The sequence below is a fragment of the Adelges cooleyi genome, unplaced genomic scaffold (assembly GCF_023614345.1).
Source record: "Adelges cooleyi isolate 19-005CV unplaced genomic scaffold, UGA_ACOO_1.1 ACOO_flye_CR_arks_rails_tigmint_CR_PRNA_2, whole genome shotgun sequence".
Taxonomy (NCBI): domain Eukaryota; kingdom Metazoa; phylum Arthropoda; class Insecta; order Hemiptera; family Adelgidae; genus Adelges; species Adelges cooleyi.
In genome coordinates this window covers 2,116,544-2,260,722 of record NW_026095860.1, presented here as the reverse complement: position 1 = coordinate 2,260,722, position 144,179 = coordinate 2,116,544, and the positions used below count along the sequence as shown (strand labels likewise).

The 144,179-nt window shown below is 31.6% G+C and overlaps 16 protein-coding genes and 1 long non-coding RNA gene across 21 annotated transcripts; 9 read left to right on the top strand and 8 right to left on the bottom strand.

Annotated features, from left to right (window-relative positions):
• Window positions 1-25,448: 25,448 nt before the first annotated feature.
• On the bottom strand, window positions 25,449-28,124 carry LOC126833647 (uncharacterized). The gene is made up of 6 exons (XM_050565093.1): window positions 27,958-28,124; window positions 27,783-27,833; window positions 26,846-26,875; window positions 26,757-26,786; window positions 26,385-26,409; window positions 25,449-25,919 (listed from the first exon to the last, which is right to left on the bottom strand). The coding sequence occupies exons 1-6, from the start codon at window positions 28,019-28,021 to the stop codon at window positions 25,772-25,774; spliced, it is 348 nt and encodes a 115-aa protein (XP_050421050.1). The 5' UTR covers window positions 28,022-28,124; the 3' UTR covers window positions 25,449-25,771.
• Window positions 28,125-30,282: 2,158 nt separating this feature from the next.
• Window positions 30,283-33,929, top strand: LOC126833763 (cathepsin B-like cysteine proteinase 3). The gene is made up of 6 exons (XM_050565282.1): window positions 30,283-30,498; window positions 30,584-30,760; window positions 31,908-32,102; window positions 32,981-33,122; window positions 33,203-33,325; window positions 33,428-33,929. Exons 1-6 carry the CDS (start codon window positions 30,385-30,387, stop codon window positions 33,622-33,624), a joined length of 948 nt encoding a protein of 315 aa, XP_050421239.1. The 5' UTR covers window positions 30,283-30,384; the 3' UTR covers window positions 33,625-33,929.
• Window positions 33,930-34,180: 251 nt separating this feature from the next.
• LOC126833762 (X-ray repair cross-complementing protein 5-like) lies at window positions 34,181-37,116 on the top strand. The gene is made up of 3 exons (XM_050565281.1): window positions 34,181-34,665; window positions 34,773-34,818; window positions 34,943-37,116. Exon 3 carries the CDS (start codon window positions 34,969-34,971, stop codon window positions 36,760-36,762), a length of 1,794 nt encoding a protein of 597 aa, XP_050421238.1. The 5' UTR covers window positions 34,181-34,665; window positions 34,773-34,818; window positions 34,943-34,968; the 3' UTR covers window positions 36,763-37,116.
• A 2,290-nt stretch (window positions 37,117-39,406) lies between these two features.
• On the bottom strand, window positions 39,407-44,333 carry LOC126833651 (mitogen-activated protein kinase 1-like). The gene is made up of 8 exons (XM_050565096.1): window positions 43,982-44,333; window positions 41,829-41,955; window positions 41,611-41,721; window positions 41,349-41,483; window positions 40,869-40,985; window positions 40,609-40,776; window positions 40,346-40,534; window positions 39,407-40,224 (listed from the first exon to the last, which is right to left on the bottom strand). The coding sequence occupies exons 1-8, from the start codon at window positions 44,062-44,064 to the stop codon at window positions 40,114-40,116; spliced, it is 1,041 nt and encodes a 346-aa protein (XP_050421053.1). The 5' UTR covers window positions 44,065-44,333; the 3' UTR covers window positions 39,407-40,113.
• An 886-nt stretch (window positions 44,334-45,219) lies between these two features.
• On the top strand, window positions 45,220-47,309 carry LOC126833988 (uncharacterized). The gene is made up of 6 exons (XM_050565622.1): window positions 45,220-45,536; window positions 45,634-45,759; window positions 46,180-46,215; window positions 46,798-46,851; window positions 46,927-47,050; window positions 47,142-47,309. Exons 1-6 carry the CDS (start codon window positions 45,495-45,497, stop codon window positions 47,180-47,182), a joined length of 423 nt encoding a protein of 140 aa, XP_050421579.1. The 5' UTR covers window positions 45,220-45,494; the 3' UTR covers window positions 47,183-47,309.
• Window positions 46,944-53,104, bottom strand: LOC126833989 (uncharacterized). Its single transcript, XR_007685025.1, has 3 exons — window positions 52,964-53,104; window positions 47,294-47,434; window positions 46,944-47,102 (listed from the first exon to the last, which is right to left on the bottom strand). It is a non-coding gene; the product is annotated as an uncharacterized LOC126833989 (long non-coding RNA).
• On the top strand, window positions 47,224-52,863 carry LOC126833985 (NCK-interacting protein with SH3 domain). Of its 3 annotated transcripts, none has more exons than XM_050565620.1 (11): window positions 47,224-47,293; window positions 48,588-48,882; window positions 49,553-49,737; window positions 49,810-50,001; window positions 50,147-50,245; window positions 50,742-51,056; window positions 51,140-51,342; window positions 51,406-51,509; window positions 51,602-51,826; window positions 51,892-52,064; window positions 52,149-52,863. In XM_050565620.1, exons 2-11 carry the CDS (start codon window positions 48,861-48,863, stop codon window positions 52,338-52,340), a joined length of 1,710 nt encoding a protein of 569 aa, XP_050421577.1. In that variant the 5' UTR covers window positions 47,224-47,293; window positions 48,588-48,860; the 3' UTR covers window positions 52,341-52,863. The 3 variants fall into 3 exon arrangements, with proteins under 3 accessions (XP_050421577.1, XP_050421575.1, XP_050421576.1); XM_050565618.1 differs by lacking the exon at window positions 47,224-47,293 and adding an exon at window positions 47,601-47,712; XM_050565619.1 differs by lacking the exon at window positions 47,224-47,293 and adding an exon at window positions 48,322-48,444.
• Window positions 53,105-58,612: 5,508 nt separating the features above from the next.
• Window positions 58,613-66,274, top strand: LOC126833986 (troponin C, isoallergen Bla g 6.0301). The gene is made up of 5 exons (XM_050565621.1): window positions 58,613-58,740; window positions 59,178-59,205; window positions 64,053-64,196; window positions 64,967-65,218; window positions 65,899-66,274. Exons 1-5 carry the CDS (start codon window positions 58,738-58,740, stop codon window positions 65,925-65,927), a joined length of 456 nt encoding a protein of 151 aa, XP_050421578.1. The 5' UTR covers window positions 58,613-58,737; the 3' UTR covers window positions 65,928-66,274.
• Window positions 66,275-78,249: 11,975 nt separating this feature from the next.
• On the bottom strand, window positions 78,250-81,489 carry LOC126833814 (uncharacterized). Its single transcript, XM_050565369.1, has 2 exons — window positions 81,131-81,489; window positions 78,250-78,915 (listed from the first exon to the last, which is right to left on the bottom strand). Exons 1-2 carry the CDS (start codon window positions 81,487-81,489, stop codon window positions 78,819-78,821), a joined length of 456 nt encoding a protein of 151 aa, XP_050421326.1. The 3' UTR covers window positions 78,250-78,818.
• Window positions 81,490-85,806: 4,317 nt separating this feature from the next.
• On the bottom strand, window positions 85,807-87,660 carry LOC126833774 (eukaryotic translation initiation factor 2 subunit 1-like). Of its 2 annotated transcripts, none has more exons than XM_050565302.1 (6): window positions 87,520-87,660; window positions 87,077-87,320; window positions 86,780-87,008; window positions 86,429-86,661; window positions 86,146-86,261; window positions 85,807-86,066 (listed from the first exon to the last, which is right to left on the bottom strand). In XM_050565302.1, the coding sequence occupies exons 2-6, from the start codon at window positions 87,312-87,314 to the stop codon at window positions 85,902-85,904; spliced, it is 981 nt and encodes a 326-aa protein (XP_050421259.1). In that variant the 5' UTR covers window positions 87,315-87,320; window positions 87,520-87,660; the 3' UTR covers window positions 85,807-85,901. The 2 variants fall into 2 exon arrangements, with proteins under 2 accessions (XP_050421259.1, XP_050421258.1); XM_050565301.1 differs by having other exon boundaries at window positions 87,429-87,635.
• A 1,211-nt stretch (window positions 87,661-88,871) lies between these two features.
• On the top strand, window positions 88,872-90,813 carry LOC126833775 (microsomal glutathione S-transferase 1-like). Its single transcript, XM_050565303.1, has 3 exons — window positions 88,872-89,317; window positions 90,325-90,404; window positions 90,474-90,813. Exons 1-3 carry the CDS (start codon window positions 89,195-89,197, stop codon window positions 90,715-90,717), a joined length of 447 nt encoding a protein of 148 aa, XP_050421260.1. The 5' UTR covers window positions 88,872-89,194; the 3' UTR covers window positions 90,718-90,813.
• A 325-nt stretch (window positions 90,814-91,138) lies between these two features.
• LOC126833776 (microsomal glutathione S-transferase 1-like) lies at window positions 91,139-93,185 on the top strand. Its single transcript, XM_050565304.1, has 3 exons — window positions 91,139-91,415; window positions 92,326-92,405; window positions 92,472-93,185. Exons 1-3 carry the CDS (start codon window positions 91,293-91,295, stop codon window positions 92,713-92,715), a joined length of 447 nt encoding a protein of 148 aa, XP_050421261.1. The 5' UTR covers window positions 91,139-91,292; the 3' UTR covers window positions 92,716-93,185.
• LOC126833773 (enoyl-[acyl-carrier-protein] reductase, mitochondrial-like) lies at window positions 93,072-94,808 on the bottom strand. The gene is made up of 4 exons (XM_050565300.1): window positions 94,438-94,808; window positions 94,098-94,331; window positions 93,737-94,017; window positions 93,072-93,662 (listed from the first exon to the last, which is right to left on the bottom strand). Exons 1-4 carry the CDS (start codon window positions 94,612-94,614, stop codon window positions 93,254-93,256), a joined length of 1,101 nt encoding a protein of 366 aa, XP_050421257.1. The 5' UTR covers window positions 94,615-94,808; the 3' UTR covers window positions 93,072-93,253.
• Window positions 94,809-95,476: 668 nt separating this feature from the next.
• Window positions 95,477-98,517, top strand: LOC126833772 (ethanolamine-phosphate cytidylyltransferase-like). Its single transcript, XM_050565299.1, has 9 exons — window positions 95,477-95,682; window positions 95,744-95,902; window positions 95,997-96,134; window positions 96,706-96,818; window positions 96,890-96,956; window positions 97,044-97,269; window positions 97,350-97,550; window positions 97,615-97,835; window positions 98,244-98,517. Exons 2-9 carry the CDS (start codon window positions 95,850-95,852, stop codon window positions 98,338-98,340), a joined length of 1,116 nt encoding a protein of 371 aa, XP_050421256.1. The 5' UTR covers window positions 95,477-95,682; window positions 95,744-95,849; the 3' UTR covers window positions 98,341-98,517.
• Window positions 98,518-106,088: 7,571 nt separating this feature from the next.
• LOC126833761 (tubulin beta chain-like) lies at window positions 106,089-133,278 on the top strand. The gene is made up of 6 exons (XM_050565280.1): window positions 106,089-106,368; window positions 127,000-127,108; window positions 129,329-129,573; window positions 130,259-130,818; window positions 132,084-132,408; window positions 133,126-133,278. The coding sequence occupies exons 1-6, from the start codon at window positions 106,312-106,314 to the stop codon at window positions 133,189-133,191; spliced, it is 1,362 nt and encodes a 453-aa protein (XP_050421237.1). The 5' UTR covers window positions 106,089-106,311; the 3' UTR covers window positions 133,192-133,278.
• Window positions 133,253-136,757, bottom strand: LOC126833760 (uncharacterized). 2 transcript variants are annotated; one of them, XM_050565278.1, is made up of 6 exons: window positions 136,141-136,757; window positions 135,771-136,062; window positions 135,445-135,699; window positions 134,707-134,982; window positions 134,101-134,642; window positions 133,253-134,028 (listed from the first exon to the last, which is right to left on the bottom strand). In XM_050565278.1, the coding sequence occupies exons 1-6, from the start codon at window positions 136,440-136,442 to the stop codon at window positions 133,701-133,703; spliced, it is 1,995 nt and encodes a 664-aa protein (XP_050421235.1). In that variant the 5' UTR covers window positions 136,443-136,757; the 3' UTR covers window positions 133,253-133,700. The 2 variants fall into 2 exon arrangements, with proteins under 2 accessions (XP_050421235.1, XP_050421236.1); XM_050565279.1 differs by having other exon boundaries at window positions 134,107-134,642; window positions 136,141-136,756.
• A 5,113-nt stretch (window positions 136,758-141,870) lies between these two features.
• Window positions 141,871-143,148, bottom strand: LOC126833813 (uncharacterized). The gene has a single exon (XM_050565368.1). The coding sequence runs from the start codon at window positions 143,146-143,148 to the stop codon at window positions 142,117-142,119; it is 1,032 nt and encodes a 343-aa protein (XP_050421325.1). The 3' UTR covers window positions 141,871-142,116.
• Window positions 143,149-144,179: the final 1,031 nt, after the last annotated feature.

Below are 144,179 nucleotides of genomic sequence, written 5' to 3'. Positions count from 1 at the left end.
CAGTTCTCGATTTTAATCAGCCAGAAAAAACTTAAGTAAAAAAAAAAAAAATTGAATTTGTGTAAACTTAAAGTCAAAAGTGGTACTTGAGCACAAAAGGAATTGCACGTGGTCTGATTTTAAGGAGTTTTGTGAGGCAATATTTAAGAAAAAAGAGGTTAAAATAAATTTCGACCATTCCAATACTTTTACCGGTTAATTTGTATACGATTCAAGGTATTGTTTTTAAAATAATTTTTTTCATGAGTAAAGGCCATTTGGGTTTTATTTAGACCAAAAATGCAGACAAAATGTCGACTAGGTACATAGAATGGTCCAACTTCAATTCTGTAAAGAGATTCGAGTTCTTCGGCTAGTTTATTATGTTATACAGGAAGCCCGATTTCATTAAAACAAATGTCAGTTTCTTGTAATTAAACAAATAAAATTTGCAATTTGTTCAATATTAAAAACAAAAATAATTGTGAAAAATTGAGATCACATTGTATAAAAACAATATGAAAAAATAAATTTGAATTTCTTATTAAACCCTATGAGATACTGAGTGGTTCATGATAAAAGAATCACCCTGTATATGCTGTGTAAAAAAAATACACTGTTTTATTTTTCAAAACAATTTTCTATATAATATTTTCTGTCGTTACGATTTTGGGTGGCTCGGTGGCAAACATCCGAACGCAAAAACAGCTCATCGCAAAACCAAATGGCATGGGCCTACGTTAGATTAATAGGTAAAAAATACAATATTGCCATTTACTCTGCGCCGATGAAAAAAGCCAGAATAACAAGTCATTGTACGGGTAAAAAATACTTTTTATTCATACACATGCGTGTTACGTGCGCAAGGGACATGAAAAATAAAAAGTGTTGTGCTAAAAGTTTTCTATGGAATCAACTACACAGTCATGTCATGCTAAACAAATAGTCTACTCTTTGGTAGAATTTTTTTGCGTTCGTGCAGTGAACTGTAGTGTGAATTTCTTTGACGTATATTAATATTAAAAAAAAAAAATTGTTTGATCCAAAACTCTTTACTATACAACTGCCTGTTATTGAGCATAAGAATCATTGTGTAGTAGATTTCAGATAAAGTCGGTAGCCTTATTCAAAGCGAAAACATAATAGTACAATGATGAATATAAAATATTTTATTTTATTATGTCTGACAATTTATTCTCCATCGGTTTACAGCGATATCATAGATGACGTAAATATAGTTTTTTTCCAACAATTACTAATAGTAATAATATTCGTATGGCTTATTCGACCGGGAGGGCTATAGCTACAATTATTATTACTTATACATATTTTGCAAATCATTTGTATTACATTGCGTACAGTAAACTAAACGTTTAACGTGTACCTACGGTATTCCACTATTGTTAAATCTGTTAAATATAATTGTACCTTAAAAGTAACTAATTATTTTTAAAGTTTGTCAAAAAATAAAAAATAGTATGTACCGGGTGATTGGTTAACTATGGACCAGTCTATAACTTTTTTTCGTGAATTTATTTAACTATACATTTATTGGAATTATTCAATTTTCTGTCAAGTTTATCACGTCAATGATTGTTCGATTTATGTTGATCTCTAGTTTAAACGAATTTAAATTGTATCATCAGTTTTTCATGTGTAACGACGTGTAATGATATTATGTGTAATTATATTTCAGGCCATAGATCGCACTTTTGGAAGGATTTTAGAAGATATCAATAAACGCCAAACTAATGTAGTTCAACGAAATGGCATTACTTTGGCACAGTTTGTGAATTATGTGAGCAATGTTACAAATAGCAGAGTTGAAGTGCTGAGTGTGGTGCATAAACAATTTGGTGACAATGTGTCATTTTCAAGTAAACATTAATTTTACTTCATTTATCATTAAACATTATAATTTTTAAGAAACTATTTATTAGTGATGGGAATCGGAAAATCCGGATTTTCACAAAAAAAACGCTATTTAAGCTACTTAAAAATCATATAAGTGTTAAATAATTTTACAATATAAAGCTCTATATCTAAGTAACATTTTTTTGATAAATATGTGAAAATAAAACATAACACCAAAGAGATAAACTGCTTTTGAATTTCGGATTTGTTGAAATCCGGAATCCGAAAGCATTTTATAGACAAAGTTAAGAGTTTTTTTTAAAAATTTTTATCAACAGATTTTACTTAGATACACATCTTTATATTGTAATAGTATTTAACAATTATATGATTTTCAAATGACTTAAAAAGCGTTTTTTTGAAAAATCCGGATTTTCGGATTCCCATGACTACTATTTATATTATGGAGTTAACGTAAAATAGAAATGGTATTGTAGTTGTGAAAAATTCCTCGCATTTTTAAACTTTTTAGTCAGTTGTGCGGTGTTTAACTGCTGTTTGTATTATAACAATTTAAATAAATTGATCTTTCGTTTTTAAGTTAAAGAAAGTTTTTGTTGTTTCAGATGTGATAAATCAAAACGAGTTTAAATTATTAATGAAAGATAGCTGCGATAAAGTCGGGACATCAGTAACAAGCTACACAAGCCTTATAGACAATGCAATATTCCATGGAACAATAAATGATTATTTAAATCTTTGATAAATTGACAAATGTTAATTTTCAACCTAATTAAATGTTTTTAAAACGTACAATTATTTTAATGTATTTATTTATTTAATGTTTATTTAAAATTTCTTTTAAATAAAGTCTTCGGTGTTAACATTAGTGATGAAAATATGTAAACTAATTAAGAATAGCTTGTGGGAAGCAATTAATAAAGTTTTAAAATCAAATTAAATGACGTTGTTTCGGTTTTTAGATGCATATTTTTTTACATGTAATTGCGTATACAATAGGTGACTATTTGAACAAGTACACTAAACGTCACAATATTATCAAAGTACATTTTTTCTCTTATTTCAATAGATAGTTTTAATAGCACAAGACAAATAGAAAATAAATATACAATTACTGAACACAATAGTAAAGATATTACAATATTGGACAGAAATATCCAAAAGGTTTTATGGGAATTTAAAAAAACCAATACAGTGAGTTTGGAGCATAAGTCCAAAAACTATACTTATAAAAGCATAAGTATAATAAAATAGTCAATAACCGCGTTAGAGGGATTCAAAGTAAGTGTCATGCGACCAATTTTTCGTTTCTATGTCACAGTTATTAATTTTCCTAATGCTTTGACACACTAGGGTGAGTTAATTTAATGATTCAATGAGAATTCATTTTTTTTTTTCAACGAAAAAAACGAGTCACTTTTTATTGATATTTTATTATTTGTTTGGACCGTGAACAAGTACATATAGGTAAAGTTAAGTTAAAGAACAACACTGGACGTTGGATACAAGAAACCAGAACAGTGGGTCACATCAACAATTAATGTATTTATACTACTATATTCAAAAAGGATTCGACAACGCACTTATAGCAGTATTCTTTACAACATTGTTAGTAAAATCTAATATATTATAGTGTTAATAAATTACTAGGTACGTCTGTGAGTAAAAATCCCTCGCAGATCTTCATCAAAGGTAGTGGATTGTATAGATATTATGCTACTGACGATAATAATATCAGGAACTCAGGCTATTAAATCTATATTAATAAACACAACTACCTATGTAACGGAAACCACAAAAAATTCCAAAATAATAATAACGATATAATCTGATGGTGGATATTGATATTAATTGCTAATTGGGTACCGATTATTCCTGTCTCTGTCAAACTCATGATCGACATAGCAGTTTAAACGTAACTGTCGTCCGCACTAACGATCGATCAACTAATGCTATAAGGAATCCTAAATCAGATTTGAACTCAAATACAAATAAATTATTAACAACAAATTGTGTAAGACTGAATTACTGTAAGACAGTAATTTAATTAATTAAAATTTAAGTCATTTAATATGTTTAACTCTAAATTGAGTACACAAAATGGTATAACACAAAAACATAGTATTATAGGTGAATACCATAACAATAATTCAGTGTAACATTATTAAAAGTAATGATAGGTTGATATATTGAGTATAATAAGTTTTCTGATGTGTCAACCAATAGCCATTGATTTTTTTCTCTGTCATATCTTTCACAATGAACTTCTCCTCCATTATTCACGAACACGTATAAGTCGTTTTTCACGATACCAACACCTGCGTTTTATAATATTTATTAATAAAAAAAATGTAATCTATACTCAATTCAATAAATACATACTTGCGCAACCCAATTTACAATCCATGGTCATGTTAGGCATTTCATCAAATTTGAAATTTTGTAAATCGAACTTAATAACTCGTTGTACACATGATTCATCAGCACTACCACCAATGAGATAAATGACGTTTTCTATTCTTGATAAACTCATACCCAAATTACACTTCGGCATTGGTTTGAGTTGTTCCCCAGCCACCAAAATGCTCCGTTACCTCCTTTTTGTACTGGCTTTTCTAGTTTTTCTTTTGTTTAAAAACTTTTTCAACACGCATTTTGCTATCAAGTGAATAAAATATTACCTTTGGGGTCGATCACAAATGATTTAAATTTTAACACGGACATATTATAGTAATAAAACAAATATCAAACCAAAAGACGACGTGTACAAATTATATATATATTACAAGGTATACATAATCGTTGTCTGTGATTTTACACGTAATTCTAATTAAAATAAAAAGCATTTTTTTTGGAAAAATATTCAAAAACCACCTATAGTAGTTTCAAAAGAATATATCGAATCATGTGTAAAAAAATAATTAGCTTGTGAACTATGTTTATTACGTTTTGTAAATTCAAAAAAGACATTTATTTCAAATAATTCAGTCAGTTTTTTTTAAGTTAGCTTTAACTACTATGAAATCAATATGATTATTCTAAAAAAAGTTTGATGGTTAAGTAATCGTATGTCGCTAAAGAAAAATCAGTTATTGGCCAATAAATGAGAACATAAATAAAAAAAATATTTCTTTTTCCATTTTTCCCCATAAATGAAAAAAAATCCTTCTACTACTATGACACCTATGTTATTATGCCAAATAATCTCTAGGGCATATTATAATATGTTTGGTAGGTTAATTGAAAATTAAATGCCAAGAGATTTTTTTAACGCCTTACACTAGTTTATTTTTAAAATAATAGACCATATTTTACTATGGTGAGGGCTTTTTTAATACTGGTCCAATTTCTTCGAGTAGCATCTCTATAAACCACAAATTTTATTTAGGTGGTACTATGGGGGGGGGGGATAAAGTTGAAAAAGTTTAATTCTTTACATTTAAAATTTTTTAAAAACAAAAAAAATACCATACCACGAGTTTTTAATTTTTTATCAAATCATTACAATATTTTTTTGTAGCTCTATGCAGAATGATACTATTCAGTTTTGATACTCAAGTACCGTTTTTTATTTTTTATTTTATTTTTAAAAATGTAATTAATAAAATCACTTTTAAATGAACGCTTTGGCCTTTGATGTTGTTTTATAAATACAGCACTTCAATTGAATCGGTCATTTCAAAAATGACACGAGTCACAAAATTGAAATTTTTCAAAACTAGTTGAAATGTTCATAAACTGATTCTTAACAAAAACGAAAAATATAATTACATAATATATGTGTGCTCCACCGTTAAGGATTCAAAAGTTGATAGAGCTTTGGATAATCGTAAACAAGTTAAATAATAATAATAATAATATAGGAATCGACTATAATAACTTTATTGCGACAATAAAATACAAAATAAACGTATTATTAGTAATTAATTACAATATGACAGCACCCCCTAAAAGCAAAGCTTGTGCTGAAGGAGCGAGTTCTTGATGACAATTCAGCAAACGTTTATTAATATTTTGTTTTTACCTAATATTATGTTGATGATCTGATACAGTTATTATATGCTTATGTTTAAGCCATTCTACTAATACAGATGACTTATAAATAATATTGCAGTTCTTTACATTAAGTTTCTCGTAAATTAAAATAAAGCTAGTTTGCACAGAAACATTTATGAATACAATGTATTATAACACTTAGCTTAGATATACGATTATTAAAAGCCTCTCCTCAAAAATGGATACGCCGTAAGAACAAATTGATTGTACTAAAGCTAAAAAAATAACTCCATTATAAGATATAACAAATGTATATACCTAACTTCATTAATTATGTAGACAAATTTCTATAAAATACTATTGATGTAATCGATATGACTACCTATCCTATTTAAGTCTATAGCCTACAATTAGGCCACGATATTATTTTTCATTAACATTTTCAAGTTTAATTCATTTTGGCCGACATTTAGTATTTTCATTACGAGTACACATTAAAGAATGGACTGTTAAATTATTTCTATGTAATTCATTAGCAACATGTAGTGTATTATTATGTGTATTAAATAGGTTATTTTATTTTATAACATGAACAACATTTTTTTTTTTTTAAAAACTACATAATCGAAATTTGTCCGAGAAAATAGTAAGTGTCCTGCGTTAAGTGTATCACCCTGTACATATGAAAATGGCGTTACGCCGTTTAGCTGCTACGACAAACGATTGATTCCACCTGTAAGCACGTAAAGCGGTTTTTTTGTGACCCAAAAAAATATGTTTTTGGGAAACTTGTGTTTGACGGAGAGTAGCGCACACTAAGACTCAATATGTGTGTTCGTGCCTAAAAACCTGACATCGAGCGCTGACTTATAAAGTGTAAAGTGAACACTACTGTAAACAACTAGAAAAAAAAAATATTATGACACAGAAAAAAAAACGATGAATTTCGGGAGGAATCTTAAGAATACTGAAAAGGGATTAAATAACTATCAAATAAACGCATTGACCTTTGACATAGCACCTATATCCCAAACCGTTGAACAGCTGAAATGTACTTTATTGGGCTTAAAATGTTAAAAGTTCCCACCTTCCCCTCCAAAACGCTGACAAAGCAAACAAAATGTTTAACCTTTTTTACCCAAAAAAGGGGTGGAAGCGTTTTCTTTATTTCACTTTTTCAGGTGTAGTTTTAAGGTTTAAGGTCTGAAAATTAGACTGGACGTGGATCATAAGTGGAGTATTATAACATGGAATAGGATTTTCTCAAAACTCTGTAGTCAAACTTTATTTTATTAAAGAAAACAACCCAAACAAACAAGTCATCGGGTACCAAAAAAAAAACAATATTGATTTATTGTTCATAATTGACCAACCCTAATCGCGTCCATCCTAATACTAAAAATGTACTATCTAAGCAGTACGGTTGAAATACATTCGGTTGTTTTGTTTTGAAAGGGTCTACAAATTATGTACAAGTTTTTACGAATCTTGAATTTTATATGTCGGCACGCGTGCAGAGGGCAATAATTGTTTTCTTAGGTGTGATTCTACGTTGGATTTTTTTCATACAGGCAAAAAAACCAAAACACATGTGGTTGTTGTGCTCTTGACGATTCGTCATGATACAAAGACAAACAATTTTTGTTCGATAAAAATATATGCCTACATGTTTTTCTCAATTATCAAAAATTGTGCGAAAACATAAAAATTGTACCCAACAAATACATATTTCATAATATAATGATTTCTGATTAGCAGAATGAGATTCTACCCGAGTGTAAGCCATTTCGACAAAATACCAAATAAATGAACGTTTACAAACATGAGAAAAATACATCATTGTCAAAAGTAAAACTTTTTCTCTGCCCACAAAAATTGCAATAAATTAAAAACTAATATTATGTCAGTTTTCGTATACGTACCTATAAATTAAAACTAATAGAAACCGCCGGAGATCGTTTTTTAATTACCAAAATATGAACGTTGAAATATCACTTTCAATTTGATTTGAGTTTTTATTGTCAAGTAGATTTGGAGATTTATATCTTGTCCATAACAAATAAATAAAATTACACTAATCTGCCAAAATAGAGAACAAAAAAAAAAGAATAAAATTATTTGGTCGAAAAAACGAGTGGAGAACAAATTCTTTTATTTTCTCAGTCTAGCTGTTTGGTTTTAATATTATTTTGTCAGTTTGTCTTTTTGTTAGACAGCCCCTTTTTTTTCTCAATGCTTTAATTGGGTATTTTATCAGTTTATTACTCGAATGATTTCAATATTATTTTGTTCATTACTGGTTTTTTTATGTTAAAACCTAATGTTGATTGAGAAAAAAAATTGGCAAAAAACCAGCATAATCTTTAGAAATTAAAATGTTACAACTAAAAGTGATAAAATTAGTTAAAAAAAATAATTTTATACATAAAACGATTAAAAAACAAAAATTATGTTTGCCATAGTGTTTTATTTAATTTTGTTTAATACGTATCGTTGTGGAATTAAATGACAAAGTTTTAATTTTTAAAATTTGTGTCAATACTTTTTGTAATAACGCTTACAAAAATTATCAAATAATTTTAATAATCGGTAAATTAGCCTTTTAACCCAATATAATTTTATTTTTATTTCTACTGTGCCGGCTTACACTGTACTGGTTTAGACAGTACTTAGTTTAAGCTGTGCTTGGCGTTTGGACTATGCTGGGGTTAAACTATGGGTTGGTTTGTTTGTTTTTTTTTTTTTTTAATGATATAATTATTTTAAATAGACCTTATCAAAAACTGAAAACAACCGAGGATGGTCTTAAACGTCTAAAGTTGTAGTAAATACTTAAGTAGAAAAATAATGTAAACGCGTATTGTTCAGCTAATAAAGCGAAATATATGTTCTTATACTTTGTGCGAAAAATATACAGATTACATAGTGTATAATTGAAATATATTATATGAAAATTCAAATTCGGCATGGATGAAATTCGTTTGGGGTAAATTTAGTTTGAAAACTTCAAAGGGACAGAGGCCTCTCTGTCCAAGTACAAAATTTAAGTTATCTAACCAATACATAAGCGTACGTGTATTGTTCAAACAATAATGTGCTTTCGTGTAAAAAAAATATGAAGGTTGCCTGTGTACGAATTTACAAAAAGTTGTTGTCAATAGAAAATACACAGGTGAGGAGAGGCCTCTTAGTTATGTCCAGGTGGATTTCAAAAATTGTCAAGTACAAAATAAAAGAATTAGTAGCCCCATCTTTCTCTTGGAGAAAAACATTGTGGCCCGTACAGAAATAGTAAAATATATCTAAAACCGTGGACAACTTATATTAGGAATAACTTAACATTTTTAACCGAAAACAGTATAAATCAAGAAACTAAAACTCAAAGCGAAATTCTAACCGTATTGTCATGTTTTATTGATATTATTTCGGCGTGATGCCATTTAAGTGGCACCAAGAAACCAATAGACTTTTCCAAAATCTTTTTGGCGTTACATTAAAAGTTTAAAAGTCGATAATGATATACCCGACACTATGGTGTTGTTAAATAATGAATATTCGACTGGTGGGTCTGAGGTAGCTGATCTATTTGGGGGTTTTTCCAGTTCAGTCTATTGTAGTGAAAATTTAAATATAAACGAATGTCTTGAAAAATCAAAATATTATACTGCCCCAACGAAAAGGGTCGTATCTCGTTTTTTGCAACTTTTCAGGATGAATTAAACAAACATTCATATTTAAATTCTTATTCTGTTTTTACCATATCAGTTTGAAAATTTGGATACATCTTATAGCATGTATCCAAGGACTTGCTTCCACAAGGAGTTGAACAAATGTAAAAAAGAAAGCAGAGTTTATCATTATAAATTAGTCACAAATATAAAATAGGTTTATTTATTATCCACAAATTACAAAGCCTTAAACATTTACAATGTGCATTATTTTTTTTCGCAAACTTTAGAGGAACTATACTCATCGATTAATATGTCATCATGGTCATACTGTTTATTTAATGCACTAAATGATCGCCCTGGAGAGCAGCTTGATACGGTACAACACAGATACATTCTCAGAGCAATATTTTCATAAGGGTTTGAAGGGCCTTCAAATCCTTAATTTTTAAGTGTTAGACACATCTCCATAATTAATTCACTAACAGAAGACATGGCTATGTACAAATCTGATGGCGCCTCTAAAAAATTGCCACCCAGAGCAAACGCCCCCCCCCCTCTAAATACTTCACTGCCGTCTCTCTATATAAATTTATTGCTATAATAACCCATATATCGTTGTTAACAATACCTATAATGAAATATTTTCATTGCCTATTCACTCACTGACACATAGCAACCTGGAAATTGACTACGGTCAAAGTGTAATTTTTCCCTTTTTTGGGGGGCGTTTTTCTAGCTTTTCTATTGGAAACGGTTTAAGTTCCACGCAAATTCGGAATTAGTTTGACTCGGTAGTTGTTAAATCTTGAAATTGCGCCAACCAAATTTTTTAAAACTTTCAGCCTTTTTCCCAGGAGGAGAAGGGAGGTTGTTGAAATTTCCTTGTGCGATTTTGTTCATGAAACTTTTTACACAGAAAATGCTAAGGTTGTAAGAAATCAAAAATATTTTCGAAAAACATACACTTGTGCACACATAAGACAGTTTTTGTCATTATTTTTGCCATCGATAAATTTTAAGAAGAAATATACGTCGATCGAACGACAAAAACATAATATAAAATTGACTCGAGTTGGGCCGAGCTGATTGAATGTGATAAATTCACTTTTCAAAAAATTAATTAAAACCTTGAACTGGTACTCGTGCACTCAAAACTTACTGGGGCCACTCTAAGGAGTATCCCTGAAAATATTGGAATGATTTGATAATTTTTTTTTTTAAGATTTAACATGTTATGTGTACATAAGAGTTTTAACTCCAGACAAATGTACAACTAAAAAGTCCTAAAAACCCAAAAAACAACTTGCATCCCGCCGCAAGGAGGTGGGAAGTGGGTCTAACTTAAATTTTAATCTCAAGTAAATATTCCTAAAAGAAGCGGAATTTTTCTATTTTTACTCCCTTAAAGTTGTCAACTAGACAACATTTGCGATTTATAGAGTTGCTACTCGAAGGAATTGATCCAGTATTAAAAAAGTTACAATGCATACACAGATACAAAAAAAACAAATATATTTCAGATACCAGCTGTTGACCCTTACTCGTGGTAATCTACAAACTTACAACCATAAAGACGAAATTCCCCCTTAAATTCCAAAGAAAGACAACTTTTTTTTTTAATTAGTCAAAACTTGACTATAGCTATAATCTCGAAAGTCTTTTCATATGCTTCTAATCGCCAGTAGTTAAGCCACGTGTCTTAAAAATGTACTAAGTAATGTTTAATTAAAAAAAAATAGTCCATCTTGTAGTGTTATACAAATAGATAATGAAGTATACAATTGCGACTAGCCAATAAATACTTGTTTTCACCGAGATGTACCCACTTTTCTTGTGCAGGCAAAAAAAACAAATTTTTTGAACCTGTCTAAAAATTATATTCATATTTATCAGACAATAACTGGATATTTATCACTGTGATTGTTTTCTGCGAGTTTCTGGAGAAACGGGAAAAATTGTGAAAATATAAAAAAAACTATAATTAGTATTACTTTGTTCTAAATTTTGTTTTTTGCGGTTTCATAATCAAACAAAACAAATACCGTTACTTTTAAAATGCCCGTAGTGTTTAAAAAATGTACTTAAATAGCAACAATTGTGATAAAAATTAATTAGGATTAGAGGAAAGAAACCCGGAAGAATTTAAAACAATAGCATTATTCCAGTCACTAAAGATCATTCACAGTGCAAACTAATCACAAAAACAATTCCTGGTTGATAAAATCACTTTGGGGAAAAACGCATAAAATTGTTAATGTGATATTATAGTAAGGTATTGATAAAAGCACTGTAACGACAATGCACTTAAAATTAACCTATAACCCTTTTTTTTTTCATCTACCTATTAAATTATGATAAAGACATTTTTCATCTGATATACCATTACATAAAAAAATGAAATGTAGATAATAAATTTTACAATTTGCACGCCAGGAACTAAGAGAACTTTTTACACCCTTAGGAAAAATGTTATGCCTTTCCGGTCGTTATTTTGCTAAATTCGTTTCTTATAACTACATTTTGCACGTCGATAAAGAAAACAAAATGATAAATCTTTGTAAAGCAAACACCCAATAATAATACACGTGTATTACAAAAACATGTTATTCCACTATTTTCGATAAATCAAAATACACTAGGAAATTGATTGATTCGTTAAAGGCAGGACACTAGTTTTATCTTAAAATAATAGCATTTTTGTAGTTTTTATAGTAATTGGAGACACTTAAGTTGGTGTTTATTTTACAATATTATAAAACTATTACTAAACGTTTACCTTTTCCAATTTTTTTTTTTCACAGCTCAGTATTTTTACAGAAGCGTAGTGCCAGCAGAAAAAATAATATTTCACTCCACCCTTCCTAGTTTTTAATGTTTAATAACTCTGAAAGTAATTAACCAAAACTGGTTATCGACCCGGTATACTATTCGGAAAATAATTCTCAGTTTAAATAGTAAATTAAATATGTACACAAGTCACTATTTAAGTTTTTAAAAGTTGATAGGCTTATGGAAAATAATAAATGTTTAGTGTTTTTTATAGTATTGTAAAATATGATAATCAAAAATGTTTTCATAAAAGAAATACTACAAAATTGCAATTATTCTAAAGCGTGCTCGTTCCATCTTTAAACCACGACGAAAACATTCGGCTTGAGTTCAATAAAATTGGTTTTATCAATTTTAAAAATACTCATTGCTGCTTCGTGTTCAGCTCAATTTGAAAATATTTAAAACGGCAGGGACTATAAAAGATGGTGGACAATTTTCAACAAATTAGTGGTTCCGTTTTAGGCCAATAAGTCATTATAATGATAAGACCATTGCATAGGTGTACAAATTATTTTAACAATGGTTAGAGAGTGAGGATTTTGTATAATTTCGCACATTGGCGCATGTGTTTCATAAGTTACACCGAGTTCACCAAGTAAATAAAGATTTATATGTACGATTTTTTATGGAAGTATTATTTATGGAATTCTCGCCTAAGCATTAACTCGAACACCCATTTTTTTTTTTTTTTTACTATAAAAAAACACTTGGCTTGTTCGGTATCGCGGGACCAGCAGTAATGTACTTAAAATGTAATATTTAGTCTTGTGCAGGGTGGATACGATAAGGGATGATCGTCTGTCTATAAAAATGTACTGTCATATAGTTACCCATAATATATCGTAATTAACAAAATAATGAAAATATTAACCTAACCTAGAAACAGACCACGGCCAAAGTGTAAATTTACCCTATTTTTGGGGTTTTCCTTGATAAAAAAAAAATTTTACTTCAGATTTTTGAGAAAATTGTATATGTTATAGTTCAATTTTAGATCTACCTTCGGTATAATTTTCAGATCTAAATCTCTAAAACTTTGCTTGAAAAAGTGAAATAAAGAAACAAATTCTATCCCTTCTAAGGGGAAGGGTTTATGATATTTTTTTTGTTTTGTTAATGTTTATCGATAGTACTATGTTTGAAAAATAATTCATATAAATTTGGAACATTTTCAACAATTATTTTTAAAAAAGTTATAGAGCATCGTAATTTTAAGTTGAAAAATTTGTACATTTTTTGGGTGTTTTTCTCGATTTTGATGAGGAAGGAGTGACTTTTTTAAATTTTTGGCCAATTAAAGTATCTTTCAGGTATGATTTATGATCCATAGAGTTGCTACACGAAGAAATCGGTTCAACGGAGTTATCGTGGGTCCAGACACAAAAATAGAATTTGATCGGACCGTGAAGTTTATAATATAATTTTAAAGAGCCGCAGTCTTTTAATAAGTTAGATTATTATTATTTTTATTTTTATAATACATAAACAGTCGCGTTTGCATTAGTCGAAATAATCGTTCAGACTTAATCGCCAAAACAGTTCACTAAACTGCCATAATCTACTATGCAAGGTTCCACTCTAAACCCAACGGTCATCCGAACAACCTCCCTACTGGTAAACACAATATTGTTATGATACCGACCGTTGGGTGGTCCTGACCCACATCAGAGTAAATCCAATACCTTCGCCGCTCTGCATCCTAAGGAAAATATCTTTTTTAAAGAAATTTTAATACCTATGTAAAAATGTCTTTATTACATCGGATTTGGTAAAGTATACACTCAGCAATTTGTTATTAGAATATTAGTTTTTGAATAATTATTTTCGTTTTTTTGATTGCGATAAAATTACTTCATAGTCGTTAAAGACACATTTGTACAAAGTTCTCGTTTACGTTCAGTTTAATATGATTGTTATCGGGCTATTCTCTATATTTTATTCTCTATGAATACATTATACCAAGTATTGCCTAATTTCCAGAAAACGTACACGTCCTTATTAAGTATGATTCGATAATTAGAAAACATTAAAAATATAATAAAATTGTTAAATACACAAGACCGAGCTACATATAATGTCAAGTATTTTGCATGGGTATTATTTTGCTAAGCCGGACAAGTACTTTGAAAGTTACAGCTACCTATTATTATTTGTCTGTCTAAGAATATTTGTTGTCACCCATATAATATTGAACAGGGTTCAAAGTAAGAGACACATTTTATTTTTACCTTAAAATTTTAAGGGTAGGTAATAAGTTTTTTAGAGAGCGCTTCTTTTGTTTTTTTTACTTGATTTTTTTTTTTTTTTTGTACGCTGCAGTATGAATATTAAAAACACATTTTATTTTATTTTTTAGCACGCGAGCCTAATTCAAGATGTAATACGATTCACAATTATTTATTGTTTTTTTCGAAAAAACTGCGTTACCATAATAATTTTATGTTACACGTGCGAACAACTTTTCACTTTTTATTGTGTGTATAGAAAATGTTTTTCTCGAATTCGACAATAACACCAGATGTTCACTTCTTACTCATCGGTGGTTTTTTTGTAAATTCGCAATTGTATTGATAACAGAATATTATAGAATTGGATTGATGTGCCAGATTTGGCCACTGTACCAACTATACAAAACATTGTTATAATAATGTGTAATGTGAATACACTATTATAAACAGGACAGTTCGAAAATATTGAAAATTTTACTTTTCAGTACCTATTTTTTTTTTATGAATTACCTGGGTTAATTTTTTAAACGATGATCCCCCCCATACTGTATATTCCACGTATGCTTCGTGATCTATAGACTCGGTAAATGAAGAAATCGTTTAAAAAATACTACAAATAATGTCCAGGTTTGGTCTACAGCTAAACTACGACCCTTACGACCTACCTATCAGTGGTCTTTATTCACCACACGTTTTCACTCCTTAATAATTACATTTGTCATTAAATAGTTTTTTCAACTGAGCTATTGGTTGTTTAAATTAATCAACTTAACACTAATATTCAGGGGAAAAAGACAATAAGATGTTTTTCTTAGGTCGCGTATCCGATTAGCTTTTTTTAATGAAACATCATAATTATACACACATAACCCTATTATTTCCAGCCAATAGAAATACTACAACGTACTGACTGTATTTAATAACCTAAATCCTAACCTTAACAATAAATACAAATTTATTACCAAAAATGTATGGTATGGTATACTTGATAAAGTACCTACTATCAAAACGCGTTTACACACCAAAAAATTCGCTCAAACCTTATACTCTAAAAGGGATGGGATCTTTTGTCTATATTTATCTTTTTCGAGCGAAGTATGAGGACTTAAAGTTTGAAAGTTAAACTGGAGATCTAGTGCAGAGCTATTAAATAATGTACAATTTTCTAAAAAACCTGTAGGTAGTTAATTTTTTTTTAGGGTTCTCTGAACTAGCATTTATCAAGGCGCATTGAACTTAACATTAAGCTAAAATGTTTAAACATATTATGCATTACCTAGGAAAAGGTCATTTTTGATATTTAATTTTTTCAATTTTTACAACGCGTTTAGTATCTATTTTTTGTACAATAATACACGTTTCTACTTTGAACGTAACGTTCCTAAGAATTATTCTTCGTGACATTTTCAATGCATCGATCGTGGCACAATTTTAAAATTACTTTTAGTCGATTAATTATTCAATGTAGAAATCTGCAGTTTCGAACTTTTTCCAAACCGAAATAATTAATTAACAAACAATAGTTTTAAAATTGTGCCTCGAAAATGTTGTGAAGAAATCAAATATTTTTTTTTTTGAAAACTCAAATTAGGAACAGTACATTTCAAGTAGAACGCGTTGTTGTTTTCGACCAAAAATATGCAGGCGTAGAGGCCCCCTTAAGGAGATCCAAAAAAAAAAGCGTTAAATTGAACATTGAGCCTTTTTTTTTTTTTTTTACATTTTTCTAGGTCGCTTTTATTGATTTCATCGAAAGTGAAAAATATTTATTCAACTCGAACGCTTTCCCGTGTGTTTTAACCTGCTTTCTGTGCAAACTAAAAACCGAGGGCCCCCGCAAATCGTTGGCACATGCATTACACTTGGGTGGGTATCTGTTTTTTTTTTTTAATGTAGGGGGAGTCCGGGACTGAGTGTTGCCACATTGGTGAACACATTGCGTGGTAAGGCACGTTATGATTCAACTGCCGTTAGGATAACGCGAAATTAAAAAAAAATACTATATCAGTGGTGGCTCGTGTCTCCTCCCTGTTCATCGTTGTTGTCTCCTCTGTTTGATCAGGTGAAATTTCTAAAGTTTTCTGTTAAAAGGGCCGACATAGGTGACCCGACCTTCATTCGTTAGATTCCTTCGCATAATCCTCTTGACGTTTAACAATATTCTCGTTTACCCGAAATACACTCTTATCCGCATCATAATGGCAACTATCGGTTACTATTTTATTGTTTTATCTGTCTGCGTTGTCTGTACGTTTGCAGAAGATAGTACGTATAGTGAATATATTTTCATCGTTTAACCAGAATCCATAATTTAATATATATATATATATGTATACACGTATAACTCATTTATAATTTTTTTTTTTTACAGGTCCTTTTGAAAGAAATGACTTACTTATCTATAAAGCCAGTGATCGTAAGTATAATTATGTTTACCTTAACTATAATAATTAAGCTCATGGTATTATGTAAACGACTATATAATATAGTACGTGTAATTTTCAAGTAAAAGAATAATTAATACAATTTTTTTTTTTTTAAAACATACTTTTCTAAAAAACGGTAAAAAAAATTACACTAAAAAGTGAAAAATAATTTTTTTACAAGAACAATTCACCAATCAATTGTAACACAAATATTAAAACGTACCACTTACTTTGAAAACAACCAAAAACAATTACAATTTTTAATATTGTTAAACATCTTAAATTTTTGACAAAAAACTTGTAAAAAAATTATTTCTTACTTTTTAAGTCAATTATTTTTTCACCATTTTTTTTTAGAAAAGCATTTTATTTTTTTTATTAAATGTTTTATTCATTAGTTTTTTACTTTTTAGTCTTATTTTAAGGTAGACATTTAATGATAGTGCATATATTACTTAGTCGTTACAGCGCTATTTAAATAGTTAAGGCATTTTTTTTCTTTAAAAAACATGTAATTTTAATCAATCTGGATCAATTTTCCGCCTTCTAAGTCTTCGGGAAGTGGGTTAAATTAATTTTTTAAGATTTGAAAAATACCTTTAAAAACATACATACTAAACTGCGGTCAAAAACTAATTTTTTTCACCTCCACAATGAATTAACGGGTACGTCTCAGTGAAAAAAAGTGTCTGGTAAAAAAAAAATGTCAGATTTTTTTCGGCCAGTCGCAATGGCAGTATTTATCTCCCATTTAAAAATATACTAGTTTTTTTTTAATTACGCATAACTTTGTCAATTTTTAAGACACCCGGTTCTAACATACGGCTTTTAAAAGCTTGTAAAAAGCTCTTGAAGTTTGATTATAACTAAAATTGAGTTTTGACAAGTAGTTTAGACGATAAAACCTCTGAGTATTGTATACAATTTTTGTTTTTTTAAATTGTCAAAAAATTGCCAAAAATTATGATTTTGAATCACGGTATAAGGTTAAATTTTTTTACTTTTATTCTTAAATTTAAATTTTCTTTATTAATTTTGGGTAGTCCCACTATTCGAATATTATAAAAAAAATTTTTTTTTGATATTTTGTGATTGTATACAAAAAAAGATAATGTCAATAAGACCTGAAATAATAACCTAACCGATTGGATATTTGTAATAAAATTTGTTTTTTTTTTCAACATTCCGAGGGTTTTATCGGCTAAACTACTTGCCAAAATTAAATTATACTTATAATCAATCTTGAAGAGATTTTTATAATCTCTTAAACGCCATATGTTAAAATGGTGTGTCTTAAAAATTGACAAAGTTACGCGTAATTAAAAAACAAACTAGTATACTTTGTGTGATAGTATATTGGTTGAATACTTTCTTAGTTAGAAGCAAAACAGTACAAAGTGGAACACGGTTTATTCACAATGTGATAACCGAAATGTCTTTGCTAAGCTGTGACGCTTGCCGGTAATTCTTGTGTATTTGGGTATTTTGAGTTATTATATTTTGGTGTTGCTTCAATCTGCTAATAATTTGCAATTGCAATTACAAGTGCCAAAATATTAGCACACTAAACGTAAAAGTTTTTATCATACTCATAATAATTATGTTATAATTATAAAATGAATAAGTAGGTTGGGAGTAGAGCACTGCGATTCTTACTAAAAACATTAGGCTACAATAAAATCATATTAAATAATGTATGTTTTTTTTTATTTTTATTTAAATAGTTAAAATACATTTAAAAACCTACCTCTTATTATTATTTTTCAAATTACAAAAAATGTTTTTTTTAAGCATAATAATCAGTAAAAGCTTAATATGTCCATTTTTTCTAAAACCTCTAATTGATTGAGCCGATTTATTTAAACGTTATGAAAATACTTTTTAAAACGACAATAATATTTGTAGAAAACATTTCCATTTTTTTTTTTTTTGGCTGTCTGAATAAGGTAAAAAAAAAATGGCAACAATAACAATTTAGGAGTTGTTAAAGTAACGGTTTACAAAATTTATGAAATGTTCCTTACTAAGTTAATGTTTCTTATTTGTTAAAAAATTGTGTATTATATTTTTAAGTTCTATACTTGCTTAAAATAAAGAAAAATAGTTTTATGTAAAATAAATGTACTGTTGTATTGCACATAATTTAATATATTAATAAGATACATTGATATTGAATGTAGGTTGAAGTAGATTTGAATAAAAATAAAGATTTATTTATTAGTGACATAATTATAAACTATAAATTACTTGATTGGTGAGGTTGGAATAGTACTATAATGTGTATAGTACATTAAACTACAGGTTTAAACTCTCAAACTCGAAATTCGCCACAGAATAATAATATGATTTTCAATCAAATCTACTCCGTCCTTCTCTATTAATTATGATGTACAACATTTTTTTCCAAATTTGACTAAGACATTCATTAGATTTGTCGTAATATAACCAGTGAAAATGTTTGATTTTTTTTAATCAATTTTAGTCGTTAATTAAAATTAGAGTCTATTGTTTTCTTATCAAAATCAAACAAGAATATTACCGAATATTTTTATATTAACTAGTATTGTAGTCGGTTAATAATCGCGTAATTAATTAATTTGTTAAATTCCAATAATATCTTTTTTTATTCTAGGGGAGGCTTTTATGATGTTTGCAGAAAAAGGTAAGACTTCTAGCAAAATGGGTTCTTAGATAACACTTTATTTTATAAATATTTTCCTTGCAGATAATGTAAATCCACAACATAAAGATAAAAGTAAATATGGCACTTTTTAAATTTAGTTTTAGGTAAAATTATATTAATATTTCCATTGCAGATGAAGATCCGGATCATGTAAATCTAGGTAGGTATTATGAAATTTTCTAATTTTCATTTAAGTAATATTAGGATATTTTTTTAGTTTTTCATTTTGAAGATATTTGTGTTTATGCTGCATTACAATATCAGACGATATTTAAATTTCTATCTCTTTTAGTATTTCATAGAGCTTTATCAACTTTTGAAACTTAAATGGTAATGGTAGGTATATATTTTATTAGATTTTTAAATTAAGAATGATTTAAAAACTTAGGACAGGAGGAAGGGCGAAGAGTACTAAGAGTAGAGTTAATTATATCTGCGCATGTTTCTCGACTGCACTTCACCTCCCGTCCTAAATTTTAAACCTATAAATAACTTGAAAAATAATTATTCAAATTGGTTATCGACCGGTCAACATTTTCAGAAAATCATTCTTAAATTAAAAATTCAATTAAATATATTGATAGGTATAAGTTACCTTTTGAGTTTCAAAAGTTTCCCTAATCGGTCCAGCGTTTGCGACCTTATACATTTTAAGCACAATTTGTCATAACTTGTGTTTGTACTTTATTATATTAGGTATTTAAAAAATAGTTTTTATACAATATGTAACAGGCATAAAAGTGCTGATTATTTGGCTAACACACACATTTTTTCGAGGGCAATATTTTGTTATTTATAATTTTAAATAATATGTCTTCAAAATTATTTTACTGTTGTATCAACTATATTTTATTTGAGTTTTCTCACTGTGCTTAGTTTTTTTTTTAATTTAGTTAAAACTGTAATTTAAACTTACATTAATTTGTAGGTAGGGGTGCCCACCATTTGCTACACCTATTGCAAAATATTTAAACACAGATATTTTACAATTATGTAAAACATTTTATATAATGTGTTATATTTTTTAAAAAACTGTTCTGCTTTACAGATGTTCTCTTTGTTATTAAACCAGAGTGAGTATTAATATTCTTATCGACGCTTTACTTGAAAAAACCAAAAATTGTCAACTTATTTTTTTAACAAGGTCAAAATCAGTTAAGCTTCCAGACTATTTATACTACCAATAGTTTTAATAAAATTTGTATACATTATAACAAATAAAGTAGTCTTTAGCTTAGTAACGTTTTCAATCGCTGATAATTAGGATATATATATATATTTTTTTTTACTTTAAAGAAAAGGGGGACATTTTTTAATTGTTGACATTACCTCAAGTGAACGACTTCTAATTTGCATATTGGCTATAATGAACACGATTTCACCATTATACCGCGTGTTTCACGTGGCCAATCCAAATAATAGGCATCTCCTATAGGGAAATTTATATTTGTTTTTGTTCTGCTCTGTCTTCGAAATTTTTTATGATGATGTCTCCTAAAAACCATATTTCAAATAGACATTTAATACATTTGAGGGCAAATGGCCTCTTGCGTTTTTTTAAGAAATACCCATGCAATTGTTCAGGATATTGAAAAAAATAAAGTTATATAACTTTTTTATTTTACTTACCTATTAGTTTCGATCATTATGCCTACATTGATGCTATCAAAAAGAATCACAACCACAAGATACTTGGTAATAATAAGTTCGGAAGAAAATTTGAATTTAAAGTATCTGAACTGGTTATTGACACTCTATTCGTCATTAACAAATGATACTTTTTGGAATACAAAAAAAAGAAAACTTTTTATTGTAATAATCATGATACATATTTTTGAATTTTAAATAAAAATAAAATTATAATAGCTTTGTTTTTAACAACAATATAATGTCATAATAATTAATTACACAATAAAAATATTTTAATCAACATACCTATACAATAATGTGTTTTTGGTACTTACCTCATTTGCCTTAAAAACTTCTTTACAGCTATTGCAAATTATAGCATAATAAATTCTCAACCAAACTCTGGTGCTAATTTTAATCTACTACTTGACTTTGTTTTATATTTTCCGAATAGACTATGCACAAAAAAAATGTAGGTACTTAAAATCTAGTCTTAAAATTATGTCTACTTGCGTTTGATGATTCAATTTGAGTATTTCTTCTTAAAGTATACATGATGGTTTTGAATTGTTTGAATGTCTTGATGATACTTATTTTCTAACATGCTTCTCGTAACTAAAAAAAAAAAAAATAATAATATTATAGCTGTGAATATAAGTGATATACAGGTTAATTAAAATTATTGGTAGTATGTCAGACTGGTAGCTTAACTGATATACCTATACTATTGCACGGGATATTTAAAAAAATAAAGTTATAACTATTTGATTTTAATCACTTGTTAGTTCCAAACATCCCATTTACAATGATGCCATCGAACAGCTTAAAGAAAACGGAATAGAAGGTGAAGGTAGATACAAAAGAGGATTTATATTTTTATTAAAAGATGTACGCTTTGGAACTGTTACTCCAAACGTTGTGCATAGACATACTGCACTTTAATCTTACTGATTTCGGCGTTATTATGATTATATTATTATGTTAGTTTCATTCATACTTGATAGTTCTTACAAGGAAACCTTATTCAAAGACCTAATGTTTTACATCTACCCTAAAATTATCATTGTAACACATTTTATTTTGAATTTTATAAAAACATAAAACTATAATGCTTTTATTTTTAATAACAATATAATGTCATAATAACATGTCTAATAAAATTATATTTAATACTAATACATTATCGTGTGTTTTTGATGCGTAATTTATTGGCCTTGGAACTTATTGATAACTATTGCAAAATATAAAATAAAATAAATTATTAGGGTTGAAATTTATAATATGTTATGTATTTTTATGGGACAACCTGAGATGTTAGAAATTCAGTGAAACAGGGCTGATAAGCTGATTTTTTTTTGTTACTGGCAAATAATTCTAATAGTTCATCAAAATGGTAAAACATTTTTTACTAATAAATGTGACCACAATGGATTTGTCTTAGAAACATTTCTTTTATCGCAGATCTACATTGATTTGATTAATTCAAGCTTCTACCTACTTGGCTTTATTTTATATTTTCCAAACAGACAATAAGCACAAATAAAAAAAACATTACTATCATCATATAGTTTTAGTTCTAATAAACGTATTTAAGATGCTCTTTAGAAGCTCTTTTTGTACCCTTTCAACATATAATAAAGACAAATTATCATCACAAATTGGAAGTACAACACAGTCGAAACTAACAAAACATAGTTTGTATTCACAATTTAAAAAAAAGTATGATTAAGTAATTTTATATTAAATCAAATAAACAAGATTGTAATAATATTAGTAGTAATAGTTAATACCACATAAAGAATATGTCCATAATCTTTTGACAGCTCTTTTGCCCTGTCGACCAATTTCCATTGTTTTTTATCCGTGTCATATCTACCGCAAAGAAGTATTCTACGGAATCCAAATAATAATCCTTACCCGAGCAATCATAGCCTCCGACCTAAAAATAAAAAATGTTTCTTGCCATCCTCGTTTCTAGTATCCATATACTTCACGCAGCAATCGCCACTGCTTGAATGACCGGTAATTGCAAAAATAATCTGAATACAAATTCATACAAATGTCAGGCAATAAAAAAATACAGAATAAAAAAAAATTGAGTTTTAAAATTTTACTACCTACATTTGACCCAATTGAAGTATTTTTTCCTAACGCACATGAAGGTTTTCTATCTAAGTTGATCGTTTCTTTTAACAAGTTGAGTAGAAGCTAAAACAGGTAATAATATAAAAACTGTGAATACAAGTTAGTACAACAATACAATAATTATTCGATAAGATTAAACTGTTGATAAACATTTTCTGAAATGCAATATTGAAATTTGCAGTATACTAAAATGTCGGAACTAAACATTTAAGTAATAAATGTCTGTGCGATTGTACTAATTAATACAAATTAATTTATAACTTATTGGAAGAATTGATAAAATTGTTTAAAGTGTTCTGCCATAATGACCTCCTTAGTTATTTTTCTTGACATATTTGCAATTGGTTTGTTCAGTAATTATGAAAATAGTCTTCTCTAAAACATACTATAAAAAAAATTAATTTTCCAATTTTTTTTAAGGAAGTGGAGAATTTTTCGAGGTATGTAAATTGTTTATGTGTAAACGTTGTTTGGATGTGTATAACAAACAAATTAAAATAGATTTAGCGCGGTACTAGCTTTGGTTTGTAAGTATGATAATTTTTTCGAAATATAGATGTCAAGTAAATAATCAACAAATGTTGTGACATTAGGACCCTCAGGGTTTATTAAAATTCTAAAGCGAACAAATCTCAAACATCTCCTGGGTCTAAAAATATTATTTCAAAATACATTTTAAGGCTATCACTTACTTTGGTTTCTGTTTTATAAACTATTTTTGAACAAAATTGTTTAGTTGCTCTCTCTGCAATTTTGTTGCAAATGATTACATTGTAATGTAATAAAATGTCAAACAATAAATTTAATGTGATTTAACAGGTCATATTTCCTATGAGTTGTTCGAGGCCAGTTATTATGAAAACGCTAAAATAATAGCCAGAAACTTGATATGTTTAATAGCCACCTTAGACACTTAGATGTTAATATACTATTTCATTTTCTACAATTCCACCACTGCTCTAAATTTATTCGGTACTTCAACGACACGTGAAAATGCTCTTTTGTGGTTGCAGACTCAAAATTGGCTGCAAAATTTACAGTTCCCATTCATGCCAATGTACTGAGTTTTAACTGCAGTCGTTAAAATATACATACAACTGAGTCTTTATATGTATTTTTAGAAACAATATTATTTGTGTACAGGTATTATTGCTGCGTCTTGTTGCATCAAGTGTGCAAGTCCGATAATGATAACAATACTAAGGTTTTGGTTTACAATCGCTAGTTTTAAAACTATCACATTTTAAAGCTTCATCGAGGTCATTCAAGCTAAAAAATAATGTTATTTATGTGCTTGAGTTGTGTTTCTTTGGTACACACGCAGTTGACAAAATAATATATTTATTTTAGGCGTGTGCAGTTGGTAAGAGTAACTATGAGTGACCACAGAGATCATAAGATCTATTTAAAAAAACTTTTTATCTATTATCTATTTTATCAACTGTTTTAATTCAACAACATACAACGAATCAAAAATAAATAATATATCATACTAATAGTAATTTTTCTACACTAAATATGAGAGAAAAATCAAGTTGATATATAATCAAACGTATTTATAGATATTTGTGCAAAAATCCATCCAAAATTAGTTTTGTAGTTTTGTACTTGGTTTGTTTTATGACCTTTTAATTCGTGCAAACTATTATTATTTTAATTTTTATGTTCCTTAGGTACAACATCATGGTATGAGATTTATTTTGGATCTTAAACGGGCTCAAATAAGTAGTAATATTGAATTTTTTTCATCTATCAGCACCCAATAAAATTATATTAAAATTTCTACCATTTCAGCTGTCCCATAAAAATACTTACTTAACACATTTTAAATCTCAGCCGCCATTTTTTTTTTTTTCAATAACGCAAAACGTATATGATGAAAATTATGTTAAAAAAAGCCTTATAAATAAAATTAGAAGGACCAATAGTAGGACGAGCGTTTATGATTTAGGTTGCAAAGATAATAAAGAACTCTCAAGGCCAATTACCGACAGTTGATTTATTTGATAATAACGGATACCATTACATAATTTTATTTTATTAGAAATCATACAATTATAATCGCAATATTGTCGAAATAATAATACGTTCTATTTCGAATTGAAAATTCAAATAATATATATTATTATTACTACAATAATTATGATTGTACTATTATTGCTGGTTTTATTCCTACTTTTCAGAAAAAGTTTTGAGAACTGGATACATCTTAGTTTTTAAAAACAAAAAACAAAAAACATGAATATAGTAACATAAAAATATAATCATAATGATCTCGAAATCGATGAAATACAATTAATGTATACATTATTTGGATGGAGGAATTCCTCCTTGGCGAAATAATGTTCCAAATATCAGTTCAGCTGCCTCAAAAGTGTATTTGTAGTTGTATACATTTTCGCCGGTTATTCCCATTTTCGTAATGTTATTGGATATATAAACGTAGCAAGGTTCCCTGAAACCAACAGGTAATTAAAATAAACGTTCAACAATTGCCCATCAATTGTGTAATTAATTACACGTGTAATGTATTAAAATATGTTTAAAATAGAAAAAGTCATCATAAAAAAAATCCAAGCCAGAGAGCAAAAAAGCTAAAAACTCAATTTCTCTTTTTCGAGTCTGTATCAATTGTATAGTTAATCAATACATAGCCAATCTACAAAACAATAATCGACGACCAAAGGTATTTTAGAATGTCAACAATTTACCCCTTACCGTGAAAAATACTAAAAAAAAAAATAGCGATTGAAAAAGTTACCTAGCTAAAATTTAGTTTATTCATTATACAACCCCCCACAAAGGTTGATTCAAATTATTGGTAGTATGATCGGTTAATTAATTTTGAACTTGTAAAAAATAAAACAAGTTGAAAATGTTTTTTCCCAGCAAAAGCGTTACTATGAATAACAATACTCACTGTGGTTTTAAATAGAACGCCAAATCTGTAAAGCAGAAAAGTTTTTTTTTATTAAATAGTTTACATATTATTTGTATTATCATCGAGTATATATTATATACAATATGTACTCGATTGGGTTTTTACTTAAAAATAGTGAATCAGATATTTGTATTACTGTAAATAGTATTTTTTGCGAAAGGACCAGTCATACGACTAATGATAATATACATAGAATGCAAATCTAACCTTTAAAAGAAAATTACTAGTTTTTTGTCGTTTAAATAAAATAATTTTTTGCACACAAAACACAATTAGTTTTGTAAATAAACTGCTATACTCAGTGTTCTTGTTGAATAATATTTAAATCTACATTAAACAATTATATATTACCTAATTTTTCATCTAACGGATTTTTACCATCTGCAAATGAAAATATAATTACAATTTTATCCGACAGCCAATATAATTATACCTTTTACCTTCTTTTACAAACTTGCAAACGCCCGTCTCTGGAATAAAAAAAAACAATTATTATACTTTTGACAAATAAATTATTTATGCGATTACCAACAGAATAAAATACTAATTCATTTTCAAAAAAAAAAAAAAAAAAATACAACCTTAGTAAAAAATTCTATGAAAAGTTTTGTGCTCCATAAATAATACTCTATAAGTATTATCACCAATCTCAATTTTAGGTTAATCAGAATGTAGTAACTATATTTTAACTTTTATTCAGTTTTTAAAGTATATATGTTCTGAGATCTAGTGTCAAGAACCAGACAGTTAAAAATAAAACAGAATTGTAAAACATAATAATACAAGCTAAATTGAAAAACAAGTCATTATTATAAAATTACATAAATGTGTGAGTGAACAACTCCGACATTCTCTTTGCTGCTTTATTTGTTTACCTAAATATGCAAACAGCAAATAAATGGAAATGTTTTTTAAGAATATTTTTTTAATTTCAAAAATATTTTTAAAACGGTTTTTTGTTCTAGGATTAAATTTTTTTTATACATTTTGTTCATGTAGTTCTAATTAATGTACTTCAATATTTTAATAACACATTTTACTATTATTTCAATAACACTTTCACAACATTATGAAGGCCTTACGTGCACAACTATTTTGTAAGAGGTAAAAAAAGGACAGTATATTTTTTAACAGAAAGTTATAAAATTGACCGTCAACTTATTAAAGGGCAGTTAATCATTTTGAATATGTCAACTTATTTTAAAGTGAACAATTATTATGTTTTTCTAGTTGCAGTGAAGGCTTAAAATGTTCAATTTGTTTTGTAAGTAGGCGGGGGGGGGGTCTTCTTTATCTAATTTCAATCTATAATACTTACAGTATCTAACTTAATATACTATATAAGAGTACATCTAAAGTAAACACAATTATAATTACCAAAATCCTGTTGATATATAATTATGTAATCCTTTTTGAGTATAGATGTATCTAAAAACAGAAAACAATTGAGTATTGCAAAAATATTATAGTTGGTAAGATTAATCATAGATTGAGTATGTATATATATATATATTTTTTAATCTATACATTTTGGTTTAACATTTATACATACCAATTTCAAATGTACATGCAACACAGATAGATAACAAAATAAAGTAATAATTTATTTTTGCCATAATGATGCTAATAACACCGCGGTAAAGGTTAAACGTTGAATGTAGAATTGTGATTGAACTTAACGAATGAAATTATCCAGTAAAATACCCACGTCGATCCCATATAAAAAAACTTTCACCTGAGCATACAGAAGAAGAAAAAACAATAATGATTCAAAAATAATAGGTACGTTTTGGAAATATATCAACACAATTAATGTAGTATATTTGCAAACAGTTTGCTAGGCCCCCTCGGTTTTTTTATTTGCAGAATGGAGGCCAGAAGAACTATAAATCGTACGGTAAAGCAGTTAAATTGAATAAATATCGTTCACCGTTCAATAGAGTCATTGAAATAAACTATTATTATTAATATAGTCTAGCTATATGTACCGAAAATTAATTACAAAACTCAAATAAAAACCAGGTAATAAATCAACGCCTCCAACGAGTACTGATGTAATTTACTTGAAAAAAAAAAATAGAAAATTATGTGTTCTGAATTACAATAACTTTCAAGGTAAACTAAAATTAAACTATATTATTGACTTTGAACCCTCTCCGTCCAATGATAATGTAGCATGGTACATTTTTGTGATCACATTTGATTATTTCAACGTGCTGTTACTCTGAAATCATATGGTATTCACTTGTCAATTAAAATTGGCTTTAGAATCACTCAATAATTTTCATTTTATTGTGTGACATTAGGTTAGGCAAAATGTTAGAACACGAGGAGAAAAAGTCCTTTGTTAGTAACTCTAATGGTTGTACCTGTTTAGTTTTTATTAAAAAATAATAAAACAATGCAAACAGAGTTGTACCTATGTCTTAAAAACGTTATTAGATAAAGGCTATGTTCTTATTAAATTCCATGCTAATTGTCTATTTGGAAAACATAAAATAAAGTCAAGTAGCAAAGCTCGTTTTCACTCAGATTGAGTGGTCTGTTTAATTTTCAAATAATCATATAAATAAATTAATTTTGTTTTTTCCGCTAATGAATTAATTTAATGTGATGACTGAAGTGAAAAATAAAATATTATGTATCTCGTAGAATTGTAGCAAAGTGGAAATGTGCATTTTAAAAACTCTAAGCTATGCAAATTATTACAAAATTATTACCATAAAAATCGACACAACTAACACATAGTTTATTATGTTTGAAAGGATAAATCATCACAACATAAAATCAACAAAATCATTGTTAGTTATCCGCGTTTGATTAAGATCCGTTTGAATAAGATTTTAAATAAAATTAGCCGTTAGGAAGAATAATAAAAAAAATAGATGGTCTTAATAGGTGTTTAAAAAGTTTAACTTATAACAATATAATATACAAACAATATACACCGCGACCAACTAAAATAAAAATTGGAAAAAAAAATTTTATTTAGATAATAACTCATAAAATAAATACATTTTTTAGTTTTTATTTAAAAGATTTGAATAATAATAATTTTAAATACATTATTTAGGTTGTCGAAACTCGAAACACAGGTAATACATACAATTACCTGTACCTATAATAATAATTAATTATATAGAAATATAGTTTGCCATAAGCAGATGTAAACAATAATGAAATAAAATTACCAATACATATCCCTTATATTGGGAACATCTGAATTAAAAATAAAAAATTAATCATAATAACACTATAAGGCTATATTCGATATTAATTGTTTATTCCATGGTACATGTTATTAATAGAATATAGACAGAAATTTAACACTTTAACCTAAATATTCTACTATTTACTTGAGAAAACTATGCCATTTGTCTAACTCTCAACTATTGCCAGGTGACTTAAAGAAACTTTTCTCCGTTGTATCAACCGAGATTCGATACAAGGGTGAATATTTATTGTCAAATACAAAAGTACTTTTGTCAGGTAAAAAAAAAAAAAACATCACCACGTCACAGTACTTATGAATTACTATTGTTTTGAGTCACCTTACGAATTTTGAATTACCAATTTAAGTGGCAACGATAAGGTTTGTTAATAATTATAAATAATCAATGACTATCATCTACCTGATATAAGTATATGGATAAAATAATTTTTAAGTTGTTTCTAAAAATGTTTGGATGACACATATCCGACTTTTTTGTTACAATATCGAGAGCTGGTACTTGTAGGCACACTAGAGAAAAATAAATATACCTATGTGTAATTAAATAAAAACGATAAAACATTAGATTAACCATCTTCACAGATAAATCGTTCATCTAGTACACGGTACTTTAAATACTACGGTATAAAACTGTATAAGTGTGCTGCTTAAATAGCACTTTATTGTGAACCATCTCACATTCAAAATTACGTTTGCAACTAAATAATTGCATATTATACTTAAGAAACAGTTCATTTTCACGCCACGATGAGTACTAAAATAGTCATAGGATTTTGTTTGTTATTGTGTCTAAATTTTTCCGGATCGTTAATTATTCAAAATCCAGCTGTTGATTTAGAAGAATACAATAATTCTTATGAGGTAATTTGTACAGTATGGTATTTGAAAGTATTAATTTCAGTATTTTATATCAAGAATTTATGTCAAAGAAAATAATAAATTTCAGGATGAAGGATTATTCAGTGGACTTAGTGCGTCTGGAGAAAATTCCGGCGCAAAAATTAATGATTTAGAACCTCAAAACAAAGAATTTCTACCCAAAAACTTTGATGCACGCACAAGATGGCCGAGATGTCATTCAATAGGCGCCGTTCGATTTCAGTCCAATTGCAATTCTGATTGGGTAAGTTTGAAAATAACCAAAAGTCGAATTCCAAAATGGAGGTTTTGATTTTATTTAGTTTTCATGCCGCATTACGTTGTACAGTGCAATTTCAATACCATTAGAAATTAATTTCAATAGTTAATTTTGATTATGATTTCTGAGCTATACCTACTAGCACTGAACTCAATATATGGAACGAGTATTTAGATGGAAAAATGTCCCCACCTGGGAGGCTGCCATTTTGTGTACCAATTTCATAAAAAAGTAAAAATGCTACGTCACTTTTCCATGATATGTACTGAAATGTTAGGTTAAGTGATGATAACACCGTCATATATATTTATATGATAAATCATAGAGAAAACAATAAATATCATGGAAAAAACAATAACGGTAAACAAAATGGCAGCCTCCTTTATTTATTCGTATGACATTACAATGAACGATAGCACTAAATTGTATTCCTTATTAGGTAACAGATTAAATTATTATTGTAACTAACATAAATAAGCATTTTAAGGTTTAAGCAAAAATATTAAGTATTACATTAAATTTGATTAAACTAAACAGGCAGCCTCCTACCAGGGTACATTTTCATAAGCAACCGACTATAGGCAATACGCGTTCCATATATTGAGTTCAGTGTTTGCTAGTCTTAGACAATAGACATTATACGTTATTAAATTTATTATCTAGTTATAAAAGTAACAGTGGGTAACACAAAAGTAAATGCGTTTTGTGTTATTTTTTTTAATTAAAATTACAGAAATCGTACCTATACGATAGTAATAAATTAACGCGAATATTAAACGTATAGAAACACATTTATATAATATCCAACAAGGACATTTTTTAAAAAATTCAAAGAAACCCCCGTAGGCAAAACACTTGATGTATCATAGGGGTACACGCTGTCTTCAGTTTTCACAGTAATACTTTCTTAGCTGTGTTAGGCGTTAGCAATGTAAGCGTTGGTAACACTGGTCTAGCAGTGACCAGGGCCAGTGTACAACATTATTTATACCAATAGTCGTTTTTCCACTGCCGTTGAGTGTTGTTTTTTTTTTATGTAATGTTTTTTAATTCATATACAAAATTGAATTGTTCTTTTAAAACAAGTTTATTTCATTCTAATAGCTGCAAAATAATATGTTTTACTCCGCAGGCTATTGCTGTTGCTGGCGTTTTCAGCGATAGACTGTGGATTAGCAGTAAGGGTAATACGGCAGTCAACATATCTTTTGAACACATTCTCACTTGCGCTAGAAGTGACGGATGCATCGAAGGAGAACCCGAAGACGCTTGGGATTTTCTCGAGAACAACGGAGCCGTAACTGGACGTGACTACGGATATAATAAGGTATGTAATAAGTAATAGGACATCTGGGGGGCCCCCAAATAAGCTCCCCGTTTTGATTTTGTCGATAAGTAAAAAACTAATGACTTAAAAACAAAAAATATATATTCCTTATTATTCAGTGCAAAAAGCTCACCTTAAAAGAGGGGTCACATCATTTTCAGTCCCTTTCGGCCCCTAACTCTTCTCTTATCACTCATCTTATCATTTATTTCTTAACTCTAGTCCTGGTGGTGACCATATGATAATATATTTGAAGTGCTATAGGTTGACATACAGTGTTACCATATTACTAATAATTTACTATTGTATACAGATTTTAATGGTTTAATTTGTTACGGTTTAATATGGTCGTACCTAGTCAGTAAATAATATCACATATTAAATTATTCTTATCATGCTATACTATGCTGCCGTCTAGTTAATTGTTTTCAACTAGGTTGCAGGATGGCCGCCATTAAATTATAGTTGATTCATATCAAAGTAAATGCTAGTATTGGCAATGGCTTCTCCTTATATTATTTACTCTATGCTCTAGTTTCTAATAATTGATCTCTTATCTCTTATCACTTATCATTTATTTCTTGTCTCTAATCATTTTTCTCTTATCATTTTTTGAGTTAGGGGCCGAAAGGAACTGAAAATGAAATGTGACCCCTCTTTAAGGTGAGATTTTCGCACTGAATAACAGGGAATACATATACATATTTTAAGTCATTATTTTTTTACTATTTGTCGAAACCTTCAATTTTTAACTTGTAGAAAATATGAAAACGGGGGGCTTAATTTGAGGGTTCCTCAGATTTCCAATCACCTATTACTTACCTTTTTACGCTAGAACACCCTGTATGTACAAATATTATTATTTATAATTTATTTAGGTGTGTCAACCTTATGAAATAGCACCTTGTGGAATTTACGGTTATCCAAACTGTGATAAACCCATAGCAGACACGCCAACGTGCCGTAGAAACTGCACAAATCGCACTTACAAAAGGAGTTATGAAGCTGATTTGTACAGGAGTGAGTTCTACATTGACATAACCACACATTGGCCATATTTTCCTTTTCAACGTACAGAATTGATTGTCTTTGATTTTTAGCCCGTAGAAGTTACAAGACAATTCCGGCCAAAAACGAAAGCGACATTATGAACGAGATTTATTACAACGGTCCGGTGGCAGTTATATTCGATGGCTACAAAGACTTGTTTCGTCATGTTGCTGGTGGGTCAAATTTCGATTCAATATTAAAAAAAAAATACTTAACGGTTAAAAAAACAACGATTCTTATTTTACAATATATTAACACTATCGATTCGTTTTTAGGGGTCTATCGTAAAATGTCCGACGAGTTTGTCAGGCGGGTTTCGATGAAAATAATTGGCTGGGGTTACAAAGGAAGTCTATGTTACTGGCTGGTGGTCAATTCTTGGGGTGAACGATGGGCCGAACAGGGACTGATCAAAATTGAGAGAGCCACATTGAGCACTTTATTTGGAAACATCACAGCAGGATATGCTTGATGTGTTATATAAATGTTATATAATTATACAATTTACATAGGCTGTATAAGTGTTTTCCTTATTACAAATTCATTTTGTATGACTTTGGTAGTCGACCATTCGTGTGAATACACTTGCACAAACGCATTTAGTGAAACCAAAATGTTTGTTCATAACTTTTATTTTAACTGGATTTATAAACACTTTTTATTTATTAGTTCTTATAAGCAATTTGCACGAATAGGGTTTAATGAAAAAAAAGTATTATGCTTTTACTAGTAGGAAATGTAATCGTTAATATACATAATAAAATACTTGATAATAATTTTACAATAATATGCATTTAACATAAAAATGTTTTAAGATAGTTTGAAAATTTTTATTTTACTAAATTATATCGATGATAGTATAATATCAATACACCATCTTTATAATACAAGTATAATCAATATAATTTCTTAGTATTATTGACAGTTTAATTTGTTTTAACACAAATCAATTTTATGGAAAAGCAACCAAGTATTTAACAGCTTAATAATTTAATTTTGTCGTACCTATACCTTATATTTTAGAGAAAAAATGTAAAAGTTTAACAAAAAACTTTCATGTGGCGTTTATATAGATATTAAAAAGGTAAAAACTTTTTCAAGCTAGAACTTTAATTTAACAGTTTTCAAAATACTTTTTTCGATAACATAAATAAAGATTATTTTCAAACAGCATAATTCCCAAAGACCTGTAATCTCCTCCTCCCCCCCCCCATCAATATGCTCCATACCCATTCGCTATTATGCTCAAGACGTGTCTTAAGTGTTTTCTTCACTCGATACTTGTGTATTATAATTATTAATTTATAATAATATATAATATTTGTATGGGTACGACAGACTACTCTGATAAATTGATCCGCTAGGCGCTAACGCCATATTTCTTATCAATTAGTAATCGCTTATCAGTTATCAGTGTTTGTTATCAGCAAAAAATACCGCGAGAATTCCAAAATATAGATAAGAACCAATTGGCAATTTACAAAATATATCAAACACAAGTAACAATAGAAAAGTAGGTATAACAATAAAAAGCTATTTTGTATTAGTCTAGTGGAAATCACATTTTTTTATATTCATTATAGTATATTAATCTGTAATTCTGTCATTTTTATTTACCAGTGTAAAGGCGGACGATTTCAAAAGCGATTCACATCATAAGGAATTGGTAAGAGAAAGAAAAAAATGTTTAATGTCGCTAAAGCGTAATGCGTTGTTAAAATCCGTGTTAACTAAACAACACATTTACATGTCGTACCTAAATAATTGTTGATTTTTATGTTTATTTCCAGATACTACTAGTGTACAAATTAAAAACATGGATCAATTAACAGATTCGCCAGCCGAATGGGATGACAATAACTTCGAAGAAGACGCAAAAGAAAACCAAAAATGGACTGTAAAGGATCATGTATTGTTTTTGATTGACGCTTCAAAACCCATGTTTCAGCAATCCCATAACTCTCAAACTTATTTTTCTTTGTGCGTCGAGAGTTGCAAAGCCGCGGCGATAAATATTATTAAAAGGTGTAAAAACGACAAAATTGGTTTACTGTTGTTCGGAACAAATAACGATAACAAAACGTGTCCAAAATATTTAAACGTCGTGTGGGAAATCAAAAAACCCAACGTCGAATTTATAAAAATGCTAGACCAACTAGTAACCGTGGACGAAACCAAATTTGGCTTATCGCCAACCAATCCAATAGTCGATGCCGTTTGGTATGGTAATTTCTTGTTGACGAAATATCGGGAAAAACAAAGTCATTCGAGTTTGGTATTTATGTCTTGCTGTGATCAGCCGCTTGTTGGCGACGGCAAAAAGTTATTCATTTTAAGAAAACGGTTAGAAGATGTCGTCGCTAATGAATTTGCATTTAAATTTATTCCTCTCGGAGCCGAATTCAATATGGGAATATTTTATAACGACTTACTTGATAATTTTGAACACATCGTGAAACCATCGAATGGGCTGGACAATGTCGACGATATTGTTTCTGAAATTGATACATACAGCCCAAAGAAAAGAAGCGTAAACGCCTTACGATTGTATTTGGACGATACTACATTTTTTTCGGTTTCTTTGTATAATTTTTTTTCAGAATTCAAACTGCAACCAAAAGTGAAATTGGACAGAAGTTCTAACGAACAGGTCTATTCGTATAGACAAGTAATGCACACCGACACCGATGAGGTGATGTACAGATCTGATTTGGCCAAATATTGCAAAATATCAAACGCTGAAATAATATTCCGGAACGAAGACCTTGCGATTCTCAACGACAACCTAATGGATCCCGGAATAAGATTGCTCGGCTTCAGAAGTCCCGACGATTTGTACATTTACTATCATTTCAGGACGTACAGTTTTATTCAACCCAACGAACACGACGTCGAAGGAAGTTCGGTAATATTCAACAGTCTTTGCGACACGTGTTTGGAAATGAACAAAGTGGTTATGTGTTATCTAAAAGTGCGACGAGGCGGAAAAATAAATCTAGCAGCATTAATCCCTCAAGCGGAAACTAATGATCAGCCGGCCGGCTTTCATGTTATGTATCTGCCGTTTGCCGACGCTCTCAGAGACGTCAAAACCCAATCGTACGATCGTGTCGAGCCGAACGACAGTCAGATTCAGTTGGCCGCCGACATATTGGACAGATTGTCTTTCGACAAAAATCCTACAACGATACCCAATCCCAAAATAGACACTCACTGGGCAATGTTGGAGGCCTTGGCCCTAGACTGTGAACAACCAAAACAAGTCAAAGACGAAACGCTACCCGATTTCGAAGCCATTGAACGAAACTTGAGTGGTTTGAAAAATAACATTTACGGTCAACTCATTCCGGTCGGATACAAACCGTCGACAGCCGCTTCTGTTAGCGCGTCGAAACGTCCGGCTTCCAATTCGGATCACGTGGAAACGATCAAAAGGTTTCGGTCAAACCCCAAAATGGACACGATGAAAGATCTCGTCAAAAAAGGATTGGTGGACAAGTTGGTCGTCAACGAACTGAAAGAGTTTTTGAAAACCAACGGATTGCCGATCGTTGGCAGTAAAGCGGAATTGGTCTTTAAGGTATACGACTTTTTCGAAAATCTAAACTAACTTTTTAATTTATTTATTTTATTATTTTTATTTGTTAAAATCCACGTGTTTGTAAAAGTTTATTTGTCGAGTTATATAATAAAAAATAAAAATCAATTGTACGAGAGAGAAAAACACCTCAATTTGTTTACGTCAATTGATTGTTTACTTAACTCGTTCGACCAGCGTTGGGTTAGCTAGAAAAATAAACATTATCTTTTATTAGGTCTGTTCTTAAATTTATTCTCTCCGATTTCAATTGTATATTTGTATGTTAATTCCCTAATCGGTCAAACTAATAAAATAAAGTACGTTATATTTCCACCTTAATTATAACCGGGTAAACATTTCACAATAAATGATTTAGATCTGTTTTACTCAATTTAAAAATAAATAATATCCGTCGAACTTATACCAAAATTCAACCGAAGCCAAGTAAAAGTTTTGATTTACAAATTGAACGACTTGTCGGCTTTTTTTACCATTGACGTTTACTCAAATATAATAATAGTATTGACAACACATCATTTTTCTTACGCATAATAAAATAAAAAAACGCCAACACGTTGTCGATTGAAAATATATTTTAAACTTGAATTTTTTTTTTTTTTTTTTTCAATGCTTTTTTACTCAACAACTTAAGTTTTACACAACAACAACAAAGATTGAAAAGCGAACAAGACATAAAAATTAATGGAATAATGATGATTATTTATATAACATTGGCAAAATGTGTTTTATATAATTAAAAAATAATAATATTACAATAAATGTTTTTTAACAATATCATCGATTTAATAAAAATATAATAATTTATCGAAAGTAAAATGGGCACACGCAGTAGTCGTAAAACTATTAATTTATCTTGCGGTGAATTTATAAAAAAAAAAAATTATCCAAGGTGTACAAATGAGGAGTTAAAATTTAATTGTAATCATCGTTGAAAATGTTTAACGCTGAAGAATTACTTGTAATTAAAACGCTATTTAATATGCAAGACGATGAGAAAAATCTAAGTTATACTTTCACTACTTTTATTGCTATGAAGTAAAATTACTTTAAAGACATTTTTAAATGAACGAATAAAGTTTGTAAAAGGCAATATGTGAAGTATTTAATTATCAGTTAGATTTGTAACGCTGAATTTAATGTTTTAAACTAAGTAGTCAAATTCAACAAACGAATTAAAATATTAGATTCAATTTTTTTTGTTTTTTTACATTTTTTTAATTTATACAATTACAGTACCGTCTCATATTTTTTTTTTCACACTATTTCATAGATTAACAACGGTTTAGGTTTTGACACTTAAGAGATTTTTTTTTTTTATTGCTACAAACTATGTATATATATATTTTTTTTAAGACTAATTAAATACACAAAATATAACAAGATTTACAATTTTATAAAGTATTCGATTCAAATGATTCGTTATCGAACACACATTACACGTATGACATAATATATTAAAAATAAAATTTCAATTCAAAATGCGTACTTTCATAATTTCAAACATTACGATGAATATTATACAATATATACCGATATATTTCTCGTTAATCTTAACTACTCTTAACACTTAACTCGTTTGTTTATTTGTACTCTCTTAACAACGTGCGACCGACATATCGGATTATATTAGAAACGGGTACTTTTTTAATAATCGACACAAAATGTAAAAAAACGCTAATTCAAATAAGACATACGGAACATGTGCAAATGGAAGATCGTTTATACGAATAATATTGTACGCAATTTACCGTTGCAAATACACGTTTCAAAACAACTACACTACGGTTTAATTATTAAACTTTTTGAAATATAAAAATATTTCTATTTTAAAATCATAATAATATATAAAGTGTAACACCTGTTGTTACTTCTTGTATTGTAAAAGGGCAATACATTTAAATGAACTCTACGAAAACTTATAGACACGACTTTTAAAATTATTACGGTAAGCGATTAAATAAGAGGAGAAAATATATAATATTATCTCAAAAAGTGTAATAAACATATTGGGTTTACATTATGATACATATATTTATAATATAATATTTAAAATTTAAATTTAAAATATCGAATATAGACAATATATGGAAATATGTAATGTAAAATAAAAAAATTACGCACATTAAAATATATATATATATATATCAAATATGGTTTACAATATGAGCAAAAAGTATTAAAAGTCAATTAAAGTATATTATAAATAATTATTAAATATTACGGTACGTCATAAATACTATATACTTGGTTTATATATTTAAAAATTCTCTTATATATATACTTTTAGCACAACGTTGTAATTATAAACAAAACGAAAAAAAAAAATATATATATATATATATAATATATTATATTAATAAATATTTACAAGTATGTTATTTCTATATAATATAATAATATTATGTCGACGAAATGTATGTATAAATGGATTTCAAAGGAACGCAATCAGTTATCACTCAATCGAATTATTAAAAAAAATTATAAGATATTATAAACGCCTTACACGACGTACAATTTTAATTAAGGAAAATTATTTCTTATAAGTGTATATTATTTATATTTTGAACAAAGTACTCGAAATACAATTAAAAAAAAACATATTTATTTTTACCAATTGTTTTTTTTTTTAATGTATTCTTTTTTTTTTTTATTCATACGCAATTAAATAAAAAAACGTATCCTGTGATGTCTGAATCGGTTACATTTCTCTAAACATATCTATATAAACTATTAAATAAAAAAAAAAAATCCGAATAAGTACGATGGATGTTATCACAGATAATAGAAAGAGACGTAGAAATGGCCGGATGCGGAAAAAAAAAATTAACACTATTTTCTAGTAGCGTCTAACACAACACCTGACTAATCGAATTTTTAAGGTCGTACGTACGGCGATTTATTTTAAACGATCACGTTAATAACATTTAAATCTGCGTAACTCGAATATAATATATATTGTCACACGAAAAGAAATAATATACTATTATTATTATTATTATTATTATTATTATTATAAGAACAGACGTATATTGTCAACGTTCAGATAGATTGACAAATCGGTCTCCAAATGGAACAATAAAATCACATATTTCATCGGCAATAACTAATAATAATAATAATAATAATACATAGAATTTAACTACAAGTCGTACGTCTTAATACTAAGATGGATAATATTTTTTAATTATAATAATAATAATGTATTATAATATAATATAAATATGAAGAACTATATAGACAAGCAAGAAAATGGATTTATAAATTATCAAATTACACAATTGTATATATAGCTTGCAGTTTTGTAAAGTAAGTTTTAAAGCATAGTAAGGAATCGTAAATGCGTAATACCCAAAACCGGTCTTACAAGTTTTGTTTGAAGTTAACAGTTTCGGCGAATATCATCTGTTTTAGCGTCTCTCTGGGTAGGTCGTCCAGTTCGGTGACAAATCTAAAAGGTTCCTCTGCGACTGGCTAAAAAAAAAAATCAAATCAAACACAGTACGTTTAGTTTTTATGGCGAAAAAAAAAATAATCTTTTTATATGAAAATTTACAAAATTATTGAAAATGGCCGTTTTTAAAAAAAACGTTACCTCATCGGCAGGATCGTAATACTGTTCGAGATACGGATGCGCTAACGCTTCTTCTACGGTGATTCTGTTGTGCGGATTGAAGGTCAACATCTTGTCCAACAGGTCCAAAGCTTTGGGATCGGCCGTCGGATAAAGTTGGGAAAACGCTATTTTCGGTTTGAACGGCAACGACTGTAAGTAACTGCGAGCCTGTTTTTCGGCGGAAAGAATTATTAATTAAGTGAGCGATTTCAAAATTGTTTTTCGGCAAATGTGTGTCATACTTTATCGTTTATAATGCACAATAAATCCACGGCCGTCGGAGAACCGAGTATTCCTAATATGTGGTTCAGCTGATCCAAATAATGCTTGCCGGGAAATATGGGTCTGTTGGACAACATTTCGGCCAAGATACAGCCGACTGACCACATGTCAATGGATTTTGTGTATCCCTTTTTAATTGGACAACGAAAATACGTTAAATTAACATATTCAAACTACAACGTTCGTAGAGTCACGTAAAAAAAAAATAGTAAATACACACTTTAGAGTTCAACATTATTTCTGGGGCACGGTACCATCTTGTGGCGACATATTCAGTAAGAAATCCTGTATGATCGTGATCGGGATCTGCAACTCTTGCCAAACCGAAATCACAAATCTAGGAATTTAAAAATTTTGATTATTTATCACTGGAAAAAAAATTATTAATTCAAATTGCAGCGCTCGAAACCGTTTACATCTTTACACAATCGAAAATGATAAAAAAATATATATTCAACGGTATTGTAAATCGAAACAATAATTAGAGAAAGGATCTATGATGTTTATTTTTTTATTAACGTTTATCGTTATTACTTTATCACAAAAAATTGTCCGTACAAATCTAATAAAATTATTTTTTTTTTAATGTTCAAATAATATAGGTCGGTTTCAAGCTCTTTAAATAAAACAATTTAGTCATAATACAGGATAATTTAGTAACAATATCTATTATTATTTAAACGCATTATGGTTTACGTACTTTGAGATCACACGTAGTGTTGAGAAGCAAATTACTAGGTTTGAGATCGCGATGTAAAACGTTTGCCGAGTGTATATACTTCAGCCCTCGTAGTATTTGGTAAAGGAAATAACAAATGTGATCGTTACTCAGTCTCTGAAAATGTAGCATTAAGAATGAAGGATATTAATTTTTTGAAGAATATTGAAATTAATCTAATCTAACAGTCGTCAAATAATAAAATGTACAATCCAAGTAATAATGGACTTTCGACGAGACGAACCTGAGTTTTTAACAACTTATACAAGTCAGTCTCCATCAAGCATTGAACAATGTACACGTCTTTCATTTGTTCAATTGTTTCAGCTCGCAATATATTTCTTATATCGATTATCTATAAACAACAATTAATTATTATATACAATAGTTAGTCAATAAATATATATATATATTTTTTTTTTTTCTTTAAACATTTTATTTATAATCATATTTTTTTCTTACGTTTTCGTGTTTGAATCTAGTTAATATTTTTATTTCACGTAATGTCCGCTGGCAATAAGTCTGATGTTCGAATGGCGATATTTTTTTTATAGCTACTTTACATTTAGTTTCGTTATCATAAGCCGACCTGCAATCACATTATTTACAATGTTAATTATATTAATTCCGTACTGAAAAAAAATGTTTTAATATTTTTATTCTTCTTCTATAAAATGACAAAAAATGTCTAGCCTAAATAATTTATAACACTACCTCGTTCTTAAATGTACAATTTTAAACGAGTAAGGCAATAATAAAATTTTAAATGGTGTCTTTGTACTACCTAAATAAGAATAGGGTTAATGGTCGTTGCAAATCAATTTTTTGAAATAAATAGTAGATAAAAACAAACCAGTTAAAGTTATGTTCCTATTAAATTATTAGTAATCAATAGTACATTAATTTATTGTTTGATAAATTAATTCTATTACCTACCATATTTCTTTTTTAAAATAATTATTAAATACTTCTAATAGGTACTTAATTGTTATTTAAATTATGCATTTATGAATTTAACCTCATCATTTGAAGTGTAAAACTAGCGATTTTATTATCAGGACTATTTTTTGATTCTCATAGTCGAGAAGTTTTTAAATGTTTAAGATAATAAAGTTATATTGTACGCAAAGGGTTTTTAACGATATCTGTAATAGCTTCCTCTTTGATACATTTTTCAAATTATCCTATTCTACGATCATAATAACTTTAAAAAAAAAATCTTATAGGCACAATATCGGTTTTTAATTTTCACTAAACCACAAGCGCTAAACAGAAGCGCTTATAAATGATAATGAAATATAAACTAAATGAAGAAAGATAGTAAATAAAACAAAAAAGATTTATAAAAAAAAAGACGCTATGACACAAGTCTGACAGTTTGTCATTATTACTAATAACATAATATACTAATTACTTAAGTTTTAGTTTTTAATTCTACAAAATGTTGGGCGTAAATCAAATCTCTTAATAAAAAGACCGTAATGGTCTTCTGTTAAATGCATAAAATTTAATGTCAGTCATAAACAAAATAACACATTATATTATCGTATGTAACATTTGAACTTTAATTAAATTGTACCTCTCCAGATAGTATAATGTTTTCTGTTTTTATTTATTTTTATTTTTAGTTTAATAATTATTAGTGAAAGAATATTAAAATCATTATCATCGTAATAAATATTTGGCAGAGATAAATCTATATTTTATAAGTATTACAACAGATAGAGCGAAATTATAATTTGACTTATTTATGTAAAAATATTTGTACTAAAAATATTACTCAAAAGTGTTTTTATTAGCTTTAATTGAATAGATTAGTAATTAAAATACATGCAAAGATTCCTTCAATAAAATATCTTCTAAGAACACAAAAAAAATTGCCATTTCTTTTAAAAAACCTCAAAATATAATTTAATTAATTATTTTGACAAACACAAGACATATAAGTTATAAATTAGTCTTAATAGAATAACGTTAGCGTTCCTACACAGCAAATTTTTTTTGCAATATTTTCGTAATAGTTTTTAAGATTTATTTTAAAACGGTTTGCATAAAAGAAGTAAATTTTAACGTGGAAATTATTTTTGGCTGGATACACACATTTTTTTCATCAATTTTGCGACATCTTGATTTTTACGTACAACCAAACTGTATCTAGGTAATTATATAGTTCATTACAGATCATAACGTTTTTCGAAATGTCGAACGCGAGAGTTTGAACGATTTATCATCACTACATAGTTTAGTTTGTCTACGTAAAATTCGCAATATTCCAATCTAAAGGACAAGAATCGAAAACGCAAAAATACTGAAGCTGCAAAATGCTCAGATACATAGACTATCGACGACGGAAAGAATTTATACGCTTTGTTAGCGATACTCTCGTCGTCGTCCGAAACTACTGAAAATGAAGTGTACGTCGGTTTGTTACGAAACGAGAAAAATACTGCCGAAGACATATGCGTGTTACTACGTCGTCGTCCCGGGCGACGGAGCAACCAAGAGCGCTCGTTTGTTTCGACACTTTGTCGCGGCAGACGTTTGGCCCGCACCGACTACAACGATGACGATGACAATACGTTAATTAGACAAACGCTAAGGTCCGTTATACTCACACGACCATTCCGTAGGCTCCTTCTCCTATGTAAGAAAGACTCGTGTACCTTGGGCCAACGTCGAATATCTGCCCTCGAATCATTTCTTCAACGTTGGACGCGCCCCGAGTGTAACTCACAAACGAGTACTGCAACCGACGGTGGTTGTTCTTTGGAAACTTACTGGCCAAGACGCGGTGCTTTTGTTGTCGGGGCAAACCGAGTTTGGCGCAAACGAGTCCGTCCTGTTGACTCCAAGTCGATTCGGCGCAACCGTGTACAGCTGCTGCAGTTGCACAGGGTACGGACGGGAGTTATGACTATGGAGTGCAGTGTATCCGCGAGCTACTGGCTGCTGCTGCTGCTGGTGTGATATCCACGTTTGATTGGACGGCCAAAGATAACGCTACCGAGCGCCCAGTTTGACGTCATCCGCGCATTACCAATTGGTTCTCAAACAAAACAGCTGTCGTTTGCCCGCCCGTACGTTTTGGGAACCAATGGACAATGTCGATATTATCACGGCCGGCCCGCCGCGCCGCGGACCGGGCGGTAACCGTACCGCAGTAACCGCGGTGACGACGGTAACGACCGTAGAATTATAGATAAAAAAAAAGCGAAAGGGTGTAAACAAAGAAAAAAAAAAGTGACGACCATTTTGTGAAGACCTATTCGGTATTATGGCAATAATATGTGTCGATATCTAGAGCTCGGGTGTTAATGAATATAATGACCATAATATTGTTTTCAAATAGCCGACTTGACGTTATAATGACGTATAAATGACATTTTTACGCGGGTTAATTATTTAATAAGTTATTTCACGTATCGGGATAATGTTGAATTGCAATTATTTTGGCGGTGTTTTCAAATTTAAAAGAACAATGACGATTATTTTAGACATTTTGGACGATTTTTTATTACCAGAATGTTCGTTAATCGTTTAATACTCTCCATCGTATTGTGTATAATTTTGTCATTAATAATTATACTTACAAATTTGCTAACAAATCTAAAAATAATCATTATAGGCAAAAATGTCGAATGTGCAAATATATGCAATATAAGTTTGATGATTTAAAATCTAGTCTTTGCGAATCGAATTTACATCGTATTTAGGTATAGATCTGATTTCATGAACATCTCAGCTTTGGGTAATATAACATTATATAGTGGTGTAGCCCTAAGAAGATGGCCGCCGCGTTTTTGTGTGATAACATATCTTCTCCGTGTTAATTGTTATCAGTCTCCGCCGCCGCGCTGCAACTGTTATCTTTTGTCTTAAAGGTGTCTTCGGTCTCGTCTCGACTCGAGTGTAATATTTACCGGTCATAAAAATAGTATAAATTTTACATTTTAATAAATAAACAATAATATTTCAATAGGGATAATATATGCGATTGGTCAGATATTCGTATATTTTGATCCCGGCTATTGAACGACGAGATGTTAAAATAATTATTATAACCTAAGAGTGTAATAAATAAATACCTATAGTTGAACATTTTTAATAATATAATATTTATTAATAGTCATGTCCGAAAAACCGACGGTCTTATTGTTCAACAGAAATTCCGTAAGAACAAATCGATTAGTTTTAAGGATTACACACGTTTACGCATTTTACTCACCTTACGTTTTACTTAATTTGGTGTTTTTATTTTTTATTTCAGGCTGGCGAAGTCGACGATTCCGAGCTCATAGATGACTACAATAGACAGTATGAAAAAGTGAAAAAAAAAGCCAAAGCCAAACTACAGCCGATCGATTCTTTTTCCGAATTAAGTCTCAACGATAAGGTATTTGATAGATATTTGTATGTTCGATTGTCGAGTAACTATATAATCTATATTACTATGTATGGTTTTGATTTTTAACTCGGATCACGAGTCCTCCAATTTACCCGTCTGCAGTGTAAGTACACCCGACTGTACCATCGGGACAATAACCATTCATGGCCGTTACAAATAGTACACTGTCACTGTTGGAGACATAATCAAGAATACGTAGCCAACCATGGTTATGTACATATGATAGATAAAATAAATATACATGTGTTTTTTAATTTATATACATAAATATCATCATTATACCAAATAGTTAGAATGAAAGGGAAGGAGAAAAATATATATACGTGTATTATGAAATTGCCTTTTTGTTTAAAAAACCCTTTTATACATTTTTCCAATAAAATGCTAACCAATTTATTTTTATTCTAGGACGACAAACCAAAGAAAGGAAAATTAAAGAAAAAAGTAAGTTTTTGATGTATTGAATAAATTGATTTAATTAAATTCCACATCATATATAATATATACTATATTTAAAATATTAATCAAAGCTGAGAACGATAATGATTTGTATTAACTTTATGAAAACCGCAAAAGATTTTACAGAAAGCTAAATTAAGAAATAAAAGTAAATAAAGTACAAATAAATTTAATAAATAATTATTATTTTACTTATAAATACTCTTAACCCCCAGGGATGACACTTATAATTTTTTTTCATATTATTAGCTCAAATGTCAATCAATTCCTACAGTTTTTGATTTGGGAAATTTTTTTTTTTTTAAATGGGAAAAAACTAAATTTCCAAATTTGTCTTAATTTTAGAATAAATATTTTTTTTTCTTAGAGAATAATTAATTAAATAGTTGTTAATTCATTGAAGAAACTAAAAATATAATAAGTTCACAGTAAGGTAATAGGTTAACGAAAACATGTGTTACATTAATAGTTAAATTTTGCGTGATTTTTTTGACAAAACATACAACATTATTGTACATATTTTGTTCATTTTAATTTAAAATTATTATTATGATTTTTTTTTTTTAGAGTGATTTGAAGTACCAAAACGTTCAAGCCAATGACAAACACCATCATTATGAGGTAAATAAAATATATTATATAAGAAAATATAGTGTTCAACTGTGGTATTAATATTGTTTTTGTATTTTTATTAAGAACAATGAGACCTTCATTCCGCCTCCGCCGCCGCCACCAGATTTCTTAGATAACTTACCGAAAAACGAAAGAGAAGCGTTAACTGCAATGTTGATGTCATACTATATGACCGGATTCCATACTGGCAAGTACTCTCGTTAATTCGAAACGCAAATATTTCTGTGTTTTGAATTAACCTAATAAAAAGTTGACATTTTATAAATTTTTTATTACAGGATATTATCTGGGATTGAAGAAAAATAGTAAACAAGACTAAAGGATTAGTCTCGAAAAGAACTCCCATCATAATTATAAATGTGCAATTGTACATATTGTGTTGTATACATTTTTACCATTATACTAATAATAATAATAATATAAACATTACGTAAGTAAATATAAGACTGGTGGATTGTGTTTTATATTTTAAATACAAATTTTTCTCTGCATTACGCATTCGCTGTCTGAGACGGGTTGTTATTCATTTGCCAGTAAGTGTAATGGATCATTTCGCTGGACGGTTTCTCATCTGGAAATAAAGGAGCCATTTTTTTTTTAGATTACTTATTTTATCAAAATATACAAGTAAAATAACAGAGATTCCGTTCGCTTTAGCAAATCTTGTGAAAACAGCTTTTGCATTTAGTACACATTTAAGGTTTTCTTGAAAGTGCTTTCTATTTATCAATTTTTTATTATTTTCCAGCTAGTCAAAATTCAGCTGATTTTTTATCCTTGGAAATTGTGTGTATAAATATGTATTAGCTTCGACACTGAGTTGAGAAGATATTGGTTTTACAATGAAGTGTAATTAATTATTTTCATCCCATTAGTTTATTTTTTTATTAATAAATAAATTAAGAAAATCAGTAATTTGAAAGTGTTGAAAAAAATTATGAATTATAATAAAACAGTGACAGTTTTTTTTCATAGTATTTTGATATACAATCTGATCTAAATTTTTCACACATTTTTTTTTGCTATTACCCTAAACTAATTATTTTTATATCAACTTTTAAAACTTAAACGGAGTTAAAAGTTAACGGAATGTATGCTTTACCATTTGAGTTTCAAAAATTGATATAAAAACTATTAGTTTGTAAGTGGGGGTAGGAACATCAAAATCTGTGGAAAATTGAGATCACATTATACAAAAACCCTATGAAAAAAAAATGACAATTATTAAATAAAAACCAATGGCATATTGAGTGGTTCATGATTAAATGATGTTTAGGTGTCGTAAGGTTGCTCTGTGATCTATTTATCTATTTTGTAATGGGGTTGCTAATGGTTTTTTCCAGTAATTTGTAGTTTTATCACAAAATAGATGAAATCGGAAGGGTCACTTCCGAAGTAAACAAAAAAAAAAAGTGGCAGCCATGTTCTAAACCTTCTTTTATCTTATCAGACGTTATCACTTCGTTAGGCGTTGGTTATTTAAAAAAATAAATACCATTAGTACGCTTTATTGTATTATTGTATATTATTTATTATTTAAATTAACTAGTCAAAATAGACAAAACGAATTCGGCTAAATGTGTTAGTACAATACTGTGCTTTTAAGTCTTGTTATATTTTCCGAAAACTACATATTATTTTCTTATGGGGGAGAAAAGTTTAATCAGTGTTTTTTTTTTTTATCTAAAGCACAGACCTATTAACATGTTATTTTTTCTTTACAGGTCTATGGAAGACACTTATCATCAGTATTCAGTATGTTATCGGCGCGGTTGCGCTGTGCCCACTTATAAGTACATAATTAATATTGATCGCCAAACGCCAGGATATTATCGTTAAAATAATAATTATTGTAATAATTTGAGTGCTCGTATAAATAAAAATGATAATCACTTGCACAATTAACGGTGAAATGTGTCGATGTATTTCGAATTTTAATAAAAAAAATTGCTGAAAAAAAGTTTTTAATAATTTTCAACAACTATAACGGAGGCAAAATGAACGACACTTCGGAATCAAGTAAATTATAGTAAATTTCCTATACGTCCTGCGATATTCTACCTTTTCTTTTTTATTAACGCATTTCTACAGTTAACGTTTCCATTTATTCAATTAACGTTTTAACATTCCGTTGTTTAGTAAATAAGCGCTAGTTGGTTTTTTTACGTTATTGCTGTGTACGTAATGAATATTAGAACTTGTTTGGTCTGTCCACAGTTAAGAAAACCATTACTGAAACGTTAGGAATCGGATTGGTCGATGTGACAATTTTTTTCAGTACAGAGATACCTAGTCTTTAGATAAAATTCCAGTATTAAATAGTTTTCCGTCTCACTCGGCAAAGCGTACACACAAATTCTGTCTCATCCCGTTATCTCAGTTATCTAGTGTCTGATTTAGACAGGTTACACTGTATTAGTTTTTGATTATACTTGTACAAAGTTTTCAGTGAAATCTTTTTTCCGGTTTGTAATTGTTTTTACAAGTTTCATCAAATTTTTAAAGAGTTATTGAAAGGAATTAATATAGCACCTATAAAAACAAACTAAAAAAATACAATTCTTAGATGGCTCTCATGTAGAATTTTAAAAAAAATCAATTATATTTCTTTGATCTTTAACCAGATCGTCTAAAGAATAATATAACAAAACAACTGTAAACATTTTTTACAACGTATTTTTTATTTTAGATTATGAAATGCTAAAAGCCATATACGATTATGAAGATTCGTCGTCTAAAACGACACTCAATTTCAAAACCGACGATGAGTTTTATATTTACAGAGATGTCGCCGATAAAAAAAGTTGGTGTTTAGTTATTAACGCCCACGGTGAACTCGGATACGTGCCATACACCTATGTAAAAACTATTTACGTAAGTCGTATGCTTATTTATTCGAGTTGAAATATTTTGTAGTTGATTGTAATTTTTTTTTTTTTTATTTAGGTAAAAGACACTCAAGTGTTAAAATTTTTGGAAAGTTGTATTGTTGTGATTCGAGAAGAAATCGACAAAGGTGATCAGTCGTCCGAAAGGGTCAAAATATTTGAAACATTAATGAAGCGACAGAAGAAATTTAAACAGAAAATGTTACACAACACCTTAGATACACCCGTGTCTCATAAATCCGACGACAAGGTTAATATTATTTGTTCAAAAATTACATTTTGAATAACCTAATACCGCTGAATGTTTTGTGTACTCAACTACAAGACCAATATTATTAATATTGCGTTTTCGTTTAAATACCTAACTGATTTGTATACATCTAAATTGTTTTCAGAGCGTTCAAACCGAGCCTGAGGACGCAATCCAAAACGTTTCTAGTTCCTTACAATCAACCAAAATTACTATTCCAGATATTTACGAAATAGTGCAACAAGTATGTTAAATATTATGTACGTACTTAAATAAATACATTTAAAGAGTCGGCGTGTTGCATTTTAAACACGTACGATATTTTAACTTAAATTATCGACCAAGTTAATTGTTGTAATACGTCAGTCTTGTACTCAATTAAAACTAGTTCCTCGCTTCTGATTCTTTATTATTTTGACAAATTTATTAGCTAAACTCACTTACAAATGGTACATTTCGGGTTTTCACGTCCGGTCTCTCGTTATCAATATTAGTCGGGTAAAAATAATCTGACCAAAAAGTATAAGCAAAATATTTTTTCGGATGTGTCGTGTTGCATTTTATTAAGCTAATAATTAACACAAAATAATAAAATGTATTAAAAATAAACTGACAAATATATTATTTTTTTTTTTTACAGAAACAGTAATTGTTTTAACTGATAAATACTTTGTTCTCGGTTTTTTTTTTTAATTATCTAAAACAATTATTATTTAACGGTATTTTTTTTCCCCATATAGGTTAGAAATCACACTGGGTTATCCTATAACCTTTCTCAAGTGGCCGTGTCGGTCGTTACTCAGTATTTGTCCGAGCTGGTTTGTGAACGAGCCAAATCAAACTTAGATTCGGTACGTGACGTATTAGATGCATTTCCACCGACCATCGACAAATTGCCCGTAGAATGTTTGGAGAACACAAAAGACGGGCAAAGCATGCAACAGCTTTTAGAATATCTGTCGGAAGCCAAAGAAGATTCACAGCAACGTTCGTGGCAAATTTACGACGATCACGTACAAATCGAAGACTGCTTAGTCAAACTCGGCGGTATCTTGGTAATTTGGTTTTGAGTAATTTTACAAATTTACCGCACTGTTGTTTATCGGTATTAACTGATAACTGTCTATTATCGTTTTAGAAAAACGCCGATCCTCTGGTGATAAACCACGTTTTAAAAGTCGACCAGTTTAGATCCGTCAGTAATCTACTCGATTACTATCAAATGGAACTACGCTGGGCGATTCGTAAACGGCTACTGGAAGTGTTTACGCAGCTGTGCAAGTTGAATTACGTCGTGGTCGATATTGTTATTAATTCGGTACTTCCGATGGAACTGGCGAGGTGAATTGGATTTATGTCGTTTGTGTGGCGTAAAAATATAATAATAATAATTTGTATTTCCAGAGAGATGCAAAACGACGTTGACGACGACGATAAAAAAATGTTGCTCGCCGAGTTTCTCACGTTGGTGTTATCAGTTGGCGAGACTCTGCCGATAATTTGTTTTGGTAAACCGTATTACCGTACATAATATGATATTCGTATCGACAACAACAATTAACTGTGTTTAACGCCCGACGATTGATTTCTATTACGACAGAGTACATGAATTTGGACTTTGTCACAAAGATCTTACGCGACATTGAAAACGTTGAATCGAAAATCAATATCGACGAGAAAAATGTCAACTGCATGATCAACTTGTTGTTGTCTTACAATCTTCAGTTTTCACACACCGAGGCCAACGTCGTACTGAATAGTTTGTCCACGAGAGATAACGCCAAAGTGCTTACTGAAAATCTATTGCTGTTGCTCAACACTGAAAGTCAGTACAAAAGGGACAAATAGATGTAATTATTATGTATGAATATATATATTTTTGTACATTAGAAGACCCGGTGAATATTTTGGATTTGAAGAAAAAAACGAAAAATTCCGTGGTGAAAATGTTGAACGACATGTTGGCCGATCCTAAGGTCGCCAAACTTTTTTATGTCAACGATATTGAAGTTTTAGTCGATATCGTTATTCGTTGCTTGTTGAATATACCGGCCGAAGAAGAGGTAAAAAAAAAAAAACATTTATTCTTAGCCGACCTTGTTCGGGGAGTTTAAATTTTAATTTAATAATCTTTTTTTTTTTTCCAGAGCCGTACTTCATATTTGGAACTTTGTAAGAACGTGATTTTCAACACTGACTACTTAGAACGAGGCCACAAATTGTCGGACCTAAACGATTGTCTAAAAGAAATCGTCTCGGACGACAACTCGTGCACCAAAGAACAAGACTTGCGTGTCATCAATGAAATCTATTCGAAATACCCCGAGTCGTTCAATTAGTTAATTTACCACGCTTAAACGTTAACGATCGTTATTTCCGCGTAACGTTCAGACTTTATATATCTTAATCTAATCTAAGTACCTACGCTGTTATATTATATTATCGTAATACATATTTTGATTATCGAAGTGCCAAACGTATTAATAGGCTTTTTTTATTTCGTTATTTACTATATTTTTTTTACTTATTCGAGAAATTTAATTTAATCGTTAGCTTTCGTGCGTATTAAGTAGCGACCAAGTAATTTTACTATATTGTGGTACTGTTTTATTTAATATTGTAGTACAAATTTCACATTCATCGGACGTCCTACGATACTATTATTATTATAATTGTTATTATTTATACTATAATTTTATAAAATAAAATATTATACCCCCCACCTAGTCATTTGTAACCTAAAATCACTGTTTTTTTGTTACGTTAAATAATAATTTAACCATCACATAATATTATACTATGTTGTAACCGTTTGCCTAATTATAAGCTTTCTGTTACGTGTTTGTTTTATATAATAGTTTAACGATATAAAAATATAATGTTGATGTGTTGCAAATATTTTATTATAAATTTAAAATTATGTTATTGTAACTGAATAAGATAAATAAATAAAATATATTACCTATATATATAATTAGAATTGTTTTAATTTGATATGCGACCAAACAACGATAAATTATGTAAAAAGTCAATTAGTTCTCGAATGCTTGTTTTTTAACTTTAACAGTCAGACCGATTTCTTTGTAAAGCCAGCTCATTAAACCTGAAAATATATAAAACACAATAAATAAAAAATATATTATTTACAATATTAATGTACTGAATTAACTGAAATACGTAAGGAACATTTTTCAAAATTTAAAAAAAAGATTTTTTCCAAGTTAAAATTTACATTATTTTTTTAAACATTACAGTCTAGTGATATCTAAACTTATACAATTTTGGAATTATTAAAAAAAAGTGTTTTTAATTGATTTTTTTCTACAAACATTTTCTAATTAAAAATCAGTAAGCTGTCAAAATATTACACTATTTTCATTTTTATCCACATTTGTTTAAGGTAGGTATAAGAATGAATGTATATTTGGCTTGGAAATTTTTTTTTTTTTTATCAATAAAATAAATTGTCAAAGAAATTTTGAGGCTAAGTTATGTTCAGCCCCCCACCCCAAAAAAAATAAAAGCCTGGCTTTGACGTTGGCGTAATAGGTTTACCCTATACAGGGTGATTCTTTTATTATGGACCGCTCAATATTTCACCGGATTTAATTAATAATTGAACTTTTTTTTTGTTTATACAAAGTGTTCCAGCATGAAAGGAAAGGTTAGGTGATTGGACATCTTGGGACCCTCAAATAAGTACCTAGTTTTCATTTTTTGGACAAGTCAAAAATTGAAGATTTCGACAATTAATTTTTTTTAAAAAAATATTCCCTGTTATTCAGTGCAAAAAGCTCACCTTAAAAGAGGGGTCACACCATTTTCAGTCTTTTTCAGCCCCTAACTCTTCTCTTATCACTAATATCTTATTATTTATTTCATATCTCTTGTTTCTAATTATTTATCTCCCACAGATATATATATATAATAAACTAGATTGCTAACTAGCGATAAGAATTGAAGCCATTCTGGTGGGATTTATGTGTGTTATCAATGCATATAATATATTCTATCTGTATATTATATTATTATATCAATATTATATATATATATATATATATATATACATGATTGTTATAAACATATATTATTCTCGCGTGATAAGGTTCTAATTCCCACCGAAATGGCGGAAGTGGCTGCTTCAATCTTCTCTATTGGTGGCGTGTACATTTAGCAATCTAGTTTATTATATATATCTATCTTTTCTCCAAACTCTTATCATTTAGCACCTATATTTTATCATTCATCTCTAATCTCTCATAATTTATCTCTTACCAATTATCTCTCATAATTTATCTCTTATCAATTATGTCTTGGCATTTATCTTTTATCACTTACCATTTATTTCTAGTCTCTAATCATTTTTCTCTTATCATTTTTTGAGTTAGGGACCGAAAGGGACTGAAAATGATGTGACCCCTCTTTTAAGGTTAGCTTTTCGCACTGAATAACATGGAATAATTTTTTGTTTTTTTAGGTCATTTTTTTACTTAACTGTCGAAACCTTCAATTTTTTACTAATCAAAAAATAAAAACGAGGGGCTTATTTGGGGGTGTCCCAGATGTCCAATCACTTATTACTTACCTTTCATGCTGGAACACTCTGTATAATATAGTTTTTTTTTCATATAATGTGATCTCAATTTTCTACAAATTATTATTATTATGTGTCTACCCCTTTAAAAAGTTGCTATGAAAAAAACTAGTTTGGGGCGGGAGGGGAAGTGGTAAAAACAAAACAAAATTGTGAAAAATTGAGATCACATTGTATAACAAAGACTGTGGAAAAAAATTAGTAACTAAACCCGGTGAGATATTGAGTGGTCCACGAAAGAAAAGAATCGCCCCGTGTATTGGGCCATTACAGTATGGACAAATTAATTTTTGTTTGACCTGTTTTATTTTTGGTGTGTGTGTGAAGATTTATCAAATCAACAGAAACACGGTGTGCAACCAAAAGCTCGGATTTCCCACGAAAACGTGCCAACAATTTTTGCGGCAACATAATATTATGAATCATCGTTATTTTTTCTGATTGCCACATTTCTTACATTATTCCGAAGAAAAAATCAAAAGTACCCTACTTATCTCTTTCGTTTGTACCCACGCAGGCACACACTCAGATCACAGTATAGTGTCGGTTTAATAAGTATCCCACTTAGAAGTATACACATTTTATGTAAAATTAAATTAGCTTTCTGAAGTAGAAAAGTATAAGAAAAATTCTCAAATTTTGGACAACACGAAAAAACTGACTTTACTTTAAAAAAAAATGAATCGGAAGAACAGAAAATGAATCAGAAGTTAACTCAGTTAAGATTATCCACACTTCATGCAGATACATCAATACATAATATGGATATGTCCTGATATGAAGTGTGGAGACTCTTAACAGCTGAGATGGCTCAGTATTTTCTTGAAACAGTGTTCTTTATACGACAGCAACCTTTCAAAATATGATAGTATTGTCTTAATTTTATGTTGTGGCCAAATGTTTTTTTTAAATATTTGGCCTTAATCGATTTAGCTGGTCAGTTATTTTGGATAATCATTGTGCTCGTTTTCAAACAACATTAGAAAACAATATTATGCTCCGTTGTATTGTAGAATAAGAATTTTAAAATTAACAGATGAAATCGAAAAAATGACCGAGTAAAAAAAAAAAATGTATATACTTAATATTATATTTGCGTGGGATCAGAGCACGTTACTGTGTCGCGGCTGCTATCTAATAATACACTTTTATAAACATTCTCTCGGTTAGTGTGTGCTTATGGGTATGGTGTATAATATTATAACGCATGTATTACCATGTTCTGGCCACAATAAGCCTTTGGCTAACGTCCATAATACTACAGTACTGCATTATACAGTTTTTATATTTTGCACGATATAATATGTATTTTTTTTCACTTAACCTTACATAATATAATTGACACGCTTATTAGAACAATAATTGACCAATTTCAAACACACAACAAACTATTTTTCTAGGTACATTTTTTTTCGTTTTAAACGAAAACTTTTTATAATTTTGCCTAATTTATCACTAGCATTTAATGGATGGATATAATTTATAAAATATTAATTTAGCCTAAAAATTATTTAAAAGTTGTTAAATTGGGCCTTTGTTCAAAAATCAAAACCTTTTAAAATTGAAAATGTATATATGTTTAATACAAAAACACTTGTTCCGTGTATGAAATGTAACAGTTTTATTCAATATCATTTAACAAAAAATAATATTGACATGCTTAAAACAAAAAACCAACATAAAAGTGTTATATAGAAAACAATATAAACTTTGAGAAAACACTTAAAAGTAGTTATCGCAATATTTTACTTTGTAAGACTTTTTTTAATAATTTGTTTGGTTTATAAAAAAAATACTTATTAGGTCGTTTTTTTAGTGAAATAAAATTGTATTTTTATATTATAGCACTATTTTTGGACATTTTTTTTCTAACGTTACCTATATAGGAAAACTATAAGTTATAACTTATAACGAGTTAAATAAGTAGAACACTGAAAATTCTCACTTTCTGTTTAGTGGACAGTGTCTACTCTACAAACGTTAAAAATTAAGTTTTAAATTTGTGCGAAAAAGTTAACAATTGTTACTTATTTTAGAAACCAGCACAGTATATTAAGTGGTCGATTATTGAGGTATTATTTTAGTGTTCTTAATAATGGGCTTGATGAAGTTCAAATCACACTTAAGCATTAATAATTACAATAATTATAAGTAATATGATTGTGATTAAATGTAAAATTATTTTACTTAATATTACAGTAACAAGGCTACAGCAGTAGTAGTAGTATAATAATATTAAATTATAAATTACAATAGGTAATAAAACTGTTAATTTAATATTATCAATTAATATAATACAAATAATTAGAACAGTAATGTAGTGGTTTGTAGTTTCACTTGAGAGGAATGATAAATGTCTATGGCATTATTTTTTTAGATTGTTACAAAGAGACCAAAGCCCTGTTGAAATGTGAAAAAACCCGTATAGATTTCTGTGTTTTGAAATAACAAAATATATTTGAGGGGTTCTGGAATTAAATGAAGGAAGTGATAATTTATTAATATTGACTTGAAGGCCATTATAATGGCACCAATCCCGAAAGTCATTGAAATCTTTTTTGTAATTTTTGGCTGTCTTCTAATGAGTCAATAATGTAGTATAATTTATGACCATCTGCAAATAAGCTGAAGTTTGCATATTCAAAAACTGAACTAATATCATTTATGTACAAATTAAATAATAACGGTGAAATGTGGCCACCTTGAGGTGGTACTCACATTAACCATTAACTATTAACTTTTACTTTTTCAGTTCTGTTTGAAATATACTATCTAAACCAATCTATATAGTAAAATAAAGCCAATCGCTTATTTATTTAGTTATATAGTTATTCAAGTACAAAATCGCATGTATCCAAAAAGATACATTGCCCTAATAGTAAAATATTAAAAATTGTATGAAAACAATAAATAATTTGATATCCTATTTTAATTGTTTTTTTTCTAATAGGGATTTATTATTTTATTACGGTCAATAAAATGCCTGTTTTTTTTACATGCAGGTGCATTTTAAACTTATTTCCTTTCTAAGAAATGTTCTAAAACGTTTTTTCAATACAAACAAACATACTTATATATACTTTCAAGATTAATACCATTTTCTGCGTAAATCATAAAATACTATTTAATAAATTGTTTTATTATTTTTTATCTCGATAGGTCTCGATTAGGCCAGCGTATCTTTAAAAATACACGTTATAATTTTAAAAAAACTGTTCATTAAGGAAAAAACGTCAAAAAGGTATTCTACAAGTCTTAATTGGTAAGAGAAAAAACCACGGTTTGGAATTTTGTGGCCCTTCTGGTATCTGGTTATTCTCGTGGATAAACCATGTAGTTCAACCATGGTTATTGATTATTCTGTGATATTATTGTTATAATATAATTAATAACTATCAACATTACTTTTATGCTTATTATGCGTTTTAACGTTTATTAATTTATATTTAAATATATACACAAATATTTTAAATACTGTGACTCTGTTAGTAATGAAGTAACCCTGTTTTTGCCTAAAAGCCGAAATTTTGAAATGTTTTATTTTAATTATTTCTATATTTTTTGTAGGATCTATAACAGCTATGCCTATGCCCTATATGATGTTACACAACTCGTGTGAAACCAGGTCAAATTCCTAGTAATTAGTGTGTTTATATATATAGTTATATAATTTATGAAGTTGACGCCCCTCCCCTATAAAAGGGTCTAGGGACGCCACTGCCTATACCAGCAATATCCGATTGGAAAGACGACTCCTGAAATCGTACGAATATTCGTACAATATATTATATGTATAAAAATGTATATATTTATATATGTGCTTAAGAGTCTGTTTGTGTGTTGCAGATCGGCTTCCAAAAGTTCTAAATTTATCGGTTTTATTTTCACACCGTCCCTTTCTCCCCACGGACACGGCCAGCACAGCTCTGCGGTTAGCGCCGGACCATAATATACCTACATAATAAACCCAAAGACGTTGGGAATTGTGGATGCGGTGGGGGAGGGCGGGGCGGCCCTGCGTTTCTCCCGTGTGGAAATATCATTCTCCAGTTCACGACCGGCCAAAGCACAACGAGCGATTTTCCTCTTCAATTCCAAACGAATTTGCATCCACGAAAACCCAACACAACACATAAAAAAATATGGTAAGTAAAATCCACACCTTGTCATCGTGCCCGTGTCACTCACGAGTGTGTGTGGTGTGTGTTAAATACAACATTGCATAATAATAATATGTACGATATACGTTTAAAAATGTAAGGTACCTACGTTAAAGATGGGCACACCTAAAAAAAAATATACATACCGGTTCAGAGTAGATGCATTTATTTTTTCGGTTAAATAGAAAAAAATAGTTTAACGCGGGTATTTAACATGCACACACCTGTGAAATTGGCCCGTCATCAGCGAATATTATCGACCTTTTGAAATTCGATTTCTAATGTTTCACGACCATTGTCGTTCGTCCCGGTGTGTGTTGCCAAAGTTTTTCCATTCATATCGTTTGGAATAACAATATCACAAGATACCTAATTATACCTGCAATTATTATGTTTAACGCGTTATTGTCTGTTATTTTCAGGAAGATTTACCGCCAGAACAAATCTCAGGTAAAAAAAAAACCCGTTTGGATTTAACGCGTTTTTGTTTAAAAAAAAAAAAAAAAACCAAAATCCCAATCGGGCAAAACCCGTGATGTACATAATAAAACCAACCATTAGCATACATACATAAAAAAAAAAACAATAATTTCTTATAACTATTTTTTTTTTCAAGTTTAAAAAAAAAAAAAATTAACCGGGCTAACGAGTACATTTTTTAAAACCACATTGAATATAGTATTATCATAAATTTCCATCAACGGATGGCTATTCTTCAATACAAAAATTATAATCAATTAATTTAATTTGATTTCTTTAGTTATTATTTTATATTGCCTTATGAGCAACTTGTAGTCACTTGTATTTATTGTAGAATAAAAAAAAAACGTTTACAGATTGTAGAATTACTACACAAACGGCTTAGGCAGAATACTTTTTTTCAATAAAACATTCATTCATTGGCGAAAATAATTACAATTTTTTAATGTTTTTATTTGTTGAAAACAAATAAATTTTATTCCATAGCGACTTTTGAAACTCAAATGAATATTATCATTTTAAAAATGAGAATAATTTGCTGAACATTTTGGACTGGTCGAACTGAATACTTTCAATAAAACAACATTGCACATTTTTCTTCATTTAAGAGTTAATTTTCAAACAGGTTTCAAAAGTCGACAACACTATGGAAAACATGTATATAAAATATTTGGTAATTACGTATTAACACTAATGAAAATGTTTCCAAAATAATTGCAATGAGTAAAACAAACCCAATTTCTTATGCTTGTAAGAAATCGCCCTGGGACAATTATTGTAAATGTTATTTTCCGAATAAAGTAATTGACAATTTTATCATTACATTTTTAATTATAAGACATTAATATATTACGTCATGATTAAATAGAATACAAAAATGGCCGGCATGTTGTTATACTTGCCCCGTTCATTTACAACTATCCCATTTAGCCCAACTCAAATTTCTGAATTTCAACGAAAACGCCAAAGCCAATTATAGTGATAGAGACAGACTTTGAGGTTTTGTGTTCACTATATATATATATATATATATATTATGCCATTAACACCCGCAAACGAGAATGTCTATTTTTAAATTGAATTTCCGCGCGTTTAACAGTACAACACAGGCGAATCCACAGACTCTCTATCTTATTTCTCGTGTTCCATAAACTTTTTTTTTTATAACCAACCGTTTCTTACTTATTAGCGTAATGATAATGTTAATAATAATAATAATAACAACAATAATAACCGACTTCTTGGCACCGGTCGCGTTGGCACGTCCATAACACACAGTGCTCTGCATCGTGGATATTTATGTTATGAACACAATCTATATTTAGATTATATAATTCGTCTCGTTTACAAGACGTATTCCTCGCATATGACTAAAAAAATTAAAAGAAAAAAAAACTAGAGCGAAAGACATTAGACGCGTCATCTGTTTGAAATAAAACGCGGTTCTACAAAAAATACAGGGTGTGACATTTGTTGGCGTAGGACACTAATTATCTTAGGAAATAATATGAATGTTTTGGATAAATTATTTGTTTCCCTTTACTTGTATGGGTAGGTAGGTACATATATCACTATATCTTTCAATGCTTTGGACTTTTTTATCTTCGTCCCTTGTACGCAGAACAAGATGTATGGACCTGGTTTTTTTGTATTCAAATGGGATCATGTGTTTTTAATTCCATAATAACGTAGACAAACCATTTTTTTAAAAAAATGTTAGCTTTGAATTTTCATTAATCTGTTGGTTTGCCATGAAAAAACGAATACTATGATAAACTATTAAATATACTACAATCTTTTACAATATATTATTATTACCGTACTAAAATACTAAGTTTATAAGCAAAATAAAACATATAAACGTTCATATACAAAAGATATATCCTGACAAATAACCACATTTTTAGTATTTAACGCAAAAATATGATGGGATGGATTTATCGATGTAAGACACTCATTTTCTTTGAAATTAACTACAACTTTGTATTTTTTTTTCCTTTCAAAAAATATTTAGTATAATTATATGACGTGTATTATTGTAAAATTTCCAATTATTCACCTAAATGTTTAAATTAGAAAATATAATAATTTACTGAAAATGTTGACTGGTCGATAACTAGTTTTAAATATCACATCCTTTCAAAGTGATTAAAGCCTTAAGTTTAGAGTTTTTGTACAAATACTATAAATACAAATGTTTTCAAAAGTAAAAACCAACTTTAAAATTGTAATTATTGTAATTATTCATTATCAAATGAGTGTCTTACTTCGAATATCACTCTGTATACTAACATTTTTATTTTAATTATGCGTTATAGTTGCTTAATATAATTTATGGATAATTATTCAATAACTATCATCGTCGAATATTAGGACTTACATGTATAATAAATAATGTAATGCCAACATGTTAATAGCGATATGAACCTACTAATTTAATTTTCAATAATATTTAATTTATATTATATTTTACTTTTATTATTACCAGATAATGACAACAGCAATCGCATAACCGCTATACGAGTATGGTTTAACAGCTTACATAAAACAACATGTTTTTTTACCATATTGTTAATAATTCTAATATTATTTGTGTTTGTGTTTTTTCATTGATTTTAATAACTGCTATCGTTTATAATAGCATAATAATATAACATATCATTTTTTTTTTTTAAAAAACATCATTTTTACATTGACAATTTTTAATATTATTTTTATTTGGAATTGTACTTGTATTTTTTTGGTTTTTATATCAGGAACGTTTTTTTTATTTATTTTTATTTATCATTATTAAACAATTAATATTTATATTTTTTAAATTAAACACGTACTTTATTAATTCAACTTATTTTATAACCGTTTTAATTGTTTTACTAATGTTCGCCATTATCGATTAGATTTTTAGTTTACTATAATACTTAATACTTTGAATTTGTAAAAAAAAAAAAACACTTGTATATTTTTAATGTTGTCCAGCCAAACAACATGTCGAGGTTGGACGACTCGACAGACACATGGTCTGATAAGTTCAACAGCGTTAAAACGTTTTAAGTTGTCGACGGATGACCAGTTGAGAATTTTAGCAATTCGTCTTGTCGATTCTCTTTCCCATTACTCTAACACCTATGCTGTATATATAGCTACTACGTTAGATTATCACACAAGTCTAAGTCAGTCGAATGCTTAAAATCCTTTTCCCTTTATTCATTACACTCCTCGTGTACAGTGCTGTAAACGTACCATCTGAGATTTTATGACAAACACAATATGTCTTGTATTATTTACTAATATCATGTATGTATCAAATAGTAGGTATTTAGTTATGCATACCAATGGCGCTTAGTGCAACAGGTGTGATAAGTGCACATAAATGTATAGCGATAGAATAGTCTCTTTTTTTTATATATACAAATTGTGTATAAAAATTAAAAGCCAATGGTGTCGTTTAACACGTGGAATGATAATATTGTAAGAATTATACATTTTAAATATGAATTATAAATAATATGTACTTCTGACACCTAAACCACTATGTGCCATCGACAAAGAGTACTATTTTAAACTTTTATAAAAATATATAATAATAAAAAACGTATACCTAACTTTAATCATGATGTGTGTGTGTGTGTGTGTGTTCAATAAATTAATGTACATATAAAATATTGAACATAATATTATTGTATTGTTGTAACAGTGTAATTGTATTGTGAATATTTGAAATAAATTATTAATAATGCAATTTACCTACTTATTTGGTCGTGAATTTTATACCGAAACATCAAACAACATTATCAAATATTGTCTAATAGACGTGTGCTTTGGTGGTTCAGTAAATAAAAAATTGTGTACCTTGTTTAGAGGAGCATAAGGATATAGTCCTTTGGTATTCGCCTCTGGTATAGGAATTCCATTAAGAGTTTATAATAACCTAACTATAAATTCGGATTGATGTTCAAAAATGTAACGAGTGAGATACCTCACCTAATATGTTTTATTGTAAAAAAAAAATACTGTATTTCGGTTGTATAACTTTTAATAAATAATAACATGGCGTACCTAAGATGTGAATGTTTTAAAAAAAATAGCATAAAATCATGTTTAACGTGTCAGTCGACTTGTGGATCTTGTTAAAATGAGTAGATATACAAAATTCCGGAAAGTAAAAAAAAAACTGTTAATGTTATTTTTTTTTTTTATGAAAACTAATCGAAGACGAGTGATTTGGAAGTAGTCCAAATCGTTAAAAGAATTAAACGCAAACAGTATAATATATAATAGACTCCAATTGACAGCCAATTGGATCGTTTGATTGGAACATTATAAAATGATAGATTATAACGTTGAAATGCTTCAATTAACTTACAAAATGTATTTACATTAAATCCAATATATTTATTAACACATATTAGAAATAGTTGTAGAATAGTAAAGCCGAGAATAGATATATTTCATTTGGATTCAGTGCTCTTATCGTTTGTTTGAATCATATTATTCAAACCATTGCCAGGATAATGAGAAACAGTGGAAATAGTGTTTTTAAAAGAACTGATCTTCTTTTTAAAATTTACTCAGAAATTAATTTCTAGTCAAATCTTTGAGTGATTGGATTTTGGTCAAAAGAAGTTCAGTGTTGTGCATTATGCTACATTTTAGAAGCTATAATTTGCCTTCTATCTTTAATAATTCACGTAAACGTTCATTTTACTACAATACAATGGATTAAAAAAAAAAAAAAACTAAACCGAAATATTATATAGCTAATACTTGTGCTTCTTTATTCTAAGTATTTTGATTTATTTTTTTTTTTTTGCGTACAGTGCTCAGAAAAGCGTTCGACGCTTTCGACCGTGAAAGGTCAGGCAGTATACCCACCGACATGGTTGCCGACATTCTGCGACTCATGGGACAGCCGTTCAACAAGAAGATCCTCGATGAACTCATCGAAGAAGTCGATGCAGACAGTAAGTATCTCGTGATATCAATATTGTAGTATCTATTAAAAAAAAAAAAAAAAATAGGATTCAAAACCGTTTAAGCCCAAATCCGGGTGAGTGAGACCCAGGGGTGTGAGATTTTTCAACTGGAAACTGTGATTAACTTGGTTGTTTTGAGAATTATTTTAATTTCTACTATCAGATAACGCCTTATTCTAATGTACATTTAGAATGAAACGTATGCGACTTATGCGATTGACAACGGAGTCAGGTGACCACATCCACAAATTTACTCTATCTCCAAGTTTTTTCATACTAATAAACTGCTGGTTAGACCAGGTCAACGTCATGGTTCGATTTTGGAGGGTATGTAGCAAAGTTGAACACAGGGGAGTGAGATACCAATGTTGGGACACACCACAAATGTGTGATCCCAATAGTTTACTGTCGATTAATTTGATATTCCTCCAAAAAGCATCCTTTAACTGCGGCCAAAAACCGTCATTGGAATGGTACAATGTGGTTTTTTTCAAGTGTCTAATCACATAGCCAGGAGCAGCTGTGGAAGGGTTAGCAAAGGGTGTGAGGAAATGGCTATTGATTGATTGTTTTTACCTTTGTTGTGGAAGCATATTGATGATTCTGAACGACTCATATCGTCCCATTACCACTCTAGGGAAAATGACCCGTTGCTGATATATTATTTTACTGCGAGTCTCTAAGCGTTTTGAAGGGTTTAAGTTTCCCCAACCCCTGCGAGTATGCAGATAGCTGTTATTTATTTTTTTTATTCAAAGAATCCGGACGTTTGGAGTTTGACGAATTCGTGACATTGGCTGCCAAATTCATTGTCGAAGAAGACGACGAAGCCATGCAAAAAGAACTCCGAGAAGCCTTCAGGTTGTACGACAAAGAAGGCAACGGTTACATCCCCACGTCGTGTCTGAAAGAAATCCTCAGGGAACTCGACGACCAGCTGACTAACGAAGAGTTGGACATGATGATCGACGAAATCGACTCTGACGGTTCAGGAACGGTAGACTTTGACGGTTAGTATTAATTGATGCATATTGTTTTTTTATGATACTCCATATTATGATACCCTACGAACACTAGGGTTTCCCAATAGGGGCCAATAAAATTGGACCGAAATTTAGAGACCCGAAGGGGTTTTCCCTCACTAACCACCACACTTTTCACGGGAAAAATATATAGTAAATTCCTCCTACCTGTATTAAGGAATGAAAACAAACAAATAAAGTGTATTATTAATGTGGTAAAACGAGATACTTCGCCACCTACATCATACTCTAAAACGTTTTGTGATATTAGAATATATTAATTTGGAGTTTTTGTGGATTTAAAAGCATTATATTATAAAGGAAATGGAGAGGGCGCGATTAACTCTTCCATAAAATTCTGTTAGCCCTCTTTGGAATATTATATTTTACCTAATATTTACTTTGGAGAAATAGAAAAAACCACAGACAAATTAGTCGTTTTTTATTAGCACTAGTTCGGTCATTTTCCTTTTCTTGAAAACCCTACAGTTTACCTTTGGATTGTAAAATTAATTGTTATTTTTTTTAAAAATACAATAATAATTATAAGAACAATATCTTTTTGTTAATATTCTCGCATCCTCAACAAGTTCTCGTTAATATTATTACAATTAATAATTTGTGAAAAAAATTGTCAAATCTAAATAGAAACTATATTTTGTTTTTAGAATTCATGGAAATGATGACCGGAGAATAAGCAAAACCCTATACTATAATTATTAAGCTGGCTGGAATTGTCCCAGAAATGGATTTGTCCGCTTAACCGTTCAGAACATGTTATTTATTTTGTATACATCGTCATATCTATGTTTTTGTTATAATTAATGTAAACCAAACAACCATTTTATAGTATAAAATACGCCAAACAAAACCCGACGGATATACCGTTGTGTTTAAACTAAATACAAAAATTGTACTATGCCATTATTATTATCGAACTGCTGAAAATATTTTCGTCGAGCGGACATCGCTTGTTAATTATTGTAATGAAAACATAATTTATTATTTACTATAAAAATAAACCTTAATCAATTTATTGTTGTACGATGATAATACAAGCGTACTTGGAATATACATATTACATTATAGAAAAATTATCCTGCAATGTCGACGGCCGTTAACCGTTGAAAAAAAACTGTTCCGCGTGATTTTCTAAATTTTATTTATTTAACTAACCGAATAATTGATTTCCATTGCTTTGACGATGTAATAATGGCCTAATTTTACACAATGCACATATAACTAATATAATACTATTTAGGTTGTTTAAAATTTTAATCGTACAAGGAGATATATTTATTTTTAGCCATAATACAAATAAGTGTATATGGTAACCACGGTTACCATACGTACCACGGTTACACTCATGTACCACGGTTACAACACATACCATAACATAATACAAACGCATCAAGTTTAAAATAAACTTAAAATGGCTTCAACAACAGAATGTAACAAACCATAAATTATACTGAAAAATGTTTCCTACAAACGTTGTTAGTTTTGACTTATGACAGAAACGGTTTTTTTTTTTTGATACACAGTTTCCATTAAATTATTTAAACTCTAAAAGTCTCTATTGGACAACTTTTTAATCGGATTAGTGTTCGTGCAACAAATTCGATGAGATCATAAAATATTATAATATAAGTACTATAATATTAAACCGACTGATTTATTAAACGTAAGACACTAATTTTCTAGGGAAATAATTACAGTTTTGTAGGTTTTATTGTATAAAGGGTGGTTCATTAAGGATAAGAAATTCAATTTCTCTTAAATTTTAAGAAAATTGCAATTTTTTAGTTTTTTGTTTTGGAGAAAAACTAGTTTCTTTTCATTTTTTAGATTCTAGTTTTCTTTAGTTTATGTTATTTTACAATATTAAAATAATTGTTATTATTTGTATTTTCTTTCCGAGTTCTAACAATTTTCAAACTTTAAATATCAAAGTATATATTTAATTACTGTTTTACATGAAGATTAATTTTTCGACTATTCCGTCTAGTCGATAATTATTTTTATTTTAGTTAATAAAACATATACGTAAGCATTTAAGTTTTAAAAGTTGTTAGTGTTGTGAAAAAAAAATGTATAAAAATTTGAATATAGCCTAATAACTTTTTGGTAAATTAACAACTTAATGGAAATATTTTAAGACAACATAAGCTCCAAAAAGAAAAAACTATAAAAATGCAATTATTTTAAAAGAAAGTGAGTGTCTTATCCTTATTGAATCGCCCTGTAATAGGCCGCATGTACTGAATTTAATTTTAAAATCCATACTTATAGTTTTTGAGTTATTTTTGGGGTATTTCATAATCAAAAAAAAATTCTACCTTCAGCCTGTCTAGTTTTCAGCGCTTAGATCTTAAAATTGCGCATAAAAATACAAAAAAGGTTCGTCCAACGTTAGGTTTAGGTCTCAGCTATTACATAGTGCTAAGAAGCTACAAAATTGTGATCTTTTTTTTGGGGGGAAAATTAGTGCCTTCGTCAGAGAGGGACAATTTTTATTTAAGTTAAAAGTTAATAGTGAACCTAATGACTTGATATTTTAGTCATCACATTAAGTTAACTTTTTATCATGATCAATTTAACCATACAATTAAACATGAATACAAATTTTAACTTTTAAGTACAAATAAATTAGTCATGATTGAAACATTTATTCATTAGTAATGTTAAATTAATCATGATTGAAAAAAATAATCATGATCAATAGCTAAATTAGTCATGATTAAAAAATTAACTTTTTTGTAGGTACGCACAAATAAAGTTTTTTTTTTTTTACATGAAATTTTGTTTTTATAATTTATCTCAACAATTACATAACGAATAATAAGTTATTAGATATTTCCTGTACTATTTGAACTTGAGTATTAAGTACCAAATACGTTTAAAAAAAAAAAACTGTGTACCATATTAATTGTTTGTAGCACAACAACTTGTTTTATAAGATAAATAGAGATAATAGATTTAAGAATAAGACATTTTTATCTTAAGTGTTTTCTTCTGTTTCCTCTAAAACTACTCGGCTAATACAAATTAATTAAATTATCCTAATCAAACGAGTATAACATAAATAATTAATTATGAATTACGAATAATAATGATTAAAAAAATCAATTACGATGGAAAAATGTAATCGTGGGCAATTAGTTGAATCAATCATGATTAACCCAATAAGTGTTATGAAATAAACCAAAGTACAACTGTGATTAAAAAAAGTCTTACAAGGTAAAATACTGTGATAACTACTTTTGTGTGATATTCTCAAAGTTAATATTGTTTTCTATATGACACTTTTATGTTCGGTTTTTGTTTTAAGCATGTTAATATAATATTGTGCACGATGTTGAATATAAATGGTACATTTCATACACAGAACAAGTGTTCTGTGTGTTTTTTATTAAATAAATAAAAAATTTTAATTTTAAAAGTTTTTGTTTAGTACAAATGCTCAATTTTACAACTTTTAAAAAATTCCTTATGGTGAAATAAATTACAACTTGTTATGTGCATTGGGCATTATTTTGTTGATATTTTACTTAAATAATTTTTTTGAATAAAAGTTGATTATTCATGTAACCATACGAATAATGATTGAATTAAGTATTAGACATGATTAATTAAAATTTACTAATGACTAATTTAACTATTGTCCTGAATTGTCCACCGTTAACTTTTCAATCATAATTGATTCAACTAATTGGCAACTATTTGAAGAAAAAAAATGATTTAAATAAAATATTAACCAAATAATGGCCAATGCACATAATGAGTTTTAATTTTTTTCACCCTGTACCAATTAAACGTAAGGTCGAAAAGATAAATAAAACGGCGATTTCGCAAGAGAAGTCAATCTAATATTATGATAATATTATTCATAATATAGTAATTTGTATTAATACCGAATCCGTTTTTGCACCCAGAAGGCTACACGGGTTTTGTGTCATTTTGCAGGTACACGGTGATCGACTAAAATATAGTTTACCGGTTTGTTTAAATCAATAACGTGTCATTAACGTCCGACTTCCAGTTGGAAACCTGTTATTTATACGACTACGGCAATACTATTAATGAAAATGAATGCATTTTACATACCTAGTGGGTGCGTTTTCTGGACCCGAGTACGATTTACATACCTATAGTTAATTATTATTACTGTGAATCATAAGTTATCAAAACGCTTGTAGGTATTTATTCAATATTTTCTCCAGAGAAACAAACTCGAGCTTGGACAGTGAACAACAAAAATGAAACATGTCTGCATCGTTCAAAATAGTACAATAAAACGGTACTTAAACGTTGAACTAAATATAATCTATAGTTCACTGAATAATAGTAAACTATTGTAAATTGTGGTTGCAATCTTTGGGGGGGGGGGGGGGGTTTGTTGGTTATAATTTGTTCAAGTCTCTGATAATGAGCCTTTATTATAGAGACAAGACCGTACTTAGAATTTTTTTTCCAGGAGTGGTCCAAAATAAACAATAAAGCCACGACATGATTTATTAAAAAAAAAAAAATTATAAGATATTGGAAACATTTTAGGGGTGGCAAGTTTGGACCCCTCCCCCAGATTCGCTGTATAAATATGGGGTGGTTAATTTTTCCATTTTTCAAAAATTCTAGGTCTTTGATGAATTTAGTCCGGTTGGGTTTAGAAAGAAAAAATTAAAATATTTTAAAAAAACATAAAATAATAAAAAAGTGAACGAAAAAGTAAAAAATAATTTTACTCCAAGAATTATTTAACAATCAATTGTAGCACATTTTTTTTTTAATGTCAACTACTTTGAAAACAACCGAAAATTAACTAGGTACAATTTTAAATAATGTTAAAGTTTATATTTATTTAATAAAAAAAAAACATGTTCTGTGTATGAAATGTAACATTTGTAATACAAATATCATGCACAATATTATATTAACATGCTTAAAACAAAAACGACCATAAAAGTGTCATATAGAAAACGATATTAATTTTGAGAATATTACAACATTTAAAAGTAGTTATCGCAATATTTTACTTTGTAAGACTTTTAATCACAGTTGTACTTTGGTTTATTTCATAACACTTATTCATAATCTTATGGACGACAGCTGCTATCTGGGCTTGCCTTTAACGGCCTTTGTGTAATTTATAATGTACATGCGCTATAAATAAACGCTATCAATTTAGGTATGCTCTGTTGATATTCCATTCTCGCTCTAAATACATTTTTAACAAATTAAAAAAAAACCAATTTCATTATTCTATTTTTCACTCGCTAACTTTCTAGTTTCTATTCCATATGCTGTATGCGAATAGCTGTTATTGCAAACCATAATTATTTTTATTATCATTATGAACGGTAACTTTCAAACGTTTATTGTTATAGAATAATGTATTGTGCAAAAACTGATTACATTATTATATTATCATTATTATTATTATTGTCCCGGCGATGTGTCCAATTAATGCATCACAAGAACGATATTCTCTTAACGGTAAAAAAAAGCAATCTATTCGATGTTCAACACACAATAAACCCTTTTGGTCATTCGGCGACTACGCCGTGATTTGTTAGACACACATTGTACACCTAGGTACTTAATAATATTATTATATTATTTCTTATTATTTTTATATACCGGGTGATGCGTTAAACGGACGACAATAGATATTTTTAAAAAATATACCTAATCTCTAATCAATCGCGACCATATCAGTGTAGCCGCACGAATTAGAGTCAGAATTTGTGGTCACACTGATATTATTTTCAGTCATGTGACGTCATGGTTTTTGTTTACACGTCGAGTGAGCTATCTGTTTTCACATTATAGTCTGTGTAATTGCATTTGAAGTTTTTTAAGTTTAGGACGGGAGAAAGGGGAGTGGAGGGAGGATTAGGAATATACCAGGGGGTGGCTATAGGTTTAATGTGACGCAAACAGTAGGATTATTATAGTCAGTCTGCCTAGTTAGAAAAAATATCGTGGTGATAACAGTATCTTGAAAAAAACAAAAATATTTTTAAGATAAGGGGTGTGTATAGAACATTGGAAAAAAGGTTATTACACTTTTACGATTTTTGTACATTAAAAACCTTCTTATTATATTATTATAGTAAGTCAATTATACTGAAACTAAAATTTCTTAAAATTAATTTTACTATGACAATTTTTATAATTTTTCATTATCATAATGTAAACGATGGGCTCTTGGATAAAAAAAGTCGGCCATTTGCCTGACTTCGACATTAATAATAATTCTTAGTCGGCTATCTAGTAGTAATATAATACATCCGTGGGTAGGTAGGGTTGTGAACACGCTAAAAGTAAAGTAAGTGTTATTTTCTATCGTTAAACGGATCACCCTGTATGCCGTGTAGGTCCTACTGGACAGGCGCTGTTGTTGCTGTTTTAATAGGCGGCGTAGGTATTATACGGTCGTTGTTAATTTATAATCATTAGTGTTTTTTTTCTCTCCGATCAAGGCCCCTTTCTTTGTGCGGTATAATCTACATTTGTCTAGCGGTGCACGGTAGAAGATGACCACGGCCAAAAGCGGTCGGTCGTACCTACCTCTAATAGCTAGATAGGTAGGTATAATACACATATAATACCGCGGTGGCGGGGACGACTGCAAACGCGGTACATTCATAATATTATACCGAAGGGCGGGGCAAAGTCGGTTTAATGTAACAACGCATGTGACATTGTACTTATTATAAGAATGTGTGTAATATTATATTATATATATTTAACGCCGCGGCGACGATTGCGATATTCAATACTGTCGGATCGGATGCAGAAGCATATTAATAATATTTAATATTACCATCGTTCATTATCATTACACTAGGATAAACATGACCGACCACTCGGTGATCACCGTGTTGTTCGTCTCGCTGTCGATATTCGTTTTCTTCAAATACTGTCTGGGTCAACCTCCTCAAGACGTTTTGCCCGAGTTCAGGTTCGACAACGCCACCCGGCTGCTGTTCCGGCACATCCACGACGGGTTCGTCTTGCCCGGATCCAAGATGATCATCTGAATAATTGATCTATTGAACCGGTAATATATAATATATTATATATGTATGTATAAGGAAAAAAAAAATTCTCAAAATGTTCGTATTTCCAAAGAAAACTGAAAATTAGTGTAGGCATACCTATAATAACAACGAGACCCTTATTGGAACAAGGGCCAAATAATTCGGCTATGCTTTTTCTACTTGTTATTTTCTCAGAAAAAAACCAAAGTACATAATAAGAAAAATATTGTGTTGGCTAATTTTAAATGTGTCGTTCTCAAAGTTTATAATATTGTTTTCTGTATGACATTTTTATTTTTGTTTTGCGCGTTAATGTAATATTGTGTGCATGATATATTTTGTATTACAAACGTTACATTTCATACACAGAACAAGTGTTTTTTTTTTTTTTTTATTAAATAATTATATAAACTTTCAATTAAAAAAACGCCCAATTTTACAACTTTTAAACAATTCCTTAGGCTAAATTAAAAATTAAAATTAACATGTTATAAACGAAATCAACGCATGGCTTGGGTCCAAAAAATCCTGACATGCAATTTTTCGACAGAGCTAATTTAAGTGCATTTGAATATTTTTTCGGTTCATTATGACTAGACGGCGGATTTTATGCATTTTGAAACATGTGTTATTTATCATACAGTAAATTTAAAAAAAAAATTAAGAAATCGAATGAGACCTGCATATCGAAACTTGCATATTTTATGCACTTATTATGCAAATAAATTATGCAATTTGTATATTTCTAAAAAAAAAAATAGAATCACGCGCATTGGATATGAAAATAAGTGATCTAAGCAATAAACAAGGATCTTATAAAACAATAGCATGTCCTGACTGGGATTCTAGGTGGTACCTAACGTGACGTGAGTGGCCAAAGAGCTTTACTGTCATTTTCAGACAAACACAATTTGAGAGTGGCTTTCTATGTTTCTTTGTGTGTTGAATGTGGGAAAATGTTTGAAAAAAAAATCTGGAGACCCCGTTGACCGTGAAAAATTAATTTCAATGTCAAGTTTTTATTTTTTGTTGTATTTTTTATTATATTTTTTGCAGGGAAATTAAATGTTTTAAAATGGACTAGAATACAATATTATTATACAAAATAAAATGTAGACAGGCTATTGCGTTAAATTATTTTAATTTATTTAAACCCAATATAAAAATACAAAATTATCGTAGGTAATTAATATAACTTGTAACATTTTTTTATTTTATTTTTTTACTGTCTTTCTCTTAATTTTCATTAACTTGTATAGACTTGTTTCGTTGCTAGCCTACTATTGCGTAACAAAGGGAATTGGCGTTAATATAGATAAATTTAATCTTTAAAATTTTTTGGCCACTTTATTTATTATTAAATTTTAAGCTTTGAACATTATTACATTTTTATAAATTATAACATAAAAAAAAATGTTAAAACTAACATATTTATTGAAAAACAAATTCGCGAAAAATGACGTACTGCAAAATATATTATTAAATTATTATTATTCTGTGATAGGCGACAATTTAATAATGATTATTTTATTATATATGCAAAAAAAGTATGCAATATGCAAAAACATATTTTATGCAAATTGCAGAATAACCTTTTGGCACAAAAACTAAAAATTAAATATTATATTAATTAAAAAATATTTATCACAAAGAACTTTTCCACAGCAGTGATACTACTAATTTTTTAGTAGTTTGCAGTAAAGAATGCAAAAACAATTATTGTGTGTGGTTTTTAATTCAAACAATTACCATATCAGTTAAACGATGACTCCCAGAAGAATGCTCCTAGAAAGCACTGGGAGTATGATATGAAATAGTAATTACCCACTTAAAGCTTAATAATCATCATTTTTAACCTTAATACATTCATCGTAAGGCCCAAGACCTTTCCACGTTTCTTGTCATAGGCTGAGTTTGAACCCACTGGGTCGCATTGTCACACATGACTTGTTCAATTGTCATTCCTAGATCCTAGAGGCCTATGGTAAGGATCGTTGGAAAGTCTCGTGTCTAATGATTAGTATTAAGCTTAAAACTAAAAATTGCATTCTCAGCTCCTCCCGTTGGACCTAAGGTCATTGGACAAGTCTCTTGGTCACACACGACTAGCTCCCTATCTCGTTGATGGTACTACACAAGCACTTACTGGACGATTACAGGACTACTTAGTCTCTTAAAATAACACAGTCCAACGTCTCGGTCGATGAGCACCCTTAATTTGATTTGTGATGCGAACGATCCTCTTTATAGTGTCTGTGAGCTACTTGTTTTTAGGAAAGGGGATCCAGCGGCTTGGGGACTTCTCGAGTGCTAACGATTAACAGTGAACACAACCGAACCGTATCGACGAGGAGAATAGTTATACTCGAAGAGTTCTCATTCTCACACAGTTGACAGACACTGTTTTGCAGGTCCGTTTGTCCTATAAAAGCCTGCCGAAGTCCTGTTACATATTGTTCAACTAACTATTATTGAAATGTTTTCAGTCAACTCGATCAACGGTCTTAATTAGTTTTTAATACCCATCCAATTTCGGTCCCTTTGTTAATTGTTTAAGACTATACCATACACACTTCGGGCGACTAGAAGCTAAATAGTTATTTGAATTGTCTTAATTGTTCCTTACAGGCACACGTTGCGTCTGTTACGATACTACGTTAATAGATTCACTCGTTATTTGTTTGTTTACATTTTTAAATTAATGCAATCAAAACACGTTAATTTTTATTGTTAAACAGTCTAATGTAGACATTGTTGAAAAGAACAATAGATACATTAACCGGTGGTTTTATGTAACAACAAAACCTTATTAGTGTTTATTTTAAGATTAACGATTTTCTATGGATTTATTTCAACTCAATAATTACCTCTGTTAATGTGACGATGATTTTTGGCTGAATGATTAATTTACTCATTTACTCGGTTACTCAATTTATTTACACGAATACTCGATTTGCGTACTCGGTTACTTTATTTATTTATTCCGTTACTCGATTTAGTAACTCGTTTACTTGATTTATTTACTCGTTTATTCGATTTACATACTAAATTTGCTTACTAGATTTAGTAACTGATTTACTCGATTTACTTTCCACGTTTATTTACTATACTAAGTTACTCGTTTTCTGTATTTATTCACTCGATTTATTTACATTTGCTCAATTTATTATCTCGTTTACTCGATTTGTTAACTCGATTTTTTTATTCGTTCGCTCTATTCGCTGCAGACTAGATTTATTTGTACGGTTACTCAATTAATTTTCTCAATTTATTAACTCCTTTACTCGATTTGTTTACTCGTTAACTTAACTTATTTTTACGGTCCCTCGAATATTATTATCTCGTTTAATCAATTTACTTAATATTTACTCAATTTACTCGTTTACTTGATATATACACAATATTTACTCAATTTACTTTATTTACTTACTATATTGATTAAAAAAAATTTACTCCGGTACTCGATTTATTTACACTGTTACTCGGTTTGTTTACCTGGTTAATTTATATTTTCTTAACTTTAAGTTTACACTTAATAATAGCCTTAAAACATTATAATTGTAAGTTTTCTAACTTTAGCCGAACATTTCATGATTTTTTTTTTTTATACATAAAAAGGGTTAAATAATGAAACGAGGTTAAACGCGATTCGTACGATTTGTTTGTGTGTGTGTGTGTGAATCGATTTGCAATATTTTGCTGACACACGCGTTTTGCTATGAACTGAATTTTCTTTTGGACAGATGGACCCGGGCAATAGCCGAGCGGTGTACAACAATGTATTATATTATAAAAACCGCCTGTACACAATGTCTGTCGTCGGTGTGTTCAAATATCCAGCTGGTGCAAATGTATCCAAAAATAGCTGTTTTGTCACGGTCAGTTCTTGCCCAAAACAATTACAGCGGTCGGTGAAAAAATCAAAAAATCCTTCGCGAACCGTTGGTGAATCGATTTGGCATCAGCACAAGAAGATCATAGAATTCGGCACGCGTGTGTTGGACGTCAGAAATAGATAAAAACCAAAATACTCAATTTCGAGTGCACCGTTAGGTGCCCAACTATAAAACTGTGGGAATGTAAAGCGCAAATTAAGGCCATAATCGCTAAATCCTCACACAAATGGCATAAAATCCATCTATATCTATTCCAATGTACCTTTTTTTATGCCAAGGGGAGGCTTTATGAATATTTAGATATTTTTTTCAACAATAATATGTTTGGCCTAATCGTGAAGTGGATACACAGTCAATTAAACACAAATGATTAATAATGATAATACCTGTCTATAATAGCACCTGTAGAAAACATGAAAACTAAATTATTATATTTAAAACGATAATAATTATAATAATAATAATTGATCACAATGTCGCCATGACACGTATATTAAAACGGTGTTGGTTTAAATCGTCAAGTGTTTCGTTGGACGAAGGCGATTCTGTATTTAAAAGATGTATTTTTTTTTCTCGTTAAATAAAAAAAAGTAGTTTAACCTTAATCCATATTATTATAAATCGTGCATTCGAATCGACCGGTAAAAATGTGATGTACATTTAGTAAAGCATATGCGATAATTATAAAAAAGTAAACTGCACACAAGAGCATTGGACGTTTTAAGAGTAGCAATTAAAATAGTTAAAACGATTTCGAGGTTAACCGTTTAGTTATTATTTATTTGTATATTTTTTTGCTTAACGGTACAACCGAAGAAACGTATAACGTGTATGTCAATAAAAATGTCATATCATACTGGTTTGTTTTTATACAATGTATTTACCTTTCATTCGGTGGTGCACGTCAATCCGGTTTCGGATTTATTTCTACATAATAATATAAACAAAAAAAAAATCACATATTATACCTAGGTATAAACGGCTTATCACGATGATCCGACAGTTGTGCATTTTATTATACATCTTATGATAATATAGGTACTTGAGCACTTTTCTGTCCGGTCATAATATGTAGGTTTTTATTTTTAAACGTTTCAAAATAAATGCCAGCAAATCGAACGGTGTGTCCGGTACACCTAATCTAACGGGGTTTTTCACTGGTGTTTTTTTTTTGTGATGAAAAACCCAAAACTATTGTAATAATAAACCGGTGGGTTTTTTTTTTTTACTTTTTACAGGTTCCCGGGAAAATGAGCTTTTTTTTCTGATTGGTCTTCCATTCTATTTGTTACACTCGAACGGATATCATCGACACTCTCCTATACTGCCAATTATATTCAGGTTAACACGGTTCAATTTGCATACAACACCCGTTAATGCTGGACCACAATACACCTACCTACAGCTATATCCTCCCACGGTAACGACGGCACGGCTCTGTACACTATAGATATTTAATATTTTTTTCGGATGTGTAAGAAAAAACACTTATAAATATATATTAACAATAAAAACATTGTACTTGAAAAAAAGTCAGATTTTTTTGTTTGGTTTTTTTTTTTTGAACCGTTTTGGATGGCATGTTATTTAATGTTGTATATTTTTCTAAACGAGAACGGTTTGTTCGGGACGTACTCAATTTATTATTTATTTTTTAAAGTTTAGAGCTCTAAATTTTACTAAAAAAATTTTTTAAAAAATAGATAATAATTCAAGTACATTGCAAAATAGTTAAATTTAACTAAAATCAGTGTCAAAAAGACAAACGTATAAAATGGCAATAAACCTTTTTTTAAAACGAGTTCATCTCAGTTCAATGAATCACCCTGTATTTATTTACAGGGTGATTTATAACACATACATACCATTCGAGCCAAACGATAATACTGTGTATACCTGATATTATTTTTCAACCGTGAGTCAATTAAGCAGGTTGACTGTTTTCTTTTTGATTGATTCACAGCAATAAAATATGCAACTAAAAGGTACAAAGATCTCAAATGAAAATTTTCAATTTTTCTACCGTTTTTAAATTTAATCATTAAAAAAAAAAACATAATAATAACAAACCAATAGACGTGCGTGTAAAATTATTTATTTTATTAAATAAATAATATTATTATCGTTTTTAAACGTATAAAAAAAATATAAAATTTAAATTCCTACAACAGTCTTTATAATAAATATATAATATATTATATTTATATAATATATTATAATATATAATATCTATATACCGAACATTGACCTTATCCTAATAATTGTCCGTGTTAGAACTTAATTCGTTATAATTAGTGTTATTTTAATTTTAAGGTATTTTATTTTTTTTTTTAATATGTATTTTATTGTTGACTTAGATGTATATAATAAAAATAAAATGTATGAATATTAATTTGTAAGATTAAACGCAAAAAGTACATTCATTTTTTTTTTTATTGAACTGTTTCAATTTGCATTGTGCTGGTTTTAGCGATTTTTTGTTTTTGTTTTATGTGAAATCAATATTGAAATAAAATATATAATCATTGCGTTATGCGCAAAACCCTATTGTTAATATTGTGTTCATTTTTTTTTTTTTTGTTCCCTTTTGGACATTTTTTTAGACACATGTAACTGTATGAAAAAAAAAAAACATTATAATATGTTTTAATGAGTGTTGTTGTTGCTGTCGGGAATTCCGGTTTTCTGTTCGGCTTGGTTGTTCAACAGTGGAACGATGAGACTAGACAATTTGAAACGATTCCTGAAACAATAAAAAAAATAAAAATATATAAAATATATTATACGAGAATAAAATAAAATATTACCGTTTTTTCTTAGTAGGTAATATAATATATATTTTAAATTATCACATCTAGATTTTTATGTAAAAAGAGTAATAATATTTATTATAATCCGGACATCCATGACATTATTTTTTTTGTTTTAATTAATTCAACCAAACACAACTCTGTATGCGTGTGTGTGTTTAAATAATATTATAATTGAAAATTCGTTTTAAATATATATATATATATATATATATATATATATATATATTAGTTAAATACGACCTTATAGGTATGCCGTTTAATTATTCCTTTCGGTTTAGTACGTTCTATATCGTGGTAATACTAGAAAAACCACAATTACCGTACAAGAAAAAACTACTCTTATAATATATATATATATATAAATATAAATATATGTGTACCTGTTATTTTATAATAAGAAAAGTATTATTATTATTGTCAGGGAAAAAGAAAGGCATTCCATTGAGTTGAAGTGAATAAGTCCAATATATATACATATATATATATATATATATATTTATATATTTAATAGAACATTGTATAAGCCAAAATGTACAAAATGTGTCATTATAAGTTTAAAATATAAATTATTTAAATTTTAATTAATTTTGTTGGAATTTAGGTAAACAATATTTTTATTATTGTAATTGTTTGTGGGAAATTTAACGGTGAAGAGTACAATATCTCAAATAATATAGTTGAATAAAATACAAACTATTACTTACTTAATATTCAACCGAGACGTTATAAGTAAGTAAGTAAGTTTAGGTATTATTAAAACAAACGAAAAAAAAAACACATGAAATGTAAAAAAAGAATACTTCATGTTTTGGATTGTATTTTAAATGTTTAAATTATATATTGAAATATAATAATTTATGATTTAAACTTATTACAAAAAAAAAAGCTACAAAGCTTTAAACCCATCCGTTATAGTGTAACACCAAAATTATTGTCCAAACTGTAATTATTGTTTTCAGATAATATTATAACGCGGCCAAACATCCGGTTTGACATATTATATATTTTTATTATATAGATCTAAAAATCCACTTAAAAATTAGACAATTATTTATTTATTTTTTTATTGGACAATTATTGACCATTTAAAAAACAATGTGCAGTTTCTAAGCAACCTTTTTATTATAAATGATTTTCCCATTGATCAATATCGAGTATATATATATATATATATTTATATATATATACATAAACAATATAGACAACAGCTGTTGGCCATTGTATAGTCTTGATAAACGTTGTTTAAATAATATCATCAAGACTAGTATTTTAATCACTACTCGACACAAAGCTGTATAATATGTATTACAAAGATTGTTCAAAATACGGTCACGACCACTTTCTTCACAAGACGCGCTTCGTCTGCCCAACGAAACATCTTAGTTTATGGTCAAAAAATGTAATTCAAATTTTCAATTTTGTGTGTAACTGGTCACGTTTTTTTCTACTGCAGTAGGAAATTAGCTGTCTATCTGCACGCAATTGTTGGTTGAAATATGTAAATAAACATTAATACTCGGCCGAAAAATTAGTATAAATAAATCTGATGACATAATAGAGAAAAACGCAGTAACTTTTTGAAAAAAAATATATACTGTTTCACATACTATACATTTTGTTGCTAAATCAATGTGTTTATATATATGTATTCTAAATACAAGATGTCGTACACAGTTTAAAGTAAAATATACTTTTATAATATTGTAATTGAAACTAACTTGTACGAAGGGAAGGGGAGGGGGTTAGACAAGTATAAATAATAATAGCCGATATTATTTGATTCCAATATTTCATTGAAAGAATTGTATTGATATTTTTTCTCATTAATATGTTTGTTGTAAAATTAATGTTATTGACACATATAAATGATCATATTATATTATATTAAATTACAGTATCATATCATATTACATTATATTATATATGTTATATCATATTATATTATATGAAATTATATTATCATCTCATATTATATTATATCATATCACATTATAATATTATACTGTATATAATATTATTATTTTATTTTCGTCACAAGAAACAAATTCGTTTTAAGTAGAGTAGAAGAGTTGTACGCTAAGACGGTAAAAAGAAATTGTATATGTCTGGAGAAAACTGTGCGGTTGTTATTTTGTTTATACTGACTTTTTGGCGGCTTGCCGGATTCGGTTGTTGCACTTGAAACCGTTGCAGTCGACCGTGGACGGCTTGTTCTCGGACGCGGCGCCAAACTGATCCGACAGCAACCCGGCGCCGGCCATGGAAATGATCCCGAATAGGCCGTCGGCCGGTGCCACCACGACCTTGAGGTCGCTGAGGCTGATCCGCACGTTCTCGGTGCCGTTTTGCCGTTGGTCGTACACGACCTCGTCGGCCCCGGCGGCCGCGGCGGTGGCGGCCGCGGTCGTCGCGGCGTCCGCCGTGGACGTCTGCGGGGCCGCCTCGACGACGGCGACGGCAGCGGCGGCCAGGGCGATCAGCAGCATTACGACGTACGTGCACATGTCACAGGTTTTGGCAAAAAAAATAAACGAAAAACGAGCCCTGCAACGACGGCGGATAGCAAAGTTTCTCTGGCGTGGGCCACGGACAGGAGGATGTGACTGGGCAAGGACGAAACACTGTCTGGACGGCCGGACCGCGGTGGCGACGCGGCCGCCGGTCACTTCTTCGGACTCCTACTTCGCGTAAACCGGTCATCGGCCCGCAGAAACCGTTCGTGGGTCATTGACGCGTCACGCACCGGCCGACCGTTATTTATCATTTATCATCGATCATGGACCATCGATCGCCGTACAGGTACTACGTATCATTATATTGACTTCTTGTTGTATAAATATAGAATTTGTCATTTTCGTTGTTCGCTGCCAAACCCACGCGTAAACACTAAACACGTTTATCACAACGTGTATATGACGCAGGTACAAGCCGGATATGCCGCATAATATACCGGGTGATCCATTCGCAAAGTTTTTAGGTTTTTGTTAAATATAAATCGAGGAAATAAACCGAATTGGCGAGTAAACTAATAAACAAAGCTAGTAAATCAGTAAACAAATTGAGTAAACGAGCAAACAAACCTATTAAATGAGTAAATAAATCTAGTTGATAAACCAAATAAACGAGTGAAAAAATCGAGGGAATTAGTAAACAAATTGAACAAACAAATCGAGTAAATGAGTAAATAAATCGAGTTGATAAACCAAAAATAAACGAGTAAACAATTTGAGATAAAAATCGATGAAATAAGTAAATAAATCGAGTTGATAAACGAGTGAGATTTATAAACAAGCGAGCAAACAAATCTATTAAGTTAATGAATCAAATACATGAATGAATAAACCGAGTAAACGAGTGAGTAAATTGAGTAAACAAATCTAGGAAACGATTTAATAAATCTTTGTACGTTTTCTCGGCTCGGCTCTCCAGCGTTAAAACATTATACTTTATACGATATTAATTACTGAATACTATAATTGATTGATATTTACTTTTTCTCAATTAATATTTTCTTCTAATATCCGCTTCTTCTTCTCCAGAGCACTACCGATTTTTTTAATTCCAAACGGGAACGAACAAATAGGTGTAATTGATATATATTTTCAAAACAAGAAGAATTTGCCGGAATTGGACGACAACCAGTTTTTGGATAACTACACGTTTAAACTTACTAAAGCTTAAAGTCCGGAAAGGGGGAGGGAGAGAGGGAGGAAGGGAGGGTGAAAGAAGTATATTTTTTTCTACGAGCAAGCATTACTCAACCACGCTTTACTCGTTTACTCGAATTATAAACTCGGTTTATTCGATACGTTTACTCGATTTGTTTAATAATTTACTCAGATAAGTTTACTCGTTTACTTATTTATTTACTTTTTACTCGTTTACCGGATTTACTTAAAATTTCGTACAAAAACATAAACCAAATTTTTTTTTTCTAAAAAGAATGACGTTACAAAATTTCAATTTTAATTGTTTTCAAAATCAAATAAATGTCCTTTTTTTGCTGATTTTTAAGCCAATCCGTTTTTAAAACGTTATAAAAATATTTAATTTTATAAACGGGAAATTCTGCAGAAAATATAATTTAAATGCGAAATAGCTTCGTTGAAAATTATTCAAACGCAGAAAACAGGCTGTACATTCCACAAAACTGGTATTTTTTTCCAACAACTTTGAATGCTTCTTTTTTTTTGTGTATTTTTAGCATAGCTGCAATTTGTCATTTGCGATAAATAAAGCCCCTTAAAAGTAGTATACTATATTGTAATGAAAGTTGTATTTTCACATTTTCACACGAACAAATAAAATAAAAGAATAGTCGCTTTCTAGACACTATATTATTATTATCATTATTATATGTAGGCAAGTGTGTTGTTTGCAATAACACAAAGAAAAAACACTGACCGTTGTAAACCGACAACAGCGTCTAGACGGCAAATTAGTATTGTAAATCAATTTTAGACAACATTGACAAAATTGAATTTAAAAAAAAAAAACAAATTCTATACAGGTAGGTACAAAAGAAAGGAATAGAGTTATTATGGAGCGTTTGAAATTAAACCGTTCCAACGTTCTGGTGCTAATGGAATTTTTACTGTTGGGTTCTAAAAAGACAGCGAGAACATTTTAACTGTATTGTATCTGCGCCAGGCTTTATTTGAAGAAGAAAAAAATACAACAAGACAGTAATATTGTGCAGTTGAATAATGATAATAATAAAAATGGAACAATTTTAATCAATATACTTACTAATATATTTATTTAGTAGCATATACACAGCGGGTGTCATGTAAAGTCCTACCGAGCTTCAAACGAGACGTTCAGGGTGCTCGTATCTCGTCAGAAAATGGTCTTACGAAAAAAATAATTTCAGATTTGAAATCAGGAGAAAAAATCTTGTTGAATCGATATGTAACATGGTTTTTTTTATATCTGGCCACACATACGTCCACGGGTGGCACCGAGTGGCCGGCATGTGACTAAAAACCGACAAATGCGACACATAATTCAATATAAAATAATACTAATAACACCGCTGAATTGAAAGTGAAATTCTAACCCAATATGATGTGTCACATGTCATAAGTTGGTTTTGGTCATACGCCGGCCACTCGGTGGCCACCCTGTGGACGCATGTGTGGCCAGATATCAAAAAATCGTCTAACATATCAATTCAACAAGATTTTTTCTCCCGCTTTCAAATCTGAAATTATTTTTTTCTCAAGACCGTTTTCTAACGAGGTACGAGTTCTATTTTAAATTCAAAAAAAAAAACGAATACCGTTTATTGTACAAACGTGTCAAATATATTATGCTACAATGTATAAGTTTGCTGATTTGTCTGATCTAGTCTTTATGAATCAAATTACCTATTCTGTGTAATTTTTTTTTTTTATCCATTTTAAGGTTTATGCTCGAATCATGACCCGGTTGTGAATGCACATGTTATACACACAACGAATGTGACAAGCGACACACAAGGACAAGAATAGGTTATGTCTCAAACGTGATCATCATGTCTTGGCTCTGCAATTCGGTGTCTTAGATACACACGGAGAAGCACAATTAAATTCTTTGACAAAGTAGGCACACAACATATAATGTAAGTATGTTTTCAACAATGAATTATCATTACATTCACCACTTGGACTGGAATTCAATTCCTTATAATATTTCTGATGCCACCCACAATGCTGGCAGTAATTTTGTCTCCATTATATTTTTTTCTTATTAACATTATCATCAATTGTATCTAGTGTCAATCTCCAAAAAAAAAAAAAACCTTTCAATAAACAGTATATCATTATAATCATACTGTTCTAGCATAATTATTATTTAAACGTTATATTTACTTACTTTTTGTTACATTTATTTATATTATGGTAATATTTTTTTTTAAAGAAAATCATGTTTGAAAAAAAAATGTTTTGTTGAAAACTGCAATTTAAGAAATATTTGTGGGTTATTCGAATAATGCACAGCTCTGTGCTTGATATATTATATAGTTTTTAATATTATATTAATTTAACACTGAAAACAATATTATATAGAAAAACTAACAAATTGCCATTATTTCTCAACAATATCGAGTGCCATTCGTTAAACGGATCAACCCTTAAACAATATACAAAACAATTAATTATTTAATTAATACCGCAATGGTGTAAAACACAAAGCCAAAGGGTAGTATTGCAGATATTAGGGTAGATACACAAATGGGGTTGAAAAAAGCCGGCACAGGTTTGCAGGAATAATTATTATAAATGAAAATGATACAATAAACTTTTAAAAAAAAAAAACCACTCCTACCGTTATTGGTCATTGCGTAGTTAGGTATTGGTCGTAGATTAAATTTGAATAACGCTAAATCAATTAAAAATAATTAACACTTAAATAGGGCAAGTACACAGATGTGGAGCTTGATGAGAAAATAATTAATTAATTTTAGCTACGTTTACTAAAAAGCTTAGATTTTGACGAAGAAACGACCACACTTTAAAACAGCCATTCATTTTGGAAATTGAAAACTTCTTAAGAATTACTTTTTCTTTAAAACTCATTAAAAGTTCATACGTCCCAAAATGTTCAAATGTCAATACTTGGAAAATCTTTTAAGTGGAAGAGTATTAAATGTGGATATATTTTATTATAACAAGCGAACAACAAAGTAGTACCGAAATGCCGTTTGATATTGTTATAATATCTCGATATTATAAATAAATGGTAATATCAAGATAAAATATAATAATGACAGGATTGTTTGCAGAATGTTACGCTCAAAGTTCAAGCGAAAACAACGGTTTAAAAAAAAAATATGTAACTGCGGTAAAATCCTAAATTTAATGGATTTTGAAAAAAAAAATATGTTTCAACCAATTTGTTATAGAAAAAACATATGAAAATTCTAAAATTGATTTTATTCTTCTTCTTCTTCGGCTTCCTCGCCGTCATCGATATTTCCGTTCTGCATACCTTCTTCGTCTTCTTCGTCGTCGTCGCCGCCGACCTCGGCATTTTCCAATTCGGCTTTCTCCATTTGTCGTACCAAATCGGCTTCGTCGCTGGCCGTGACCACTTTGGGCTAAAACAAAATACGTACAACAATAATGAAAAACAAAAATGTCTATAGGTTTAAGGCATCGCATTTGGCAAACACATACCGGCATTTGAATCTTAAAAACGCCGCCGAGATTTTGAATTGTCTTGTCGATTTCTTCGATGGCCGTTTGCAAAGCTTTTAAACCGTCGGTTTTTTCAGGAGTCGCAGTCGTCATTACTAAACAGACAAATACACAATTTTTAGGTCAACAGAAGCAAAAGCGTAAATTTTCTAATCTTCCCTCTGAAATTTTAAACTCGTCCGATAATGCCCCGAAATGTTATCCGACTCAATAGTGGAAAGGTTTTCGGTAAAATGATCAATTAACATAAATAAACGCGTACCGTACAACGGAGGAGCGATCAAATTGATTTTAATCGGAAGTTCTTCGGTCGAGCACGCTAGACCGGCTTTCAGTGCAGTTTTCACGGCATCTATTCCTTCGTATCCGTAACACGCAACCTCGATGTCGGCTCTAATTTTCACGGCCTGCGAAGTCAACTTGCGTTTGATATTGTTCAACAATACGTTCTGCGTGTTTTCGTCCAAACCACATTCCGCCAATATCGATGGGTCTCTATGGTAATAATTATAAAAAATATGTAAATTAAAAAAAGTACCAAACAAATTTCGAATCGTCTAAAAATAGGTATCTGTTGAAATTGTTTTCAATACCAAACAATACAAAAACATACTGTACTGCTTGTTTGAAAAAATCGTAAGCCGACGACTTCTTTTTGGTTCTTTCTTCGTAAAACCAAGCCGTTTTGTGGTAGAGCTCTTCGAATTGAGCGTCAGACTCGAAATTTAACAGTTCGGCGACGTGACGTAAAATAGAATTGACGGCTTTGGCTTTGGCAAACCTTTCTGTACATTTTTCAATGTCTTCCGGCGACACTCTTCTTTTACTCAAGTCGATATAACCTGAATTGTAGGTAAAACAATGTGTAAGTGTATGTTTTTTCCGAACGAGTTACCAAATAGAGCGTTACCTTTTTCTTTGTCTACACGAATGACGACAACAGGTTCGGTCTTGCCGATACGGATGAGTTTGTTAATGGATCGAATACGCCGCCTGGACAATTCCGAGAGCAATATCATGCCTTCGATGTTGTTGTATTCTAACAGATGTACGTAAGCGCCCATTTCTTCGATGCTACGTACGTTGACCATGACGACATCGTCGATTTCGGGGTAACGTTCCGCGTAGAAACGACACGACAACGGCATCTTTACCTGAAGAAACAAACCGTAGGTAAAAAACACAAATAACAAGAAACGGTCAAGATTATTAGCGGTATAATAAAAAAATATCAATAATAGTAGGTGTGTACTATATTTTACTTTTTATCAATAGAAAAACGTTGAATGCAAACGAAATATAATATAATTATTATTATTGTTACTCTATTCTAAAGTAGATAAGTTATTTTACCGAATAAAAGTCGATTCGATTGTATAATTAACAACTAATTAAGATCTACAATTTTTGTACATTTTTATTTAAAAAAAAAAAAAAATGTTTTAACAATACTACACGGGTTCTGACGCAATCAAAGGAAAATCGTCGCCTACTAAAAACATAACCTCACTTTTCAAAAGTGGTCGCATAAAAATCGGTCACGTGATACAACCGCAAAATAAAATGAAAATCAGAACGGACACTGATAACAAATCACTAAGGACCAGATATTATATTCGTTGAAGAACTCCACAAACATGGCGGATAGATTTTTTATTTACATTTCGAAGTGTCCACGCTGATTTCATAATATTAACTGTGATAGAAGTATCGTTTTGTAATAATTTTAAGTGTAACTTTTAAATTATATATCCCACGAATATAGGTAGGTATTTAAATACTAGGGAACTTGTTATTAATTATTATTGTTACCTACTAAGTACAAACTCTAGAATAACATTAAAAAAATAGTAATAAAATTTATAATTAAGACCAATGGATTCCTATTTGATAGTATTTAACTCTTGTTTGAATGAACAATATATTATGGATACGGTTGACGAAAAACACATTCAGTTATTCAAAGAAAAAAGGTGCAGTGATTAAAGTCTATAAAAAAAAAAGTTATAAAACTATACTGTTAATAATTTTATAACACAAAATAAACTATGTAAATCTAGATTAGAAAATATAACAAAAGTGCGGATTCGTTGCTTATAACGAAGAAAGTATAAAAATATATAAATTCCAAGGTTATGGCACCGACATATTACCTAATTAATAACTCGTTTAAAATTAAAATTATATTAAGTAAATTATACAAGTAATTGTAATTGATTAAAATATAAAGCTAGACAACTAACGGTAAAACCTTACTATTTTTATATATTATATATTATATAAATCGACAAATTTTTGTCTATCATAAAATTGCTGACACTTTCAACAATAATTAATAATATTATTATATTTTAGAACAGAAATTAGAAAGTAAATTATTTTTCTACTCTCGATCCGGTCACAATAACAATATGTTGTAGCGGTTATTATTGAATTTCACTATTTTCAGATTGGTAATTAATATTTTATTAACGATTGACAATTTGATGAACCTCTGAAAATCGTTTAAGTGTTTATCCGTTATCACATAATAATGATAATATAAATAATAATATTATGACGTCCTTCGCACGACACCGTTGCCAACGTTACCAATTCGCGCTCCACGTTGCCAACTTAAAAACCGGTAATTCTAGATAATACTGTTGTAGCCGGTAAAAACAACATAACAATTGTGTTCACTGTTTAGTGTTGTTTGACTAGTATCGCATTAACATATATAGTAATAATATTATTCCTAACGAATATTCATACATTTTTATTATCCGTGTTATTTAATATTTACACGGTATAATACTTATTATCTAATATATATATATATATATATATATATATATATATTTGTTATTGTCGCTGTTAATTACAATTTGAATATAACCCAATATTCCAGTCTGCAGTCACAACTCGTTGCATTAGCCTGTTGTGTTGTGTACCGTTCGTTGCTGTTCGATTTACCATATTATAGTTTTAACTTTGGCCATTTTTTCATTTTGTTTCCGTTATTTAAAACAAACGACAAACATTAAACATGTTCGCGTCCTTCAAAGTCGACGAACAATTGTTCAAAACGTATGTGTTCTATTCTGCCATTTTGGTGTTGAAAGTTTTGGCCATGGCATTGCTGACGGCTAGACATCGGTTTGCCAAGAAGGTAAATTATATAAAACCCAATATTAATTACTCTTATTCTTGTTGACTGTTTACAACAAGGTCAAAAAAGGTTTTCATTCAACCGAGAAAGTTTGTATCGGGTATAATGCCGGGTCGCATAAAAAATTTAACGGTTCAATTAATACGAATGGATCGACGATCACGGGGCACTACATTTTGCTTGAGTATCCACTAAACATGTTATATCAATTCATTAAACTTTTCACAAACGTTTTTGCCATCCGCCACAAGTATCTCATAGCTTACTGTTAATATCCAGGTACATTATTATTTAGGAAATAAATAATTGTCATAACAATATAAATATTAGTTAATTTACAAATTGATTTCATAGTACTACCCACAAAATTATGTACTTACTTTCAAACACGAGTTGAAAGCATTACCAAAAACGGGTGAACAAGGGAAAAACTAAATTGATTTTGTAAAATAATATTCCATTCTGGTTTCAAGGTTAAAAGCATATAATATATGAAAATATTTCAACATTTTTTTATATTAGAAATCTCAATCTGTTCAATAAATTTAATTTTACGTTATTTAAATTGTGTTATATTAACTCCAACAAATTTTGCACTATTATTATATAGATATATATACACTTTACCGTCCATCCAGAGTTATTTTTGTGTAGATTATTACGGAATAACGACTCTTTTAGATCAAAAGTTATAGTTACTCGTACTTTGAGTCATACTATTAATAATTTTACTGTAAAAAAAAAAATTAAGGAAATTAATACAAAGAAGCCTAATTATGTAACAATTAACAATACTAATATGGACCCTGATCCGAGATAACTTTTGGCTACAATCATTATAAAATGTCAAAATATGATTTAAAATACTGTTGGAACCGTTTAAATTGTGGTGGTTTTAAGGAAATACAAAGTATTGGCGGGTTTACGATATTCTCACCATTTCAAGTTAAATAAAATATATGTTTAATTTTTAATTTGTAACGTTTGGTTGTGTTCACTTGTTGTAGATATTTATGAATCCCGAAGACAGACTGGACAGAACGTCCAAAGTAAAATTTGACGATCCCGATATCGAAAGAGTGCGAAGGTAAAGTAGATTGTTGATTGAGTTGGTTTTTGACTTGAAATTGAAAATTTTTTAATTTTTTTTTTCCAGGGCACATCTTAACGATTTGGAAAATATTCCATTTTTTATCATAGCCTGTTTCGGATACATATTGACCAATCCGAACGTGTTTTTGGCAACAAATTTAATCCGCCTGTTTGTCGGTGCCAGAATTTTACATACGATTGTTTATGCGGTAGTCGTTTTGCCGCAACCTTCCAGGGCTGTAGCGTGGTTCGCCGGTTACGGGACGACTATTTACATGGCCGTTCAGACCATTTTAAGTTTTTTGTAATAATAATATAGTTGGTACTATGGGTAGTGATAAGTAGGTGTATACATTTTTACTAAATATTGTCTTATCGATTAAAATATTATTTGTTCAGTTTAATTTAATTTTGTTTTGTAATAATGGTTTTTATTTTAGTTTTAAGGGGAAAATATTGTAACAAATTACACCCATTGAGAGTTTGTAAAAAAAAAAAAAAAAATACACTTACATATTATGTATCATTTTTTTTTTTTATAGTAAGATTTATATTAATAAGAATTTTAGTATCGCATTAAAATATAGTGTAATTATTCCCAACGAATATTCATGTATTTTATTACCCGTGTTATTTAATATTCACACGGTATAACAATATACCTTATTTTATAATATATATATATATATATATATTTGTTGCCTACTATGTTTGGATATTTACAAATTGAATATAACCCATTGTTCCAGTCTGCAGTCACAGCTCGTTGCATTAGCTTGTAGTGGTTGTGTACGTCGCTGTTCGATTTAGCGTATTATAGTTTTAACTTTAGCTGTTTTTCGTTTTTATTTCTGTTATTTAAAACTAACGACAAACATCAAACATGTTTGCGTCCATCAAAGTCGACGAACAATTGTTCAAAACGTATGTGTTCTATTCTGCCATTTTGGTGTTGAAAGTTTTGGCCATGGCGATGCTGACGGCTAGACATCGGATTGCCAAGAAGGTAAATTTGATAAAACCCAATATTAATTTAATACTCTTATTCTTGTTGTTGACTGTTTACACTTTAATCGAAAACCTTTTTGAATTCTACCGAGTAAGTTTGTATCGGGTTTAATGCCGGGTAGCATAAAAAAATTTAACGGTTCAATTAATACGAATGGATCGACGATCACGGGGCACTACATTTTGCTTGAGTATCCACTAAACATGTTATATCAATTCATTAAACTTTTCACAAACGTTTTTGCCATCCGCTACAAGTATCTCATAGCTTACTGTTATAATATCTAGGTACATTATTATTTAGGAAATAAATAATTGTCATAATAATATAAATATTAGTTAATTTACAAATTGATTTCATAGTACTACCCACAAAATTATGTACTTACTTTCAAACACGAATTGAAAGCATTACCAAAAACGGTTGAACAAGGAAAAAACCTAATTGATTTTTCGTTTTGAGTAAAAATTTAGTAAAATATTCCATTCCTGTTTTCAAGGTCAAAAGTATATTTTAAATAATTGTGCTATTTAATTCCAACAAAGTTGTTTGCACTGTCTATTATTATATAGGTGTAAAATTCACTTATTGCCCATGTTGAGGTATTTTAATTATAACTCCTTTGGATCAAAAATGATATCTACTCGACCGTTGAGTCATATATTACTAATAATTTTTTTATGAAAAGAAAATTAAGGAAATTAATGTGTTTATTTTTTTTTTTATAAAGACACCTTATTAATATGTAACAATTAAAAAACATTAATATAGACCTATTGATCCGATATAACGTTAGGCTACAATATTATGAGAAAATGACAAAATATGCTTAAGATTGCATTTCAAGTTAAATAAAATATATTTTTAATTTTAATTTGTAACGTTAGGTTGTGTTCACTTGTTGTAGATATTTATGAATCCCGAAGACAGACTGGACAGAACGTCCAAAGTAAAATTTGACGATCCCGACATCGAAAGAGTGCGAAGGTAAAGTGGATTGATTGAGTTGGTTTTTGACTTGAAATTGGTAATTTTTCAATTTTTTTTTTCCAGGGCACATCTCAACGATTTGGAAAATATTCCATTTTTTATCGTAGCCTGTTTCGGATACATGTTGACCAATCCGAATGTGGTTTTGGCAACAAATTTAATCCGCCTGTTTGTCGGTGCCAGAATTTTACATACGATTGTTTATGCCGTAGTCGTTTTACCGCAACCTTCCAGGGGAATAGCGTGGTTCGCTGGGTACGGGACGACTATTTACATGGCCGTTCAGACCATTTTAAGTTTTTTGTAATAATAATATAGTTGGTATTATGGGTAGTAATAATAGTAGGTACACGGTTTTTACTTAATGTAGTCTTATCGACTGAAATATTATTTGTTCAGTATAATTTAATTTTTTTTCTTCTAATAATGGTTTTTATTTAAATTTTAAGGGGGAAATATTGTAACAAATGACACCCGTTGAGAGTTTGTAAAAAAAAAATTTTTAAAAATACACTTGCATGCTATAGATGGTTTTTTTTTTTGGAGATGTTTTTAGCGAGGTGATGGTCTTGTAACGTTGAACGTGACGAATGTCTGAAAAAAGTAACATTACACTTTTACCAACTAAAAATAATTTTGTATCCAAAGACAGACGGCATCTGATACGATAATAAGCAATGTCATTATATGAAACAGGGTAATTTCATTCAAATAACATTGTATTTTTTATAAACATAATATACACCAAAAAACAGTATCGTAATATCAGTATAGTAATAAATAATCTTATATGTATGTATGTAATTTTTTTCCAATACAACAACGAAACGAGTAATATTTTTCCATTACAACTGTTGCAAATCCAAAAAGAATTTAACGCCGGCGTACCCTTTTGTCGACATGGTGTTCTGCAACACTTCTTTGAACGATTCCAATGGCAACGTCTTGTTAGCAGGAGCGACCAACTCGCCGTCCTTCATCATTTTCGATAGTTCGTCGTACATTTGCTGTCTCTGTACGGTGCCCGCATTTTGTTTGTGCCATCTAGTCATCCAAAACCCTCGGAGTTGTACGTCTTTGAAGATGAACGACGCCGTCGGTACGATCACGGGTTCTCGTGACATACCACCGTACGTTACCATGACGCCGCCGTTGTCCAGAGTACGTAACACTTCGGTGGAACTCTTTCCGCCGATATTGTTGAGCGCCAATCGTGGTTTTGGCAAAGCTCCGCTTTTAAAAATATCCGTCGTCCTGTACAAAAATATAATTTGTAAATGATTTCAAATGGCAAATAAAGTAAAATATTTAATGTTTTATAGTCACACCTCAGTTCTTCGTCGGTCAGTACGTAAGTAGCCCCTAGAGACGTGAGACGATTCTTCAAGTTCCCCAAGTCTGGTTCGGGTCTTTTACGGATTACGTTTACGCTCTTATATCCGTAATGTCGCGCTAACTGCACGACGTTTTGACCGCACGCGCTGTTGGCTCCGTTTTGTATGATCACGTCGTTTTTGTTCAAGTTAACGAAATCGTGTAACATGCGATACGCAGTGCACGGGTTCGACGAAATCCCGCTGATGGCGTGTATGTCGATGTCTTTGTCCACCTGAAACGACGTTGTCCATTACACCGATTGAGCAATAATATATTGCCTTCCAAGACTCAACGGTGTAACAAAAAACTGACTTTGACGAGTTCGGAAGAACGAAATACGGCCGCCGTCCGCCAAGTACCGATGACGCCTTCGGGTATTACTCGATCCCCGGGCACGAGATGTTTTACGTGCGAGCCCACGGAAATCACTTCTCCGACGCCTTCGTATCCGGGACTGCTGGGCAGCGTCGGTTTCACGGGGTACACGCCTTGGATGGTGTTGATGTCGGCGGGATTGACCGGCGCCACTATCATTTTCACGATCACCTGAGAGGCAGTATAACACAAACAAACAAACGAGTAGGTAGTAAACAACAACGAAACAACACATTAGCGACCAGTACGGTATGAATAATCAACCGGTCGGACGTACTTGATCGTCTCCTGCCGTGTCCGGAACGGTGTCTTCGACGAGTTTGGCCACTTTGATCGGATCACCGAATTCTTCGAATACAATTTTGCGACACTGCACGTTGCGCGACGGTCCGGCAACGCTATTCGGTATGTTCGACGGTTTTGCAAGCACCGACCATAAACGTTGACGGTACATGATTGAACAAAATATAATATATTATTATTATTATTTTTTTGTTTAATCTAATCTACCAATAGGTTAATATATTATAATATTACAAAACAATAACAAATTAAAAAAAGAAACAATTGACATAAAAAACGATTATAATATTATATATTTTTGTTTAATTTATATTCGGTATTTCACGGACACATTTATTTTGTCGTTATCTGATGTTTTTTTTTTTAATGATAATGTTTATCATAAATATTGATAGTAGTGATAGTACAGTTATCCCTCTATGATAAGGCAAATAACGCGAATGTTATCAACAAATTGCAAACATTTTACACATTGTGCATCGAGTAGAAAAATCTTTCCACTCATATTAGTACATTACGGTAAAAAGAAAATATTTTTTATTTTTATTTATAATATATAAATAAATATTGTTTAATTTAAAATTACCACTGGAATATTAAGAATACCACATTTAATCAACATCCCATTTTTTACTCAACCCAGATGAAATTACCACCATTTGGGGTAATTACCACACAATCGGCAAGACTGATCATAATAATATTATTATAACGATTACATTGATGTTCCAAATTATCCCTCAAACCCCGTCATGTGTTTTTTTTTTTTTATATTATTATCAAAATGCCGGTCGGATCGATAACAGCTTTAGCCATAGTGAGACGTGCACGTTAGGGAAACCTACGCGGACATCGAGACAAGTGTCCGCCGCCATTTTGTTTTATGATTTTCCATGGACATATACCTATAACTATGCCGGCGACTCGTATACGAGTGTCCCTTCCGGTCGAATCTGTGCTCGCTTGGAAGTTTTAGTGGCTGATAAGTGATCCGATTCGATACGACGTCTCCAATTAATATTATGTTATGTTATATGTACAATAATACAGCAATAATAATTAATATATTCATCCTTCGTCGTGCCGTGACGTTTCCTTTTGTGATTTGTGTACATTGTTGATTACTATTTGTTAATTATATTCTTATCGACTCGCACTTTGGATTTGTTTGATAAGTTTCTGAAGTATAATATTTCACATTGTTGGAGCAATTTATTGAGTATATAATAAAAAGGCCTGGTCTGTCCATGTCGACGGTAATAAACGCGCATATTTTACAGTCGTCTCGCACAATCGTGAACTGCACCGAACGACACGTCGACAAAGCACTGGTTTTGCGATAGAAAAGTATACTTGGAATAAAATATAAAAACCGAAAAAAAAAAAATGAGCGATCGAGTCGACGACAAGAAGCCCATACGAGTGTGGTGTGACGGATGGTAAGTTTGGTAACTTGGATAACTGTTTACATTTTTTTTTTTTTGTAGTTTTAATGGTTTTTTTTTTGTTTTTTTTGCCCCCCCTCCTCCCAAGTTTCGACATGGTCCATTTCGGCCACGCCAACTCGTTGCGGCAGGCCAAAGCTCTGGGTCAATATTTGGTCGTCGGCATACACACGGACGAGGAAATAACCAGACACAAAGGTCCGCCCGTTTTCACGCAACAAGAAAGGCAAGTAGACCATCGGTGCGATCGTGCCGACGCACATTCCGCCGCCTTGTTTTGTACACTATTGACTACAGTTATTGATTAATCGTGTCACAACGTAATCGAGCCAAACGGGACGTGTCAAATTTTTTAATAATCGAGTTTGATCGAACAACAAATATACATTGATAGATGTCAACAAACAAAAAAACTATTATACTGCTAAGTAAATTTAAATATTTTTCACTATTGTTTTTTCGATAAGATGATAAGATAAAAAAAATTATATTTTTTAATTAATTTATACAATTTTACGATCGATTTGGATTTTGATTTTTCTATAAGCTTTCTCTACCGTAAAAGTTTTTGACCTCGAATAATTTTAATTAGATTAAAGTTGATAGTAACGGTGTCGTAATTATATCGGTCAAGGTTTAGTTTGTTTTAGGATTATAATATCTCAATAATAGTTGGACTTTTAATAAGAAAAACGTGTATTTGAGTTATCAAATAGAATTTGATTCGATTGACTAGGGAAAAAGCCAAGCGTAATATTGAAAAAAACAAATTTCCTAATTCAGATTTCCCATTTAAGGTACAAAATGGTTAGAGCGATTAAATGGGTCGACGAAGTGGTGGAAGATGCGCCTTACGTCACCAATTTAGAAACTCTGGATCGGTACAACTGCGATTTTTGCGTTCACGGAGGTAAAGTATTTGGACAATGTGGGTTTTTTTCTATACACATCAATATTGTAATAATAGTATTTTTTATTTAGACGATATTACGGTCACCGCCGACGGAGTCGATACTTATCATTTAGTTAAAAAAGCTAATCGATACAAGTATGTGTGTGTTTTTTTTAAATATTAAATTTCGGCTAACTTACAAGATTACGTATTGTTTTTTTTTCCTCCAACGATGAAACTAAGGGAAGTGAAACGAACTGAAGGAATTTCAACGACGGACGTAGTGGGTCGTATGTTGTTGATGACTCGGCAACACTTTTACCGAGGCGATAAAGAATACATAGTCGAAAAAGAACGTTCATCAGTGATGGGCCAAGATTGTCTGGCCAAAAGTCCGTGGACTGGATGTTCGCAATTTTTACCGACCACAAAGAAAATCATACAATTCAGCGAAGGCACGGAACCTAAGGTATTGTTAAATTTAAAATACAATTATTGCCCCCACTGCCAATTGATTGTAAAACTATACTTAACCACCGACCGTTGTAGCCTACCGATAAGGTAGTTTACGTTGCCGGAGCTTTCGACATATTCCACGTCGGCCATTTGGACTTTTTGGAAAAAGCCAGTAAGTTCGGAGACTTCTTGATTGTCGGTCTCCACACCGACCCTGTGATAAACCGGTACAAAGGTTCCAATTATCCAATTATGAATTTGCACGAACGAGTGTTGAGCGTTCTGGCGTGCAAAGTACGTACACTGCTGTGTGTTTATAACTTGTCATCGTCTCTAATATAATTTACACACGTTTCAGTATGTATCCGAAGTGGTAATCGGAGCGCCGTACAGTGTGACGACCGATTTGATGAATCATTTCCAAGTGGACGTCGTTTGCCACGGCAAGACGTCTTTTCAGTTGGACATTAACGGCCAAGACCCGTATGCCGTGCCCAAAGCCATGAACAAATTTGTCATCGTTGATTCTGCAAACGACATGACTACGGAAAAAATCGTCGAGCGCATAATCAACAACAGGTGATTTTTACGTTTAATATATTATACCAAGTGGTGACCATGACCCGAATTTATAGCTAATAAGCAATTGAATTATAATACTGCAACTCAACAGTGTGTACCTTACTGGTACCTAATTAGGTCTTCAAAGATAGTGTTATCTATTGTGTATATCGGTCGACAGTTTGCGCATGCCCGTCCGTTCAATATTATATTAGTCAATCTAGAAAATTTGTGATTCTTTTCGAGACTAATTTCATTAATAATAAAGCCTACAATCACTATAATATGCTTATACATTGCTAGCCGTAACAGCTCCTACATACCCGTGACCTCCCCGACCCCGCTGCGTTGGCTTTTTTATTTTATCTCCACGGATAACTTTGCAATAAGCATATTTATATTTATATTCTCATTGTTGCGTTGCAGACTTGAATTCGAAGCGAGAAACCAAAAGAAAGAAGCCAAAGAAATTGAAATTATCAAGCAGTTAGAAAAGGAAAAACAGAACTTGCGGTCGTGCTAGCCGATTGTTTCTTTCTCGACGAACAATGTACTTTCCTTAAACAATAATATACTCTGTATGTGTGTATATTGTTACTATTTCTTACGTTTTCATGTTACCCATTTTATTATATTTTTTTTCTCCCAACTCAAATAATTGTTGTATGATTTTTATTTTATTATATTATTTATTATTGGATGTTTTAATTATAAATTTTTTTTGTTTTTTTGGGGGGGATTAAAATTGCTTACATTTGTATTCTAGTGAAAATTTACTTTTAAATTTATACCCACAATATGATTTATAATGTTTTTTGTTTTATAAAATATGCAACTGTGACGGATAAATTATATTGTGCGGTTATACTCGATGTGATAATATATATATATATATATATATATATATGTATTTTATATAATATTACCATTGTGTGTGTGTGTGTGACAAAACAGTTTGCGAAAAAAATAATAGAAATATAACCATTTACCAAATAGTATCCCACCCCCCCCTCTTCTACTCCCAAAGATTTGTAGCACGATATCATCGGATGTCTTGGAACTCGTAACGAACACAGTCAAAATTTAATATTATATCCGTTGTACGTCTTTAATTTATAGCAATAATTTTACAATATTATTACAAAAATTTTATGTCAAGTATTTTTCATTTTAAAGCCGATACTCGTTTGGATATATCTTATTCATATTATAATTATTTTTTTAAAATATTATCGTGTTCTTTAAATAATTGTAATCTTAAAAATAAATCGTATTACTTTTTTTCTACGTCTTTTTCAAATATTGTAAATAGTTTTTTTTTTTTTTTTTATTGAACTAGTAAAGACATTTATGGGTTAAATGTTACTATTGTCCCCTCCCTCCCCAATAATTAATTGACTATAATATTTTACGTATTGTGCTATTCGGCTTTTTCATTTTATTTAATACGTCATTTGTATTTTCCATATAGTAATGACAATAATATTCTATATTTTTACCAAATCACCATTTTGTAACGATCCATTTATATATATTTTTTGAAATGTTAAGAAACAAAAAAAAAATGTTTTCTACTAATTTATAAAACGGAATATAATTTCCATACTTTTTAAGCTGTTTGAACGTAAATATTTTGTTATATATTTTACTGTCCAACAAAACATACCAAATAATTTTTTATTTTTATAATTAAGTTTTCAGTGAATTTTTAATGTCATGAGTAAAGTAAATTTAATTGTTATTATTATTATTTTTTTTTTTTACACTAATTAATACAATCTGTAAACGTTATCTTACAACAGGTAGAATAGAGAAAAGATAAAGATTAGCTTGTGTGGACAAAACCGCCCATCGATGAGATACTCCACGAGAAGTAATTACTAAAACTTAATAGAGCCAACGTTGCCGTACATGGTAATTATTTTATTGAAACAGTTAAATGCTTTTTTAAAGTTTCAAATATTTGTCAGTTTCTTGTTAGTAAATTTGCAATTTTTCCACTATTAAAAACCAATTTTTTTTTTCACATAAAAAATTGCAAAACATCAAAAATTTGTTTGTTTGTTTTTTTTCACCTAATCTATTAAAGTTACTAACTCGGTATGTCGTTACAGAATGGAAATCGGACCGTCCTAAGTAGTGGAAATATTGTCTGGCTTTTAGCTCTGAAACAGACCTCGTGCAATCCCCTTAAGGCAAGGTCATACCCAAAATAGTGCTTTTGTATTTCCAACGGTACGGAGTCTACAATGCACTCGCAGGTATGTATATATAAATTATAAATAACAGTTTGAAAGATGAGAACTTTGACTGTGTTTCGTTGGAATTGGATTTTAAAAAAATATGCCCATTCTTTGTGCCATATATTATTGTTCCTGCTCCAAACCAACGGCTATCGAAAATAATTGGTTTCCAACAAAATGTAGAAAAAGTCAAGTTACAATTTAAGATTTAGGCGAAAAATTGCCTATACACTAACTCCTCGATAAAAATACAGACAGTAACAATATGTCCCCTTAATGTTTATTTGCTTATGGTGATTTCCGTAAGGTGTCTTTTGGAGAACAAAAAAAAAAGGATAAACAGGTTTAACATTTTCTTTTAATCCCCACATGCTGCAGTCCAGGACAGGACTTGGGCTTCTGGCCAATGTTAAATTATCGTTTTAAAAAAACCGAAGACCTATAAAGTGTGATCATCGTATCCTTTCCTGTATTTAATGTCGACCATGTTAATTTGTACGGGGCATGTGGATTTTTTTATTTTTATTTTTGTCTTTTAGTCACCACATCCGGTGTGCGATTACCCTTAACAAGACGACACATGACGTCATCGCTTCTCGTTTCATGTTTTTTTATTTTTTTACCCCCTGTAATATCAACCTATACAGTTTGCAGTTTGCTGTACATTACACCGGCTGTACCTTCTTGGCGAGCCATATGCAAACACTGTCTGACTGACGCTGCCATATGGAAGGTCGTCCATTGTAAAAGTGGTGTAACTGCAAGTTTTTTCAAAAAATATACATATACTTGCTATCATATTTTTTGCTAATTTAATTATCATAAAATTGAAAGTGATATATTGATTCGTGGAATGTGGATAAGACGATTGGGGGGGTTGCTTGTCCGTCTGTAATAATGATATCTTGTGTATAATGTCTATATTATTATGTTCAGATACCTGTTGGCTGATGGTTCGTTCGCACATAATATAAAACCGCTATAGAGGTTTACTGCGGCCGCCAAAGTAGATAATAATTTTCCTCGTGTTTTTCGGGTATTCCTTGAAAAGAAAAAAAGAAAAAGTTTTATTGTAGATTTATGAGGGGAAATATTAAGCACATGCTGCGTTACATGGCTCCATTCGGATCTACGTTAAGAGGGCGTCGCACCGCCCATTTTTAAGTAGTAAAGTATGGGCAATTGTTTACAAAATCTTTAATTTAAAGGTTAAACCGTGATGTGTAATTATTAGTGACGCCCTCTTAAGCCTTAAAAACACACCTGAAAAGTATACTCTACACTTCATGCAGATACACCAACCAATACTTGGATATTATGTCCTGCAATCTAGTATTTTCTTATCCGCTATCTTTATTAATCCACTGCTCCATATACTAGTGTCTCATCCTGTATAACCCCACACACGTTGCCCAGGTTTTCCCTCTATGTGTGTATATAATTTATATTAATTTAACACGCACAGTAGCAATAGTACAATCCTTACACTTGGTAACACGGTAATTATTTCCATTAGGTTTTTCTTTCGTTTAATTATACAATAATTAATAGCTACTGTTGTACTGTTTTTTTTTGTATTTTTTACCGTGTCTGTACGGTTAGTGCTTTTTGTTAACGCTATTAAGGTACGCATAATAATATATACATATATTTATTGTATACTCAAACAGTAGGCGGCCGAATTAAATTATTCCAATTACCATTATTGTTATAAATACCGCGTGTGGTCAACATATCGCACTATAATCGGTCCACCGGTTAACTGGCTCTTAATACTTTTTTTAGCTTTTTAAAATTTACTTTAATGCCCCTCGCCAGTTAAAAAACAGCGTATATATTCTATTAAAACGGTCTCGCCGGCTCGACGCTTATGCGTTTTTTATCGTTATTATTATTTTTTTTTATCTATAAAACAACAGGATATTATAATTTGGTCGAATGATTGTCACGACGGTGTTTCCTCTACATATTATTGCTTTTTTTTTTTTTTAATCTGGACGACCATTTTTTAGTTTATTCATCATCATCGTTGTGAACATATTGTTATGATTCACCGTGCTATCTATACTAATCACTCGGTCACAATAATGTTTTGATTCACTGCACACCGAATGTAATTATTTGTATACCTGTGTATATTTATATTATTTTTTTTGTTAACCAATGCACAAAGCCTTCGCAGTCTGAAGAAGTCTGAATCACTGTGCGATAATTGCAATGATTCTTTGTGTGTAGACATTCTTAGAAAAGGGGAAAATTATACATGCCATTTGCAAATCACACCACACCTAGTGGAAAAATATATATATTTTGTATCTTAGGGAATTTATTGCAAAATTACTAATTATACCGTAGGTATTGCTTTAGACTGGAAATTAAAACATAATATATTGCATTGGCTAGTAGGTCTTAAGCTTGTTAATTTTTTATCGTATATTATACTATGGCTTAATTATAAGCGTAGACAGGTAATTAGTTGCTGTATGTATATCTGTGGCCACGGGTCGGACTTAAGTGGTTTCCCATTTGTTATCTCACGCTGAGTCTTCATATTCTTAGACCGTGAAAATTTGAAGAAAAGCAAACTGTGTGTGAAAATAAACAAATAATGTATAAATACTATATGTTTAGTGTCCGGAAGTTTATATATTTGTAAGTTTTTACTGATAACAGCTGGACGAGCTAGAAAATTTAGAACCACATTTTAAAGACATATAAAGTGAATTTTTTTAGCCAAGTTCATTTTTGTATATAATATGAAAATATCAATTACAGTATAACATAAATTCGAAGGTATGAGGTATAAGTAAAAAGTTGACAATTATTTTGTCTTTTTTAAAAAGAACAGCTTAACTAAATATTGTATAATACAACTTGTTCTGCAACTATAGACATATTGTGGTCACGATTGGTCTTGAGATGTTTAAAACATAATATTTCAAGCGAAAAGCGCATTTTTGGGGGTTTTTATCAGTGCATAGTATATAAGCCACTTTTTTTTTTAGCACATCAACGCTTGCTTGTTTTTAGAGCATAAACTTCCGGGCATTAAATCAGTGTTAGGTATGATGTATGGAAAAAAAATAATAGCCAATACGTTATAATATTATGACGTTGCACAAAACCGTGTAGAAATATTCTTATCGTTTTGATTTCCAAAGGTTTTTCTTATATCAAAACACCTGTCACGTCAGCAGAAAGGACTTGGGCCTTCGACGAACAAAAAATACAATCAACCTCGACACAATATGTGTTTTCTATAACACAATATAACACTAATCTTTTTCCAAACCACTCTGAGGGACGATTTTCCACGGTTACAACAAGGTGAGTTACCGGTAAAGGGCAAAGTCAAAAAAGGGGGGGGAGGAGGATTATTCCCCATCAAAGCTCACACGGCAATTATTAGTGTCCAGGGCAAATTTCCCTAATGTAAGTATACTTGCCGCACTGGGCGGCTTCTTCATTGAATACCCTCTCATGGTTGGACTGTTTTGTGTAATTTTCAACTACCAAAGGAGTTATGCTACTCTTTGAAAATTATAGTAGGTACTGAATACCGGCTATGTAATGACCCGACCCGATGGCCCTTTCTGTCGTTGGCGGCTTCCGTATAGTCTCCAAATCGTTTTTTTTTATTATTACATTAATAACAACAATAATAATAATATTATTATTATTACCCGACGAATCCCAAGTACGTGCTGACCGCATAGTGGTCCACAAAAGTAAAAATCCGGTCAAATCAATTTATTTTTAATGTATTTTCTTTTGGAATTTTCCATTCTCGTTTTCCTTATGTGTCAATACAATTGATATAATATGCTTTAAATTGGTCGGGTTGGAATCCAGTCCAGGGCTATGTGGGGTTAAGTGTACCGAGATGAATTGAATAACTAATAATTTCCGATAAAAACTTACTGCGTTTCAAATGGCCGTTGAACGTGGATTTTAATTGCTTTTTTGGAAAATAAATAGAGCTATTTAATGGTATAGAAATATCGTTAAAAAATGTATTGTTATTATGGACAAATGACGTTTGAAAAATATCTCATTTTGATGGTAAAATTTGCAAAGAATAGAGTCTTTGAACTATGCTTCACGTCCAACCAATTTCAACTTAAAAAAGTAAGATCTACAGAGTATATTTGCATAATTTTCAGCTGCAATAACATCAGTTGAATTGTGGGTGGTAAAGTTGCAGAATTATTCGAATTTGTATACTCTATATTATGTTTTATACATTACCAACCTTAATAAACGGGGCCTTATTTGTGGAGTGTTTTAGAAAATAACTGAACAACAAAAGTAAACTACGCTTGTGTACACTTACACGTACTTGGAATTTAGAAAAAAATATTATCCAAATAATTTGGAGCGATTTTATATATTTTTCTTTTGTCATTTCAGTAGACCCGGTAAAAAAAACAAACGTTTTCAACCACCGTGCACCAGTTGTGTGTGAGAACATTGATCGCCGCCGTATATAAGAATGTATGATAATATTAGGTATATAATATCATTATTCTTGAAAAATATCAAAAATAAAATTACAACTTCGTAGTCATTGTGTGTTGTATACGTCAAATGGACGTGCGCATTATCCGACGTGTACAAGGTAATTCGGACGTTTCATTATAATAATATTACATTATATCAAACATCATACAGGGTGGTTGTTACAAGCGTTGAACAATAATGGAATTATTTGTCTCGCTGCATATGTTAGAGCTGTCGAGAGTGGTCGACTTTTTAATGTAATCAAGTTCAAAGTTATTAATTTTAGAACTGAACATTAGGTCGGAGGAGTTGTAGTAGTATTACTCTCTAAGAAATCATAATGTATTATTATTACCCACTCCACCTACCTACTGTCTTGAATTTAAGTTTAAAAGGATTCGAACAACACTATTGACCGGATAACATTTTTCAATAATTACAAATTATTCTTAATTTGGAAAAGGTCAATTAAAAGGTGCCTTCTTAGACATCTTTTTTCTGAAGACTTTGCTGAACAAATCCAGTAAATCTTGTAAATAAATCAAACAAAATGAGTGTCTTATGAATTTTCGATCTCACCGACTTAAAAACGTTATCATGTCAAGAAACCATTAGTTTTATTTAAGAGTATCTAAGTACCGTTTAAGTTTCCAAAGCCGATATGGTTATGGAAAAGATATAAAAAAAAAGGGTATACAAATATAGGTATATTCAATAATTTAAATGTTTGCTATTTTACTGGTATTATTATTATTTTTTTTTTTTGGTCAAATTGCATAAACAATATAATAAAGAAATATAATAAACTATGTAAAAAAACACTTTGCCACAAAAATTGTTGTTTATTTATTTATTAAAGAAACAAACGATTTTTGTATTCTCTCCTGGCTTATCCTGGTTGATGTTAAATCGTTTTTTATGAGTCTATGTTTGCTAAAGCCACGTTAGGCTTTAGGTTACACGTTAGGTACTAAGGTACCTAATTGAATAATTAAAACAATTTGTTTTTTTTTTTAAGTAAGACTTTTTTAAGCGCCACCAGAAAATATTAAGCAAACGCCTCAGTCCTTGCAACCCTTGCAATTTTCCCTTAGCTTCCCCTCTGCAAGTTAAAAAAAATATATCCCAATATTGATATGCGTTTCAGTCATCAGTGAAAGAACGTAATTTAATATATATAATACCAATTTTTGACTCGATGAGTTTGACTATTATAATATAGTATTTTTTTTGGGGGGGTTTTTTAATGAAAACTTAGCCCCCCCCCATGAATTTTCACCTGCGAGTGCCCTCGACCACGACACGACGCTTGTGGCTTAAGTATTAAATATATAGATCACCCTGTACCACCTACTACTGTGTGCTCATCCCAATGGAATATTATGCATTGGCGGCGGCGGTGCCGGTGTCATTATTTTTCCACCACGGCTATATATTATAATGTTAAATAGGTACCTCTACACAGGCTACACACACAGGCGACCCGTGGTAGGGGAAACCGTCCAAGCCGGCAGCGGCGGAGAGCCGGTCGTAGACCGCCACCGCTGTCAATACTGTCCCGTTCTTCTTTGGGCTCCAATACCCGTGTGTACTCCTGCACATATACTTGCTTGCTTGCTTACTTACTTCGAATCTGTAACATCCAGGACTCGAGTCAAGTCGGTGCCAACGGGTGTCAACACACACACAGGAGCAGGAGGTTCGACCACACACAGCAGCAGCAGTTTTTCAAGAAGAAAAATCAAAAAATCATGAGGGAAATCGTACACTTGCAAGCCGGCCAATGCGGCAACCAGATCGGAGCCAAGGTAAACAAATTTATAATAATCAACAAACTAACCCTAGTGTAATAATATATTACCACCACTATCACTATACCTGTGTGTTGAGTTCATCCGGCGGTTCGGTCGATGGTATATATTGCAAAAGAGCCCGCGTCTCGGTCCAACGTGTATCCGGGCCGTGCCGGTGTTAGCGCCGCATTCCACGGCCCCCAAAACCTATATTGATTGTCACTCTGTTGCTATTATTAGTAGAGCTGAAAAAAAAAACAATTTTGATTAATTATAAAACAGTTGAGTACAGAATAGCGGGGTGTTAAGAAGGTAGGTAATTGTATACAGGCTGTGAATGGCCAAAAATGTCAAGACAGAAAAACCGATGAGAATATATTATTATAATAACACATTATCCGTGTGAATGTGTTTAAAGTTTTAGGTATTTTTTCGTCGTTGATGTATTTTTTAATAAATTATTTTTAATAAAAAAAACCAGTCGAATCGCGCTCAAGCACCGGGATCAGGTTTTCATCGTGTTCACTGTGTGAATATTTTTGCGATTTACAAACAATATATTCAAATATATACAAGTTGACCGTTATACAATTATTAACCTTCCATAAGCACATTATATGCTAGTGGCGAACATTTGCTAGTGTCACGATTATTACCATAGGAAAACCAAAACTAGTTTTCCAACGATTTCACAAGATTATAATATCAGAAATACCTAAAAATTATACTTAAAATTAAATTAGATTGTTATAAAATATATTTAGCCGTTCGAAAACAATTTTTTTTACCATTAATAGGTACGTTTAATATTTCTTTTTATTAGGCCCAAGATAATCATCAAACTTTTGACCAAAAAAAAATACAATTTTAGCATAAAATGCTCGGAGAACTCTTTTATTTATTTATCAATCCAGTGATCCAAGACAATTAAAATGTAACTACATACTTAAACAAATATATTATACTTCTTTTATATAGAGATTATATTATACCATTATATCTACAGTATCTGGGGTATAGGAAACATCAGTAATTATTAAAACCAATAAGAAGTGGTGCAGTTCGTTTGGTTAAAATTCGAAAAATTCACCTTAATAGTTATTATGTGTTAAAGTACAATACTTGTGTAGGTTAAATATGAGTCTACTTTTGAACAATTTATTTAGTCAAACAACACACAATTAATTACACATAAAGTATAACGATGATGATAGACGATAAAGAATTATGAAGAATTTGTTAATGTTAAATGAAACTATTTTTTTTTGTAAATACAAATATAAACTGAAAAATATTACTTGTCTTATTAAATTTTTAATGATATTACATTGGTCTAAAATATGCAAAATTCTTCGAACATGCTGGTATATCTGTAAAACATGCAAAATAAACATTTTTCAGACAGTCTTCTGCGTGAAAGAGAAATATACATTCAATTAATGTGTATCACATTCTCTAAATTTAAACGAATCGTTAAAATTGTTAAAATCCTACAAACTCTAGCTGTTATATCGGTTGTATTTAATAAGAGGCGCCTATTATTATTATTATTATTATAATAGATCAGTACAACAGCTATTATGCACAAATAGGTAATAAAAAAATAACGGACCGACAAAAGCGGTTTTGTTCGAGTGGATTTAGCGATTTGCATGCAAAGCTTCTATCATATTATTATTATTATTAAAATATATTATATTATATTATACTGTCGATGGGAACCCGCCGGCTGTATGTTATAAGCCCAAGACGATCGTTTCTGGAAGATAACACCGTTAATATTATAATTTGGCCAAGATGCATTTATGTGTCTAGTATGTGTTTAGTAGGTACACACTACACCGGTAACGTTTGAGGTATATCCGGTTTTTCATTTTAGCTTCGATGCAAAGCAGAGATGCTATTTTTTTTTTTTTTTTTTATGATGGTTTACCGGTTTCACGTGCATTAGAATTTACATTATTATTATTGCTGCACTTGTGTACTTAAATAATATAAATGTATATATATATATATATTTTTTTTTTTTTTAAATAACTACCGTCACTCGGTCGGCGGCCAGCAAAATATCATTATAGGTACATCTCTGGTCGTTTGTACATATATTATTATTGCACCTAATCCTGTACAATATGTAATTATTCAATGCACAAGGCGAATCATCCCAGGGTGTTCACCTCGACGGCCATTATTCATCGTTTGTCCGTTTATGTGTTTTTCATGATATTTTCAAAAGAGTTATGGGCCACCTCTCTCCAAAGTTATGCGTACAGATATTATTATTATTATTATTATTATAATCGAACGGATCCCCGACATTCCTTTTTGTGTTTTCCGCCCGTCGCCGATTATTGTACCCGTGTCACGTACCGAGTATACGATTCGTTCAGTCATTGACGTTCTGCTATTGTGATAACCCAGATAAAATATATTAATAGTCGTAGCAAAATAAAAAATATATAAATAAAAAGAATAATAATTGTAAAACCGATTCGTCGGTCAAACGTCGACGGCGATTAGCGGTCGTTCGACGACGGTTACAATAAATTAATATTATTCATTATACATACACAGGCTGACAGGTAGGACACTGATGATTTTCTTGGATACTATGAACATTTTGAAAATTTATTATTTTCCTTATACTCGTATAGCTTATAGATACATACATTTTACTATATTTGTCAATATTTTGAAATTTTATGTGCACTTCGATTTTTCCTCCTTATCACTGATAAGAAACACACTGATAACAATACCCTTATCAATCCCCTGATAAGGGAGGATAACCCTTACTCAACTTAGTCCTATTAGAACATAATATGTTTTTAATTCCATAAATATGTAGACAACAAACTGTAAAAAAAAAAAAGGATTGTAATGGGTTTTTAGAAAACCTAAGAACAATGGAAAATATTCAATCTTTACCTTTGTCGTAGCAAACGAACAGATTGATAAATGTTAACAATGCAAACAATGCTGACATTTTTTTTACAGTTTTTCGCTTACACGCTTATAGAGTAAAAAACATAATATGTTTCCTTTTAAATAAAAAACCAAGTCCATAGTCATTAAAAAAAAAAAAGGAGTGTCTTACATCAGATTGATCACCCTGTATATATATATAAATGTCTGTCGATAGAGCACTGGCCTGAATAATATTAATCAGTTCTTTGAACGATTATTATTATTGAAACGACAATCGAATTGTATTGAATAATCGGTTGGTTTTCGAAATTAAATGTGTAAGTTCAAAAGACAAAAAAAGAACCATGTACAGTTTAGGCCGAGCCAATTAATTTTTAAAAGCGATTTAACCACAGTGCAGTCCAAACCAGTAGTAAGTCTATAATTGAGCCAATAAACAGTAAAAATTTTAAAGGTTTAAGTTAGAAAAATACAATTTGTTTGTTTCAAGCATAACAGCAGCTATAAAAAACTGAACGCTCAGTGAACTCGGTAAATCCAATAATACATAATATTATTTCCTTTCTTCGGACTGCACACTGTGTGTATTTCAACATGGCGCATAAAAAACGAATAAAGATCAATTGTTTCCCCTGTAGATTTTGTTCCCATGGCACATTACACGAACGGTGGTATACAATTAGGTGTATTTATTTTTTTTATTATTATTATACTTGGAAATCCGGCCGATAAGTCTTTGGCGATCGTTTGCAGTAACTGTACATTTTGTTGCTTGTTGAACCGATTTGAACCTAACCGACGAAAGCCAACTCGACGTTGTGCTATTAGAAAAAATATTATTATTTCATTGTCAATTACCAAACAGTTTGGTCCAAACTAATTAAATAATTTCCACCAATTGCATTCCTTTACTAGGGAGGGCACCTTCTGGTTTTATCCAACTTGTAAATTAAACACAGACTATATTATAAAAACATAAAGCTCACTCGGCATGCAAACAAGAGCCATGACGTCACATGACTCAGATCAGTGTGACCACGGATTCAAGCATAAAATTGCATGATAATTATTGATGAAAAAAAAATTATCTAACCTGTGATTGTTTGAATCTTATGATCGATAATTAAATTTCAACCATTCGACTAGCGTTTCGATCATTCTATTTAAAAGTAATCACACAGACTAAATGAAAACAAATATAGCTCAATGAAAAAAAACTGATTTGACTGAAAATGAAATTAGTGTGGCCACAACAAATTCAAGCATACGTTTTCATAATAATATCACAGACTAGGAAAAACGAATGATCTAATCTGTGGTAATCTAATGGTGAGTTGTCATTTAGATCTTATGGTCTATTTAGGAGTTTGTGCAATAATATTGTAAAATATCTGCACAATAATTTACACTAATTCATGCGGCCACACTGATATCTTCGCGCGAGTACCTGATCAGTCTCTTTGAAAATTTCCTTTGTTCGAGTGAGCTATCTGTTTTCATAATAATATATTCCGTGGACACTAGACCATGGTTTTGTGATGATTTTGGATTGGACTGATTATTATTTGTGTCATCCGAAAAGAAAAGAGAACATAACGGATTTGGCGAGTCCGATTTAACTGGTCCGGTCTTGTGCGATGCCCAAACGAGTCTTTGTGAAAATGATAATAATACTAACGACCGTCGTAAAGGTCAAAACAAAAATTATAACATAACGTAATAGTACCTACCTACCTGCCTACCCACTATACCTACCTGTTCTTCTTTAACCCAGTGGCTGATATCAGGATTTCGCATAAACCGGTCCGGCAATAGTAATAATATTATTGTTCGTTTCCCACACACGAGGTGGTCAACCTCTTTGTCTAAACCCTTTCTCTTGTGCTAATGCGTTTTGTAAAAGGGGGATTTTTTTTTATTAGACTCTGCCTATACTATAATATGAATAATAAACAACCGCGGCGAGGAGAGTTGCATGCGATATATCTGCACAAATGCTGAAGGAAATGAATAAATTTAGTCGAATTATATTTTCTATTTTACTGGAAACTTTTCCTCGTGATGAAAAAAACATAATAGAAAAAGATATATCATTGAAACCATTCAGTGTATATTCTACAATAACTGTTATTAAACATAATAAATGCTAAATATTGTAAACGTGTCAGTACTGGATGATGACGTTGTAAGGATAATTTTTAAAAACAAAAACCACGAGGATGATGGTTTACTTTTATTGTTCAATTATTTTTTTAACAACTCTAAAAATAAGCCTATTTATTAAGTTGGTAATCTTAAAACATAAAGAGTATAAACATTTAAATAATCCTGTAACTTTACCCACAACAATTCAACTAATGTTATTGCAGCTGAAAATTATAAAAATTTACTCTGTAGATCTTACTTTTTTAAGTTGAAATTGGTTGGACGTGAAGCATAGTTCAAAGACTCTATTCTTTGCAAATTTTCCCATCAAAATGAGATATTATTCAAACGTCATTTGTCCATAATAACAATACATTTTTAACGATATTTCTATACCATTAAATAGCTCTATTTATTTTCCAAAAAAGCTATGTTCAACGGCCATTTGAAACGCAGTAAGTTTTTATCGGAAATTATTAGTTATTAAATTCATCTCGGTACACTTAACTCCACATAGCCCTGAACTGGATTCCAACCCGACCAATTTAAAGCATATTATATCAATTGTATTGACACATAAGGAAAACGAGAATGGAAAATTCCAAAAGAAAGTACATTAAAAAAAATTGATTTGACCGGATTTTTACATTTGTGGACCACTATGCGGCCAGCACGTACTTGGGATTAGTCAAGTCAATGGGATATAATAATAATAATATTATTATTGTTGTTATTAATGTAATAAAAAAAACGATTTGGAGACTATACGGAAGCCGCCGACGACAGGAAGGGCCACCGGGTCGGGTCATTACATAGCCGGTATACAGTACCTACTAATTTTCAAAGAGTAGCACAACTCCTTTGGTAGTTGAAAATTACACAAAACAGTCCAACCATGAGAGGCTATTCAATGAAGAAGCCGACCCCAGTGCGGCAAGTATACTTACATTGTCATCTGGAAATTTTCTCTGGACAGTAATATTACCGTGTGAGCTTTGATGGGAATTAAACCCCACCCCCCCCCCTTTTTTTGAATTTGCCCTTTACCTTTACACACCTTGTTGTGACCGTCGAAAATCGTCCTTGAGAGTGGTTTGGAACAAGATTGTATAATATTATGTTATAGAAAACACATATTGTGTGTCCGTTTTTCTGTCGAGGTTGAATGCATTTTTTGTTCATCGACGGCCCAAGCCCATTCTACTGACGTGACAGGTATGTTGATTTAAGAAAAACCTTTGGAAATCAAAACGATTAGAATATTTTCACACGGTTTTGTGCAACATAATATTATAATATTGTTATAAATCGGCTACTCTTTTTCGTAGATCATATTAAACACAGGTCCCACTTTTTTTCTCAACTTAAAATGTATCTAACCTAACCTAACCTATCAGGTTTAGGCTATATGTATGTATAACCTTAACACGAGTTGTATATTTTCGATTATTGTTGAAACCGTGGAATTAATGGATTAAATGTATTAAAAAAAAAAAAAAACAATAAATTTAAAATGCTAAGGTCGAGTGACGGGTTGTAAACAAAATGTAAACACGGCTTTCAGTGAAATTAAATCATCGACAATTTAATTAAATTTTAATCGAACAAAATACTATAAACCGTGTCGCGTATCATGATGCAGATAAACACAAGAAATTAATTTTGTATTTAAAAAATAAACCAAATAACATTTATTTGTTTAGATTTACTTCGTTTGAAAAAATATATTATTGCGTCGAGTTTTTTACAATTATTTACGGCCTAAGGGCTAAAGCTGAAAAAGTAAGTAAAATATTATTAAGTCAGCGAAAAGGCGAGCTGCAGTGTGACCAGAATGACGAAATTACACATATCTCTGGTACATATTTTTGGTAGTTTGTTTCACTACAGCAACCATATTGTGATCAAAGACATATTGCTTATCAGTTTCAATATTATCACATTCATCTATTGATCTGTATAGTTGATAAGGGTTATACTGTGCAGTGTTTAACTAGTTAAAAAAATAAAGTATTTATTTTAATTTTAAGTAGTCACACTGTCGCGCGCCTTCTTGGTTACTTCGTTGCCGAACTACACGGAATTATCATATACGGTTACAGCTCTATATTATATTTTTACTCTGTGGACTATAAGATACTGTAAGATAATAATTAAAAAATGAATTTGACCCCGTGACCCCAAAATATATCCCATGCGGGAAATAATTACTCGCCTACACTTAATTAAGCCAGTTAAAGTTTTTTGAAACAATGTATGTAAGTACAATTGCCAATTTTCTTAGCGCACTCTAGTGGTGAAAAATTCCACCATGGAGTTAATTTATCTTGGCCACTGAAAAATTATACACTTTTTTAATCCAACCATGCTATTATTCGCGATTTGAAGGGAAAAAAAATTGGAATTAATCGGTTGAGCGGTTTGAATTCGTGAAAAAATTTGTCGTTTCCATTTTTTTCAATAATTTCCTCGGAGCAATTTTAACGAGCAGCGGGGCCGTTGGTCCGTTTGACAGCCATGGCTGCTATGCGTTTACCATTATAAATATTATTATTATAATATACCTTATCGCGGCAAGGTCCCCGGCGGTTCACACACTCGGCATACCTTCTTGCCTTGGACACCCGAAGTATAATAATAATAATAATATAAGGTGCATAGAGAGAGAGGTGTATAGCCGTGGTGTGGAAGACCCTAACAAATCGGTATTAATAACGTGCGCCTATACGTCGGACCGATTGCCAGCGCACAATGGACTCGGCCAAGTTCAATGTTCTGCGCACGTATTTCATGTACCTGGTATAATAGTAAAAAAAAAAATAAAATAAAATAATCATGATAATGGCGCTGACACAGAGAGTTATTTCTTTATTATCATTATATCGTTATTATTCAGCCCCTTTGGTCGGCCAAAGACGGAACGCGTTCATTAAAACAACTCCCAATGCAATTTTTATCGCGCCATTAAATTTGTCCGCAGACACTCTCCCAGCGAAAAGCGCCTATTGCCCTCAAGTTATTATTATTTCTGATGACAGACCAGAAGCCAGACAAAATTTTCACTACAAATGGTCCACAACGGCCCTGCAAACGGAAAATTTATTAATTTAATTACAAGAAATTTAGTTTTTTAAAACGGAAACCTGCCAAGTAGTCAAAGTGCTCGAATCGCTTTACAGAATTGAAATCGGACCATCCCGAGTAGTCGAGAAATGTTGTCATGCTTTTTTATCTAAACCATTTGCTTTATAAATACTATTACAAAAAAGTGAAGATGGCCATCAAATAGCTATTAAACGCATGTTGTTTGTGTGTTTAAAAATTAAAACCTAGCTAAAGCTAAAAATGTACAATCACACGAGTTAAGGTTTTGGGCGTGGTCAGCTAAAAACTTTATGCCAACAAATCCTCAAAGTGAATAAAAGAAATGCAATGTACAAAAGCTAAGCACTTGCTCTTGGTAATTAAATAGCAATATTTTACTCGAGTAGTGGCTTGCAACTTCTATAGGCCCACGTGAACTGACCGGGGGAGCTAAGTAATTTTTTGTCTACCAGAGCTGGTACACGATCCAATTGTGATATTTTGAGCTGAAGACTATTATTAGTATTTGATGAGGATTTACGGCATGTACGTTTGGAAAGAGTGTTCGTTTCAATTATTGTCCTTGGGCCGATGCTTGGACACGAAGATGTGCGTTGATACAAGATACAACAGTGTTGTTGCATTTCATATTAATGGTTTTTACGTTTGCACTCAAGTGCTTCCGTTGTGTATGATAATTTGATTGATTACAATGGAATTGTAACTGAGTAAAGTGTATTCTCGGTTTCGACGATTCGCCCATTTCCGCTTGGTCGACTACCGAGAGGTCTTTGTCATATTATGAAGTAAGCGAAAGGGCAAGTTGCAGTGTGTGACCAAAATTACGGAATTATATATCTCTGGTACACAATACTTGTAATTTGTTTCACCACAGCAATCATGCGATACAAAACATAGTGCTTATCATGGTTAGATCTCGAACTGTTATCTTCAGAAACAAAATATACTTTACTTAATATTTATATACTTGATTTTGATTGGCAAGCCTTCACGCTGACATATTTGTTTTTAATCATCGAATATTTGTATGAAGAAGGGGTATTTGTGCAATAATACCTTGTATATTTCAACCACGGTTCTTATCAGTTATAATATTATCACATTATCAACGTCCCCTTATGTTGATAAGAACTATATTGATAAGGATTGTACTTTGTAGTGTTGAAAACTTGTAAACAAATTGTACTTAACGATATAATATTTTAAAGTGGTCACGCCGTCGCTGGTCTTCTCGTTGACTTCGTTTGCCGGGCACAAGGCATTATATTATGATGTTACAGTTCTGTATAATTTTACTCTATGAGAAAAACTTCTAGGTCGTTATCGAGCTCGTGCAGTACCGAGTACAAGTAGAAAATTAATCTTCACGTTTGGAACATCTTAGAAACTATACATATTATAGGTATATAGGTAGGTAGGTATATACTCTCCGGTGGATAACGATCGAACACGTGTAAAACTGGAAACGTGCTGCCGACTCGACTTATTATACCTAATACTGTGTTTTGTTTTTTTTTAATCAGATTATTTCGCTCCGGCGAGTTCATTCAGAGTTTCATCCCGCATATTATTATTATTATTATTATTATTATTATGTACAAGACGGACAAGAACGCTATTGTATAGACGGGCCCGGGCACCGTAGAGCTTCTCTCTTAAGTCTTCCATTAAACCCCGGGTTAATTGGAATAAATTATTAATACACACACTGGCCGACCGCGGCACGTTCTCGCCGCCACGAAAGCGTTATTATTATTTTTGTTTTAACATTATATTAACAAACGGTCGGCCAAACGAAATCGTCTTCACGATAATAGTGTTATTTAATTTCATTCAAACCGGTGTTGTTGGGTTTTTCTAAAATTACACATCGCACACGCCACGCACGCCTATACCTACAGGCGGCATTGGCACAACTTGAAGGAGGAGGGAAGGGGGGGGGGGTTAAGGATGTCCGGACCTTTTAAGAAACCGAAAGCAACTTCAGAATTTCAGAATTTAACCTAACCATAATCAATAAATGGTACCAGTATAAATAACCTAATGCATATTATGATATGCACTTACACGCAGTGAAGATTTAAAGAAAACGAGTCTCCCGGGACAAGTCGGTTTGTAAGTATGTTACAGGTATATTAGAAAAAAAAACCCCTTTTAATGGATATGAGAGAAAATAGTATTGTTATTGTTTTTGGCTTTGAGCTGAGAAGGTATAAATTCAACGACGATTTGTGTGTGTGATAAAATTTTGACCGGATTTCCAACCTTCAACTTGGACTTGCTATAACTCGAGACTCGAAAAATGGAAATTTGTCTGAAGTTTAAGTCTAATACGTGTCTGTAGCATGTAACTATAAAAAAGTATTTCAAAGAACTTGTAAGATTTCGATTTTAATTTCTATTTTGGGTCTATTAACCTGAAATTTAGTTAAATATGGTCTTTTATATGAGAACTAGGTATATAACCGTAAAAACAATTTAAAAACTATTTGATTGATTCTTGTATTTTTACTATGTAGCCAATAAATTAATCCCGGTGCCACAACATAAAGGGTAAAGTTGTAAACTGATAACACATTTGAAATCAGCGACCCAAAAAATATTTCAGCTTCGACGCGGAGCTGAGAAGGTATTAATTCAATTAAAGGGTACAAAAACCATCCAAGTCACTTTTTTCTAATCTAAGAAAAAACACGTTTAAGTAATGCTAAAAAATGTTTTAAAATGTTAAAGAAATACTTAAAACTTTGGAAAATATTGTATATTTTTGTTTATAATCGCGCTTAAAAGTAATGAACGGATTCGTTTTGTATCAAAACGGATTTTACAACAAAAAATTGCCATTTTGAAAAAGTGACTTTGCTGGTTTTTTCCCTGTACCCTTCAATTGTGTATGTGTGTTTCTCTTTTGGAAGTACTTCTTGGCACTGTACTAGTTTAAGACGTGGCGGTTTACACACTGTGTTTGAAATAATAAAAATACTTTTCTTTGCCCGACGATAAACGCTCCTAGGTAATTTGCTCCGAAGCCCGACAGTGTTTTTTACACTTTTTTTTTTTTTTTATCGCTCCAAGAACACGCCCCCCGGAGACGACTACACACTACACAAAATGCACCGCACTTAGATAAGGTCTATACTGGGCAGGTAGAAAAAAAAACGAAAAAAAAAATATATATAAATCATTATGTAATTGTGTACAAACATAAAAAAAAATCCCCTTAAACTGCGTGCATTAAAAAAAAAAAAAAACCTTTAAAAACACATCCAATATGCGCTTCAAGTGTTTAAAGTGTATGCATTTACATGCGACTACCGTTTTAAATATTACAGTTTAGTAACTCATGTCGAAATTTATCAAAAAAAAAAAAAAACGTTGATTATTGTTTATACTGCAAAGCCGACGTTAACTAAAATGTGTCCATAAAGAAAATCTACAAAATAGTAATATTATTTTAGGAAAAATAATAATGTCTTACGTTTAACGCAAGTCATAATATATTATATTTTGGAGCTCGATAATGTAAACAGAATTGTGCAAATTTTTATTCGAATAAAAATTGTTTTTTCTATTTATACTGTTTTGTGTAAATGTAGTTTATTTTCTTTTTATAAAACATAATTACTTGAAAAATGCACTTACAGGCTGTTTAAATGAGAAGTTTAAACGTGATTCGAATAATAGTTTTTGAAATTATTCGAATAACTTTTACTTGTATATTGATGATCTATCTAGATGATTATATTTTAGATTTATTCGAATAATGCACAACTCTGACTGTAAAATCGTAGAAATCCCGTCTCTACTTATCAATGTTGGCGAGAAACTTAATTTAAGTAATAACTTGATTACCAAAAAAAAAAAAAAAAACCGGATGCATCGACAAGGAAAATGTGTTTGGTCAACAAATTTTATAGTTGTTTTAACTCGATTAGAGTTTGATTTAAGTCAACTACAAAAGTTTGGTCGTCATCAATTTTTTTTTTATTTTCAGTGTACTTTCTAAGTAATTCGATGGTGATTTTTTTTATACAATTTTTTTCTCGTTCATAAACACTGTATTTTATTATCATAAGTAGTGTGTTCATATTTCCTGTTGGTATATTATATTATCCTGATATTATACTTTCCCCGTTCTCACGATCCGTCTTACGTCCGTTAACGTCTCACGACCAACAAGAAAATATTTTTCAGAAAAACATAATATATTACTACTATATTGTGTGCCCAATGAGCGAGACAAGTCGTTTCGATGATACTATGCGATAACTGCTAGATGAGATGTTTATAGCTGGAACTTAAAAATAAAACAGCTAAACGACAAATTGTTTTTCCAGAGACACACCGGTCGTTTTGGCCAGTGGCCACCGTGTGCGAGACGTTCACATTGTTTATATATTATTTTGGGTGTACTTACTATCGTCTTACTGTCGTGCAGACTGACGGAAAACGTCTTGGCCCTCGTGTGGACCAGAATAGGTACAAAGTGTACATTGTACACACAGCCATCTTCTTTGCAGGAACGCAGACGATAGGACCGAAATAAACTCTACTCAAAGCGTCGTCTTCCGTGTCTTTTTTCCCCCTTTGGGTTTGCATTTTTTATTTTCCCTCTCAGGACCAACATAGTTCACGTCCTGTGCGGCTCCGGCAACGGTATTAATAGCAGCCGTACACACTCCAGCGACCAGCCAAATATTATGTTTATTTTCGGAAACCGTCGACCGTCTTACCCCGTGTACTCTTGGTTGGACTTGGTTCTTCGAATATGATAATATAACAACCGCAACTGTGTGCAACTCGCCTGCCAATTATCGTTATCCTCCGTCTCGGAAGATGCACGTGCGATCCTGGAGTTTTACCATTCTAAATATAATAATAATAATAATACATACATACATACATACCTCGGTAATAATTATTTTTGTTATCCTCGGTCGAGCTAACCGCACTTGTGTCCGAGTAATGTACACGGTGTAACCCTATTTTTACCCAAGGCCATTGACACACAGCGCAGTGTTACAACATGTGCCTGAACCGACAAGATAACATGTTGTGTGTACAACAAAACAAGTAATAAACCGGTACAGCTGATTTCGAGAAAAGCGATTTTTAAGGGTGTAAAAGATGGTTTTTAATATATATATATTTTTTAATAAATACCTCTATAGTTAAAGCACAGACTAAAAACAACTACATAATAAACACTACAAACAATGGGAATTTTTAAATAGACTGATAAGGGAGTCGCGACGACAACAGTGTAGCCGCATGAATTAGTATAAATTATCGTGCAGATATTTTACAATATTATCGTACAGACTCCTTATCAATAATAAGATTTAAATGATAACCGATTGCATTATCACAGATCAGATAATTTCTTTTTATCTAATCTGTCTGATATAATTGATTAAATAGAATGATCGAAACGCAAATTGAATGATTAAAATTTAACTATCGATCATACGATTCAAATAATATTTGACTATATTATCATAGATTAGATCACTTTTTTTCTTAACTTATCAATAATTATTATGAAAATGTATGCTTGAATCTACGGTCACACTGGTTTTATCTAATGAGTAATTTACTTGAACAATCAAAGTATGCTCTCAAAACTCTGTACTTAGTTCAGATTGTGTCCACGGTTCAATCCAAGACGTTTTCCTGTTCTGTAACAAAAACAAGCGACGTGGAAAAATACAGCATGAATATTATTTGTGATTGACTTAAACGGGTCGCAGTAGTCCACGAGGAGTAGTTTGTAGTTTGGTTTTACAATTGTAGAAAAACACTCCAGTCAAGTTGTCGGGTTTGTGAAGGTCCTCGAAGCACCTTGCATCTTTTAAACAACCAATGCTACATAGTCAGCGCAGTAGATAGAGATTTGGTTCAAAAGTGTTTTTCATCAACGACTCGACAACACGGAACAAGCCGTTGTAGCTGTCCATTTCGAGTTGACATCAACCTGAGCTAAATACAAAGTTTCAAGAGCACACTCTGGTCATTATTTAAGTAAATTATCACTAAAAGAATATTGTAATGCCCGAAACGTGTACAAATGAATTGTTTAAACAGCGTTTTTTGTTCAGGTACTTTTTGTGGTAAATTCAAAATTGTGTATTTTGTGTAATTGTAAAATCCAAACCTAACCATCCAAGATAGTAGTATCACAAAGTAAAACAGCTGAAGGGATTCTTGGAGTTTATCTAAAAACGGTCAGACATATTGTGATTTAGCCAGTGATGCCAGAACTCGGATAATTCCTTTTTTTAAATTTTTTTTGCGATTCATGGCTACACTGTTGGTTTATTAAATATCCTATCCCCAGCACTGTCCATTTCTCGGTGGTTTTCAAGATGTCCGACATGATTTTATCTCGTCCCATTACCCATAAGAGCCTAGTGTGTAAACATTTTATAGTTTCTTTCCTGTGGTAATATAAAATGATGAGTATATAAAAACACATTTCTCGAAAACGGCTGCACCTACCGATTTTCGTGTAAATTCGTTTCCACAGAACACAATATCCTGTATGGTGCTTTTTTTTTTTTTTTAGTGTCGTTTAAAGTTGGTCCACGGGCACACCGTGACATACCTAGTAAATAATTATTATCCTTGCTCGACCCCCGGCTAACCGCACTTACCGGGTGTACTGGCCCGAGTAATGTACATGTGATATAAGTGTGTATAACCCTATTTTTACCCACGGCCATTGACACTGGCACGGCACAGTCTCGCCTTGTCGTCGCCGATGAGTCGCTCGTTTCTCCGGCAGAAGGACAGAAGATCCTAGCCCGGTGTTTTCCACCTTGCACGGTCGACCAAACGCGACCATTGCACGTTCTAATCTCTCTAGAACAACAACAACAACAAAAATAATAATAATAATAATATATACTCAATCGGAGAAAGCCGTTGGAATTTGTGGCCATTCGTGTTTTTCTCGAAAAATACACGGTCAGGATCTCGTGGTACGGTTTCCGTTTAGGCTGATGGCACATTTCCGTCTTTAATCTTAATCCTTATTCCCTATCTGCCACACAAACGAGGTCGGCCAGCTAAAGCCTCTTTATAAGGTCCACACGCACACACACACATTAGCTCCAAGTATAGGAAGTCTGTCTATACTTGTCTTTGTGTAATATATGAACATCTCACTTCTTCTTTTGCTTCCAAGACCGTATAAAGTTAAATTTTCATTCACTGATTCAGATTTTTAAAAGGTCAGCCGCCACAAAAGTCATGTGGAATTTTCACCATCACAGCTGACCCATAAAAGTACTTATCACATTTGAAATTTTAACGCCAATTTTTCAAAGCACAAAACAACTCCGGAAACGACCTCTCTCTATATTGTATAGGACACTCTATATAGTTATTCCACACCTCATATATAGAGCATTAGCCTCGTGTAATAATATCAGTTTGTATTGTATTATCATATATTATAATGAGGAAAACTGCAACTTTTACCTGCATTTCGAATATTATTGTGTTGGCATACTTTAAACCTGTGTATTAGTAGTGCATGGGACCTAAATACTATTTTTTTTTTTAGTTTGAAAACCTATATTATTGGCTATTTGAGCTGATATTGGGTGTGTTATTGAAGTGAGGCTACTTAAATTTGGGAGCCATAGGCTCATGTCCATTTTGCCTACTGGGAAATATGGCCCTGTGTTGGGCAATTTTAAAAAAAATAAATTTATGAGTTTTGGTTTTGTTACTTGGAACTTGGAAAAAAAAAATACTCGGTTCGCAGTCAGTACGATATTTATTTGTCGCGGTGTCTCGTCGAACATTTGTATGTATAGGTTTGCAATTCAGTAGTTTTTTATTATTTTTTTTTTTTCAACTTCTAACCAAACCAAAAGAGAAGGTATTGAAATAAAAAATAAAAATGTATACACTGACCGCGACTGGCACGTAGTACAGCAATTCGTTTTCATATATATATATATATCCACGTCCCTCGGGTCGTAACAGACTGTTTTTTTTATTATTGTTCTTTTTTTTTTTTTTGTAAGAAAATAAACCGATAAATTTCGAGAATTTTATTAAGCGAAAAAAAATAACATTACACTAACAAAAAAAAAATTCACCGTTACGACGGACTAGGAATAAACGCAATGCCGATAAAGCATTTTTCCTCTTTCGCATAATTTTATTTGGCTGCTTTCAAAACGCATGTTATCATATTATTGTTATTATCATCTTATCTGGTTTTTTAAACGGTCAACAAATTACCACGGTAAAAGCATTCCGCATTCGGTTGCGACCTGAATGGTATATTTAAATCGATAATTAAGTATACAGGTACAGAATACGGCGACATTAAAACCCATATCTCGACGACATTATAGCGAACCGGGTTTATTTTAATATGTTAATTTCTAGACTAATTATGATATTCTGTTTACGACGTTAAAAAACTAGTTAAAAAGAGAACGCGCGTTTTCTAATTTATTTCATTTTCTTCCGTCGAGTTACACCACAGCTGGTATTGTGATTGTCCAAATTCTTATTCGAATAGGTAATTATTATTATTCCAGTACATTTTCTACAATTTATTCGAATACAAAATTGTTTTTCTACGGTATGCTGGTTTATATAATATATATTTTATTTTTAAGTTTTGTACTCACCAGTATATTAAAATAGTTAACCGAATGACGATTTTTAATTTGTTTAAACGCAGCAGGGTCGAAAATATTGTACACAATACTTACAATATAAACGTAAACTGATAAGAAATACTGATAACGAGTAGTCGACAAACGATGATCGAAGGCGATAACATTACATATTTATTATTAACATGCTTGGTTAGATTTCTTCGACCACAATGTAATATAGATAGATTGTTTTTAAAAAAAATTTTTTTTGGTACCACTGATCTGAGCTTATTAAAGTTTGCTTACATTTTTCGAGCATTTATACGAAATAATGTTTTCAAAAATATAATTACTCGAAAAAAGCACAAACTAGGTATTTAAATAATGTGTTTTTTAACAATTATTTCAAAAATTATCTTTTTAAAAATTATTCTAATAACGTTTACTCTAGTGTTTGTTTACCTATATTATGTTATAACGTGTTTGACCAGAGAACAGTTAACCATCATGCTTGTTTTCTTTTAAGTAAAACTATAGAGCACCACCTAAATTGAATAGTTCTTTTTTAACAAAATAAAATGATGTAAAAAACGCGTTGCATTTCTGTTACAACTGACGCTGAAGGGTAAAAAATCAAGTTATAAATATCAGAAACAATAGAAAAAAGCAATCGGTTCTGATATTGAACACAAACAATGGGCCGTTTAGGGGAAAGAGGTTCATGTTTTTTTATGAATCATAATACATTATGAACCACAACCAAGTATAAAAAAAATCGTATTTTTTATCCCGAAAAATTTCGTGTAAAGTAGCCGCACCTAGTCAGGAAACAGAAAAACGAACCGTACCTATATACCACATAATAACCACAGGCTGCCGAATTCGCGACCTAGAGGTATCTAATGCCAGTAATATGTTTGTTGTGCACATTCCATAAAACGTTAGACACACATAATTATAAACCGTACAAACTATAACTACAGAGCGACTAAAAAAACGTTTTAATTTATATACAGGGTGATCCATCGGATGTAAGACATCCTATTCTTTGCAAAGTCATAGCAAACGAACATAATATTGATGCAAACCAACAATTCAAACGCTAAAATTGTTTTTCTAAATATTTGTTGTCTACATATTTATGGAATCAAACACATATTATTATGTTCCAGTAGCACTAAGTTTAGTAAAGGATTATCCTCGAGGGTAAACGGTTATCCTCCCTTATCAGCAATTGATAAGGTGATTGTTATCAGTGCGGCCTTATCAGTGATTACGGGGAAAAAACGAAGCGCACACTTCTTTTGCTTATAAGGGTTAGGGGCGAGGGTTCGTAAAATATGTACTTGCAAGTATAGGAAAACTAATAAATTTCAAAATATTTATATTTTCCTGGTAAAATTAGTGCCTTTGTGTTTTTTTATAATTGCAATACGGTTGTTATTCGGGTTTCTATACTTGTAGTCACCATTGTGTATTGTATGTTATTATTTTTAGTACATGAATGTACCGTTTTTTTTATTTTGCAATGGCGTATCTTACTGTTTAATTGCTTAATTATTTGCGTCGTAATCCCTATGGGCAAGATCGTTTTTCTAATAAACTATAATTTCTATAATTAAACGTGTTGTTTCTCTAAAGTTTAATGTGGCGTTATAAATAAACCTAATAAAACTGCACTTAACTAGCGGTAAAAGTAGCGCAGATAGGAAAAGATATGATATTTTCTTTTTTTTCGAAAACTCACTACTATCACCTACTCGTTTGGATTAATTAATAAAAATATCAAAATAAAAACGTTCGGTTTTATGAGTGTCCTACTAGAGAAATGCCATATTTTGCAGTCCAATAATATATATTTTAATATTGAAAACTCTTATTTTTTTTTTGAGCAACAGAAAACATAACCTACAAATAATACATTTTCTCAACTTAGTCAGAGTGATTTAAAGTTTTTGGACCAGATTTCAGTCACGTCGTTAACGTCCTTCTATTGTCCTAAAGTTTCTAAACTCGCCAAGTTTTGCCAAGATCCTTTGTATATTATATTTTCCACTGGTGACATGTCACCAAAGACATTTGGACCTCTGAACCAAATTTAATCTAAACTCGACTTTGTTATCCTTTTTTTTTTTTTTGGAATTATACATTTTGCAGTGAAATTTGTTGCAACTCGGGTGTTATTGCACAATTGGCGAAATGAGTTAGTTAATGCAATCGTTAGGCGAAACTTTAAACTAGGTACAAAAATCGAATAGAGGTGGGCACGACTACAATATCGGTATACATTTACTGTGCTCTCGGTTGGTACATTAGGTGTAATTATCATAACGGAATAAACTACCGTGGTTATGGCCATTTAACCGAGTTGGAATTACCTACTCTTTTAAGTATATACAGCCAGAGTAGCGGTGCAACACTTTACCCAACTACAATCATCATTATCGCCGAAGGTATCCATTTGCACCGATGTAGAACTTGCGGTTTTACCTATATTATTATATACTGCACTTTTAGCCTAAACTTACTACTATTACTTGGCTGGCTATGTTATGTGCGAGGCAATTTGCAATATCCCCTTATTATTATTATTATTATTATTTTATGGTCGTCCGTCCATTACACTACGTCAAAGGCACCTGGCACACACAAAACAATAAAATACATTCATCACACGAATTCTATTAGAGGACATTCACGGTAGTGACTTACCGGAATGTTTGCAATGCCGTTTAAGCGCAGTTTAGTCGACATAAATAATAATATATATTATAATAATTTGATCGTTTGTGTCCAGGGTGTGCCCCCCGTGCACGTTGCTGATTTAAATTATTATTATTATTTTTTTGTTTCTCCTCCTCTGCCATAACCGGTTTACACGGCGGGGACTTGAATCGTTTTCCACTTATTTTCACTCATTAACGGTTATACCTAATATTATATTTAGGTACACTGATGAGTTGTTGTACTGCTTACTGACAGCATTGCGATTAGAAAAACAGTAATAGAGAAGGTACCTATTATAATGTTGCACGGTGAACGCTCATCGCTATGCTTACACGGATCTTGTAACCTACAACTGTCAGGATTTCCTTGAACGCGTTGTTTGATTTACACGGTCCCGGCTGTTTGAAAATTGCCAATTGGTCTTTTTAAAATCGACATATTTTAAAAACACCTATCTAATTTGCTAAAAATAAAAATTAAGAAAATGTACATGTGGATTATTTTCTTTTGACTTTTAATATACTTACTTTTTAAATTTATTTTCTCTAATGAAATTCGGTCGTGTGGTTTAAGTCAAGCGGAAAAAATAATGTTTTTACATGGATATTATGTTGTTGGGCTGGTTACAAGAAATGCCTCCATTTTTGCGTTGCAATTCCACTTTCACGTGATAAAAGATAAGAGTGATAAGTGAAAAGAAATAAAAGATAAGAGATTACCACAGATATATGCAATAAACTAGATACCAAGTGTACATGCCGCCGATGGAGATAATTGAAGTTACCATTTTCCGCCATCTTTGTGAGAATTAGGACCTCATCACATGAAAATATGTTTACAACAATTATTTAAGTTATGTTGAAACACAGAATCACAAATATATATATATATATTATTTTATACACCCATAAATCGCACAAAAATGGCGGACGTTGACTTTAATTCTTATCACTAGTTACCAATGATAAGATACAAGTGATAAGAGATATCCATGGTACAATGTTTTTCCGTTAAGCGGAGAAAATAATTCGTTTTTTTTTAAACTAAACAAAATCTCAAATAATACAACAATACTATATTATTTTCTTCTAAACATTCGCTTTGGTTTTTTTTTCAGTTTTGGCAAGTGATATCCGAAGAACACGGCATCGACTACACCGGATTCTACAAGGGCACGTCCGACCTTCAGCTGGAGCGCATTAACGTCTACTACAACGAAGGGTCCGGTAAGACAATAATATAACATTATTATTATTATTGACTAAGATATTGTTGTATAATCCAATTTCGAGACGATACGGGCTAGGGCTTGGCCGATTCGTCATTTCCACGTTGCCCATTGTGTGTACCTATAGAATATTATGTGTTATTACAATAATTATTTACTAAGCCCAAAACAAACAACATAAAGGCGAACCGTTACCGACCGGGCCTCTCCTTTTGCCGTTATTATATTATTATTATCCCCAGACGTACGGAGTTTCGAATTAAGTAGTATCCAAGTTTTGTACAAGTATATTATTACGACCTTTGGGTTTGTATGATATAATTGTTATTATGATGATGACCATTGGGTTCGCCCGCATGCGGGATAGTCTCTCAATATTAGTTATTCGCCTCGGCCGAGGTCATAAAAATTCGGATAGGAAGATACAACGATAATCGCACATAATACTAATTGCACATTTAATAACGGAATACTGCAAATTAATATTCGCCGCAACGATCCGACCGGAAGTGAGATTCAACATTATCATAATTTTATATTCGATAGTTCACTTCCGGTATCTTTTAGGTAACCGTACGATTAATTATTTTTCTGTACAAGTGTGTTGTTGGCCAATCCAATGTAAGATTGTCAAGATAAAATTCACTTGTTCGAAACGCTTCGATGCCAATCCAATGTAATGGTAGAAAATGTAGAAAAAATCTATAAAACAATAATTATTGTACCTAATAACAGTTATGTTCTCAAAACGCTTGCCAAGATCTGAAACTCTTCAATATCTTGATAAAATCCGGTCGTATGAAAGCCAAGATAAATATCTATCTTAATTAATAGTAAATTGTGAAAACAATACCTTCTCAGCACCGCATCGAAGATGGTGGAAAATCATTGCCAATTTATTCAACCGTGAATAAAAAAAAAAATTATATGCTGTCTAATAAATTTTTTTCGTTTATCCGATTTCACCCGGTTAAACGTGTAACTTAAGGACATTTTTCGACCCTGGATCCATCATCAGCGTTACAAAAAAAAAAGAGTAAATCATTTTTTTATTTAAATAATTTTCTACATTGAGAACGATCGATTTCCCAAGATGTAGTTTTTATTAAATAAAAAAAAAAAAAACTACACAAGTAGGCCTTTCTCTATACCGTTTATCCATTTATTTATACACTCAAGGTCACCGCAGTTGGTTATATTGTAATACAATCTAATCGAAAAGTTGTAAGCCTACTTTTCATTTTTTTTTATCGAAGTTACAATATGAAATACAATATTATAATAACATAAAATACTGTTAGTACCGTTTACCGAACGATTATAATTAGCTAGCGTTTTATTTTTGCGTACGTTGCGAAAAATACAAAATTGTAGCAATACTAATAATAATAGTAGTATAATTGCTCGCTGTTGTTTAACCAACAAACACTGTTAATTAGGGTACACCTATTGTTCGAATTTTTAAAACAACAACAAAAAAAACACCAGACATATAACAAATATTTTGTTATTATTTTGACCCCCGTCACACTTGTGTATAGAACACATAAGTGTCTACCGCAAACGAGACGTTAAAGAAAATAAAAAAAACCGTTTCTAAGAATCAAACCAACAAACATCTATCCAACCCGACCGGGTTTAAGAATAGGAAAGTAATATTTAGTTGTCTGTTGTAACTTAAGGGGCCTTTAAGACCGTTTTCCGTCGAGGAACATTTACTCAAAAACTAATTGATCGAATTTAATTGATTCTTTTTTTGTGTGTAAAAAAATAAGTTTTTTTATAATATTAAGAGATAAGTGATAAGAGATTATATACTAGTGATAAGAGTTAAGAGATAAGCGATGAGTGATAAGAGATAACATATCCACGATTCAACGTTTTTCCGCGGAGTGGAATTAGATTAAACCTAACCTCTCCCAGGACACCAAAAAAATAAAAATAAACGGTCCATTAATGTATGTAATAACCTACTTAAACTTGTTTAAAAAAAAATAAAAACGTGGCATTGCAGAAACCTTAACGGTGCTCTAAAACTGAACTCAAAAACTAGACGATAGAAAAATGGGCTTTTAAATCTACTATTGGTCAGAAATAAAACTTAACACTGGACTATTGGGCGCAGTTTGAGATTTTTGAAAATACCAATTACAAATATGAAGATTAATGTCGCCAATTAAAAGAAACTATCGTTATATTATTATTATGATTTTCTTAGCTTCTAACCGTTCGGAAGGGGGCAAGTATGTGCCCCGAGCCGTTCTGCTCGACCTGGAGCCCGGCACGATGGAGTCTATCCGGTCCGGACCTTATGGCGTGCTGTTCCGTCCGGATAACTTTGTGTTCGGACAATCTGGTGCCGGAAACAACTGGGCCAAAGGACATTACACCGAGGGGGCTGAACTCGTGGACGCCGTGTTGGATGTGGTGCGAAAGGAGAGTGAAAATTGCGACTGTTTACAAGTAAGTGTTATCATGCTTAAAAGCTCACTTACTAGTTACCTAACCTAACCTACCTAACTGTAGCGTATGGTCGTAGCATATCCAGAATAGAGCTTATTATTTCACGTTCATGAATGGTGAAAAATCTAAATTTAGTTTGGTGTTTAAGTGTCGTTTGATAAGCCCGACCTATAACCTAATCTGACATTCCAGGGGAGCGAGTGTCAATGGGAACTGTGGTTATCTTAGTTGTCTTGGGAGTGGGAAAACCGAATTCGTGAATGACAGAGGAGTGAGACGAGTGAAAAACGCATTGACAAATTCACCTTATCGCCACGTTTTCGCTAATAAATCACTTCTCAGACAGAGTCATCGTTGTGGTTGGTTAATGAGGGAATATGCTGCAAGGTTGGGGACTCCTTGAACAAGCATTTCTCAACCCATCTTCAACCCTGGCGGTAAATTCAAACGACAGGAGTTTATTGCTGTTGCCAGAGGTGTGAGGATTTGCATGATTTTCTTATGTTTGTTGTTCTGATCGACACATTCCGTTGATCCGAATAGAGACGTGCCAAAAACAATGGCATAATGTGACTCGTGCGATTTGCCGTGGACACAAACGACCCACTTGGGAAACTGTCACAGCCAGTGACTTCCGGTGTATTTTGTTCCGGTGTGATTTACAACGAGGGTCGTGTGCTTTCAGGGATTCCAATTGGCTCATTCGTTGGGCGGCGGCACCGGATCCGGCTTGGGCACGTTGCTGATATCGAAGATCCGCGAGGAATATCCGGACCGCATCATGAACACCTACTCGGTGATGCCGTCGCCAAAGGTGTCCGACACGGTGGTGGAACCGTACAACGCCACGCTGTCCGTCCATCAGCTGGTGGAGAACACGGACGAGTCGTACCTGATCGACAACGAGGCGCTGTACGACATCTGCTTCCGCACGCTCAAGCTGACCAACCCCACGTACGGCGACCTCAACCACCTGGTGTCGCTGACCATGTCCGGCGTGACCACTTGTCTCCGGTTCCCCGGTCAGCTGAACGCCGATCTCCGCAAGCTGGCCGTCAACATGGTGCCCTTCCCCAGGCTGCACTTCTTCATGCCCGGCTTCGCACCGCTCACGGCGCGCGGCAGCCAGTCTTACAGGGCCATGAGCGTGCCGGAGCTCACGCAGCAGATGTTCGACGCCAAGAACATGATGGTGGCGTGCGATCCCAGACACGGCCGGTATCTGACCGTCGCGGCTATTTTCAGGTACGGACAATCTTTATCTTGCAACTCGGAATCTTAGAAATAGGAATCTTAAGGAGTCTGGAGGAATCTAATAAATCTTAATCGTAGAACACTTCATAGGTCAGGGCTGAGATGGAAAGAGATCGAGTAATAAGGCCAGTGTAGAGTGACAAATACTATAAATGGTAATACCGGAAAGTCATTGTTAAAATGTATTCACCACAGATATATACAATAATAACCTAGATTGCTAATTGTACATGCCGCCAATAAAGATAATGGAAGTTTACCTTATTACATGTTTATAACGGTTATCACTGATAATAACAATTATAACTACAAGTTAAGCTGATAGCGCAGAATCGCAGATATATGTATATATTATTTTATACACACGCATAAATGCCACAATAATGGCCGACGTCGTATTCCGTTCTTATCACTAGTTAGCAATCTAGTTTATTATACATCTGTGGAAATGAATGATAAGAGACAAGAGATAAGCTTTTATCACTAGTTAGCAATTTATTTTTAATTCAATTTTTAATTTATTTATATACTATATCTGTGGTATTCATCCAGAATTTCACCCCCCCCCCCCAAGTCTCAACAACAGTGTTGCCCCAAATCGAGGAATCAAAATATCGTTATTCTAAAAACGATGCCTACACTGCGTCGATCAAACGATTTATAACAATTGGTATTGTAATATATGCTTATTAAATATAAATTATTACCATACGTAATAGGCATACGGTATATTGTATCGCGATGCAATATGGCTGCACTGATGTTGGGGGCAAAATAAGTGAGCACCTAAAAAAAACACCTAACTTTCCGGTATTATAATTTATAGGGCTGTTTGGTTATAGCGCAGGTTAGATGGTAAAACCAGATGATGCATTTCCTGGAAAACCAATGGAATTGCTGGAAATGTGAACAAAAACCCTCCTCATCTCCAGAGTGACCACTGGTAGAAAACAAAAATTCTTTTTGAGCAATTATTGTTTCAGAACTAAGCATCCGACTATAGGTACTTAGGATGGCCCCATATTTCAATTCTGTAAGGATATACCGACTCTTTTGTAATTCTGTAACGACTGTGAAACATCTAGCGGCAGTCGTTCGAAACTTGACAACTCCCTCTTTCATCGAAGCCCTACCTACCACAGCGCTGTAGGTCCAATACTTTACAACCTACATCCGTCTGAAACCCCACCATTCTTGTCTCTGAGACACTATGTGTATACATAATATATTTTTTTGATTTTTAAACAAACACACAGGGGTCGCATGTCCATGAAAGAAGTGGACGAACAAATGTTGAACGTGCAGAACAAGAACTCCAGCTATTTCGTCGACTGGATACCGAACAACGTTAAGACGGCCGTGTGCGACATCCCACCGTGCGGTCTCAAGATGAGTTCCACGTTCATCGGCAACACGACCGCCATACAAGAGCTGTTCAAACGCATTTCCGAACAGTTCTCGGCCATGTTCAGGCGAAAGGCTTTCTTGCATTGGTACACCGGCGAGGGAATGGACGAGATGGAGTTCACCGAGGCCGAATCCAACATGAACGATTTGATATCCGAATACCAACAATATCAGGTGAGATTTTTAACACATTACCGAGTCTTTGCTTTGGCGCACACCCGGAAAAATCGAGTTCTGTTATCATAACGAAAAATAACAGCTGATTTATGTGATAAGATAAGAGTGATAAGAGTTAAGAGAGATAAGGGATAAGAGATATGTCTTTTGGGGATGTCGAGGCAAGTCTCTCGAGTTTTTAGATATTTGGACAAATATTACAAGATAATAATTATATTCAGTGCATGAAATACCTGAATTATTTGATTGTTGTATGAAAAGTTATTACTTACTTGTTCACAGCCATATTTTCTATAATAGATAAATTGATAATGGTATATTATTGAAAGGTACAAATCCATAATATATTGATATTTTTTTAAAACAAGTAACCAAATATTCATCCAAATAAATGAAAACAATTTCACAACGAGCACAATAATTAAATTAATGGTTAAATTTATCCAGAATAACAGCTGACCAGGTGAATGTTGCCAATAAACCTATCGGGGTCGAATATTAGAAAACTACTATAAAAAAACATTTGGCCACAACATAAAATTAAAACTATACTATCATCATATATTGCAAGGAAATTATAGATTGGAAATAATCATTATTCAAAACGTAAAAAATTCCATACTCGAACTATTAACAAACAAACATAATCAATTAAAACTAATGAAATATGAAAAAAAATCAAAAAACTTTAATTATACTTGAAATATATTTCAGGAAGCGTCCGTGGACGAGGAATACATAGAAGAAGAAGAATCCGAAGAAAGAGCAATGTGCGATTAAATAATAAATAATAGTACATAGACTGTAAGGTTAACATTATAATCTCTCTCTCTTTGACGTATTACAAATTTTTTATTTTTTTTAAAACATATTTTTTTTTGTATAATTTAGGCTCGATCAATCAAAGTATGTAACACGGAACGTACTTGTGAATTGAATTTTTTTCTCTGTTTGATCTTTAATCGTATATATATATTTATATTATATCGTTTTTATTTGTATTATTTAAAATTTGAACTAATCAATTATTTACGCGTTAGATATTTTTAATAATATAATAATAATTATAAGTTAAATTATTTTCATATATTTTTTTATGAGTAAAAAATTTCATACATAAAAATCATTTGTATAAAAAACAATATTTACACACTTTATGAAAAATATACATAATATAATATATATTATATATTATTTATAATACTGTGTATTGGAAGAAAAATAATAAAAAACAAAATTTACCTAAGTTTTTTCTGTACAAAAAAAATTTTAAAAACATATTATAAAACTCATAGTTTGGTTTCGTGTCGGGCACCCAGAGCGTTGCGTTCGGGCAGCCGCAACGGCCGCGGAGACAGTTGCGGTTGCGAGCAGTCGGACTCTTCGTCGCCAGAGTCCACGTCGCCGTCGCTGGAGTTGGTGGACGCGACGACAAAGTGATCGGACCGAACGGTCTTCCTGGGCTTGACCTTGCGGTAAAACTTGAACTCCCTGGGCAGCGTGTAAGACCGCGGCAACGATATCTGCGAGTCGAGGTCCGACGGCGATTTGTACGACTTGTACACGAGCGTCAGCATTTGGTCGCGTGCCGTTGGCGGCGAGCTATTTTCTCGAGCGCTAAAATGAAAACACGATTATTAGAGTTAAAACCAACAATTTTACTAATTTAAACATGAAAACAATTTTTACTCGTACGGCGGATTGCTCCAATTTTGTTGTCGTAGAAACCCTTGCGGAGACAACAGCACTTCGTCGTTGTCCGGTGTCCGTTTCAGTTTGCCCTGTCTGATCTCCTCTTCGATGGCTTTCAGTTCGGCCAACTGATTGGATCGCTTCTCCTGTAACTTTTGGCGGATGTCTACGGCGTGCGGCGACTCTTGGACGCTGCCGTTGTCGCTGGAGTTTTGCCGGCTGTGATCGGAGTGCGGCGGCGGCTTGCACCAGAACGCCACGCTGTCGCGGCCGCCCTGGCCCGACGACGGCGGCGGCACGAACGTGGTGGGCTTTTTCTTTTTCCTCTTCTGCATGGCCGCCACGTACGGATTGGTGAAACGGCAGTTGAACACGCCGGGTATGCCGTTGTGCACGCTGGCCGGCAACGCGCTGTAATACCTTTGGTTGCGCTGTATGGTCGGCGGCAATTCGTCGACGGCGGCGGCTCGATTGCGGTAACCGCCGGGCGGTATGTTTTCGTACACGCTACTGAAACTGTGTCTCCTTATGAGGTCCACCTGAATGAGAAAGCGACAAATTTTATTAGCCCAAAGAAAAAACCCCTTTTAATTTTTTACATACTTTGCCGCCGTTCGGCACGTTGAGTTGATCTTTGTACTTTGCCTCCAACGCCAGTTTGACGGTGGAATTGTTACTGTTGGTAGCGTTGCTCAGTCGACCGCCGGATTCGTATTTAAGCCGTCTTACGTGGAAAAACTGATAGTACAGCGCCATGAACACTAGACCGCCGCTGAACAATCCGAGAACGATAAACGGCATGATGATATCACCGCTGCCGATACTCCAGACGAACATTAAAAGAGCGTTTTCCAATGCCATCACCACGTAAAACATCAGCTTGGAAACAAATGTACAAAAAAATTCATTAATAAACAAACAGGCTGTTATCATTTATTGGCAAATTTGTGTATTTTAATAAAAAATTAATTTAATTTTTAAAATAGTTTGTATTTTGAGCACTTGCTCTATCGAAAAGCCAAAAAATAAAACAAAAATCACACTACTTTAGTTTAAAAACAATTCTTCTTAATTAATAAGAATATAATTTAAACAGACACGTTAAATATGTGAACAACTTTTCAATATTTATACAAAAAAAAGTTTACATAACAGTTTAACTGATGCGATTGAAAGTTTTTGTAATATTTTTATTACTTTAAACGTTAAAACAAAAAATAAATACACAATTAATTTATCGATTTGAACTTAATGAAATATTAAACGATAAATAAAAGAGAGAGATGAGTTAATAATCGGAAAAATTACTTGGCCACTTTAATTTTGGTCAGTTTTACTTACCATTTTCTCCCTATGATTGTCTTCGATCAAATTGACGTACGCAAACGTGTACACGAAAGCCAGCAGAGAATACAGAAAAGCTTTGCGCTTGGACGACATCCGTTCTCCGTGAAATACATTTTTCGGCGAATGTAGCCACAACAGCATGGACAACCAATGAAGACTCAACACCAATAGTATCCAATATTTGTACATGGCGGCGTAGGCGGTCAACGATATAACTCTTGCTCCGACCGTACCGATCCGCCATAGGAACTAAACGATAACAACAATAATTATGTAAGGCGTCTACAACTGTTGTAGAATTTTTGGTTTGGATGTCTTACCTGAAATATAACTCCCAGCCACGTCAAGACGAGTCTGTGGACGTTTTGCATCCGAACGTTCTTACCGAAAGACGCCAGCGCCCAACATACACTGACGGTCGACAGGGCGATGGCCACTTTATTGAGGTCGCGCAGATGTTTTAGGACACCTTCGTCCGTCCACAGGAGGTACGACTGCAACAATAGCAGAGGCATGGACTCGCAGAAGGCGTGCAACAACCGTAACATGCACAAGTCGCGTACCTCGAACTTGACGTACCTCAGGTCGACGGGCAGGAACAACTTGAAGTACCTGTAAACGGCAAACAACAATACGAGACAATTGTTAGCGTCGCGTTGTACGTTATTTCTCGACGACCGTAAGTATTACCTCCAAAGGACGCCGAGCTGAACGAAATGCAATCCTTGGACCGCGTATCGCACCAGTTTGTCGGCCGCCGACGTCTTGTCGTTGACAGAGCGCGAGGCCAAGTACCAACGCAGCGACATGGTCTGTTCGACCGTGGCCGATACACCTACAAACAGCATCGTAACGCAGAACGGCACGTACCGTCCGTACGAATACAGCGCGTAGCCCATGACCACGTCGAACACGATGTCGCAGAAGTAAGCGGCCAACGATATGATGTTGAACAGGACATCGCACAGCGGCAGGAATTCATACTGGGCCATGGGACGACGGTCGAGTGATCATGTTTCGGCCCTTTGCGCGTGGAGACTTCAACAACCTGTGGCGGCCACGGTCATGGTGTGCACGGCGGCTGGCCAGTCGTTGTCACGGGCTGATAATACAAAGTACTTGTGCTTACTCGGCGACCGTCTTCGTAGACTATTAATTTTCGAAACGAAATTATATTTTGTATGGTTAGAATTTGAAAACATTAATATTATATTATTATCGTCGACGTCGTCGTCGTTGTTGTTGTTGTGTTTATTATCTGTCTGTTGCGCGACACGCTACGAGCTGTAGGTATCTGCGGCCGACGCATTCCCGGCGAGTTGCGCATACCTGCCGACAGGTGGCACGCCGGACCGCGGTACCCCCCGGTGAGTGTAGTAGGTACAACGAACGTAGCAGCGGCCGCCGCCGCCGCCGCCACCACAACCGCGGTGACCGGTGATGATGATAATAATTCATAAAAATGGGAGTATCGCGAGCGACCGCCGCCGCACCGGTCACCGGGGTAAGATTTAGGACCTCTTACGCGTTATACAGGGTGATTCGTTTAGTACAAGTCAACAGCTCGATTTCTTACCTCGAAAAGCAAAGAAACTGGTTTTCGACCAGTCAAAATCATTTGGCAAATCAAACTTATCTTAACTTGAATAGTTTATTAACAAATATTATGTAAACGTTACCGTTTAAGTTTTGTCAAATAAGATAAAAGAAAAAAACAATATATTCAAAAAGAAAATGTATAAAATTCATTTTTGTTTTTTGCCTAAATAAAACCCCTTAAAAATCGCTTTAATCCCCACAATGTATCACCCTGGGCTTGGTATAGGCAACGTTTAAACCAACATTTTAAAATGGATTTGATATGAAAAAATTCGGTAATTGTATTATTTCCAACAACAGTTGATTGTTATACTTACTTAATAATTTAGATAAAATTTTTGCAATTATTTGTATAAAAATAATAATATCATAATATTGATAAAGTACATGTAATAATATATATTATTATTTATCTTTATTAAACGATTATTTGCAAATATCTTGTGTCATTTTAGTCAGCATAAAGAACTAAAAAATAATAATTGATATTTGATAAAACCTAACCTGCAAAAACAATATATTATATCGCATTTTCAAGTCAATTTGTAGTATTTTTGTTAGTTCAAAAAAAGGCATTGTGATTTTTTCCTATTTATTTTTGTTTTATTTATATTATTTACAGTATTTATTAGGTTTTATGTGACTTTTTGTCGCGTTAAGCATTCCGGATTTCTAGTCCGCAGTATGGGTATATATCAATAATTGATTTACTATTTTTACTAAGAAGAAATCAATATTCATAACAATGTTATGCGTTTTATTAGTTGTGTTTGTTGGTTAAACGTACCATTGTTTGACAAAATGGGGATATTTTGTTTTTCTCGGTTGCCTACACTGTCAGACCAAAAACAAAGTCCTTTATCGAGTGTTATTATTGATCAAAATAAAACTGCAAAAAAAATAAAATTAATGAAGCACTTGTGTGTAGAGCAAAGACAATACATAGATCAGAAATTTTACATCTGAAATGTACTTTATTGGAACAACAATTATTTTAAAAAGAAGATAATTAATAATATAAAAAAGGGTTAGCTTAGCCAATCGATTAGGAGGTAAGTTATTGATTATTCTAGCATATTCCTTATTTACATTATAAAAAAATAAAAATAAAATACAAACATTTGTGCACCTCGATACAAAATGAGAATTAATTAATTGATTTTGATGACCCAGCCCTGCTGTATAAATGATACATAACATTATATTTTCTAATTATCCGTCTGTACCTATTACTATTGTATCATAATATCATGTGTAATGTGTCGTTCACCTTTTGACAGAGAACATAATAACTATATCAGGTTTGTACGTTAAGAAAATTGATAAAAGTAACTATTTGATTGGAAAAAAAAAAATAAATAAAAAGAGGGTTCCATCAATGGATAACCTCTTCCTTATTAATCATGTTACGCTGTTAAAACCTCTGTAAACATGTTTTCTTGTTGTGTAAAAAAATTGTAAATATTCTTTGAAATAAAAAATCAATAAATCTAAAAAAAAAAAAAATGCAGGTACTATAGAAAATTGTAAAACAATTTATAAAATAAACGGAATTGGTTAATGAAAAAAAAAAAAAAATTCTATTAAGAAAAAAATATTCGTTGTGCGGTTTTTTTCTCTCTCAGATTAGATTAGTTTTTTTTTTTTAATTAACAATTTACATATTTGAAATTAAATACCATATGATTACACTTGGTCGTATGACTGACTATACAACAATATCAATCATCGTTTCGAAATAATAGATAACTTGAAAAACAAGCGATACAACTGAAGTACCTGACTACATTGTTGCATTTCAAATGTGTATAGCAAAGTTCAGTGAAAATTTTACACAAATGTATATGTATAAATAATATTGATTAGGAATTTTACCGAATTGATACTTTGGACTGGCAAACGTGCGTTGGCCGAAATAATAGATTTAAAAAGAAATTAAAAAATGTATAATCCGCTCGCAGGTACAATTAAAATCCAAGATAGGAAATCCAGCTGTGGTTTATTTAGTAATTTTGAGTATTGGACGATATTCAAATTGTTATCATACATATCTTATCATATCATATCATGTCATATCATATCATATCATATCATATCATGCATATCTTTTAAAATTTGAGGATAATTTTCTGGACATTGTGACTGGTCTATACTGAACTTTTGGATAGTTACTTTTCAAGTTATTAAAGCTGACGACTTAAGACAGCATTACTTCGGCTAAATTTGAAACTTGATAACTCAAAAAATAATTTTCCAAAACTGGTCCAAATCGACCAGTCGAAAATATTATGTTCAACAAATTATTCGTTCAATTTTTTAGTCCATTAAATTTTGTCTACACGTATTGTGGTTTAAATTTCAAATGTTGATCGAGTTCTTGAAACGACTAAAAACGATAAATGTTATAATACTTTTTAAATTAAGAATAATTAAGCTATAATAAAGTCCACAATAAGTTGTATAATTAAGCTTTAATATACAGACAATTTTGACTGGTTGACAACCAGCTTTGAGCCGCTAGTTTTAAAGTTATAACGGTTTAAAAGTTAGAACGCAAGTAAGTATGAAATAGAAATTCCATGTCACCATTTTGACGTTACACTTTTACTTTCAGTTAGAGATAAGAGATTAGAGTTAACTGATAAGAAATTCGAGATAAGTGATAAGAGATAACATAACCACCAAAACGTTCGGTATAAATATATTTGTGTTTCTGTATAAACGTTATGTGTTGAACTTAGACTAACTCGTTGAAAAATTCTTACATCGTTCTGAAGTATTGACTGGTTCATAGCTGTGTTACAGTGAATCACCCTGTATAACATGCGGACTTTATTTAAAAGCGCATCGTCCATATTATATTTCTACACGGTTAACGAATAAACTGTATAATAAGAGTATAACGTTTATTATTTATTAGGTATAATCGCTATAGAACTTAACAGAGTAGCGTTTTTTTTTTTTTGGTTGTTGTTAGCTTTCGACGTCGGATTATAATTACCGTGCAATGAGTACCTATAACAGCAAATGTGCTGTTATGTTAACGAGAAACCGAGATAGTCAAATGCAAAAATAATATGATGTACCTACTTGGCAAAAGTATTTTTAAACACCGTTCAATGTCAGTTGCTTCGATATTAATTGTTATTATCTTCGACCGTGATCGAACGTTGCATTACCTTTATCAACTTTTGAAACTTAAAATGGTAACGCATAATATTATATTTCATTAACTTTTTTAATTGTTGCCAGTTGGAAAGTTTAGGACAGAAGCAAAGCTGGAGTGTAGTGTTATTTATATCTGCTCGCTCTCAACATTTTTAATCGTGGTTATGTTATCTCTTATCGCTTATCACTTATTACGAATTTCTTATCACTTGACTCTAATCTCTTATCAGTTAACTCAAATCTCTTATCTCTAACTGAAAGTAAAAGTGTAACTCCAAAATGGTCACATGGAATTTCCAGTTCATACTTTCTTTCCGCTTGCTCTTGTCTCCGTGTTTGTAAATGTAAAAAGGAGGAAAAGTGGGAGGTTAAGGAAGTCCTAACTTTTAAACTGTGTTAACTTTAAAAATAGCGGTTCAAAACTGGTTATCAACATGGATAACACATTGATGTTAATAATTAGTTTAATTTAAAACAGCGATAAATCGAAAGCGTAGTGTAAATGGTTTGTTTGCGCTTTTCACCTCAATCGGTTCTGGTATTTACCAAAAATAAATGCACATTTTTTTTGTATTATCGTTTTTGTAAAAATTATTCACAAGCTCGTACAATGATAATGATAATATTACATTAGCTGTGTTTGTTCGACCGGGTTTTCCCAGATTTATTGTTGCTGGACCTGGACTTGCTAGTCTGCGGTTGTGTGTTACTTAGACCAATACTTATGTGTTTATAATGTTGTAAAAAAAAAATACACAAGCTGCACAAATGGTATTGGTAAATTTTTCTGTGTTTCTTTACTTTGCCACGGAAAGGGTTGGTTTTGACCCTTCAACCCCTTTTTTTAGACGAGCCGTTGAGGGTGTTTTTGTTTACTTAAGTTACATTAATAACTGCATTTTAAATCTTCCATTACCTACCTGCGGGTATTCCTTGCAAAAACAACACAAGTCTGGTATTATTTTCGTATATCGATTTATTGATAACAAATAAAATCAATTTATAACTCATTTTATTTTATTATTTTTTTTTTTTAACTTATTACTGACACAATAATAATAATAATTACATCATTGCATACATTACAGTACATTTACCAACGCGTTAATAAAAAAGAAAACAATTATTTTATACCTAGTTAAAAAAAAAATTTCATTTACAAAAAAACGCTTCAACGCAAAAAACAAAACCCCCTTTTAACCGATCGGCCGATAACGTAGAAAATAATATTAATTAGGCACTTATAGTTAAAACTTAACAACAATAATTATCAAAAATGATAAAAAAAAAAAAATGTATAGGTAACCAATTCTCGAGATTAAGATTAATCCAATAATGGTGTATACATAAATAATTATAATAATATAATATAATATATATATGTACATAAAGTTAAAAGTCATAAGGTACAAAGAGATCTATGCGAGCGCATGAAAATATGACTTAAGATGTATTATAATTAATAATATTACATTATAGCTGCGCAATCAGCGCAATAGACGAGACCAGTCTGGGTTTCTCATTATAAAAAAAAAAGGCACGCGCAAGGTCAGCGCAGATTAAACATTATAGTTTGAGATTTGTTCGGTGTAATAGTGTAATAATGATTAAAAATATATTATTTGATTAATATTAAAAAAAAAGAGCTTAATATACACATAATATCATTATTTTATTATAGAAAATAATAAATTATTTTTTAGTCTTTGATATTGCAAAACGAGGACGAACACAACATTATATTAAACTATATTGTTATTATCAGCTACCTACATATTATTATATTTTAGTATGTGATGTTATTTTGCAACGGTACGCGTGTACGCTGTTGTTGCTCGTTTTGCAAACGACAAACCCGTGCGGCCGCAACACGACGGCCGTTGGTGTGCGGAAAATCGCTTACCCGACGTTGCGGCCAACGTACATGGCCCGCAGCAGTTGTCTGGTGTCCAGATTGGGAATCAGGCCTTGCTGGATCAGCCGTCCGCCGTCGGTGGTCAGCCGGTACGCAACGGAATCGGGGCTGATGGCGCCGGCGTAGTCGTAGACCGGGTTCAGCTCGTACCGCACGTGCCCGCCGGCGCTGTGCCGCACGGCCGACCGCACCAATTGCTCCACTCGGACCATCGCCGGATTTCGCCGGTCGGCCGGGGCGGCGCGCTTGATGACGTTGTACCGCGCGGCGCCGGGCCCGCCGAGCAGCGCGCCGAGCAAGCGCTCCTCTTCCTGGTCGTCGTCCCAAGTCGGTTCCGGCTGGCAGCCCGCCGCAACATGTCCCGGGTAGACCAGCGCGTCCACGTACTCCACACGTCCGCCGTGTCCCGTCTGGTAGCCGACGATCGGGCTGTCGGCGTCGTCGACCCTTACCACCGGCCTGTCCGGCAGCGGGCCCGCGCGGAATCCTTGGTAATACCAGCCGGACGACTCGGCGCACGGACCGACCGAACCGACGGCACCGTCCCAGTCGTGGGCCGACAGGTCGTGGTGCGACGCCGAGCCCGGGTACACTAGCGGCCCGTCGCCGGTACAGTCGCCGTTGGCGTACAGCCTAATGCACGTACCTCGGGTGTGCACGGACCTGGCGGTGTTGTTGAGCAGCCTGAGCCGGCGGGAAAACCGGTCGGCCGCGTTTTCGGGCGCGGCCAGCTTCGTACAGCCGCCGGCCAAAAGGATCAGGTGGACGCACGGCTCCCGGAATTCGGTGTTCGCGCACAACGTGACGGACGGCGGCGGACCGCGTCCGGCGGGTTCGCACTCCGCGTCGTCGACGCGTCCGCGGGGGCTGGTCGACTGGACCGCGCCGCCGACCGGCCGGTGCTCCGGGCACGGCGCCCCCGGGTCGCGGGGGAAACATGGTATTTCCGACTGGTCCGCTGCGGCGTTTGCGGCGATCGCGTGCCAAACGCACAGCAACGCAAACGTTCTCAGCATTTCTCTCTGTACAGTACCGAGCTACAGCGCGGGACGTGTTCGACTGATACGCGGCAACGCTGAAAAGGCCGTTTTATGGCCTTGCTAAAGCCATTTATAACGTAGCCCGTATCCGCGCAATGTGATAATAGTATATTGTAGATTTTTGCAAACGCGCAAAAATGCACACACACACGTCTGTTTGGTTAGGACTTTTTTATTTTTTATTTAATTATAATAATAATTTTCTTGTCCCCAAAATTAGTGTTGTACGTTTTTTCTTCTTCTTTTAAATAGCTATTTTATTCTTTTGGAATGATTGCAATTTCATAGTTTTTCTAAGTTTTTAGTCTAGTTTTTAGTGGCTATGTTTATTCTACATTATTTTAGAATATGTATGGGTTTTTTTTTTTTTCCAGAGCGCTATCAACACTTTTGAAACTCAAACATATTATTATTTTATGAGAAAAAACGGTTGTCCCTAATGAATCACCCTGTATATAATATGATAAAGCTGAAAGCATAATTGGCATGACACAACAAAAAGCCTACACGAGAAGGTCACAAGTCTCAATTAGTATACTTAACACGAAAGTGATAGAATCGCTTTTGCTTTTTCATTATTATTTTTTTTTTTTACCATTTAAGTCGACGGAGCTCTTGAAAAACTACCATGTTGCTATTATGTGTTTTTTTTTTTAAAGAGACGATAATTAGTGTTGTCTTATCCTTATAATAAATCCACCTGTAGACTGTAAAAAAATAGGAAGTTTGTGAAATTCAAGTGCTTACCAGAGGTTCTTGTACACACACAAGTGAGTGCTGTAGAGATTTCAGAATTTTCGCTTTAAGCCCTAAGACGTTGTAGGCCATAAATATAGCGTACTTTTTACATCATAAAAAAAAAATTGTCCTAAAGCAGTTTGACCTTGAGTTGGTGTAAAAATGTTGTGTGATATAAATATAATTATTACACATAAAATAGCATGTGTTGTTCATGTTCATATTGCTATTATTAGACTTGTAGACCAACTCATAAACTATGGCAATTA

Excerpts from the sequence above, each read along its gene's own strand:
- LOC126833647 (XM_050565093.1), bottom strand. The coding sequence starts at position 28,021 with ATGGCAAAAATAAATTATTACTTTATTTTGTTATCTATCTGTGTTGCA. Across the intron at positions 27,834-27,957 it reads TGCATGTACATTTGAAATTG|ATACATCTATACTCAAAAAG; the intron begins GTATGTATAAAT and ends TTCTGTTTTTAG. Across the intron at positions 26,410-26,756 it reads TCCGTTAGATGAAAAATTAG|ATTTGGCGTTCTATTTAAAA; the intron begins GTAATATATAAT and ends TCTGCTTTACAG.
- LOC126833763 (XM_050565282.1), top strand. The coding sequence starts at position 30,385 with ATGAGTACTAAAATAGTCATAGGATTTTGTTTGTTATTGTGTCTAAAT. Across the intron at positions 30,761-31,907 it reads CCAATTGCAATTCTGATTGG|GCTATTGCTGTTGCTGGCGT; the intron begins GTAAGTTTGAAA and ends TTTACTCCGCAG. Across the intron at positions 33,123-33,202 it reads TGAAGCTGATTTGTACAGGA|CCCGTAGAAGTTACAAGACA; the intron begins GTGAGTTCTACA and ends TTTGATTTTTAG.
- LOC126833762 (XM_050565281.1), top strand. The coding sequence starts at position 34,969 with ATGGATCAATTAACAGATTCGCCAGCCGAATGGGATGACAATAACTTC.
- LOC126833651 (XM_050565096.1), bottom strand. The coding sequence starts at position 44,064 with ATGATTCGAGGGCAGATATTCGACGTTGGCCCAAGGTACACGAGTCTT. Across the intron at positions 40,777-40,868 it reads AAATAATGTTGAACTCTAAA|GGATACACAAAATCCATTGA; the intron begins GTGTGTATTTAC and ends CCAATTAAAAAG. Across the intron at positions 40,225-40,345 it reads ATTACGATCCTGCCGATGAG|CCAGTCGCAGAGGAACCTTT; the intron begins GTAACGTTTTTT and ends TTTTTTTTTTAG.
- LOC126833988 (XM_050565622.1), top strand. The coding sequence starts at position 45,495 with ATGTCCGAAAAACCGACGGTCTTATTGTTCAACAGAAATTCC. Across the intron at positions 45,537-45,633 it reads TATTGTTCAACAGAAATTCC|GCTGGCGAAGTCGACGATTC; the intron begins GTAAGAACAAAT and ends TTTTTATTTCAG. Across the intron at positions 45,760-46,179 it reads AATTAAGTCTCAACGATAAG|GACGACAAACCAAAGAAAGG; the intron begins GTATTTGATAGA and ends TTTTTATTCTAG.
- LOC126833985 (XM_050565620.1), top strand. The coding sequence starts at position 48,861 with ATGAACGACACTTCGGAATCAA. Across the intron at positions 49,738-49,809 it reads CCTATGTAAAAACTATTTAC|GTAAAAGACACTCAAGTGTT; the intron begins GTAAGTCGTATG and ends TTTTTTATTTAG. Across the intron at positions 51,827-51,891 it reads GCTGTTGCTCAACACTGAAA|AAGACCCGGTGAATATTTTG; the intron begins GTCAGTACAAAA and ends TTTGTACATTAG.
- LOC126833986 (XM_050565621.1), top strand. Across the intron at positions 59,206-64,052 it reads ACCGCCAGAACAAATCTCAG|TGCTCAGAAAAGCGTTCGAC; the intron begins GTAAAAAAAAAA and ends TTTTGCGTACAG. Across the intron at positions 64,197-64,966 it reads CGAAGAAGTCGATGCAGACA|AATCCGGACGTTTGGAGTTT; the intron begins GTAAGTATCTCG and ends TTTTATTCAAAG.
- LOC126833814 (XM_050565369.1), bottom strand. The coding sequence starts at position 81,489 with ATGTGCACGTACGTCGTAATGCTGCTGATCGCCCTGGCCGCCGCTGCC. Across the intron at positions 78,916-81,130 it reads ATCCGGCAAGCCGCCAAAAA|GAATCGTTTCAAATTGTCTA; the intron begins GTCAGTATAAAC and ends TTATTGTTTCAG.
- LOC126833774 (XM_050565302.1), bottom strand. The coding sequence starts at position 87,314 with ATGCCGTTGTCGTGTCGTTTCTACGCGGAACGTTACCCCGAAATCGAC. Across the intron at positions 86,262-86,428 it reads GATCGCTCCTCCGTTGTACG|TAATGACGACTGCGACTCCT; the intron begins GTACGCGTTTAT and ends TTGTCTGTTTAG. Across the intron at positions 86,067-86,145 it reads TTTTTAAGATTCAAATGCCG|CCCAAAGTGGTCACGGCCAG; the intron begins GTATGTGTTTGC and ends ATTTTGTTTTAG.
- LOC126833775 (XM_050565303.1), top strand. The coding sequence starts at position 89,195 with ATGTTCGCGTCCTTCAAAGTCGACGAACAATTGTTCAAAACGTATGTG. Across the intron at positions 89,318-90,324 it reads GACATCGGTTTGCCAAGAAG|ATATTTATGAATCCCGAAGA; the intron begins GTAAATTATATA and ends CACTTGTTGTAG. Across the intron at positions 90,405-90,473 it reads GATATCGAAAGAGTGCGAAG|GGCACATCTTAACGATTTGG; the intron begins GTAAAGTAGATT and ends TTTTTTTTCCAG.
- LOC126833776 (XM_050565304.1), top strand. The coding sequence starts at position 91,293 with ATGTTTGCGTCCATCAAAGTCGACGAACAATTGTTCAAAACGTATGTG. Across the intron at positions 91,416-92,325 it reads GACATCGGATTGCCAAGAAG|ATATTTATGAATCCCGAAGA; the intron begins GTAAATTTGATA and ends CACTTGTTGTAG. Across the intron at positions 92,406-92,471 it reads GACATCGAAAGAGTGCGAAG|GGCACATCTCAACGATTTGG; the intron begins GTAAAGTGGATT and ends TTTTTTTTCCAG.
- LOC126833773 (XM_050565300.1), bottom strand. The coding sequence starts at position 94,614 with ATGTACCGTCAACGTTTATGGTCGGTGCTTGCAAAACCGTCGAACATA. Across the intron at positions 94,018-94,097 it reads GTTCTTCCGAACTCGTCAAA|GTGGACAAAGACATCGACAT; the intron begins GTCAGTTTTTTG and ends ACGTCGTTTCAG. Across the intron at positions 93,663-93,736 it reads CTGACCGACGAAGAACTGAG|GACGACGGATATTTTTAAAA; the intron begins GTGTGACTATAA and ends ATTTTTGTACAG.
- LOC126833772 (XM_050565299.1), top strand. The coding sequence starts at position 95,850 with ATGAGCGATCGAGTCGACGACAAGAAGCCCATACGAGTGTGGTGTGAC. Across the intron at positions 96,957-97,043 it reads AAAAAAGCTAATCGATACAA|GGAAGTGAAACGAACTGAAG; the intron begins GTATGTGTGTGT and ends GATGAAACTAAG. Across the intron at positions 97,551-97,614 it reads TGAGCGTTCTGGCGTGCAAA|TATGTATCCGAAGTGGTAAT; the intron begins GTACGTACACTG and ends CACACGTTTCAG.
- LOC126833761 (XM_050565280.1), top strand. The coding sequence starts at position 106,312 with ATGAGGGAAATCGTACACTTGCAAGCCGGCCAATGCGGCAACCAGATC. Across the intron at positions 127,109-129,328 it reads CTACTACAACGAAGGGTCCG|CTTCTAACCGTTCGGAAGGG; the intron begins GTAAGACAATAA and ends TGATTTTCTTAG. Across the intron at positions 129,574-130,258 it reads AAAATTGCGACTGTTTACAA|GGATTCCAATTGGCTCATTC; the intron begins GTAAGTGTTATC and ends GTGTGCTTTCAG.
- LOC126833760 (XM_050565278.1), bottom strand. The coding sequence starts at position 136,442 with ATGGCCCAGTATGAATTCCTGCCGCTGTGCGATGTCCTGTTCAACATC. Across the intron at positions 134,643-134,706 it reads ACGTGCCGAACGGCGGCAAA|GTGGACCTCATAAGGAGACA; the intron begins GTATGTAAAAAA and ends TTTCTCATTCAG. Across the intron at positions 134,029-134,100 it reads TGGAGCAATCCGCCGTACGA|CGCTCGAGAAAATAGCTCGC; the intron begins GTAAAAATTGTT and ends TTTTCATTTTAG.
- LOC126833813 (XM_050565368.1), bottom strand. The coding sequence starts at position 143,148 with ATGCTGAGAACGTTTGCGTTGCTGTGCGTTTGGCACGCGATCGCCGCA.